The sequence below is a fragment of the Atractosteus spatula genome, chromosome 19 (assembly GCF_055471065.1).
Source record: "Atractosteus spatula isolate fAtrSpa1 chromosome 19, fAtrSpa1.hap1, whole genome shotgun sequence".
NCBI lineage: Eukaryota > Metazoa > Chordata > Actinopteri > Semionotiformes > Lepisosteidae > Atractosteus > Atractosteus spatula.
The window spans coordinates 13,490,526-13,609,983 of record NC_142724.1 but is presented as its reverse complement, the minus strand read 5'-3'; the positions used below and the strand labels follow the sequence as shown (position 1 = coordinate 13,609,983).

General features: G+C 40.9%; 1 protein-coding gene across 1 annotated transcript; it reads left to right on the top strand.

Moving 5' to 3' along the window:
* The first annotated feature begins 9,925 nt into the window (after positions 1 to 9,925).
* kcnq2b (potassium voltage-gated channel, KQT-like subfamily, member 2b) lies at positions 9,926 to 96,958 on the top strand. Its single transcript, XM_088937577.1, has 16 exons — positions 9,926 to 10,221; positions 46,497 to 46,587; positions 47,017 to 47,143; positions 47,647 to 47,822; positions 50,961 to 51,086; positions 51,349 to 51,459; positions 51,751 to 51,846; positions 54,043 to 54,137; positions 60,942 to 61,010; positions 62,556 to 62,585; positions 70,282 to 70,505; positions 72,200 to 72,247; positions 79,940 to 80,048; positions 82,358 to 82,489; positions 88,091 to 88,214; positions 90,725 to 96,958. The coding sequence occupies exons 1-16, from the start codon at positions 9,926 to 9,928 to the stop codon at positions 91,460 to 91,462; spliced, it is 2,592 nt and encodes an 863-aa protein (XP_088793703.1). The 3' UTR covers positions 91,463 to 96,958.
* The last annotated feature ends 22,500 nt before the right edge of the window (positions 96,959 to 119,458 follow it).

The window sequence follows — 119,458 nt, the reverse complement described above, 5'->3', positions numbered from 1 at the left end:
CAGACACTATAAAAGCTCTTTGTATCAGTTGTGCTGGAGAAATCTTTATCTTGAAGTGAGCATTCTTGCTATTCAATCCTGAGTTTTTGCCAAAGCATGCTGGCAAGTTGAGTACTTCCTTGCAGTCATGGATTGATGCCCATTATCCTAAGAGCGCTGAGTTTATTTCCTCTGGGACCTGAGTGTGGATCTGGATCTGACTACATTCTTCCACTCAGAACCACTCAGGTTTATCTGGCTGGTATTTGATATAAGAAGTAACCAATTAACCAATTACAGCACAGTTTCAATTATCTGACCTTCGATTATCCGACATTCCGTTTTATCCAACATAGTGACCAACGTGCTATATACTACACATATATGCTATGTACTGTATGTGTGCACATGCATAAACCTGCATCGGAATGCGGTGTGGGGCGAGTTACAGCTGGTGACTGGAAGAGGGAAAGAAATGAGATAGAAAAGTGGTGCTCTGATTGGGCCTCAATTGAAGGACTGAGGGACAGTAAAACAATGAAGAAATGTGAAGATGAAAAGGTCAGTGCAGCTTTGTTCTTGTGGTTCACGCAGCAAAGGGATAAGGGCATGTCTATCACAGGTCCGATACTTCAAGAGAAAGCTCTGATTTACAGTAGATGTATAAACCAAATTTCATACTTATACTGCACTTCCATTAATCTATGATTTGTCTACTCAGTTTCCACATTTTCAATTATTCAACATACTATTGGTCCCATTTAGGTTGGCTAATTGGGACTCTACTATAATACAGTAACTGATTGCATTTCTATAATGCATTCATCCCAAAGTGCTTTAGGTATTTGAGGGGAGATGATCATCCACTAGTGCTGTGCTCCTCCATTTTGGTGAGCTTTTCTGCACCAGCAGCCCTGTATACATAGCAGTCAGATAAAGAAGAGAGACATTACTTCTGCCATTGAATAAATAGGGATTGATTTAGGCCAGATTGAGTGAGCCCAAAGTAAATATCAGCCAAGACACCAAGGTTCCTCCCAGGACACCCTTACTCTTTCGAGCAGTACTATGTGAAGTTTAATAAGGAAGTGGTAATTAAACATTTAACCTTTTAACATTCATCATTTAAAGAACACCTACTGTATGTAGTGGAGCTAGTGCGGTGACGTCAGCGCCCACACTGCGTGTAGCAGGGACCTCAGCTGCCTGGGCTGAGGGAGGTCTCTTTTAGCTCATGCGGTTGGTGCCCTGTTGCATAACGCTGGAGACCCGGGTTCGCGCCCCAGGTGTGCGGGACAAAACGGGTGGTGGGGGGTATGACCCCATGCGGAACTGCGACGATCACATTTACAGTTCCCTGCTCCAATATTGGGGAACTGGCTTAGAAGCTATGGTTCAGAAATATATGTGTCACTTATTTTTCCACCATCATTACTCCCAATAACTACCTTAGAGGTGTCCCATCCCAGGATGCACCAGGTCCTCTCTTGAGTACCTTTCGAGATCAGGCTACAAGGAGGTAACACTGTAGAACTGCAGGTCAACAAATTCAGTGTAAATTGTGTTCAAGTTGATCTTTAGTATTAATGAAGAGGACTTGACAACGCTAATTGTACACACCTCTAGACAGGGATGTAAACTTTCTCCTGTTACTATGAACTCTTAAGGATGCATTAGACCACAAAATTAGTAAATTGTTCTGAAAATGTAAAGGACAAACTGACAAAAGATCTATTTTTATGACTGAGCCTATTTAGTTCTTCCCCGCACTAGTCTTGAGTCAAACTCAGAGCTTGGCAATGAATGAAGGCAGTTCCATGTTGCTGTAAATAATGAGCATTGTCTACCTTTACTCATCTCTTAATGGCTACGTTTTCTTTTGGCCATTTGGGTTTTACTAACAGAGCCCACAAGATATTTATCTCCAAACAAGCTAAAAATAAAAGAGCCCTTGGTAGGGGACGCCATGGTGGCTTGTTTTCCAAGAGATCTGCTTAAGCATAGCAAAAAACACATTTCCAGGCACAGTCCTCCCCCTTGACACAAAGACAGCAATAAGTTTTACCAGCTACCAGGCCTGGGAGTCGGTGTAACGGAAGAGTTCTTTCAGGGCCCTATGCAGACGACACAATCCGGGGTGGAGTGAGGAAAACACAGGGAAAAAAGGCACGCAGGAGTCAGGAATGAAAACTGGGGGCATGTCCAAAGTGTGCAGGTGTCCTGGGGGGTGAGTCCGGGGCAAACTATCCAAAACAGAGTCAAATGGGAAATCCAAGACGAAGGCAAAAGGTCCAAAGCTGGGCGGTCCAAATGAGACTGACGATTAAAAACCAGAGCCGGGTTGGGACCGGCAGGGGGAACGGGAACAGGAACAGAAACTTAAAACCATAACGGAGCCAGACGTATCCAGGTCCCGGGCTCGCATGATGCGGGAACCAATGCAGAGCCCCGAACAGAGTGGGTGTCTGGCTTTTAAGGTGGGCTGGAAGGAGGATGGAACAGGGAGGACGTGCACAAAATCAAGTCCGAAGTGGAAGAGCCGGAGCGCCCTTAAGGGGGAGGGACTACAATCGTGACAGTCGGCCGGTTATCTGGGAAGCTCCTCTGCCTAAACTGAGGCTCACCTGTTCTGATTGAGTAAATAGCACTCAGTGGGAGTGAAATGACACATGAGGGAAAGAAGCTGTCAGCACAGGCTCTGCGTGACATGAGGTTTACTCTCTGAGGTAAATCTCAGGTGTATGAGGTTTATAAGAACAGCTAGTAGGAAACGGAGTGAGAGTGAGGGTGAGAGAGAGAGTGAGCTGATTTATGGGAGTGAGGAAATGAGAGAGTGAGGGATGCTTCAGACAATATCCTGTAGGCTATACTGGGGGGTTTCACAGACAGACAGGCTATGTGGTAACTACGAAGGGGATTGTTGTTAACTAACCAAAACACTTTGAAATGCATGAGAGACCGTATACAGCAGTACTGAAGGTACTAAAGTATAAGCAAAACTAAAAATAAAACTAAAAATCTTTACACTTTTTATAGTGCTTTTCTGGACACTCCACTCAAAGCACTTTGCAGGTAATGGGAACTACCCTCTATCACCACCAATGTGCAGCCCCCGCCTTTTTATAGTATAGTGTCCCCATCTCTAGACTGAGGCATTAGAACACAGACTGCAGGGTGGTCCCACTAGCACCTCATCCAGCAGCAACCTTAGCTTTCCCAGAAGCTCACACCTGCTTAGCTTCAGTGGGTTGCCAGTTGTGAGTTGCAGGGTGATACAGCTGCTGGCAATAGTGTAAAAACTATTTGGAAACTAGGGTAGTTCAGTTGCCAGTAGTTTGATTGCCAGGCTCCAAAGGCTGTGGTCGATTTGCTGCTGACTGGGTCAGCCAGCTAAACTAGGGCTAAAGGGAGGTGTTAGCCCATGGAGGAGTGGGGCAATTCTTAGCAAAGTACCAGCCTACCTTCTCTCCACAGCTGAGAGACAGGATTCTTGATAATAAACGTTGTGTCCCTAGTGCTGCCTGGACCTTACCATCAGCACGGAAGTGTGGTCTCAGAGTGAGTGAGACGTGAGAGGGAACCACACAACAGCTGTTGCTGTGTCAGGGGCGCTGGTGTTTGTTGCAGAGAGGTGTCCCTGGCCAAACAGGATCAGCTGGGATGGAGTGAGCAGGAGAGTTACTGGTTATTAAAAATCTGTTTACTGAAGAGTTAGTGAGCAGATCTGTTGAGTATAATGAGTCATGGGTGGAGTGGTGCAAATGGAGAGTGAAGAGTATGTAGGAGAATCTGAGCATCATGCAGAGAATACAGATGCCCTAATGCCTGGTGATTAATGAAGACAGAAATTGAAGAGTTAGTGCAAAGAACAGGGTGTATGTAATGAGATCTGGGTAGATATGAGTGGAGTGTTAATGACCAGATGAAGGAAGTAGACCGTGCAGCATTCCCAGAGAGGGGAATACTGAGATAAAACTAGGTACCAGAGCAGGACCAAAAAAACCTTTTAACCATAGTGAAACTTCCTTTTTCCCTACATGCACAACCAAGAGTGACGCTACTAACAACCACCACCAAAACCACATACATGTTTATAGTTTCTTAAAAACGAATTTAAACAAATATTGAGTCAAGGATAAATGATTAGACCTGGTGTATTAAAATATGGGAAGACAGGTGAGACAGAATGGGTGGCATGCTGACACAGTGGTTAGCATTGTCGCCTTGCAGCACTGGGTCCCTTGGTTTAGTTCTGCATCTGGGGTGCTATCAGTGTGGAGTTTGCAGGTCCTCCACTTGTTCATGTGGGTTTCCTCTGGGTGCTCTGGATTCCTCCCAGAGTCCAAAGACATATTGGTAGGTTGAGTGGCTTTTGGGAAAACCAGCCCTATTGTGAGTGTGTGCGTGTCTGTGTTTGTGTATTTGTCTGCCTTGGTTGTTCCATCCAGATTGTATGCTGACTCGCACCCTTTGCTTACCAGGATAGGCTCCGGCACCCCCACAACCCGGTGTTGCAAGAATTTGTTAGAAAATGGCTGGATGGATGGTAGATTGACTCCCCTCCAGACCACCAGAGGGCACTATGGAAATGGGCTGGTCACTGCTTCCTATACTATATATTAGGCCCTGACCTTGAGTGGGGTTTTGGCCTAAAGTGTAAGTGAGTGATATTTTCTGCCGCAGACTTAATGACCCAAACAAAGCAATGTTTCTTCCTTCTTTTTTTCCCCTTTGCCTAATGGGCACCGAGTTGGCTGAAATGGAACATCTTGTTGGAAATGGAACCACCTGTTACAGGTAGGAGTATTTTATTGAACATCCTGCTTTCTCTGTGCATTGGTCTGCAGAGAAAAACTGTGTGTAGGTCCATAAGAGGACCTAATAATGATGCCCCCTTTTCCAAAAAAGCAGGCCTTGGGCCTCTCATCTCTTATGAGATAATTGGAGTCTTTCATACATGTTTACCAGGTCAGCACTCTGTTCAGTCTAAATTGCCAGAATACATTGCTATCTTAACATTTAGTAATCATTTTAAGACTAGATAATCTGTTCCAGTTACTGAGTACTGTGATTCCCAAGTATGGACTGTGCAAAGCAAGGTCTCAGGCAATGTAATCTACAGTACTCCTGAAAGGTTTTCTCAGTTACAGGAGTCCAAATCCTGTTTTGTTTTTGCCAGCTTGACTAAGGGGACCTGCTATTTCTGAGAAAAGAGAGATAAATCTTTCATACCAACCTATTACATCCAGGTATGACCCTAATGACCTCCTGGAAGACAATCTTGAATGGCTTACATTATCTTCACTTGAGGCCACTGAACATTATTGCTTAGGTACACGTTAAACGTTATGCCAGCAGCCATATCACCCTGCAACTCACAACTGGTAACCCACTGAAGCTAAGCAGGTGTGAGCCTGGTCAGTACCTGGATGGGAGACCTCCTGGGAAAAACTAAGGTTGCTGTTGGAAGAGGTGTTAGTGGGGCCAGCAGGGGGCGCTCACCCTGCGGTCTGTGTGGGTCCTAATGCCCCAGTGTAGTGACGGGGACACTATACTGTAAACAGGCGCCGTCCTTCGGATGAGATGTAAAACCGAGGTCCTGACTATCTGTGGTCATTAAAAATCCCAGGGCGTTTCTCGAAAAGAGTAGGGGTGTAACCCCGCTGTCCTGGCCAAATTTCCCATCGGCCTTTATCAATCATGGCCTCCTAACAATCCCCTTCTATGAATTGGCTTCATTACTCTGCTCTCCTCCGCACTGATAGTGATGTGTGGTGAGCGTTCTGGCGCACTATGGCTGCCGTTGCATCATCCAGGTGGATGCTGCACATTGGTGGTGGTGGAGGGGAGTCCCCATTACCTGTAAAGCGCTTTGAGTGGAGTGTCCAGAAAAGCGCTATATAAGTGTAAGCAATTATTATTATTAAATATGATACCTCTGTTATGTTACTTTGTTCCCTATTGATGGCCAGTCCAGCACCTTCAACCATAAGAAAAAACATCACTGATGGCTTGCAATGTACAAACATATTGCTAACATATTGTATACACATGGAGCTTCCTAACCTTAACAATTGCCTCTGAAGTCAATGGTAGTTGCCGTATCCCTTACTTAGATCCAAGGTATAAATGTACTTGGCACTGTACAGCCATTTCTAGTAACTCCTATACACATGGCATAGAATAGCTATCCAACTTTATAGTTTCATTTATCCTATGGATCTCCCCATAAAATTAAAAGTGAAGTGTTTTGTGGGGGCTAAAGCCTTAGGGCTATTCTAGGAGCCTGAGGATGTTTAAATGATCTGTTGGTGGAACATAGTTTTAATCTATTCCAAAACAGCTGAGGCTTTGAGCAAAGATAGTAAAATTGCTATGTGTATCCTGGTTATTCTAATAACTGGAAGACATGTTGTCATGTCAATTTTCTTGGTTTCTTTATAAACAACCTTGGAAACCATGTAGCAGATGCTGTACCTATTGCTGTAGACCTGCACTTACGCAGGAAAAGTATGCCAGTTGCCCACCCATGCCCACTGGGAAGAACTGCTTCTCAGCTTCCTCATCATTGGTGTATTGGACCAGTAACATCTGGGGTCTTTTTCCAATTCCTTCAGGAGAATATGGAAAACTTTTTCCTTGGATTTACTGTATCTCTCATGCTGATCTTCTAAGTGACTAGTCCCATTCTGCAAAAGGCTTCATAAAGTCCTTGCCACAGATTGTTCAATGTTGGTAAATGAGCACTTTCTCACCAGGTTTATACTAAGACTAAACATTGGTTGGAAAAGCCTGATACTCCAATAATTGACTGCTTCATGCATTACCTACTGTTTGTTCCCTAGTTTTTCTTTACACTGTAAAGCATCCCACTGTCAATTATGTAAGGTTCTCCAACCCTATCTTTCTCCTGCACCTCTGTGCTAAGGTAACTATGACAGCCTCCACTACTTTTTGTCTCATTTTAAAATGTAAATAACCAGCAGTTATTCACGTCCACTACAGTTTTTCACACTGTAAGCAGAAGCATAGGCTGAGGACACCCTGGCCAAATCAAACGGCAAGCCCACTGAATTCCAGTATGCTTCATATTTTTCAGACTATCAGTATCAGCTTGCTGATGTCTGCACTATAGATTTAAGGTGACCATAAATCAGTTTTCACCATGAATCTCTCCTCAAAAAGTGAGATGATCCATTTCCAGTTAGAAATAATATGATTGCCCTGTAACAAGCACAGGTGTCGTCCCACCAAGTGACTTTACTGGGTACACCACTCAAGAGTCTGATGTAATCCACTGCTGCTTTGATGAAGACTATGTTGAGTGTTACCAGGCAGAAAAAGACACCATAAGTCCTGCTTGACACCCTGTGTCTGTTTCTCCAAGCTAGCATCCACCTACTCAGTTCAAATTAATTGCTTTTCTATAGTATTGTTGTCCCAAATGTCTGCTAAGCAACAAGGTCGCCTGGTAACAGCAATTTGTTAGATGTGTTTCAATTCCCAACAACATTAAATCAAGAAGAAAGCTCTTTGGGGAGAAAGGGACTTAGTTCGGTCACATTCAAACAACCCTGCAAGTGATCACTACTCTTCCACCTGGACAGAGACAAGATTGAGTTGCTGATGTTCTGCTCACAGCGATTTAACGACTTGTGACATTCCCACTCCTTGTTAAATTGCCTTACTGTGTGCCTGTAGGGGTTTTATCCAAGAGGGCCAGATCACGCAGATCATTTATGTGCTATTACCGTGATATTTTTATTCTGAATCACTCAGGGGTGACGGACTATTGAAGACAATTCACAGGCAGGCAAAGAGAGCTCTCTCCCATGATCTTTTAAATACCAATCTTCTGGCTTTTTTCAACTTCAGCAACTGCTGTCAAAGAAGGCCACATTATTGTACAGTGTTTATGCAAATGTGTTGACTGATTGTCTAGAGACAAGCCATAGAAGGAAAGACATAACTTCTGCACCAAAAGAGCTAACTTTCTTAATTTATGCTATTAATACCTAAGAATTGCTCCTCATCATGTCTGAAAATGGCATATTTGTGAATTAACATTAAGTTGCAGTGCCCAATTTTAAGATATAGCATGAACTACTATCTTGAATACTGTAGAATCTTTCATTAAACAATTCCTCTTATTCACTTGCAGAGACGCAATTAAAGTTTAGCTGAAACAGCTTACATAGTGTCTTTTTTAATCTCACCAACATCTGGGGGCAACAGTTAGACACAAATATAGGTTTCTTTTATTAAAGTATTGATTGATTGTTAACCAAAAGATTCATTACTGTCGTATTAACACTTTATCTCTTTGGTGTCACAAGCATTATAGTACCAAGCACTAAAAATATACATTTTTTTAGCTCAGCTCACAATGACCACAATGATATATCGTCTAACTGTAATCTTTTGTTGAAAATTTTAAATTGTGCATGGCTATGATTTGACTCTTGACACTTAATGTTTTCTTTTTGTGGCATTCCTCCCTGACATTTTATATTTTAGTCAACAATAAGCAGTAAGAGTTGCTGGCTTGCAGCTCCTAGTTCCTGGGTTAAGGGCAGTTCTGGTGTGGTGTTTGCATGCTCTCTCTATGTCTGTGTGGGTCTCTTCTTCAAGATCCAGTATCCTCCTGCAGTCCGGGAGCATGCTGTTCAGAATAGACGTGTGTGCCCTACATTGGACTGCCTTCCTGTCCACAGTGTGGTCCTGCCCTGTGTTTCCTCCATCAGGACCAAGCTCAGTAAAAGAAAAATGATCCCTCTTGGGAGAAATGCAAATCTGAGAGATGCTTTATAATCCTTGATGGAGTTTTTTTTAACAAAGTCTGGACTAGGGCTGGGCTGATGTTTAGCAAGAGAGCAGTATCATGGTGCCATCAGTAAATGTTGGAGCAACACAGTGCCAGCAGTGGAGCCCAGGCCTGGAAATAAATCAGTTGTACGTCTACCCTTGATCTAATGCCCTGGGTATAAAAAGAAATGTATCAACCTATGAGTCAAATTGTTAGAGAAAATATACCAATTTGGAATACCCATTAATTTGAATATCAATTAATGGCAAATGAGTCATTTGTAAGACTTTGTGATGCATTCAGGAGATTTTGAATATTATATGGGCTCTGAATCACCTCTTCATGTGACGATAGGATTGGATCAGTTTGCTTTACTGCTGAGAACATCATATTTTAAGATCTTAAATTCTCAGCAGCTAGGATAACGAGATTACACAGACTATGAATATGGTCTGAACCCTGTATTAGTCTTTATTTTAAACTGAGTTATTCAATCACTAACGATAGATATATATATATCTGTGTACTGTAATGACACTCAAAAGAATCTGTTGAAACCTGTGGCGTCTTAAAACTGTTTGCGTGACTGTTTAGTCAATAGTTGGACGATTAATATGACTTTTAATGGGACAAGAAGGCAAATTGCTGCTGTTATCGATAGGCATATAAATATGTTTGAGCAAGGTGTGAGTTTTAGCCTATAGTTCTGACTTTCAAGTTTTCCTGCGTACAGACGCTTCCGACGTTCAGCGATCTCCCCCTGATTCATTCATCTGCGAGCAAAATATATTCCAGTCTTATTTGCACTGCCCAGATTGGAATTAAATGAATAATGATGATGATGATGATGACAAGGTTGTTGGTGATTCTAACCTCATTCCCTCGTTTCCTCAATAATGGAAAGCGTGATTAGATATTTCCTTTGTCAGGTGGCCGGAAGGAGCCGAGGGAGGTAGAAGACTACACATTGCAGATTGTTGTGTGCGTTTCAATTGGCTTTCGGGAAGCGGCAGGGGAGACCGCACTCCACCGCGCACAAAGGAGCTTCTCGTATGCTCCATGCCCAGCCCTGCGATGCTCCTACCCGGTGAGCGATTGAAATCATCCCCGACTCGCTCCCCATGACGAAAGACTTCAAGCATGGTGCAAAAATCCCGCAACGGCGGTGTTTACCCGGGTCCAGCCGGAGAGAAAAAGCTCAAAGTAGGCTTCGTAGGGCTCGATGCTGGGGCACCCGACTCCAGCAGAGATGGGGCGCTGCTTATCGCTGGATCAGACGCTACCAAGCGAGGCAGCATCTTAAGTAAACCGAGATCCAGCGTCACAGGCACTGGGAAACCTCCGAAGAGGAACGCCTTTTATCGAAGATTGCAGAATTTCCTCTACAATGTTTTGGAAAGACCAAGGGGATGGGCGTTTATCTACCATGCTTATGTGTAAGTAGTGAGATTCTGTTATTTACACATATGGGAATAACACGATTGCTGAGTAGCAGGTGAAAACATATATTTTCGTACCATTGTCTATAATAAGGTCCGCAAGCGCTGCCAAGCGAAACAGAGGCAGTCAAGCTCTCAAAAGCGTTGTGTCTTCTGGTTTTGAGTCGCTCGGAAGGAAAGACAGACATGCTATACAGACCAAAAGAAATTGATTGTGTAAGCAGTGAGCATTACCAATTTATGAGTTTCACTGCGCACTGAAAGCCATTAGTCTCCTTTCTAGAGTTTTTTTTCCAAATTCTCCGTAAATACAGTATATCATTACTAAAAACAGAAGTCTGTGATAATATGTCTGGATAACATTGGTAAGATTAACAGAATAATTTACAACTCCATAAGTTATTGATGTGGTAACATGCATTTCTGACTGCAGACCTATTCGTTGTAAACGAAAGTGTTTAGTACTGGCCGATGTGGTCTTCTAGAAGCCAGATATAACAAACAACAGACAAATCCAATCAATAACGCTTCCAAGATGTAGCCTAGATTTGCATTATAGAATTTTCTAATTACGTCTTACCGAGGCATTCTTAAAGGACCGCTCGAATCTCGAAGCCTGCCAAATAAATGAGTGGCTCAAATCAGCATTTCAGTTCCAGATGTTTCCGAATTAATGTGAAGGTTTAGAATATATTCGCCTTCAAAAAGACGAAGCAGTTAACCAGAAGGCACGGCAGTCTACCGTCGTTTGAAATTTAATTATGGTAACGTTTAAACCGGGACTCCTTATTACTACAGGAGGTTAGGTCTTGATCTTGATCTTGTGATGGGGCGCTGTCACTGATGTGTCGTGTCTTCTAACATAACGTCTGATTCCACATCTGACACACACACACACACCAAATCGCAGCAAGAGCCTTCGACTGATGTGAGCTTTTATTCGCAGTCAATTGAACGCGAGAAATTTTGCCTCCGGTCGCTTTGCAGAAATGTCGTCAAGTGCTCCGCGGTCTTTCACTTTCAGGAGGTGCCGCTGCTGGACAGCTCCTCTGACGGCTTTCGTACTGTTCTGTATTGCCTTCCCATGTGACATACGATGTCTCCTGCTGCAGTCGTTCCGAAAGCAAATGTGGTCTGTCGTTAAGGTTCTCCAAAGCATACGAGAAAGCTGGAGAAACGGATTGGTAGGCTAGGCGGGTCGCCAGTTCAGTAAAAATACACCTGGCAGTTTGTGGAACTGGTGATTGTGAATAGTCTCGCCAGCAGTTGTTTATTGCTTTCACGATAGCCATTTAGTGTGCAATAAACGCTCGTTAAAATCGGGCGATTTTCACCCCACGACGCACACATACCATTCACAAATCGGTCCATAAACTGCACGCAGCTGATTGTTCTAAATTGTCTATAGTTAGTTACAGATACCTCTAAGTATCCCAGTATCACCATGGACAGCCTTTTTAATTTTTCACAGTGAAGACATCCGTTGTATTGGAACTTCTGGAATCTCCACTGATTACCTAGTTGGCTGATCTACTGTATTTGCTGAACCAGATTCCGCTTTCATGCAGCATAAACGATGACAACTCAAAGGCTCGAAGAAACCCAGTTGCTGTCGTGCACATTTGGTTAAAAGTTCTAAATACCGTGAACCCACGTTAATGGCCTGTGCGCTCTTCTACCCAACAACTGTAGCTCAAAAACAAGCTCAGGTTTCGTCTGGGTTAACGTGACTGTCGCTTACTGCGTGAAGACACGAATAGCAGTACTGCTGCAGAAATGGCCAGTGCAGCCCTGTTGATCCATGGCAACGGACAAGACAAAATAGATCTAAATGAAAGTATCCATTTTTGCTGAAGTTCCGCATGTAAAAGGATGAAAAGCGTTGTTTAGTGTGTTGTAACAGAAGTGCGTTTTGAGCGCTTCGAGCGTATTAATTGTCGGAGCGGTATAGTATTTTCGGTTTTCCTTCTGTTCACAAAAAAAATTAAAACAACAGACCGTTGGATATTTAACAAAGTACTGCATAATGCAACGAATGTATGAAAAAAAAAACAATGATTACAGTAAATCTTCCCACTACTCTACATTACGGGTTGCATGGAAGTGGAATTGTAGCTTTTTGTTTTAGAATGTCGTGTAAAGAAAATATGCTATAGACTTATATAGCAAATCTTTCATTTACCCAGTTTCCCAGGCTTGTAAGCTGCCTTCGATGACAGAGGTAAAATGTCACATGAACAACGTGAATGAATAGTTAGTAAGTAATGAGGATTTACTAGTTCGCCGTGAATGAAAATATTCGTCGAACCTGCATTATCCTAAAGTTTTGAAAACCAGGAAAAATAATCATCCTTTTAACTTTTTTCCCCCGATATTTTGACTTTTGATCTTCTCCACTGATTTAGGCCCCGCTAACAGCACTAGAAAGTTATTACTAGTTGATGTCCTGTAAGGTTGAGAACTGAATTACTGTACAACCGTCGTCTCAGGCGCACTTCTTCCCAGCTAACTAATCTCTAACCCACAACTCTGAAAACCAAGAAAGGTTAACGTATCGCATTTATTGCATCTCATGGTTGCGGTGCACAGTGAGAGTACTACGTAGCTGTAAACCTTATGCTGTTGCTGATCTTATAAACAACAAATCGGTTGTAATCGAGCATACTGCATTACTGTAGGTATTACAGTACAGTACGTTCTGTGTCTTTGCTACTTGGTTTAATAGCTGTCTGCTCCCAGCAGGTCATGTGCCTCGACGCGCTCGGAAGCACAGTACTGTATGTTTTCTGTGTTGTTTAACTGTGTGACGGATTGTTGTCCGTCAGTCCATTATTGGATCAGCTAAGCAAAGTGCTTTTCATTGTTTCATAGATTTTATTGCAACTTTATGAAGTGTTTGTTTTGTTTTCTTTTGGCTTTGGGCACAAGGAAAATTGTTAGTTCCTAGTCCATAAATATCTGTACCTTTTCCGGTACAATAGGTAATGATACAGAATCTAAACTTTGAGTGAGGGGGAACACACGGGAGGTTACAATCGAGAGGAAGTCATTTAGCTGCCAGGCTGCTGGTAGCTAATTGATCAGCAGATATCATCCAGCCATTTTTTGAAAGAAGCCAAAAGAAGCCAGGGCATCAGATTCAAGCTCATGGTCTAAACCTTTGGTCTAAAATTAAAAAAAACCTCCTGTTCTTGTTGTTAAATGCCCTTCTCTTAAAAATCCAATTACATCCTCTGGTTCCTGTTTCACTATTGATTATGTAGTATTCATTGGCTTGACCTTGTCAGTGCCTTTGAGGATTTTGAGTCATATTTACCCAGAATAAGACAAACACAGAAATATGGCTAACTACTGTAGATAATTTTAATTGTTTTCGCAAGAACATTTAACTAGAATTTTAAAATGTTCTAAATGATTGAAATTTTGCGTTTAGTGAATAAGGCACTAGTGAAGTCTTGTTACAAATCCCAGCAGAAAGTGTTCAGGAAGAAGGTGCTGGATTCTAGAAGACAGGGTTGGGGAAAACCGTTTTAAAATTTTAAGCACACCTTACAGAATTACACCCTGAGACCCGGCAGCCCGTGGCTCAGCCCATGTGTCCGTGTTTGTCTTAATTAAATGTGTAGGATGAGAAAGACAGAGCCGGTTCAAAAGGATGACGATCCAGCAGGGATTATAGATCTCTATGGAGATTCACAGCCTAACAATAGCATCAGTTGGACCATTTAAAGTTAGTTTTGTAGACCAGTTATGTGCTAAGGTGAAATGAAAGCCTGTCCCTGCTGATCCATTTTATAATATGACCTTGATCTGTATCTAACTTCATATTCTGTTCCTGCCAGCCACAGTTTTAACAATCTCGCGTCACAGTGCTTTAACTATATAATACTTTTCTGATTGTCGCCTTCATGACCTCTCACCATCCAAAAAGTCCTACTATATTATCTCCTCACTTAAAGAAGATGGTCCTGAAGTGCTTCCTGAAATTGTAAAGAATCGATAGTCACCTTCTTGACCTCAGCTTTGTACAAGCCTGTAAATGGACTCCTTCAGGGGTGCAAGTGTTTAGTCTTATTACATCTCCCTGCTCAAGCTCTGCCTCTTCTTGAAGCACTTACATTTCCCCAGTGTCTTTTTTTGGAGCGGGGGACTTAGAGTGCTTTTGCAACGTCTGGAATGAAATATTGCAAGCCTTGTAGACTACACAGTCTATACTGTACATATATGTAGTTCTTATAATTGCATTTGTATTTAATAATGCCATGTCATAAAAGATGTATCAGGCTATGTATGACCATGTGAGCATTTGCACTTATTTTCTGGAATTGTTTCCCTATGTTCAACTGCGATGGAGCAAGCTGAGGCTTTGTTGAAGCCTTTTCCTTCTCTGTAGGAAATTGGACACATCTGCCCTGTTTGAATGATTAGCAGAAAAAGGATCTTCTGATTGGCTCTGTGATTAATTGGGACATTCCTCAGTCGCTGTAACAGTGGTCAGGTGCAGAGGGCAGGGAGCTGTGTCTAAGCTCCTGGAGTTTAGGGAGGGTATGTGTTACTGGACTTCTGAATTGTAGGGGGTTGAGATAGTACAGGAGTGTTTAACTCCTGTGCTTTAAAATCAACAGCTAGGCAGCAGTCCTAAGTCCAATTCAGTTTTGTGAAGTCAGAAAGAGGTACTGAAGACTTGTGAGGAATTTATTACGCATGAGATATACTAAAGACAGATGGATCCAGAGAGAATTCCGAATACCGAATTCCTGGATTAGTTTGAATTTTCTGTAGTCTTTATAGTGTAGTAGATTTATTGTGTTTCTAGTTGGCTGGATTCCAGAGGGTAAGCTGTGCCAGTAGGTCTCTGAAGAGACATGGAATATGTATCTTCTGGTGCAGGGAAGACTGGCTGTGGAAGGGTGAGTCCGACTGAGTGTGCCAGGAGGTCCCAGGGTAAGGATGGGACAGGTTTCCTCCTGGGAAAAGGAGGACTGTCCATGGATGGGAGAACCTGGTTGAGTGAGCCAGGGGTTCCAAGGAATGAGAGGAAAGTTTTCTTTTATAAGGAAGAAGAGCAATAAAGAATGTGGGAGGTCTTCAGAAATTCATGTGCTCCTGTCCTCTTAGTGGAATAAAAGGCTGAAGAGTTCTTCTACAGTAGAAGAGCAACTAAAGATCTTTTGAGGATTAATCTCTGGGAAGGGCTGGTTTTGGGACTGAGCAGGCTTCTCTGAAAGGGGACCATTGTCATGCTCTCTCATAATTAGTCACATAACTCTGATAAACGCCGGCGCACTCCCACGACCTCAGACAATCAGACACCAGCCCCATCCAATTCTCGAAAATGACAGCACACAATCTACTCATCCTATCACGTCTCTTGCTTCTCATCGCAACGTCTATTTAAACCTCCTCAACCCTCACTTCATGGCTTGGTATTAAACAGTCTACTGTTTTCCTGAGCTCTTCACCCTCGAAACCTTTTTTTCGAACCCGCTCTTCAAGCCTCCTGGATAACGGCACTACCTGCTTACCCGACTTCGACTTCATCTTACCCTTATTAGATTCGTTCGCGACCTGGCCTGCATAGGATTCTTCACGTCAACCATCGGTACATCTTAGGAGCCTGGAAGGGTTCCACAAGCCAACAATGTCGGATCACTGAAGTGTGAATTCTTAAAGTGAACGATATGCTGGGTCAGGGCTAGAGTTTGTAGCTCTGGGGTTTGGCATTCATCACATCAGCCTACATACATCAGCAGTGGACTGCAGCACCAGGAGAGACACCTGAGCATGTGCTTTCATTGCAATAAGTATTTACTGACCCTATGGTTTACACGAGGATAAAATTGTGCACAGCACCAGGAATCAGTCCAGCAAAGACCAACAAGATACATTCCTTGGAAATGTTCCACTCTGAGAGGCTAAAAGAATTAAATCTTTTGAGTCTTGAGACGAGGACGAGGGGATGTAATTCAATTTTTCAAAATCCATGAGAGTGTGGACAAAGACAACCCAGTGAATGTTTTCTGAATCAACAGCGAAACATGATTCCAGGGAAACAAGTCGAAACTATATGGACGTGCATTTAAAATTGAGAACAGGAGCCAACTTTTTGCAAAAAAAAGAGACCATTTTTTTAAACTACTACCATGGGAGAAATGTTTGGATGAAATTTGAGTCAATTACCTATTAGCAATTAAAAAGAGTTAATTGTCCAAATAGCCCCATCTCTAGCAATTCCTGTGACAATGATATTGAGCACACACATCAAACGTTGTCATAATATGGTATAACAAGATGTGTCTAAAGGGATATTAGCATAAAAACTGAAAATCATACTTACTGTTTTTTAATGATATGTCTTATGGTTGAAGTGATTTTCTTGTTTGTATCCCTTTTCTATTTGGAATCAAATATCAGAATGAATTTTGGAAAGACCACAATGTGAGGATATTGCTAGTTAGATAACGGAGCCCTCTGAGATTTCTCTAGTCATTCCAGAATATGTTCTTAAGATTACTCTAGTAAATGTAAGAAAATGTTGGCTAGGAAACCACTTCTTGCAGTTTAAGGTTGTGGAGCAGCTGAAGCTTATGCTGGCAAACAATGAGTGCAATGCAGGGTACACCTGGAACAAGACTCCAGTCCATCACAGGACACATACAGACCTATGGTAGGGCTGGTTTCCCAGAAAGCAATTAACCTACGAGTATGTCTTTGGACTGTCAGAGGAAACTAAAGAGGAAATCTACAGTATGAATACAGGAAGGAAATACAACCCAGGGCCAGAATCGACCCCAGATACCCAGTGCTGCAAGGCAACAACGCTAACCACTGCACCACCATGCTGCCCTTGTTGTATACCCTATGGTGTGTGAGACACAAACTTAACTTTTTAATAGACAAGAGGATGCTTTGCACAGGGCTTGTGGTAATGCTTACATTACTCAGATACACCTGACTATGTCCTGTATCCTACAATATTTCTGCTACTACAGTATACATGTATGCTGCAGTTTATATATATACTGTATAAGAGATCACTTTATTAGCTATATACAATTTCTTGCATTAGGAATTTGTCTTTTCACATACCACAGCTTGCTCCCCATGAGATGCACAGGCACACAGACAGGGAGAGAGAAGTTTGGGTTCGGAGCACAGGGTCAGCCATTTATATGGTACCCCTGGAGCAACTGGGGTTAAGGGCCTTGCTCAGGGGCCCAACAGAGTAGGATTCCTCTGCTGGCCGCGGGATACAAACAGGCAACCTTCCAGCCACAGGCTTAGATCCTTAGCCACAGAGCCACCACACTGCTCCGCCCATAATACTAGTATGTATGTAATACTGTACATACTGTACATTGATTGCAGCATTACCATCATGTAATGTCATCTTGCTCATTTTCACCGGTTAAGGAAAAGCTGAACCTAGTCTGGGATGGGAGGCATTTGAGAAAACCCAGGTTGCTTCTGTACAGTAGGTGGTGTTGGTGGGCCAGTAGGTGGCACTCTTCCTCCTGGATCAGATTTTCCATGCCAATGCCCTAGCATTGTGACCAGGAACACTATGTTGTAGGAGACGTCATGTTTCAGATGAGGTATTCTACTGTGGCCCAGACCACTTGGTAATTAGGGGGCCCATGACATCATTCATAAGGACAGGTATTTCGTCTCTGGGCTAAATTGTCCTTTAGTTTTACTCAGTCTGGCCTACCTAAATTTCCCTTTATTCAGTTGGGTGGAGAAATGAGAAATTGTTTTATCAATGTGCTGTGTACTGGAGTTACTGGTGTGTAATGACTGTAACACACACCTCTTGGGGCAGGGTGCACTGTTGTGGATGGATTCTAATATATGAAGCAGTGTGAACTCTTTAGGATATGAAATACTAAGAGTTCTTATATTCAGAAATGCTATTTCTTTTGTTTTGCAAGTAGTATAAAAAGGCATACAAGAAATGAAATAGTACGGTAGGCTAAAACAAAATACAGATAGACGTCTTTTGCAAATGTACTTTAAGAGCACGGATTGTCTCATGTACTGTATAAATGGGCAGCATCCTAAAGCAGAAGTTTGTTCTGGACTCTGCAGATCACTGCTTCTCTGAATCCCAGTAGACATGGCACACGTCATAGGACATTAATCATTGGGCTTGTTTGGAAGGAATGGGCTCAGTGGGAGATGGGTTCACCATTGTCTTACAGCAATGCACACTCATGTGTTAGGTCTACTTGTTAGGTGTAGAAGTCGGAAATGGAGATGGGGGAAACCTAAGATATTTTGCTGTGGTGTGCAGATCTAGCAGTTACCATCTCTCTTGCAGGCTGTCCAAATTCTATCAAGCCTTTGCAGATCTCTTATGCCGAGTTTTAATTTCACTCTATCGATTTATTTTTTTCCTTCAGCCTTTTAACGATTTTACCTACAGTAAATTGCAATCTGAGTATTGTCCCCCATAGCTGGAACAAGAGCTTTGTTTAATCGGTACTATTCACGGCTATTTGCTCTTGCCTTTTTAAGCCACATTTGCAATATTGGAGTTGAGGTTCTTTGGCACGGTCTAGAATAAATGTTTGTTTTCTTCTAAAAGGATCATGATTTGGGATTTTTTTTTATTTCTATGTAATGGTATCTATAGGTCATATGACCATTATTGGAATGGTTATTTATGTGTGAGAAATGTGGGTGCTGAGAATTCTTTGTCTTGACCAGGCACCACTGTGCTTTTTCGTGGTAAAAGTGCATTGGACTGGAATAGTGTAGGTAGTGCACCCATTACTTTAAGCACTCTCATTATCTAGATTGGTAACTGCTGGAAGCTGTGTTAGATCAGCGATTCTTGAGTACTGTTAAGTCGCAGTTGTTGGACTTGCTTGTTAGTCTCTTGGGAATGTCAGTTTGAGCAAAAGATGTTCGATGAATGGAGGTGGTCATTTTCTGAAGGCCACTCCCTGAAATCTCTATGCAAAAGAATATTGTGTTGTATGGCTGATCGTTTGGCTCAAGCTTTGCTCTTACATGTTAAAATACTCTAAAATGTATATTAATATATTGTTTAAAAAACATTTTTAAAATACTTTAATGTTAACATTAACAATTTTAATGTCTATTTAAGATTTACATTGCTCTTTTGCATAAATGATTAACAGCATCCATTCACCAAGGCTACTCCTAGCTTGCTAATGCTCACTAGCCGTCCTTCAGATGAGACGTAACACCAAGGTCCTGACTCTCTGTGGTCGTTAAAATTTCCCATTGGTCCTTATCAATCATGGCCTCCTAATAATCCCTATCTATGAATTGGCTTCATTACTCTGCTCTCCTCCCCACTAATAGCTGCTGTGTGGTGAGTGTACTGGTGCACTATGGCTGCCGTCACATCATCCAGGTGGGGCTGCACACTGGTGGTGGTGGAGGGGAGTCCCCATTACCTGTAAAGCACTTTGAGTAGAGTGTCCAGAAAAGCGCTATATAAGTGTAAGCAATTATTTATTATTATTATTATTATTATTATTAGTTTGACCACATCTGCCCAGATGAAAACTGAAAGTGGTCAGCCTAGACGCACAGCATCAGGGCCACTTTTCCATGCACAACAACAAATGAATGTGCCTTTTTCTATGCAGTAAGCAAATGGGGTGGCATGCAGAGTTAGGCTGTTCCAGGTGTGATCGTTACCTTATGAAAGAACAGAGAAACCAATATAATCTCCTATCACATTTCCATTTGGGGTTCTATTTACTGAAATTTGTGATGTATTAACTCTTAGAAGAAGGCTCAACACCAGTTCAACACCAGCCCTTGGTGTTGACATACAGTATATACGGTAGGAGCCAGCAGGTTTTGTAAAACCTGAAATGGATCAAATTATAAGATACAACTGAGATATGTAAAACAGAAGATATTTTAATTAGGTTTCAGAAAAGTTATTTTTTTCACTGTATTCAAACAGTATTTTTAGTATGCGAAATGTTAATTTTTTGCTTAATACTTTACCTAATTGTACAGGATTTTTATATTTCCCATCACAGGAAGAGTTCCCCAGAGCCTTTCAATAACTCGAGTTTGTCATTGCTCAATTATTTCTGGAGTGTTCATCACTGCCTGTCCGAGTGTAATATGAAATTGTATTGACGTGTCGAAAAAGGATTAAGACCGTTTTACTTGGAAGGCAATTTTCCATGACTTTGTGGACCGTTCAATAAAATTTCATTGTGTTTTGAGAACTATAGAAAAGCAGGCAATTGTCTCATTTGACTGAGAATGAATTTCTTAGAGCAAGAAGGCAACTCTTTTGGCCTTTCTCACCACATTTATGAGCAATCTGGAACATGATGTGTTATGACTGGTAAAAAATACAATTTACCCTCGTCTTATTTTCATTACCATTTGTTTTCAAGCTATCTTGTTCACCACAATATCCAGGCTGCTATTCCCTAAGTGCATGTCTGATAAAGACTTTCCTGTGTGGCTCTTGGAAGGAAATGATGAGCTAAGCAATCACATTTCCGTAAATAGAAACGAAACACACAGGAGGGTACAGAAGGAAAATAGTGCAGCAGTATAGCATGGACTCATTTTTATTACTTTTTATATTCTTTTGTGTTAAGCTAGTGTCTTCTCACAGGTCTCATGCAATAGGGAGTTTTGTATTAAAAGAATTAATCAATTATCATTTTCTAAATTTTTTATTTCATAGTCATTTTTTTTTGCTGTGAGTTCTGTCTCAAAGTGCCTTTGCTCCCCACTGCTTTACATTAAAGTTGTGCCTTAAATCTTCCCCTATTTTTGTGGTCATCTCTCTTTCCCTTGTTGGCACTGGTTCAATTGTCATGATCGCAAACCCCTCCTCTTAAGGACGCTCCAGCCCTTCCGTGTTTTCTCCCATTACCTGCACCTGTTCCCTATTTCCGTTCCCCCTTAAAAGCCAGACGCAGACTTTACTCCTGGTTCCTCATTGAATTCCGTTTCATGAGAGCCTGGGGGTCCTGCTGCGTCTGGCTCCGTTATGCTTTTAACTTTCTGTTCCTGATTCCCCTCGCCGGTTCCGACCCGAATCCTGTTCTCCCCGGATGGATCGCCTGGCCATGGACTTCTGCCTTTGTTTCTGATTAACTGTTTGGATTTCCTATATGGATTGTTTGCCCCGGACTCACTTCCCCTGGACACCTGCACTCCTTGGACACACCCCCTTGTCTCCATCCCTTCTCCTGCATGATATTATTCCTACTGTGTCTTCACCAACCAGATCGTGTCGTCTGCATAGGGCCCGGAAAGAACTGCTATGTGACATCAGTCTCATGCCGGAACAGTTTCACATGTGTTTTTTGATAGACGTCTGCCCCGTCCGTGCTTTTTGTGGTGATCTCCAATTGTTATTTTCCAAGCTCAATCCTCCCTCTTTACTCGGCAGTCTCCCAGCTTGGTCACAATAGAAAGTAGGCTGGGAAAGACTGGTTTATAATTTCTTTGCCATCCCATTCTGTATCCTTGCAAAGGTCAAACTGCGCAATAAGCAAAGCTGTTTCTTGCCCCTTGGCTGCAGGAGTGTGTTTTAAATGTTGAAGCACTCATGTCTGTTTCCTGGAAAGGTGGGGGAGTGACCAGGCAAGCAGTTTAATGAGGCTGAAAAGTAGCATATTTCGTGATTCTCTGGTTATTTGCAAGATTTTATCGCCCTGCTTGACTTTTCTGCCCTAGGTTTCTGCTTTCAAAACCGGGGCCTAAAATAGTAAATGCCAGCAATTTTTGATGATCCCCTTAAGCCAGCTATTTATATCCACCATGTGAAACCAAAACCACTTGCTTTACCACTTGGGAGACTGAGCTGCTCAAGGCTGCAAGGGTACTCTTTTATTTTACCTCCAGAGGCATCTCATCTCCTTCCTCTGAAAACATAAGACTCATCATACTGTAGCTGCCATTCAGTCTGAATGGGATTACTGCACGTGCATCTTACAAATTGCTTCAAATTACATCACATGAGAAAGCTCATTTGTCAGGAAAGGAGCAGAAAAGTATATTTCCAAAATTTACTCAAGTAAATCAGAATGTTTAATTGAATCGTTGTCTCATTGCTTCACACACTTTCAGATTGTGAAGCTTGGATATTTTGATGGTGCTGCACCCTGTTCTGTGCTTTGAAGAACAACAGGAATATTCCTTGTCTGTGTGCTAACATACAGCAAAAGGTTAAAGGAAAAGAGAATCTATAGAGTTGTTTAATTCAAACAGGGGAGACAACAAGGGTGTATAATTGATACAAATATCCAAAAGACTAATTCAGCATACAGTACATTGAGACAAGCACAATGCGAGAAAGTCTAAGATAGGGCAGGAGCCATAAAGGAATTGTGGATATCTAGAACAAACCACTCTATATATATTGTTGGATTTTTTTTCTGCAATTCTTAAAAGAGACAGCCGACAGCTTCGTATTTGAAAAAGTGTTTCTCATGTCTGTGGAATAAGAGGTTTTGTTTCAGGCTAGGAGAGGGGAAATGGAACATTGACTCCTTTAAAGTTTCAGATTTTGCATTTGGCCAGTATTTGTGCACATCATACAGCACTGCAGAAAGAACTACCTGAGCTTTAATTGCATTAAAAGCACGTTCAGGTCTAATGCTGTGCCTGGGTGAGCCAGAGCTCACAGCCACTAGTTTTCCCTGGCCAGCATTCCCATGCATAGCCACATTCCACCCGGGGCTGTTCGGACCTGCTCAGGCCATTTATCCCAACTGCCCTCTTCCAATTAACAGGGTACTGCAATCAGCAAACCACATTGCTTTTGGCACTGGTACAGTGCTCTGTCATGGAGCTGCTTCCAAGACAACATTGCTTCCACCTGAAGAATTCCAAGCCTGTCCCCACCCTGACAATATCTGTCCACCTGACAATATCAGTCTCCTGCCCAGCCCTGAACCACTGGCTTCAAGTTCACCATCTCCCCGCACAGTAGCACTCTTCCTGCCCCGAAGACTGCGTTCATTTTCAGAGCAGTTCTGTTCCCGACCACGTTATTCCTTTCTCCATTTCCGTCATTCTCCGTCCCTCCTTGACCGTCCCCAGGGGTTGCCAAGCTCCACCACTTTGGATCTCCCTGCCAGCCTCCAAAAATCACTGACCTGAAGCATTTGGATTGCCAGCCTGCGAGCAAGACAGGGCTGTCACTTCCACCTCGCCGCGTCAGAACATCTCTGTGCAATGCTTTCAGATTTAGCACCTTTCAACTCCTGCTGGCTACAGCAACTTTGTTGTTTTTTTTTCAATGAAAAACACTTAGAATTTTTTATTTTTGTGCTTTGCCCCCAATTCAGGGTCCATTCATCTGATACCAACTCTCGGGGTTTATCAGGCAGTGTTGTCCCCTGTGTGAGATTAATTTACGGAGTAGTTTTTGAGATTCTCCGAATCTTTGAGGCTGCAAACTATGTGATAGAGATACCAAAGGCCATCTATTGCTTTTATTTAGCAAGACTTGAGGTTTTAAAGGCAGAAACAATAAAATATCTTAAATTTTAAAATAGTATCAAATTATCTTACATAGATGCCTAATATTTTTGAAAATGTATTGGCTTTTTCAACAATTATTCTTTCAAATGAGAACATTTTGTATCTTATGTTTTAGAACATAAGAAATGTTATAAATGAGAATAAAAAGTAGTTTTATTATTATTTTATTTCCTCAATAACTAGCGGTTAACTGATCTGCATTTTGAGAAATATTAGGTTATTAACAGTATGAATAGAACCACTGGTTGATGAACAGTAAGAAACCAATTTAGGAGTAGGCGTCGGATGTGCAATGAAGATTCCTAATTAGGGAGTGATCTCTCTCTGGCAGTAGCCTGACCTGCTTGTAATTGATATTACATGTCAGACAGAGCCAGTGTTTTGCACAATTTTTAAAATGGACTGTTTCCCATTTCCTACATCTCTTAGTATCTTAGTAGGAAAAATAACTGAGAGATCTGTCTATAACAGCATTTCCAAGACTTCTACTGAATAGCACTGTCACAGTATTGTCTTCAGGGAAATGGCTTCAAATAATTGTCACAAACTGTAATTTATATTTTATTAAACCAAATCAGGAAGGTTTTCAGAGGACAGAGTGTTGATGTAAATTATTCTGAAATCTCAAATAAATATGCTTGGTCCTCATTGATGAAAACCTATGATCTTGCATCAGCAATCTAATCTGTGCTGGTTATAATTCAGTGCAAATTAAAATGGTATTTTGCAATGGAAGTCCTGGAAATAGCTTTGTCTGCACTGTGACTTTTAAAAACTTGCTTCATTGCACTTTGTGGAGTCTAGTTCTATATTTAAACTGGCCCCATGGGTATTCATGCTTACTATGTATTTGTAACTTCTAAAACCGCCACTGAAAGAGCTGAGAATTCCTGGGTGTTTCAACAGAAAAGTTCTGACTCAGCCCAAGCTGAGTCCAGGTGTCACCGATTCAAGTCTGGATGATGTCATTAATCTGCTTTGACAGGGGTTCCCCAAATGTTGGGCCAAGAGCTGCCAGTCGTAGGAGAGCATGACTCAGGCATGAGTGTGCATTTCTTTGACTTTCTCCTGATCAGCTTTGAGCCTACAGTGATATTAGTGGGAGAATCATTGTTCCTCCACTTAGTGCAAATTTGCCTATTTGGGATCACGAAGCTGGCAGCTTCAAATTTGGATTAGCTCAGGCAGGTAGGTGTGTGTGTCAGAGGAGTGCGTGCCCATTTTTTTACTCTCCCCATGGGGTGTGACTTTTAGAGTTGATTCCTAATCGTCAGCTAGTGATTGGGTGACTTTAAATAAACGGTAGTTCCAAACATAAAAAAGAGAAATCAGTATGTTTTGACACTTTGTGATGCCTTGACTATCATCTTGGAGTTAGTTCCTTCAAAATTCTGATTAATATATGTTGGCATTCCGCTTTCTGCTATAACAGTGTACTTCATCTTGCAGGTCCTTCCACACGGAGGCGAACAGTTAGATTGATAACAAACATGATTGATGACTCCATTAGCGAATGCAGTGATACCTGCAGTCTTGGTCACATGCTGTTTCTGTCTGTACATTCAGACAGAAATTATTCAGTAGGGATCTCATGATGTGGGGGGGATTCATCCAGCACTATAGTTGCTTTGTGTGCGAGTGTGGAGTTTAATTGCTAATTTCTTCACGTTGTGACCTTGTACAACATCTCCGCTGAGCTTTTCTCCGAGACTGTCTGTAGTCTTTGTAAATGGTTTGCTCTTGGTCCGGGGCGAAGGTCGAGCAGCTTTCATATCAATAACATCTGGGGAGATGCAGAAGAAGTGTCATCCCAAACTGCTTCTGATAAACACAGAGAGGCCTCTCAGAAAGCTCTGAGGGTGAAGGGAACATGCTGTGGCATGTTAAAAAATGATGCTTGATATTTTAGGGAGCATTTAAAAGTGAATTTGTGTAACACATTTCCAAAACATTTAACTGACCATATGTCAACCAGCAGCCCTCTGGGATACTCTGTGTCCTGCTAAAAACATCCAAAATATCAAATTAGGAACATTTTCAAATCTTTCCAGTTATTTCTTACTTGGAAATAAATTGATGACTCTAATTTTTTTTAATAGTTCTGTTTGTTTAATAAGCATTAAAGCTGGTTAAGGGCTGTACTTGCAATTTCTATAGAGTGTGTTATCTCACACAGTCTTAAACAGAAATCTTGAACACAAAATTTTGCATGGCTCTAATTTGTTCATTTCTATCACCAGCTTTCTGTGCAAGCAAACCACAATGATTAAGAAGTTCACCACATAACGTCAGGGATTACTGAGCATTACACTGTAAGGGTGCTCTTTTATTCTCGAACATAGCTTGTTAATAGCTTAATGATGAGGCCGAAATGTACATGAAATAGTTATTATGAGAAATAGCTACAAAATACAGTGCTGCATAACACATAATGGGTTCACTATGAATGAATGTACAACTCAATAAATTCTAAAGGCCTGCCTTAACACAGATAATACAAAATTAGGATCTGAAGACAACAAAACCTTAAAAGGCCAAATAGAGAAAATCCACATCATCAGAATCAAAATGGACCTCAACTACCACTAAATTGTCCTCTCTAAACAGATGCTTTTAGATGAAAGGAGAACCAATTTTCCCATTCCAATGAAGGCCTCACTAAAATAGGAGACATGCCTTTAGCCTGTGTCCCCAAAAAAGGAAATTCCAAAAAAATATTACAGAAAGCTCTGGTATAGTGTATAGTAAAGCTGAGCTCAGTACACAGAGCTCAGATTAGGTAGACAGTATCTGGTCTCAAGTCCAATTTCAAAAGGGCACCCTCTCACAGCAAAAGCCTTCTCTCGCAGAAACTTTGCGATCAAGTAAAAGACATTTCAGTTTTTTTTTTTAAACTGGCATTAACATGAACAAAGAGTGTCTACTCTTGAGGGTACAAGGATCCCTGCACCTGTGAGCTACATGGTCTCCCTCACTAACTACTGGAACTCTTAACAGAACACTTGGGGTTGTCCAGGATTTTAGGACAGTTAAAAAAAATCCAAGCTGGTTGTGGAGAGAATGGTAAAATGATACCCCTGGCACCTGGCCTCTATCCCAATGAAAGCTGGCTGCTTTGCTTTGGAAGGATCAGGTGATTGCTGTTGTAGTTGTGCTGGAGCAATCTTATTTGACTTTTCCGGATTAATATGTGTGACTTCAGACACTCTGTGAAGCTATAATGTTTATGCTTTATTTGCGTCCTCATTATCCCAGTTAAGTCAAAAGGCAGAAGATTGAGAATCGAGCACGTGCACTCCTAGAATGTCTTGTCTTTGTATGTTTCCCTACATCATGCAGAACAGAAATGGTGTTAGTCATTAACTCTGATGCTCTCTCATCCTGCACCAGTAAATATTTTAAAGGCACACTCTACAGTGTGATATAAATAGCAGTACAATTTTAAATCCACTTGATAAGTTGGTTTTCAGAAGACTGTGGGTTCTGGGCATGTTTTGTATACAGAAGAGTGTCAAAGGATATGCATTTCAGAAGCAAGGGGGGAAGGGGACTTTTGCTCCTGTGTTCTATAATGAGTCAAAGCTCAAAGGTCACAGTTAGAACCAACCAAAATAACCCGGTAACAATGGCAGCATGTCTTTCTAAGCTTCTACCTTATTAAAATCATTTGCATTTAATATTTTTGTTTATTGCACCTAGAGTGAATATTCAGGCTGATTGTTTTTTGTTGTTCCATACCTTGGAGAGCCACTCTGGCTGATGATGAAAATGTGCCTAGACAGCCGAAATATTTGATTAGCTATGAAGCCCACAAGCTTGGGGATATCTAATTAAATAACCTTGTGCAGAACTGTGCAGATGGCTCAGAATGTCCACAGAAATTCTCTAGCTACTGTAGTCCATGTCAAAGGTCATCTCCTGTTTAGCATCAGTTCAGAGGGCAGGATTACCTATTGTTTAAGGAAAACAGTCTCACTTTCCACTACAAAGATTTGTTGATATTAGCTATATATATATAAACAACACTGTTAATATTGTCACACACAGTTGTGAAGGTTGGATGTGATGTTTTGGCCTTTAAGACGTGGTCCAAAAGTAAATAGTTGTTTTGTTGTACTTTGGGTATAATTTGCCTTTCAAGCTCTTTCTTATTTATCTCTCCACATTCAGACTGACAGCAAATTAAAAATACCATTTGACCTTGCTTGGTCCTTGACCAGCCTGGATGTTTTATATGCTTGTCCTAATGATGATATGACTCAAGCTAGAGTCAGGACTGACTAATATTTGACAGCCAACACCGCTATCTTTATTAGAGTAATCCTCAGCAGTGCAGTGCCCTTTATTTATACCACTAAAGTTTGGAACACTTAAGCCAGATGATCAAGTGTTTGGATCAAATGTTTGTTGATTGTTGACTTCTTCTATATCCCCCGTGAATTAAGAATAATATATTTACAATGTTACTTATCTGTATGGGCACAAATCAAGTGTTTTATAATCAACAAGGTCTGTCTGCTGATTTAAATACCATATATCTGTATACTGATTTAGAATAGCAGCTCTCGCTTGGTAGTTAACACTACCTGATTGTATTTCAGTGTCCGTGTGGAACAATATTTGTTTCAGTATGATCTATAAAATGTCAGGTTGTAGCACAAAGAGCATGTGCCGGGCTGACATGGACTTATGACAGCTGCCAAACGAGGGAAAGAGAATGGAGAAAGATGTCCTTCTCTTCCGGAAACAACACGCGCTATTCACTGCAACAGTGTGACCTACTTTCCCGAAATTCCTTGAACTATTTTTATCTTGCAGAAAAGAATCTGAGATCGTTGACTTGGGGTGCTCAGCTGGACTGTAAGCTTTATGACACAAATTTGACAAAGACAGGGCAGTACAGTGGTGCAGTGGTTAGCATTGCTACCTTGCAGTGCTGGGGTCCTGGGTTCAATTCTGGCCCTGGAGTGCTATCTGTGTAGACTTTGTATGATCTCCTCAAGGTGTTTTGGTTTTTTTCTCACAGTCAAAATAATAATAAACTTTATTTTATATAGCGCCTTTAAAGGTGGCTTCTCAAAGTGCATTATAGGACGACAACAACAATAAATAAGAAGAATACGCAAGATAAAACACAATTACAATATATAGAGGAGACCGTGGATGGTGGTACTAAGAAAAGCAGAGGGGTGAAGAATGGAACCAGTTAAGTAAAGGCTTTTCTGAAGAAGAGGGTTTTGAGTCTGGATTTGAAGGAGTTTAGAGAAGGTGACTCTCTGATATCCTTGGGGAGAGAGTTCCACAGCTTGGGGGCATAACAGGAGAAGGCCCTGTCACCCATACAATGTAGACGGGCTCGGGGGACAGTAAGGAGAGCAGAATTAGAATAGCAAAGGTTGCGAGGTGGGGAGTAGGGCGATAATAGTTCAGACAGGTACTGAGGTGCCAAGCCATGCAGAGCCTTATAGGTGAGCATGAGGATTTTAAAGTCTACACAGAATTTGACCGGAAGCCAGTGCAAGGACTCCAGGATAGGAGTGATGTGAATACTTGCACTAGACCTGGTCAAGATTTTGGCTGCTGAATTTTGGACATACTGCGTTTTGTTCAGAGTAGATTTAGATACCCCAGCGAGTAGAGCATTACAGTACAAAAGACATGCCGATAGGTTAATTGACTCCTGATGTACGTATGTGTCTGTGTATTTGCTGTCTGTGACGAACTACTTGTATCCTGCTTTCCGTCCAATGCTTGCCAGGATAGGCTCTGGTTCTCCTGTGACCCTGAATTTAAAGAAGTAATTAGAAAATGGATGGATATATCTAAAATACACACCAAAAAACACACAAAAGTGTGTGTACAAAAGAGTTCTTTAAGTGTAAGGGGGACTGTTTAACACTGTACAGATTTGTTAGTCCAGTAAATGTGGACTAAAGCACCAATTGGCCACACACTAGATGTTTTGGTAAAGCAGTGGGCGTGCTGTTGAAAAGCAATGGGTGTGCGCTTGATAAGAAATTCTGAAATTTACTTTTTATATACGATGATTGACGCATACTGATTTTCTATACAAAATAAATTATATATATATATTAATGAAAAATCATTATAGTGCTTTGGAGTTGTAACTGGAAAATTGTGGGTTCGAACTCTGGCATGGCTGTTTTCTTCTTGAACCAGGCAATTTGATTGCTCCCGTAAAATGCCCTACAGTATATATACCCTATATATCCATATATACACAGTATATATTGTTTTAAGTTACAAAATCTATTTTATTTTTATATTACAGTATATGATGAATTGTTTTCCATATTATATATATTCTTTTTTAGTTCAGTTTTACAAGCCATGTGAAAATTCTGGGCAGGATAAAGAGGGAAGACAAAGTCAACAGTACAGAAAGGCAAATGTGGGAATTAAATTTTCAAGAAGGGTTTTCCCGTGTGGCCTGAGCAAAAAAAAAAAGGCTGATCTGTATCTCTCTCTATGCCTAGCCAGCTGTAACGGGGATCTCCCAAGAGGTGAGGCATGACTGGCGGAGAGTGGCGTGGGATTAGACAAGGGCTCTCTCAGCGACACAACCGCCCTGCAGGTCCACTGATCGGCGCCAGATCTCTGGTCCAGGCAGTGTTAAAACACGAGGGGCTGGAAGATGGTCATGTCCGAGGACTGCACCCACACTTCCACCCTCTCCCTCGTGTGGGGCGGGGTGCAATCGCCTGCTCCACAACGGCAACAATCTAAATTTTTCAAGTAAAAGGCAAGAGGATTCTTTTCTCCTCGAGCAATTATTTGAGTTTCTTAATTTCCCTTAGTGTTTTAATGCAGAGAGCAGGGTAAATCAATCTGTATCCTATTATCTTTTCTGTTTATTTCCAAATATGTGCTTTTCCAAATGTGCCTCAGCAGATGAGAGATCATCTTCCAGTGAGAGGCTCTCCAAAACAGAGCCCAGCCATCTGGCCCACTTTTCTTCTCAAATGCTCTCTGTTGGTGGTGATAGAGTGCTTCATACTCATGCAACTTTTCATGTGACCCATTTTCTCTCTTAAATACATATTTACGATTTTCTGGAGGCTGGATTGTGCCCAACCAAGACTTGGAATGGATATGCATAAGAACTGGGGGCACCACGAATGAGCAAGGTTGGGGAACTTGACTGAATCTAGATACGTAGAAAGGATTTCCTGTTCTGTAGGAAATCCACGGCTAAACTTGCGTCGAATGACACAGGTCAGAAAAATCAATGGAGCATCATCAATGCTACTGTATATCTCATTATCATCAGAGCTGAGGCACAAAAATACAGAAGAGAAGGATGGATCTTAAGTGAAAAGGGCTCAAGGCCCCAGAAAAGACTTCGAATAATTGGATGTTTGTAGAAATATCATAAGGAGATCATCATCCAGCTGTGGATTAATAAAGGCTTTTGATGGTGAAGATGATGCTTGTGTGGTTTAGTGTAATAATAACATATACCATAGTTATACATATGTCAAGTGTAACAGGAATGTATCCAGCAGAAGTGGTTGTACGTAAAGGTTTTTGCAGTGTGCTGTTTCATTTTCTGCTTTGTTGGAAGTAAGCCTTTCAGCACACCAATGAATCGTGCTAGAGAGCTTGCATCTTTCACATCTGTTTGTAATTATCCGGATGCATTATCAATCAACACACCTTATGGCACAGAGAAAGCACAATTTCAAGATGAAGGCAAGTCATTCTGGTTAGGTACAGGACACACAAGGAAATCTCCAAGGGACAGACTACAATATTATCTGAAAGCCACATCTCGTCAGCTCTTAGACACCAGGCAAGGCTGTGCTTGGTTAGTACTGGCATGTGTGGAAAACCAGGTTGCAGCTGTTAGTGGTTTTTGTGCACCAGTAGGTGGCTCTCTTTACTCTGCACCACAATTTCTAAACCAATAGGGTGACCAGGATCACTCTACTGTAGGTGATGTGGTTTTTCGCATGAGATGTTAAACCACAGTTCTGGTCCTGGTGGGTGAAATGGATTCCCTTTGTAAAAGGCATGGGGATCCTTTGGGATGAATAGTGGTTTACAAATATGAAGATTTATTAAAGGGTTTCTTAACAGACTTAAATAAAAGGTCAAATATATTTTGTTTAACAGATATTGTGCTGCAGAAAAGGCATTTTTACTTGCCAAATGTAAAACTAGTCTGTCTGCATGGCAGTTTATAGGAGGGCTTGACAAAATGTCTGCTTGTTAAGTGAGACCTCCTTAATCAGGCCGTGACTCACTGATTGCCACATTTTTGAAGGCATTTCCTGACATCAATGCAGTACAGATGAAACCGAGCAAGCTTGTGCCTTTACATACACAGTTCAGGGATGAAATATTTTAAGTCCAGCTCTTTGACTTTCCAGCCATCCTGACTTCAATATGATACATCATTTAATTCAAGTGCAAATGAAAATGCATTTCGAAGCTAACCTTTAACCACTAAAGGTAAAGCCTGTAGCTACCTATTTATCTACATTCCTAAGTAGGGAGTGGGCAAGAAGCTAGAGACCTACGGATAAATGATTTATTGGGCTATGGAGATGGGTGGGGGAGTCTTGAAAAAAACAGAGCAGTCAGATCTTCTGTCTAAACAAGGTTGGGCCACCAGGGGGCAATACAGAGATACTCCAAAACCAGGAAGAAAGGGAACTTCTTGGATTCTCACAAGGTTATCAGGGGATTGGCTTCACCTGTTTGGAAGCTAATTCTGTATTAAAGGACTCAGAGAGTAGACAAAGGGTCTCCTCAGATCTTTGGGATAGACCTTTGCAGTCAGTGAGAGACTTGATCTCATGGCGAGATTATTTGTTATTAAAAGAAGGTTCCAGATAATACGGTTCGGTTAGAAGCAGGAAGAGTTTTTCAAAGAACGCCAGCTCAGAGTAAAATATCGGCCTGCAGATGGAAAAAGTGAACATGGTAATAATAGGCCTGACTGGGTTGGAGTTTGGTTTCACTGCTGCTGTACTTTCTTTATTATGAAGGAGACCAGCGTGCAAATAGACAAATCAAAGTCAGGTCGGGTCAGTTAAGATGCATAGTGGTGATCTGTGTGCAGTTCCATCATTCTATGCTACTCTCAAGGGGGGGGGATCTGCTCCAGTGATGTAACATGGTATGGTTGATCTAGAGGAGAGCATGTGCTCCTGTCTGTAGAGTAAGTGGTGCCACTGTAGTCTAATGCTTTGCACAAAACTGTTATACCCAGTGTGGGATCGTCAATATTGCTGTAATAGTTCATCCCTGACGCATACAGTACATCTGAGAGCCCTGTACAGTCATTTCAGTATGATGGTTTTGCAGGGAAGCATGGAGGAGCCTCTCCTCATGTGTTTGATGGGATTCTGATCCAGTGGCTCCCAACGGGTTCTGCCCCAAGACTATTGTGCCATGTTTAAGTGGGATGTGAATGTGGGCACTATCTTACAGGATCAATGGCCATTGTCTTTGACTGATATCAGGCAGACGTTAGTTTAGAGCTGTTGTTGTGATGCAAATTGCTCATCACTCCAGAGTCTTGCAATTGCCACTGTACCATTGTCTTGCCATTGTATTTTTAACATTAAATCACATTGCCTTTTTTTGCTTCCCTTCATTAACTACTAGATTACAGTTCCTACTTGAGCACTTCTTCGCATGTAGCATTTTCAGGTTTGCTTCCACTCCTTTGCTATAATCAGTGAAATGCACTGTATTCTAGATTACTAGCTATATCAATATACTGTACAGTATTTGTTATTGATAAAAAATAGGAATGAGTGCTCCACACATTACATCAAAGCAATTTGACTATTCACTCCTATACTCCTATTTTCTTTTCCTAGTTTCTTAATTCAAACATACATTACGTTGGATCTTGACAGTTTGTAATCTCCCAGAAATCTATACATCCATTTCTAACCTCTGTATCCAATTCAGGTTTGCAGGTGTGTCGGAGTCTATCCTGGTAAGCAATGGGCTCAAGACAGGATACACTCTGGAGAGCATGCCAGTCCTTCGCAGGCAGACACGGAAACAAACATGCACACGCTCACACCAGCACCAGTTTTTCCAGTAATCAATTCCTCTATCACCATGTCTGTGTAATTTTGAAGGAAACTGGGGCATCTGGAGGAAACTCTCTTGAACACGGGGAGATCATACCAACTCCACACGGATAGCACCCCATGAAGTGAACCCAGGGCCCCTGTGCCGCAAGCCAGCAATTCTAATCACGCACCCCCTTGCCTCCACTCTAAGAGTTAAAGTTAAGCAAGGCTGGCTATCTACAGTACATTTAAGTGTCCCTCTCGTATAGTTTCCATGTCCTTTCTATAGGAGGGCAGGAAGTAAAGACAGGATGGCAGTTCTTGTCTGAGTCACATTTTTCAGAAAGCTGTGGATAATGACCTGCCATCCTCTGTCACCTGACCAAATGACTGGTAATTGGGTGGATGACTGGTAAACACCAGGACACAGGGGTTTGGTGTTTGGTGTGTGGGAGGGCCTAGATCTCCTGCAGTGTACACCAGAGGGAGATAGAAAAGGAAGCGACAGAGAGTGAAGGAAGTTTTGGAATTGAGCAACGGGCCTTTTTTTTTGGTAACGCCAAATGGTTACCAAGACATACAATGTCCAGTTATGTCTAGATAAGGCACAGGACCCCCATGTGTAAAAGTGTTTAGCACCACTAGTAAATCTAGAATTGAGACATTTTAGTTCAGTTCTTATCACCGTTTATATGGATGGGATCTACATTAGCAAATTTCAAGTGAATGCTACTACTGGTGGAGTTTTATTAAGAGCCTATGAGTAGCAGTTTACAATAGGTAGGGTAACATCAGGCCCTGGAGATGTTTAAGTGTTTCCAGTACCTTAGTTTCTCAGCTGTACAATGCTAATATGATTTCATATAAAGCTACTGTATCTTTCTTCAGCCTTAACATAAAGACTGTGCATTTAATAAATCAGCCACTTCCCTTGTATTATCTAAAAACATTTATCATTGCTAAGACGCTTATTTATTCCTGTTTTTTTGGTGGTTCAGTACTGAAAGATCCGTATTATATTATTTTTCTCCCATTGCAAAATTCCTTTATCTGTGTTTCTCTCGTGGCCTTTCTAATATTGTTTTTAACCTGTGCTTGCAGGTCATTGTTTTCCTTTTCTTTAACTGGATCCTAAAACAGCTTTCGCAAGAGTTTTCTCTTCTTATGTCTTAAGTGATTTATTAAGCCATTAGAGCCACTGCTGACTAGCTCTGGATTTGCTTCTGGGATTAATCTGTCCTGATTGTTATCATTCTGGTGAATGAAGAAGAAGAAATGTTGCACTTCAGAGAATGCAAAGCAGAGGCTCGAAAATGTAGCTGCTTGAGTTTGAAAGGGTGGTACCTGCGATCGGTCAGTATGAGTTCACCGGTGAACATGGCCATTCTGAATAATTCCATTTAACAGCAAAATGATCTGCTTCAGAGGCTTGCTCCTTTAGTGATGCAATTTTGGGACAGGTCTGTGCTGGTTCTTCAACACACTAATAATAATAGCTTACACTTATATAGCACTTTTCTGGGCACTCCACTCAAAGCACTTTACAGGTAATGGGGATCCCCTCCACCAGTGTGCAGCCCCACCTGGATGATGCACCAGCTCTCAGTGGGGAGGAGAGCAGATTGATGAAGCCAGTTCAGAGATGGGGATTATTAGGAGGCCAGGAGGAAACTTGGCCAGGATGCCTGGGTTACACCTCTAGTCTTTTGAGAAACACCCTGGGATTTTTAATGACCACAGAGAGTCAGGACCAAAGGACAGTGCCTTTTTTTTTATGGCATAGTGCCCAGTCACTATATTGGGGCATTAAGACCCACACAGATCACCACAGGGTGAGCGCCCCCTGCTGGCCCCACTAACACCTCTTCCAGAAGCAACCTTAGTTTTTCCCAGGAGGTCTCCCCTCCAGATACTGACCAGGCTCATACCTGCTGAGCTTCAGTGGCTGCCAGTGGTGAGTTGCAGGGTGATATGGCTGCTAGCTTTGCAAGGCTTTCTCTCTTGGTTTCACATGCACAGCTGTAGTTTTCTTTCCTTACAGGGTTTACAAACCAAACATGTATTCTTCACTCTATGACCCCTTTTCCTGTTACTTCTTTCTGCACTATTTGTGACCAACCGGTTTTATTACCCACGGCACGGGTTCGAATCCCACAGCTGAGCTATTTACATTATACACAGGTTCCCTTACAAGGGAAAAACATTTAATATGTGCCCAACGGTACATGATATTGTGTTCAGTTACAGTATGCAGCATATATGAACTGTGCCTTGATCCAGCATGTCACATATACAGAGAAGGGGCTGAAAGTTTTCAACAATTTATGATAAAATCCTGGAAAATATTTGGGAAACAAATGTGTGATGCTTATAGTAGTTAGAGTGAAACTGCATGATCTGAATGTTTGTGTAACTCTCTGGTCTTATCCCATGCATACTGTAATACAGTGCATCTGATCCCAGGTGTCAAACCATTGCAGACTTCTTAATGCAATCAGAGCTGCTGACAAACTAATTAATTGCTAGTTTGCTCACTGGACCTCAGGCTCTACAGCGAGAGACAAGACAAGATGCACCATTTGTGAGGGGAGGAAGACAGATGGCCTGCGTTTGCTGTGGTGACTCACAGAGCTGCCTCCAGATTCTCTACAGGGAAATACATGCAGAGATTCTGTCCTGGGGAAGCCTGCTCTGGGTGCTTTCATTTAATCATCTTTATAAATGGCGTTCTGATTTGTTTCTGCTACTGCAGGATACTTCCTGAAGCATCTCTCCCTGTTTATTCTTTTGATTTTAGAGAAAGATAGAACCATATTAGATACAAATGACAAAAATGTTGCTTGCAAACCAGATTTACACAGTACAATGTTGCACATACTGTACTGTACGTACTGTATCATATATACATATTTCTTATATTTTTCTTAGAATTTTTTACCTTTATATTTTAAAAATATTTTTGCAGGTTTCATTATTAAAGACCTATGTCTTAAACAAGAACATTTAAAACAAGAAAGATGTATAATCTTTCGTCATTATAGAGAAAAGCTCTTTATTTTGGAAGAGAGACAAGAACAACAAACAAAGCACATTCTTAATTCAACTTTCAATTATTCTGTATCTCAATAAATGCAGTCCTTTAAAGTTTAATATACATACAGGTAGCCCAACTGGACCATATCTAACACATTTATTAATCTCTAATTTAAGGTAAAATGTTAATTTTTCAATTTTTCCAAAGATGTATTTCATTTATTAAATCAATCCCATCATTCTGCAACATGGGAGTCATTATGGGAGAAGCCCATTTTGTTAAAACCTTTTTACTTGATGATAAAATAATTCCAAACAGATATTCGGCATATTTCTTTTTATTCTAAGTGCATCTGTAAGAAGCATTCAGTTCCAGTGGAGAGGCAGCTAGACACAGAAATGTTTATGCCCTTGTCAGTTTCTCTCTAATTGCAGTTTGACTTTATTAGTTTTTGCCAGGTTTTTTGGTTGCAGTCAGTTCCAGAGGGATCAAGATTTTCATAAAAATTTAGTTTGTGGTCATATGAAGATGTTTGCTGTGGTAATGTTGTGGCGAAGGTGAATTACAAACCTGAACAAAACATAAACATGGTTAATCCTTTTAGAAATATAGCAAGATAATCCATTACAAATTTAGTAAGCCCAGGGGATGTAATTTTCATATAGAAAAGGTCTTTGATAGCTGCTTCACGCTAATTCAGAGAAAGAGCTGTGGTACATTACCTCTGGCATTCCTAATAGTACCACTAACATGAAAAATGAAGCCTAGCTATTTTTGACTTCACATACAGTGTCTCAAATCTGAGTGACCCTAAAAGTCACCTTTAAAAAGCATTTGGAAACCTTAGTCACTAGGCAAATATTTATCTGGATTTCAGAGTGATAATGGAGATTAAATCTTATATTTAGAATGTTGTTTCAGCCACAAAACATTGTTCCTTTCTGAATAATAAATTTCCCATTTTATTCAATATGGATTTGGTTTCAATGAAATATTCTGTAATAGAATTAGGGATATTTACTCCAATCCATATATTTTTTTAATTATATAAATTTATTTTAATCTGCACTTAAACTTTAGTTCCTCTGTTTGAAGGGCGGTTTCCTTGATGCAGTCTACATGTATGTCTGGCCTTTTTTTTCCCCATTTCAATTTAGTAAGACTTTTTGGAATTCTAAGAAACATGGCATTTTCAGACCCTCTGTATTGTTAATATTGAATTAACAAATCAAAAATGAGTTTGTGAATTGTGTAAGATATTCATTTTTATTTTCATAGTGTCTGTTATCCAATGTGTGAAATGGAAGTCCAGAGGCAGAATGACAAGAACAGAGGCTTGCAGTCAAGGGTATTTTTTATCCATTGGAAGAGTTGGCTGCTCTCCTGGAGAAATCCCTTAGTCAAGACGGCAACAGCACTGTCCTCACCTGTGAACTGAATCCACAGTCCCCACTTACATGCCCAGAGCCCCTAAATTCACTAGGAGCGCAGACGAGTGAACTTGCTTAAGGGTTGCTTTTGTGTAGCAAGCAGAGTATAACCTAGTGGACTGATGCCCACCAAATTCTGGGGTCTCCCTGCACTGTTGTGCAGCCCCATAAACAGCCACCAGTTAGGTAATAGCTGTATCGATCCTGTAATTATCAATTAAACGACTAAAGAGCTAGCTGCAGCACATCCGTCTAATGGATCAGATAGGAGATTGCAAATAGCTCTGATATCCTCATACTGAGGTGTCTGAGCACCTTTACCAGCTGAGTCAGTTCAGTGTCTTGTCTGTTTTCACTTCTTGCTGTGTGAGAATGAAGTGCTTTACCTTTCTCGCTCGTGTTTTGCTGTGTTTCTTGCCTTGGGTATTAAGTAATTGGTGGTCTTGGGATTTCTTTGAAATTACAGTGTTTATCCTGTCAGATGTCTGTTACTGGAGCTCCCTGCTGTACTGTAATTTCCTTTCCCAGCAAACAGTAAGCAACAAAGTGAGTAACTATGGCCGACGCAAATCCTGCACCCTGACTAAAATAGCAATAAGATGAAATTAAGTTTTTTGAATGATTCATGAATTTATAGGTATTAAAATGATGCAAGATATGTAGCAACTAGGGCATTTTAATTTTAAAACCCTGCAAAAACTCAATTGCACAATGCAAGTCCTTTCTGTTTTTAAATGCAACAAATAGCAATAAGATGAAATTAAGTTTTTTGAATGATTCATGAATTTATAGGTATTAAAATGATGCAAGATATGTAGCAACCAGGGCATTTTAATTTTAAAGCCCTGCAAAAACTCAATTGCACAATGCAAGTCCTTTCTGTTTTTAAATGCCGGCAATGTTTGTTGAGAATGTAAGGAAGATTACCCATGACAGGAGGTGATTTGAGCCTTCCAGCCTGTTCAGTAGTTAGCAGTTAATTGATGCAAGGATCACATACAGCCGTTTCTTGCCAGGATAAGGCCTTCAAAAACATGGAAGGCTAGCTTGTTTCATACTCCCATATCCCTCTGGGTAAATAAATGCCTCCTGTTCTTCTTTTTAATTGCACTTCCATGTAGGTTCCAGTTGTGCCCTCAACTTCATGCTTCGCTGTTCATTTTGGAGATATTTGCTGGGCTGACTTTTGTAAATGCCTGGTGGGTATTTTGAGTGCTTGTATCAGGTCTTCTCATAGTCTTCACTGTTCAAGAGTAAAAAAAGTTCAGTTCCTTCAGTCCTGGAGTTAATCTTGCTGCTCATTTTCTGTTTGAAAAGATTTCTGAGCGGCAACGTCTTTTCTTTAACATGGAGATCAATAATTGTACCCACTTTTCTAAATGAGACTTCACTAGCACATTATGCGATTTAAGCAAAACATCCCTTGACTCAAATATACTTTTAAATACATTTCTTACATTCTGTATTTCTAATTGCTTCCCCAGAATGAAAAATTCTGTTTAATTGCTTCATCATATTAAATTACATTACCACTGTATTATATTATAGATCAAAACCTTTAAAGAGCAACCAGACATTTGTAATAAAGTAAAACTAGTGGAATAATCTTCCCATTTCCAAAGACGACGGAGTTGGGAACAAACAAGTGTGTTTTTATTAAGGCTTCTGGTTGTATCCATTTTCCCTGCAAAGCAAACACATCCGTCGAGTAAGGCTGCCCATACCAAGCAGGTCTGTCTGTCCTTCTCCTGCGTCACAATCACTGAGCTGCTTCAGCCATAGTTTCCTCTCTCCCTGAAAACGCAAGAACGGGATGCCTGCAGCTGCTCAGTAAAATACCGTGCAGTGTGTTGCATCACCATGTGTACAGAGGGAGTACCAGAGAATCTCTTTTGGGAATAGCCTTCCCAGTGTGACCGTGCAGCACTGGGGATTACACTGCTGAGCCAGGGAGAAGCAAAACAGGGAGTGTGTCATACCTGAGCAAACTGAGTCACAGGACTTGCAGTTTTAAGCATCTAGCTTTTGAGTCCCATAAATGGCCAGCTCATATGGTATAAAATGGCATAAAAAACTCCAATTATTCATAATGTCTTGCCCTTATGAAGTGTACATGGTGTTCTGGGACACAGCAGAGCATACTGTAGCTTGTTTGCTGAGATTGTAATACCAGGTGCTACAAGATTTAAACAGCTTTACAATGTTTAGTACATTCCAGCAATACAGGAAAGATGATTTCTGGCAGGAAGAATACATTCTGCTGTGTTTTTTTTCCCCTTGCCTGCTACAAAGTAGGTCTTTTGTTTAGCTGGCTAGAAATTAGCGTTTCTAACAAAAAAAAATCTTTGCTAATACAGTCATCACTGCTACGTTACCAACTGGACTGGCATAAAGGATTTTTAATTTAAGAGAAAAATTAAGTGTCAAGGCAACGTAGTTTGTGTTAGCCTCAACTTTGGCAAACGTGCTAGTACTCTAGAATTGCAAGTAATTTAGAGCACAATGCAAATGTTTCATAGTACACTTGTTTTGTTCAAAATGGAAGTACAAAACTGAAAGAAGAACAGTACATGGTAAATTAAAATGCAGTCTGTAAACTGAAAAAGAATGAAAAATATCAAATATAATTTAAATGTCATTAAATTTGATTTGGTGGATTGTGGGTTTAGAAGTTGTTGGAGGCAGACATTTATCTTCCACACATCTTATAATGTTTCAAGGGAATTCCACAATTCTTGTCCACCACATATGATGATGACTTTTTTTTTTGCTGTAGAAAAGTAGCATACATGAACATGAATGTTTCAGAAAATGAACTTCAGTCCATAAATCCATTATCCTTTTGGCATCAGCCAAAAAATGTCATTTGAACATGAGCACACCAGCAATTCCATTCTTGTTCTTATGGGTGTGAGTTAAACAAGATTTCAATCAGATGTAAAGAGACTAATCCTATTAAAAGGAAAAGAAAGCAATAGTGGGATTCAGCTTTGGACATAAATCCTTCTGACAAGTAAATGGGAAAACCCACAGTGAGCACTGAGTGCACACAGCTTGCCACACTAACTGCTGTGTGCTGAATTTATGTGCTACTAATAAATCACACCGTAAGTCTATCTTACAGGGAAGAAAATCAGCTGTAGACCTATATTAATGTAACTAAATTGTCCCACCCTTTAATCTAAAATTCTAGGTCTGTTATAAGATGGTAGCTTTCCACTGGGTAGAAACCTAAAGCCTCTAGTTTACCCCAAGTTACCATTGGGATTCAGAATTGGCCAAGTATGGGGATTTGCAATGTAAAGACTTTGAACACAACTTTATTATAACTCCACCTGAGTGGACTGACTTGGAGACCAAGATATTCCAGACTTCATGGATTCAAGTATGAACTGTGCCATTAACATAGCAACTTTGTCATTATGATCAGTGAGTCTGCAGTGTGGCCAGTGAAAGCAAAGGCATTGAGGTACTCATAGCATGCCCTAGAGGTGGGTACAGCTGACCAGTAAAAAAGAGCTCAAATGCATTTCTACGAACAGCTTAGCAGGCAATAAGATTTATTCATCCATGTTTGGCGAGGTGAGATATCCATGATATTTCAGCCAAGTATTATCCATTCGTCTGCTCAAGATTTCAAACGCTTTAAAATTGTCACTTTCAAGGGTTGAGAAGATCTTGGAGAGGTGGGTTTGATTAAGTTGACTGGATGGTGATTAGCGAAGCTCTGACTGTGGTGGTCTCAACTCAATGAACAGAGATGAATGAACATTTAAACTATATGAATGGTATTTGCGAACAGCTTTGAACCTAAGCTTCCTGACAAGCATGCATTCAAAGGATGGTTTGCACTGTATACACATAGTATTTCCACCAGTGCTAGTGTGAGGATTATAACGACAAGCTAATTGAATTAATTGTAGCAGTTGCCAGTTCCACATTTTAGGGTATAACAAAATAAAAAAGAGCTAAGGATCTCATATTTTTAATGAAGAAAACTGGTCTTTGTGTTCCGAGTGGTCAATATTTTTTGAGAGCTCGTTTTCATTCTCCACGTAAAGGGAGATGACCAGTGTAGCGGCGAGGCTTAATAATAAGGCAGAATTAAGTGTTTCTGAGCTTCCCAAATGAGGCCCCATTTCTCTGTTCATCTCTGTGGTGCAGCCACAGAGAGACCATTAGTGCAGGGTGATTTAAGGTCCTAGGACAGCTCCCAAAGGGGGATGCACTTAGCTAAGTCTGGCTATCATGATCAATGGTCATCCATTGGCGCCTATCTGTCTAGGGAGTGCCAGTTGGACATCTGGACTGCATTCCTAAGTGTCAGGACTAAGTGACTCATATCTCACCGTGGTCAACCAATCAGGGACTGGTAGGGCCGAGTAACCCACGTGGGACTCTGATGCCCATGGAACTTTCAGCCAATGAATGAGCTGAAGTTCCTCCAGGTAAAAACAGGCAACACAGAGAGCCTGAGAGATTCAGATTCGGGAGATTCAGTAAGATTCTGGAGAGGATTCTGTGGACTGTTCTAAAGGGAATTCAAAGGAGAATTCCAGGGCAGGACGGCCCAGGAGCAGAAGGCTCCCAAGGGCAGGACATTCTCACAGCGCGCCTCCTGACCATCCTGAGACTCAGCCCGGACAACCACGGAACGGCCAGTGTGTCCGAGTGCCAGAACTTTCCTTTGTTCTAAGAGTCTAGAGTGGAGGTTGCCAGAGAGTAACCAGCAGCAGGCCTCGTGAACAGGTCAGAACTGTGGACAGCTGAATCACTATTCAGAACTAGCTCTTCATCAGGAACGAACCAGTCCTCTTCCTGACTTGCTGGGACCCACAGTCATCTTTTCTCCTGTGCACAAACTTTGCTAGTTAAAACCAACACTAACTAGCCGGTCAGTGAGCATCAGCAGCGCACCGTCGCAAGCCGCACAGCACAGCCTGGCACGGAGCCAGAGAGCGCGGATTGGACAGCAACAGCCTGCAACTGTTTCTTTGTGCCCACTGGAGATCTGAATCCCCAGAAATTGGATGAGTATTCAACTTCAATGCATTACAGCTCGAGAATTCAATTGTTATCCCAACCAGTTGATATCAATTTAATTCCTAAGAGTTATGTACTTGTTTTGAGTATCTAATGTAGAAGTTATAACCAAGTTCATTTACGAAACGGTCTAAATGAATGATATACTGAACGTATGTCCTCTTGATATGTGTAACACTTCGTAACTGATTGAATATATATCTTTTGTATTCTGATAACCTTCTCGATAAGATCTGTTAGGTTTACATGCATATTCTATGTATTAATAAATGTATCCTCGTGTATTAGTACCTGTGCGTGTGCGTTGTTTGAGTTATGTCGCATGGTTGGATTCTAAAGCCATCAAAAGAATCAACTTTGTGATTTACTGCTACAATTGATAATTGTCTCAGTAAATGCCCAAACCCTACAGAACTGGTGCCTTCAGAGAGCCACAACGTTACATATTTGGCGTCCCTGAACGGCTATGAAACACTACACCAGTTCCGTTTCAGTTTTGTCTCATATTTAGTATTTCAGTATATTTTGGTTTAATCCTCATTCCAGTTCATAAAGGAAGGCTGGATATGATTTCGAATATCTTCCATTTCTTTTACTGTTTGTCTTACAGCTGATATACGGAGACAGGGTTCAGCATGTCACTGGCCACAGACCAAAAAGTGTGATTTAGCCACACATCAAAGAAACAGATGTGATTTTTTCATTCATAACACCTCTTCCAGCCATGACATTTTACCATTTCCCACATGGTTCCAGAATGCGCATACATTTACCAGGTCCTGCTGCCCTAGAAAGTAAACATTGTTTCTGTGCTTTCAGTTCTGCTGGGGAAGGATGAAAACTGTTGTAATTATAGCCGCAATTAATAACACTTCTATGGATGGGGCCTACTTTGCTTGTGTAAACTTTACTCCTGGTTGGCCCACAGAAACAGCATATTTTTTCACAAAATGGAGGAGTGACGTAGAAAATGATTGAATGGGACTTGGCTATGCAGTGTTATTTTTAATCCTCCATATGTTAGACTTTCAAGTCAGTTGTGCGGGAACATGAGTACTGCACTGGTCAGCACTTTCTGATGAATGTACTGCAGCTTTCTGTGAGTGGCACAGACCCAGCCAGCCATCCTTTCTAACAGATCAGCATCTTTTTCTGATCCGAGGCATGGATGTCGTGCACGTTCACTTTTGCCGGGCATTTTGTACCGCTGGCTACAATAAAAACTGCAACTTAATTCTCGGCACTTAATCGTACTAAGAATGGATTCCTCAGATGCTGGCCAAATCTGTGACACCTGCATCCCGAATGCACATTTAATAATTTATCACATGGGAGCTAACCCCGCACTAGAAAACCTCAATCCAATTGGCTTTATCAGTTACCCTTAAACTGTGAATTCCTTAAGACTTTAAAGAAAGTCGTTTTGAACACAGACACAAGTGATTTGGCCAATTAAGTAGCAGAGGGTTAATTAAATAGTAGAGATGCCATTTGAAATGATCACTGTGAAGCTTTCAAGAACCGCTTTTGGCCAGTTGTGACTTAATTCAACCAATTCACTTACTGGATTTCTCAAACCTGGCCAACTGAGTAGCACACTGGGTACAGGTGGGGCCTGAGTCTGGGAGCATTTGAGCAGGTTTGCAGAACAGTTGACTGAATTTAATAGGCTAGGACTGGTCAGCCAGCTCCTTCTGTGGTCTCAGCAATACAAAAAAAGCGATACAGATTCAAAAATTTCTGAAAAGAAAATAATGATGTATTCTAAGTTTTGACAAACTGATAACTAAAGAGTGGGGTGGCATGGTGGTCAACATTGTTGCCTTGCAGTGCTGGGGCCCTGGGTTCAATTCCTGGAGTGCTATCTGTGTGGAGTTCATGTGTGAGTGTGTGTGTGTTGCCAAGAACTGGATTCCATCCAGAGTGTATCCTCCCTTGCACCTTTGTTTGCCAGGATAGACTCTGACTCCCTCTTGACCCCAAATTGGATAAAGCAGTTAGTAAGTGGATGATTTAAGAGTAGCCTATAAGCCATGCTGGACTGTGGCTCTGCAGGACCAAGGACAGCTACTGTATACCTCTTACAGCTCAATTCCAGTTCTTGAGAGCTGAGGTGCTCTTAGTGAAGTGCCGGTCTTGCAGGAGCATTTCAATTAATAGCTGCTAAAAACAGCTGACCTGGAAAAACGACTAATCTGACTGCCTGAATTGAGCAATTAACTTTACAATATAATCAAGGCATTCTGCCTTCTAATATTACAGCTACTGTACCACTGCATTTTATGGTTTTATGGTTCAGCCCAGTGTAATTTGTTCAAGTGATGGCCAGAGGGGAAGTGTTTAATCAGGAAATATTTGTTGGTTAGTGTATGAATGTTCAAGGTTGCAAATAATTAAAAAGACATAAGTTGTGTTTTTAAAAACAATTTGGTCTTTTGTGTCTTCTCATAAGATCCTCTTAGACTTGGGATTCAGTTCCCTTCATATTCACATTCAGGATAAAGTAGACTTATCTAGTGGTCCTCATACACGTCTTCCAAAGCAATTTACAATATAACAACGTCAAAAACATTCGCTCACCTACTGTATTAATCCAGCCTAAAACGTTCCCGGTTTTCTGGAGTGAAGTTCCAGAGACAAGGCCCATTGCGATTAAAAGCCCTCTTCTGCTCCTAATTTTAGTTCAGAAGAACAAAAGGAATTCAACACTCACTGATCTCAAGTATTGGGCAGGGTCATATAATAACAGATCCTGCAAGCATAAAGTCTGAAAGTATTAAGGGCTTTATGAAAAGCAAACATTTGAAATCTGTGCTGTCTGACTGGAAGTTAGCCCAGTCATCAAAGAGCAATAGAGGTGTGCTGTGGTCGTTTTGCTCTAGTGAGCGTTCTGACTGCTACGTCTTGGATCGTCAGTAGCTGGTCATGAAATATAGCACAGTGAAATATAGCATAGTGTTATGGGAAGTAAAATCATGAATACCCATCTCTTCCATACAGTATGTAATGGGTAATTTTCCTAGTTGGTGAAAGGAGGTCTGTATAGCTAAGCTATCTGTGGGTATCCTGGTCTTCTAAATGTTTCTACACAACTGCACAGCCCCTGTGAGTTCTGAATATAATTGATTCCTTTTCTGCTTTAGGCGTTGCATACAAACTGTATTCCCATTATGTTTTTTTTCTCATTCTTTGATTTAGTTTTCTGCTAGTGTTCTCCTGTCTAGTGCTGTCAGTCTTTTCCACTATCAAGGACTATGAAAAAAGTTCTGAAGATGCCCTGTACATACTGGTGAGTACTGTACCAGGAGTAAACTCGCAATAAATCAATAGATCAGTACAGACTTCTTTTAAGTGTGCATAACTTGTAACATAACAGTATTTAAAAATATAGCAGAAAGTCTAGGGAATGTTGTTGTTTAAATTAACTTTAAGTTTAAATATGAGGCTACTCATACTGTACCTAAAAGTGTTCTTTACCATGTGCCTTTACAGTCATTCAAAGAACCTTCTTATCTACTACTAATCAAAGGCATAAAAGTTATCAAATTCAAACAGAAATACTTTCTCAGTATGTGGTACTGTATTTACAGTAAGTAATGCATCTCTCCACTAAATCTATCCTTCAAACCAGTTATTTAGAAGTTTTTTTACAAAACGAGTCTCTGTTGTCTTTGCCCTATTTATTAACGAAGCAGGCAAAAATCCTCTCTCTCTGCAGGAAATCGTGACAATAGTGGTGTTCGGTGTGGAGTACTTTGTGAGAATCTGGGCGGCTGGCTGCTGCTGTCGTTACAGAGGATGGAGGGGGAGGCTGAAATTTGCCCGCAAACCTTTCTGTGTGATCGGTAAGGAAGAAACGTCAGCCATCTTGGGCACTGATGTCTCTCTCTTACCTTATCTTTCTCTAACCTTCACCTGCCTGAGGACAAGCCCACAGCATACTAAAGTGATTTTTCTGTCACAATGCACCGTGCAGTAACACATTCTGCCTGTAATGCATTTAAGGCAAACGGCGCCAGTCCCTGACCCCTGTAGAAACACTGAAGTATTCATATTCATGATAATATAACTAGCTCAATCATAGTTTGTAATGGTCCATCCTTAAGATAATTCCTCATGGGCTAATCTATAAATTAATGTAGTATTTACAATTTAGGAAATAAGAATGGCAAACAATATAACAGTGAAGGGAAGATTTTATCCCTGAATTTATTTTCCCATCTTACTAATAAGTGAGCAAAAGACGTTTTTCCCCAAAGATTCCCTGGATCTGAGCTCAATTCAGTGTTAAAATCCTTCTATCCTGCAACTGCTGTGTCAATCTAACAATCGCTTCTTGTTTCACCAGACATCATGGTGCTGATCGCGTCCATCTCCGTGCTGGCCGCTGGCACCCAGGGAAATGTGTTCGCCACCTCTGCCATCCGGAGCTTGAGGTTCCTGCAGATCCTGCGGATGATCCGAATGGACCGTCGAGGCGGCACCTGGAAGCTCCTGGGATCGGTTGTCTATGCTCACAGCAAGGTATGTGGTTAGAATCCTGGGAGCAGAGAGGGTGAGATAGAGCTAAATGGAAATAACCAGGGTGACCGAGAGCAAGAATATTAAAAATGAGGGCATCCACCCAGGTAAGGCTTACATGTTCATTAAGCAAGAAGCATGCCAGCCAGCTTTGGGCCATGTATAAAAATCCCAGACAAGCCTGGCTGGTGTGTCTGCAGTGGGGGAGACTCCTTGGCGCGCAACGGTAAATAGTCAACGCCCCGGGCGAGGGGACAGAAGCACCGGTGTGAGGTTAGCAGGGATGAAAAACAATACAAAACCAAAAGACACAAAAAGGCAAAAAGAAATTCTACTGCTGTGCCGTGTGACCTCCAGGCTGGGCTTACCCTATGAACAGGGTCCAGTCTGGTGAGCAGGGCGTGTGAGGTAAAAACAAAACAAGAACTTAGTGCGTAACAAAACGTGTGTATGCCTACCCTGGTGAAAGCGTGTGATGGGACAGGCAAAAAGAAAAATGAACAGAAAAAGACTGTCCGGGACTCCGGGACTGTCGGTGTAAAACTCCCCCTTCCAGGAGGGGTCCCTGCTCGTCCCGTTGCGGGGTGTCCAGTGTGCCCTTAAGGACCCGCCCAGCTGGAGCTCGTCATCTAGAAGCCAGGGCAGCTGGGACTACAAAGGCGAGGCTCCGCCCTTCTACCAGGGCTCCGCCTCCACACTGGACACGCCCCAGCATCACGGCACACTGCCTATACTGTAATTATGACACAACTGCTGGAGAAGACCTCAGTGAGTGATTGTTGGGGTGCATCCGCCAGACACTACAGTGAACAAGACTAATGGCTGATATTTTATGAGCAATGGTGCCTAAGGTGGAAAGACATCACCAGCACAGGGCCTTTCTTGACAGCATAAAACTTGGACTGGAGGAACCGGGATGAAGAAGTTTGCTTGAAGTTACAACTGTAGTGTCCATTCTAAATAAGTCCAGAGCCTTGACTGCTACTTTATCATGCCCACTCCCTGAAATATATCATGAAAAATTATTTAAAAAATGAATGCTAATGGTAGAGATTATGTGCACTGGTGACTTACTTTGGCAGACAACTATTAATGAGTATCAGTAAGTAAATGGTAAACTTAAGTTCCTTTGCATTTGGAGTTTCCTTGGGATCACAGAACATATATTTTTTAGTTCTTTTTCCTGCTATTCTGTTAGATTGTTCTCAGTTCTGCAGAAGTGAAACCACACTATCATCCACAGCTGGGTTTCGGAAACCACTTCACCACCTCCCAGCTTCAACACTTTCCCAGAGTCCTGTGAATCTCCATGGAGGATCATTTTCCTGTCCCATTGCTTTGTGTGTGAGCTGTAATTCAGCAGGCCACTAATTGTATTTCAGTGCCAAGTGTGGCCCCCTGTCAGAAACCACCGTCCGCAGTGTCATGCTATATTCTCTTTGCTCTGTGTGCAGCGCCCACATTATGGAAGACTATAATTTTTCACGGAATGACGTGACTCCTTCCTTCTTATGCCAGCATAAGAAGGTAGGTGTACCATATCAGGCTGTGATTGAAATAGAAGAGCGATTAGTGTTGTCATTATAATGACGCATTCCAGGAAACTGTCATGCGACAATGAATTGGACCAGCGCAGGAAGACACTGATGGAGCCTCTGTGCCTTTCCATTTATTGGATCTCCCTGGGAATGTCTTTTTTTATTGCAATTTCTGCAGCAATATTTATTACACGGAGCCTCTGTCCCTCCAGTTACAGTACCAGGGCGGCTCTGGCTGGTAATGTGAAAGAATAAAAGGGACATAAAGGGAGAAACAAATTGTGTGTTTTGCACGACAAAAAATCACTCATATCAATGATATTTTATGGTAGTGCTGTTAAAGGTTTTCCTGTGAGAACTCCCTATTAAAAATGCAGGAGCACTGACAAACACGGGCATCTTTCATGTGGAATAATGCAGCCACTTGGACTGTTACATGTGAGTCTTCGAGGGCCACGGTTGCTGTCACATGACCAGCAGTAGCCAGTTCAGCTCTGCCTGTTGAATCTCAGACCCGTTTAAAGGGAAACTGCGGGGCTGTTGGTAGGTTTCAGGGTTAGAAAGAATCAACATTGGTGAGAGCATGTCCAGACCGCAATAAAAGTAAAACGGGCAAAGTAACTTGTAAAAGTTACATCATAAAATGGATGAAATTCCTAGGTATATACGGCGCCATATTCTGCAATACAGAGCGAGGCAACAAAACGTCCAGTGAAGTGATGCAGCCCTATTACCCCATGCCAGCCTGCAACTCACAACTGGCAACCCACTGAAGCTCCGCAGGTGTGAGCCTGGTCAGTACCTGGATGGGAGACTTCCCTTTTATCATTATACTATTCCTATAACATGTCCCAACAAGTCACAATCCCCCCCGAAATTACAGGATGCTTGCAAGGGTACCAATGAGCCTGTCTGCTACTAGTTTCCCTGAGATGTCAGTCAAACCCCTGTGGCTGAAGTGCTGGATAGGTTGATGAGGTAATGGACCAGGTGACCCATGAGAAAACGTCAGATCACATCATGGATTCCGTTTGCTTTCATCAAAAAGTTTAATTCAAAAGAAATCTCAAATATGGACAATGTAGAGCTTAAAGTTGAAGTGGAGAAGTACAAAGCTCTGTACAACAAGTATCTGTTGTTCCTAAGCAGTCAATAAACATCCTTAAACATATCTAATTCTTGGGTGATGTTCACAAGGAATAACATTTTTTATCCACACATTCATCCATCCATAATACAGGTTGTGGGGAAGTCAGAGCTTCACCCAGCAAGCAACAGATGGGTGGGATACACCAATGATGGAATTCCAGTCCATACTTTTTGTATATATTTTTATCAGCAATTGAAAATTGTAATCTGAAATGAAAACAAAACCAAATATCCCAACCCCACCCTTACCCATCCCTCCCTGCAACAGTGACCCCCCCCCCAGAAAAGAGAAAATAAACACCATCAAAATCTCCATGACTACAATAATGATATTTATTCCTTGTGAACTTTGTGGTGATCAGGTCCAGCTCCATGTCAGGTGTCTGGGAAGGATTTTTTGGGAGGGGAGTGGAGTCTTGTGACTGTGATGGTAACGTGTCTTTCCTCTCTCCAGGAACTCATCACTGCTTGGTACATCGGTTTCCTCTGTCTCATTCTGGCTTCTTTCCTGGTGTATCTGGCAGAGAAGGAAGACAACAAGGAGTTTGAAACCTACGCTGACGCACTGTGGTGGGGACTTGTACGTGCCTCTTTCTCTAAAGCCTTTCAGTGGATAGATTTTGGGAGTCAGTGCAGTTGTTGATCAGCCTAAAGATGAGAGCTACAGTGATGATGCGTCTTAAACTCCATTTTACAGTTTGCCTTAACATAAAAAGCATCCTGAAAACATTTCAGTAGGTTTGTGGATAGGAAATTTAAACCCACGTTCTGACATGTTTGCTAGGCTTAAATATTGATGCTTTTTAAGTATTATTCCAAGTGTTTTATGTTTTCTCTCTCAGATCACTCTGACTACCATAGGTTATGGTGACAAATATCCAGTAACATGGAACGGCCGTCTTCTTGCTGCTACGTTCACCCTGATAGGAGTGTCATTCTTTGCACTTCCAGCTGTAAGTGAGGAGTGATTTCTTAAGAAGTATGTCTGGTCTCCCTGTGAAACTGCCCAACCTCTATGCTCAACCAAAGACAGTAACAGCCCCAAGGCACTGTGTTTTAACTCAAAACATTGCAAAACATTTTTTAATGCATGTGTTTCTTCAGTAAATTGAGATGCTCTGAAAGAATGCATCTTACAAATCTTCCCATCCAAAACTTTTTGTGCATAAACAGGTACTGTTTACGTGGCACGCTGTTCACTGGCAGTTTGTGCAATATTTGTCGATTTGCTTTTTCTCTTGCAGGGTATCCTGGGCTCTGGGTTTGCCCTGAAGGTCCAGGAGCAACATCGACAAAAACATTTTGAAAAACGCCGAAATCCTGCAGCAGGCCTTATCCAGGTAACCTCAGGAAAACACCAGACCAAAGACTTCAGATCATCTGCAGCTTTGAAATACCTCTTCATTACATGGTGTAGAGTTCTGTGACAACACAGAACACTGGCTTCAGCACACGGAAAGCTAAACAGTCTTTATCTAGTAAATTTATCTAGGAAATAGGAAATGTATTATTAATTTATGATGACGAGACACAGGTGACACTGTATAACATACATTTTTACAGTAAGTGTGTTCTTCTTTCTCCAGAGCTCCAATAGGTAACATATCCTGAACTGAGGGATATGAATCTAAGAAATTTTTTAATCTGAATCTCAGAAATTGGTACTTGTTGATATCCCTTTCAATTCCCCCTAAACATTTTAGGAGCTGACAGCATCTTAAAAAATATGCATCAAAATGACAACCAGTCGCCAATTACCTTGTGATTAATTTCTTGGTCAAAAGAGACAGCAGTCTCCAAGGACCATAGATTGGAAGAACTGAACTATGGGGCCCGTTAATATGTAGAACTGACGTATTGAGATATTCCAAAGCTATAAATCTTTTTTTATACAAATTGCAAGTCAAGTCACAAACTAATGGGATGTGCAGCAGTTCAGGTTATCCTGGGTCTGCTCTGTTATTAAAGCCCTTGGTTTACATTGCCTTGTTTATGCATCTTTGCTGCCTCTTGACAATGATAACCATGGAATGCAACCTTGTCCTACAGGACAGACTGGCTTTGAATCTCAGAAGCACTTTGCGGTTTGAGTACGCAAGGTGTTAGGGGGGTCAGGGGTGCTGTTGGAGGTTTAGCTCAGCTCATACATATAATCATCCAATAAATACAGAGCAATCAGCTCCCCTTAGTACCATCCATCTGTTTTATAACTTTTTCCAATTCAGGTTTGTGGGGAGTCAGAGCCAATCACAGCAAGCCATGGTCACAAGGTGGGGTACACCCTAGATAGGGCACCAGTCCATCACAGGGCACACACAGACACAAACTCAGATACACATTAAAAGCCAGGGACATTTTTCCCAGAGCCCAATTCACCAGTATGTCAATACCATTATGTCTTTGGACTGTGGGAGGAAACCAGAGCACCCAGAGGAAACCTTTTTAAACACGCAAACTCCACACAGACAGCACCTCGGGTCTGGAATGGAACCCAGGGCCCCAGCAATGTGAGGCAGCAATGCTAGCTACTGAGCCACCCCTCAGAAAATGCACAGAACTGTTTTTGTGAACAATTTTGTGTTTCTCTTTCCACAGTATAGAATATACAGTAGTCTAGCTCTTTTCTTGCTTGACCTTTTAGATGGACTGATTTAAGGTAATGAAGTAATGGGGTCATTTTCGAGGTGAAACCTAAGCTGTGAAGACTTGCATTATGAAAAGACACTTGTGTGACATGAGCCCCCTTTTTGGATTTGACCATGGCAGACTGACCAGCAGCCATATGGGAGACCTCCTGAGAAAAACTAAGGCTGCTGCTGGAAGAGGTGTTAGTGGGGCCAGCAGGGTGCGCTCCATCTGTGGACTATGTGGGTCCTAATGCCCCAGTATAGTGACTGGGACACTATACTGTAAAAAGGCACTCTCCTTTGGATGAGACGTAAAACCGAGGTCCTGACTCTCTGTGGTCATTAAAAATCCCAGGGCGTCTCTCGAAAAGAGTAGGGGTGTAACCCCGGCGTCCTGGCCAAATTCCCATTGGCCCTTACCAATCATGGCCTCCTAATAATCCCCATCTTGACTTGGCTTCATTACTCTGCTCTCCTCCCCACTAATAGCTGATGGGTGGTGAGCGTTCTGGCGCACTATGACTGCCGTCACATCATCCAGGTGGATGCTGCACAGTGCTGGTGGTGGAGGAGAGTCCCCATTACCTGTAAAGCGCTTTGAGTGGAGTGTCCAGAAAAGTGCTATATAAGTGTAACCAATTATTATTATTATTATTAATTATTAGTACCAGGGGGTGGCATTACCTACTATAACCTGTAAGGATGTTTCCCCATAAAGCTTCAAGTGAAGGTAAATTCAAGAGCTCCCAGCCTCCAATGCAGTTTACATAATTATATTCTGGAGAACCACTTATGATATTTGAAAACTTTCACTGCACTTAAGTACTGCATATGTGCTTCTGTTAATCCCTGTGTTTGTGATGTAAAATCTGCTATATTTAAATGCTGAACAGAACTGTCTTTTTCCAGGCTGCATGGAGATTCTATGCTACCAACCTCAGTCGTACAGATCTGCAGTCGACATGGAATTACTATGAGCGGACGGTGTCTGTACCGATGTACAGGTATAAAATAAATTGTTTCTAGTTCTCCTTGATATTTGTGGCATTCCGAAATTTATTCTCCTTTGCTCTCTGCCTCAGACCATCTCTCCGATTTCAGCTTTGCAAATATGAAATCAAACAGATTGCTGTGTTCTGTTTAAATTTCTGTGGCAGAGCTGCAGTCTTGTTTGCAGAGGTCGAATAGGGAATTGTTGTACATTTCCATAAACCCATCTAAATGGGAAATCCAGGCAGCTTTAGGGCTTGAGTTTTTTTCCAAGGAAAAGGGTGACCACATACTTGTAGGGATCTAAAGATTAATGTTTTTTTTCCCCGATTTCACCAGGTGAAAACAATGATAAGTAGGGGAAGCAACTTTGGGTACAACAATTTACATTTCATTGCCCAAGAGTAATTATTCTGCAGAAGGAATGGGGGTGGAATAGTCTATAGTGTCCTATAGAAAAAGCCTCCTTTCATTTACTGAATTCTTTCTGTGAAAGGCTATACAATATAACTGTGCACCATTGACATGACTTCTATGTTAATCTCAAAAACAGATGTGGAACAATACATGATTGTGTTTATGAGGATGTGTGCATGCATTGATAATGTTGGAGAGATTGTTTAAGATAACTCTATTCTTATTATGGATAAATGTCCATCTTTGTGGTGTAACAGAAGAACGCTAATGTAGACCATCACCTCGCAGAAGAACAGAGACGCAAAGAAGCTATAAATTGCATCATTGGGATATCATGTTATGATGCACTGTACTTCACACTGTTACATCAAAGAGTTTACATGGCATCTGTCTAAGAACAGCTGGTTATTAACAAAACATAATATGAATGAGAGTGTCATGAACAGTTCTTTCCGGGCCCTATGCGGACGACACGATCCAGAATAGTGAAGACACAAGGGGAAAAATGCAGGAAAAGGGTCTGGAGACGGGGGGCGTGTCCATGCAGTGCAGGTGTCCAGGGGAAGTGAATCCAGGCGAACAATCCATGTAGGAAATCCAAACGGGAAATCAGAAACAAGGGCTGAAGTCCATAGCCAGGCGATCCATCCGGAGGGGGGGGAACAGGAACCGGGTCGGAACCGGCGAGGGGAACCAGGAACTAGGAACAGAAAGTTAAAAGCATAACGGAGCCAGACGCAGCAGGACCCCGGGCTCTCCTGATGTGGAAATCAATGAGGAACCAGGAGTGAGGTCCGTGTCTGGCTTTTAAGGGGGAACAGGTGCAGACAATGGGAGGGAACGAGGAAGGGCTGGAGCTCCCTTAAGGGGAGGGGTTAGCGATCGTGACAGAGAGCTTTTCCTCAGGTATTTATCATTTCTCACATCCCATGCCAGTCAAATTACATTTTATCATCTGAATTGAAAATAAAAAGAAGAAGAAAAAATCTTCATTTAACCAGATAAATAAGTTGCGAACAAATTCTTATTTACAATGACTGCCTGCCCACGGGGAATTCGACATTGTAGCACAGAAGACAATGTAGCACGACAAAGGAAAGCATTCAGGACAGCAAAGAGAAATATTCAGAGCAGGGCACCCTTGACAAGTGCATTTGAGTGTCCGGCAGAAAGGATTTAACCAGCTGGATAAAACTGCCCTCTGACACGACTGTGGACACAGCTCTCTCTCCAGATTGGTCCAGTGATTGGTAGTGACCGGGTGACATGACTTGCACCCACAGTTCTTCATTGTTCAGGAGGTTCAGTTTGATAAAAGTATTGCATCTTAGGGATGGTACATAGAGCCGTAATGAATTGGCAATATATGATTTTTTAAATTAAAGATTCATTTAAACCAGTAAATCATTAATCTAATATGCAAATATAGTCTTATATATACACAGTATAACCCTCTCCCCCATGTATGGTACAGCACCTTCATTCAATATAACAGATTTCAGTTTTATAGTGCAGACATCCAAGACTCCTTTAAGTTCTCTATACAGTATTTCATGTTCTATATTTTCACTGTTCTATTAACTTCCTGTCTGTGCAATGTCAGTTTTCATCCATCAGGAGGCTGTGCTGTATTTTCTACTGACTGACATCACTGGATTATTTTAATTTACTTATCATTCTGGTAGCAGTGTGGGGTGTGTAGTTGGGGCTCTGGACCCTAGACTGGACACTCACAGCTTCAAGTCCACATGTTGGACATTGTGGTCGTTACCTTGTGCAGAATATGTCTCTGAAACTGCCCCAGTTAAAATCCTTCTGTGCGAGTGGGCCTCCAGGTCAAGTGGGAATTTGTTCTCAATTGGATTAGCTTGTTTAATAAAGGAATTTAAAAAAAAAATCCCCAAAGCTAAAAAAAGGTTTCTTAAACTTCATTTATCAGGCCTGTCAAAACAGAAATCTAAGCATCAAATTGTCAGTGTTCAATTTGTTTGGCTTCCTTTTTGCTCATAGTTAAAATCAATATGAAATGATGATTTAAAAGTGGCTTCCTTTTAATTTAGTTGTTTGAGGTTTTCTGTTACAATCCGGAAGAAGGACCCTGACCAGAATCCTCGGCGCTCTAAAGTACCAGAAGGAAGTTTATCCAAAAACGTGGGTCAGGAGGTCAGGCCAGGGTCAAACACCAGTAGATCCACAATAACCAAGTCAAGATTCAGAAGTCGGAGCCAACAACCTAGAAATCTTGCAAAAGAGGAAAAGGAAACAATGCAACTCTAGCTAAGTAAAACCCAGTACTGAGCAAGGAGTGGTGTGTCAGGCTGGTTTAAGTAGGCAGGTGGAAGAAGGTGGGTCTGGTTAGTTAATTGGAAACTGCACTGGAATGTGAAGGAGTTGATTCAGAGCAGTGAGTTCACCGGGGGAGGGGCGTGACGTACTGTAACAGTTTTCCTTTTGCTTTTCAGGGATTTTTTCTTTGTCAACACAAAGGGGAGGGGATGAGGGGCATACAGAGGTGTTAGGAAATGATTCCTCTCTGAAGCTATTTATCCTGGGAACTGTTACTGTACCATTTAATAGGCCTTAGTAACGTTGATCTACTGTAACCTGACTGTAAGAAAGGTTTTCCAAAATTTGAGATGGAGAAATCCCAGTTCATGCAATATCAATCACATATACTGTATACAGTATATGTCAGTATATCCAAACTGATATTCTGAGCACAACTGCTTTTAAATAGTGCTGAAAAAATAAAAACAAGGGAAATGATAGAGGCAACGGAACATGCAACCAAGTGAACTGTTTCAAGAGTGAGTCTCTTCCCGTAGTTTCTGGAGCTGCAATCATGTTGGCTAAAGATGGAAATTGGGCAGTACTACTCCCTCACTGCAAAGTGAGGTTTTGTGCTTGTGCAGCGTGGATGGATATGCTATGGCATTTCACAACTCTGCTCACATGCCGCACATGCAAACATTTTATTGAGCAAAAATAAAATGAGTTCCCAGGTATAAAGCCATTACTATTGGAGAGCTTTGAAATACTGCAGGCATGGACATTTTTACTTCTGAGTCTAAAGGCTGGCTTTGTTATTCGATGCATATATCATTACTGAGTGCTGGGGTGATGAAGTAATGAGATTTTGGATTACAATGCGAGTTCATAGCTATGTTCGTCACAATCTATAACAACCAAGGGTTAAATGCTGTGCCAATGGCCTGGTCTTAAAACTACTGTATGCATTTCCCCTCTTTTTGTTGTGCTTTGTTTTCTTTTCAATTGCCTATCTATTAACATGTTGGTGTACCCGTCAGCATGCATATGGCCCTTACAGGTACTGTACAAGGTGCGTGTGAAATAAAAGCTGCCTGTGTCACTCTGTTTGCACTATCCAAATGTCAGCACAGGCTCTGATCTCGGCATCACTTAGCCCTAAATGTCATGTGCAGTACGCTATAAATCTAATTTGTGGTCTCTTGCAATGTAGTTGTCTCATCTCCTTTTAATGAATTACAATCAGTATCTTTTAATTAATCAAATACGATAGTAGATAAATGAAGACTGTAACAGATCCAGCTTTTCAGGTTCTTGCCTTCAGAGCTGGAGGTCATTCTAATCACTGAGCATTCAGCAAGCACTGGATTTTAATGACGATGCAATTTCAAGGGCTGAGGCGGAGGATGATTTTTCAAGTGCAGCAGAAAGTTATAGGAGTCTGTTCTTGGTTTTCTGACTACCTGAAGTACGGGTGTGCTGAAATTGCAAAATGAAGCAATTTTTGGAGCAGAAAGAAAAACATGATTATTCTTATCTTAATTCAGGATGACATATTCTTCATAATTACTTTTTATAGGTGACTGTAGCAGTATCGCAATGTTCAATAAGTACCGTGATATGATCTGCTAGCTTTACATCTTAATGCATTGAAACATGAGATCAAGTACACGTTATGGACTGAGTAATACAATAGATAAGTGAGATCTTAAACTTTAATTCTATGAAATAGAAAATGATTGTCATAATTATGGCTTAAGAATTCATGATAAAAACAAAGAACCCAGCAGCACAGTGATAATAGCAGATTATACACTCTGAGGCTGACAGGGCTCAGGAATCAGATGTTCTCTGAAGGAATGAGGAGGTGGGGCAAGGTGAACAGTTATAATACAGCTCTGATGTCCTCAGCATAGGAGAAGCCAAAAATGCTGATTCTTTTACATGGATTATTCCTGCTCTGACACTTTTATTCCTGGTTGTACTTAAACACTCCTCTGCCCTCTATTTTTTCTTTTGTGGATACTGCATTTACAGGAGAAATGGCAAAGGTGAATTTTAACAACAAATGTAATCTTCTTGCACACAGTTAAAAACAACTAATTTCTGGGCTTGGAACACTTGTCTGACTGCACTAAAGTTAATTTCAGTTGTCACTGAAAACCTCTTACTGATATAGTACACGATTTTCATAATAACCTGTTTTTACATATACATGCACAGTATATAAGTATTTTAACATTTCAGAATCGAAAACCAAGAGAGGCGATCATCCCTTAAAACTTTTACAAGGTTGCTAAGCTGAAATAAACATGTTTTTCGTTTTAATTAAGTGTAGAGTGATACATTGACTGACCCTTCTGGGGAACAATAAAGGAAGTGGTGTGTGTTAAAAAAATATTATCCGCCAGTTTTTCCCATTTCCAATGCTGACACATTTTCAAATAAATGTGCTCAGTGTAACAAGATTGAATGAAGCCGTTTCAGCCCAGTTCATTCTTAATTTTGATCATTTCAGAAATAAATCCTAGTGGTGAAAACGTTGTGCAGTGATTCAAAAGATGCATAGTGAACCAATTGTCATTCTTCAAAGTGTGCAATATGGAATACTGCATGATGTGCATTTCTCTTCTGTTTCTTTCCCTGTGCAAGCACTAACCAGCAAAGTAGACATGGCCTGCACTAAACTGCATTAACAAGCACTTGAAGTCCATCACAAGCTTTATCCCTCATCCCACAAACTCTAAGCTGGTTGTTAGCATTAATTATAACTGAAGTAGTCCACTGCACTTCAAGCCGAGTTCCAGTCTCTATTCAAATAATTATAATTATTTGTTATAATTGTTATAATTCCTTTGTCCCTTAATAGCAGACATATTCAAAAGGACCACTTGTAAGATGTTAGCATGTGTTGCATCGTGAGCTTCTACAGATCCCTGCCATGTTAAAAACAAGCCAGATGTACAGAGGTGCTCATAGTGCAGTACCTGTTCACAGCGAATGTAGCAGATACACACGTAGCAGTGGGATATTTTGAGCAAACAGGTCCACTCCTCTGTGACTGGACGGGATGCTGATTTTAAAATGGCAAGGCGCTGTCATTACTAAAGTGGAGACGCCGATCACTCGATGCTTACGTAGTAAAACACTGCCACCTGCTGCTTGGACTGCAACACTACACTTCTGGGTGGAGCCAGACTTCCAGGGTATGCAGGAAAAGAAGGATGGACTAATCGTGTGAACACCTGGAAAGGGCTGTTGTCATGTGCTTTTGTCTGTTAAGCTTTCGTTTAAGGTTAGTGTTTTCCTTGAAGAGGTAGGAGAGCATGGTGGTTGTGTTTAAAGGGCTGTTTAGACAAGGGAATTATGAAATCCAATTTCATATTACAGAAATTATGGCATACTCTGTATTCTGTCAAAGACTTAGGTGTTAAGCCCAGTTTCCTACATCTTTTGCATTTTGTGATTCCTTTCTTGTTCTTTCGACTTGTGTAAGCAATTTTTTATTCATCACACTTTGCAGAGTTGGCACCTTACGGTGGCATGGCCATTCGTGCCACTGCACCCGAGTGAGACTCTGGTATTGAATTCCCATCTGTGTGGAGTTTGCATGTTCTCCCCCATGCCCATGTGTGATTTTGCCAGTTGTTTCATTTCTCTCTCACCTCCCAGAGACTTGTGGCTAAGATTTGACTGGCTAGACTGGCTATTCTCTGTTGTCTCCTCTATGTTCTTGCAATGGACTGGTGTCTGGGGTGAGAGCTGTTGTCTGCTCTCAGTCCCTACTCTGGGCACATTGATTCTGAGCAGGGCTTTGACCTTGCCATAACCCTCATTAGAATAAGCTGCTTAGATGGCCGGATATTCTTTATTATTCATTGTGTAATTTGTTTCTGGTTAAATAGCCAATATAACCACTAAAGTGCACAGTAGCTCCTTTTCTGACCTCCTCAACCCAAACATGTCTGAACGTGAGAATCAGAGAACAGGATAAATCGCTAAGAGATGGTACACGTGCAGGGCTTTGTTGATTAAAGAATAATATCATTCATAGGACATAGATAGGATGTCAGTGTCTGGCTGCCCAGTTGGATGTGAATGCAAAATGATTGTGTCCTCTTCTCTCTCTGCAGGTTAATCCCTCCTCTGAATCAGCTGGACCTACTGCGCAACCTGAAGAGCAAGTCTGGACTGTCCTTCAGGTCAGACAACACATGTTTCTGTCTCTGCTGAGCACTTGTGGAGCATGGCTGTGGTTTATGAAATGTGGAAATTAAGTGTGTGGATTTTGTGTCGGAAGTAATAATGAAGATGACTAGAACAGGAAAACAACTATGATTGAGTAATTAGTGTCTAATATACTGTATGAAACCGCCCCGAAGTGCAGTGCATGCTACACAAAGGGAACACGCACTACAAAAAGGAGCACACTTGCAAAGCTGTGTGTGGCTTACTAAGTATTCCTGAGTGTTTGCACCCTGTGTATTGAACATTTATGGGGATGACACCATTATCCAAAAACTGGCTGTTGCTAAACTAAAATGGTGCATGTGATACCATTATACAGAGAACTGTAACTTCATTTACTAGAAACTGTAAAACAGTGTTATCTTATAGTAGTTCAGGTGGGTAGCTGTGTTATCTTATGTTGAGTGAGTAACACAATGGAGCATAACTGCACTGCAGGACACATCATGTATTACCATGATAAATGAGGTGTAGAATCATAGCAAGGTAAGTCTGAACACTATGTAGGCTGCACAAGAAGCCATGTAGTAAAATGAAATATACTATTTTTACCTTCCCATGGGATATTCATGGGTAGCACAGTGGCACAGCTCTGGGGCCCTGGGTTCAACTCCTGGGGTGCTATCTGTGTGGTGTTTGCATGTTCTCCCTGTGTTAGTGTGGGTTTGGTCTGGATGCTCAGGTTTCTTCCCCAAAGACGTGCTGATGTGTTCATTGGCTTCTGGGAAAACCGGCCCTGGTGTGAGAGTGTGCGTGTCTGTTTGTGTCTGTGTCAGTGTGTGCCCTGGGATTGACTGACATCCCGTTCAGGGTTGTATCCCGCCTTGTGCCTGCTGCATGCTGGGATAGGCTCCGACTCCCCGTGACCCTGTGCTAGCTAAAGCTATTAGAACGTGGATGAAAGGAGTATTCGCAGAACAGCTTTGACAGGAACAAGGAGAAAAATGAGCTGTAGATTCCATGAAAAGCTGTGGAAATCAGCTGGATTGGAAGGAAGGTGGCACACTTTGCTGCGCTGGGTATCTGTTTTTCCTGTTTCTCTAGCTACTGTACGTGCATTATTAATACTCATTTGCTGTGCACCCACATCACGCATGCGGGACACTGTCAATCGGAGCTCCCAGCGTTTCTCTGAGTTTATCTAAGGGCCATATGAGGTTGTCAAAGCGTTGCATGGAATTCTCTACCAATGTGCCACTAGCAAGATGTACAGTATGGTCATGTAAGAAATCAAGAATATCTCTTGGGTCTACATGCGTGACTCTGTTATCTGAAATTAGCTAGTGGTTCCAAATCAGGTGCATAGTGTACTGTATAATGAGTCGCTTCATGGTACAGAAAATAAAACTCTCATGATAAAGAACTTATTTATATGGGATATCGTGGGATACCTACAGTATATGCATCGGTATATATAGGTATCGAAGTTAGAGATTTTCGTGGAAACTGTTAAAATGTCAATGACTTGTGTGTGTTCTCTTTATTTCCTCTAAATAAAGGAAAGAGCCCCAGCCCGAGCCTTCCCCCAGGTTGGTCTAACTGCATTACCCTTTTCTGTTAACCGGTGTTTTATTTGTAATGTGACTTCTGAAATGCAAGGCTTTTTTCATGAGGATTTGGTGCAACTCCAAAGGGTAGTTTTTTTTAATAGAGGTGTTGCTACTGTCAGGTGCTGCAAGCTGGTATCATGCAGTGCTGCATAAATTTACACCTAAATTTCCGGGAGAGGCTGCAGAAATATGCAGAGCAATCTGAGGAACAGATCTCACAGTGCTGTTTCTGCAAGTGCAGCAGCTATGGTTTCGTAGGACAGGCTGAAACGCACAAGTACGGTTTTCTTTTAAAACACCGAGGGCATTTTAACCCCAAACCGGGTTTTGATTGGTAGCAACCCCTCATTAAAGTCAATGCAAATGTTGTTTTTTCGTCGATCGTGTGTATCAGTGGTCTGATGGACGGGTCTATATCCAAAGCTGTTCTCCTTGGAGGCCTAGCCTTGTTTCGCAGAGCTGTGGGTGTGGCGTTATTGAAAACCTGCACAGTGAAAGCGCTAGCCCTGGAATGGCAGGCTGAAGTCAGCTAATTGGTTGCATTTCAAATGAATACATGCCAATTTAAAAAAAAATGTTTGACAGTGGGGAAAGTGACGTTTTGCGAGTTGTGTGGGAGCAGCTACTGTACATTTAAAAGAGAATGGCCCACGCCCATGTTTTGTGAAATAAGTCTAGCAAGATCATGTTTTCACATCAGAGGTCATCAATATGGAACAACCATCCCAGCTTGTTAGTCAAATGTTTGCCTTCTTCGCAGCTGTGAGACTCCCCATCCGTGCCACCTAAATTCCACTTTGAGCAAAGGGCTGGGAAGGCAGCATGCTCACAGTTTGTGGAGCTAAGCTTTGTTTAGGTGGCGTGAATGGGGCACGTAAATAATCTCTCTCAGCTGGCACGATATGCACAAAGATGATGTGTCAGTAATTCGATGTCTGAACTCTTACAGTACATGACTTTAATTTAGCAAAATCTGCATAATGATTATGTTGCATTGATTGGCAGGATATGCCAAATGTTATGATTATTTAAAGTACTGGAGAAAGCATTTTGGCATTCTGTAGAGGTTTTGTTCACACAGAATCAGCTCTTTTTATATTTAGTATTTCAAATCTGTTTACCCCAGATGTTAAGTTACATTTGGTACAGTCTCTCTTGTTTTTCAGTTGTTTAGGTTTTTGTTACATCCAATCTCCTCCAAAACTGAACATGAGCATTTTTTTCATGCATTCTTGTCTATGTGCCTCATGTTAGTTCTTGAATACATTGAAATTTGAAGATTATACAAAAGTATACAACTTTTTACGAAAAAAAAAATCAAAGGAAAGCAATGATTCTCAGAAAGCTGAAGTACCTCTGAACTGGGAGCTTAATTGAAACAGATGCCCCTGTTGGTTTCCAGAAAATGAATCAGACTAAGAAGGGGGTACAGTACATAAAGTCAAGGTGATGGCAAGCAGACTGAGGACATCCTGACATTACAGGATAAAGACATTGCCTAATGTAATAAAGACTGTGTTGTCTGTTTTGTTCAAATGACTTTTCTCTTCACCACAGTACAGCAGCCATAATCACAGGTAACTTCAAACTTCCAGAGCTAGCAGTTCCTATATTTTATAAACATTTTTGTGAAGACTCTCTAATGAGAGAATGTCTTGCTCAGCTCTCCTGCTCTTGTCGTTGTCTTCCCTGAAGGACTAATGCACTATTCTCCCTCATTTCCAGTAAAGAGAGTTCATGCAAAGAAACACTATGTGGGTGCTGCCCAGGAAAAACTAGGTACCACAGGAATTTTGTCACGCACAGATACTACCATCTGCACGGCTAGATCTCCCAAGCATTCAGGTCTGCTTCTCCTGCTCCATTCCTCTCCCGCTCCCCCTCCTCTTCCGTCTAATAATTTACCTACCTAGTAGAGGTGACAGCCTGAGCCAGGGGCAACCAACCTGTCCCACAATTCCCGCCAAGGAACGCAGTTGTCCCTTCCATTTCTGTTTAGGCTCCCAGACCACATGTAGATGGTCCTTCATTATATATGGGACAAAAACTGAGAATTAAATGAAAAGCTGTCTTCTTCAGATGTATGTCTTCTGAAATTGCAGCCGCGTGGCTTTGCGCTACTCTCATTCTGTGTTTTTCATGTTCTCTGCCAGCACCTCTGCTATTTAGCTAAATCTTGAACACTAAGGAGCCATGTCTCTTTGTGTGTTTTGTATTCCTCTTAATTTCGAAGCTGCAGTTTGCCATGTTTGCTATCTCATCACCTTTGCTTCAAGGCAGTGTCCATCTTGAATAAAAACAGTATGCTACATGGATCTTACATACTATCCATGTTCTGTCAAGGGATACTGTACCTTGCCCTGCACTGAGCCTCTTTTTTTTTTGGCATTTTATATATGAAGTGGGTTTAAAGAACAAGGAAACACTCCAGACACACTCTATGTGACCTACTAACCCCTTGCATTCTGCATGTAGTGAATGCTGTCGCATTCAGAGGTGGAGGTACCCCTGTTCAGCCCCAAGTCATCACAGGCCTTCAACAGGCCGTCCCTGCATGCTTGAGCCACACTTTGCATGTTTTGGCCGGGTGATTGAGACATTCTGGAATTCTGATGGGCATTCATGCAAAGGAGACACAGAAATCCTTTGCAGCCACTGGGATTCTGGGAGGATAAACAAGTCCTTTTGACTCTAGAATCTGTGAAATTGCCACATTGTCTACTGTTGAACTATTTTATGGATTACAGTAGATCACACTTCCTTTCCAGTGCACCTGTCTGGGTGTTTTCCTGCATGTTAATTTCACTCTAATTAGTTTTGCATTGATACAGTAAAACCAAAAGTTTGTTTTATTTAATAATATGCCAAGAATGTGATCTATACTAATTCAGTGTGTTACTCAAGAACACACACTGTTGATTGAGGATGATATGACATGTACAGTATACAGTGCATGAGGATTCTGGATATGGTTTTCTTCAGTCCATATGCAACTTATGAAACTTATATGTTAAGACTGCAAGGAATGATGTTGTTGGGAAAACACTTACGTTTAACCAGGCTTACAGCAAACCACATCTGACAAACTGTTTTGGGGCTATGCTTGTTTCAAACCTGAATGTAATATGTTTTCCAGGTCTCTAGATCTTTTACAGATCAGAGTTTCACCATCCTGATTAGTGGGGAAAAAAAAGTTGTGTACTTCTTTTTTAAATGAAATCAGATGTCCTTCAAAGATCTTTAGTTACTTGCAGGGGAAAAAAACATCAATAGATTAAACTGCTGTATTTCGTACAGTATGTGCATCTCTTGACTGTTAGCCCTCATCACACTGCAGCATTTTGTTCTGTTTATTGTTGTGAGTGGTTCTGTACTATCATGAGAACTCAGACTTCGTGTATGCGTGTGACTCATTCAGCAGCTAAGAGTAATAATAGTAACTACAGAAAAACACTTCCTATTCTCTTGCCTCCTTTATTTACACATGTCCGCAGTCTTTTGTGTGAGCTTCTGCTTCTTCCCTCCACAATACTGCTTTATCCCTGCAGTTTTCAGTTGCTCATGTCTCACTGGCTTCTTGAGGCCTCAGCTTCAGCTCCTCCTCTACATCAAACTCTCCTGACACTTTCATGGGAGAGGGAATGGCTGCAATCACCGAAAAAGTAAAAGAATGATGCCATTGGCATCAAGAATCCATTCGAAGGTTGATAAATGCCTGCTTCTGCATAAGCAGTCTTCTTCAGCTTGGCTGACCGTTTTCTGTTGGCTTTCACAAAATCAGATGCAAATTCCAAACCACCACAGGGTTATTGTAGACTAGAGCATATCAGGTTAAAAATGTCCTGTGTACTGTAGGTGCCGGTTTGTGGAACAGGTATTTGGTGAGACCAGGAGTTACCTTTTTATCACAGGCAGGAAATAAGGTCTACAATATCAGGTCCACAGTAAATATCAGGTTCTGTTATAATAAAACAGCGCTAAATTTAATTGTACAGTTTTCCATTACTGCAGGGTAGTGGACCTCTGAATCAGTGAGAAGCCTATCCAGTGGCGTGTCAGTCAGGACAAAATGAGAGTGGCCCATGTGAAGGCTGTGTCTAGAGACTACAAAAGCAAGAAGATTAACTTTAAAGACAGCCTGTTGCTTTTTAAAGCAGTGAACTAGGGTATGAGTCTTGGTGCCCTTTGCTTCTCAATTCCTGATGATTCATGATTATTCACTCTCGGCCAGTAAATGTATTAAATAGAGCAGAAGACGTTACATCTACTACAGCTCTATACATCCTTCTAGACTGCAGCTAAATGAGCTCGAAATTAAATCCTTTTCTCCTTGCAGAAAATCTGAAATTTAGTTCTGGTGATGAGTGTTAAGAAGCATTTTTGAAGAGGTTTTTGGAAAACTTTGAAGTGGAAAAGTCTTAACTAAAGATGATCTGCATAGAAAAACATGGCTCAGCAAGACAAAGACGATCAGGAAACAGCCCATAGTGCTTGCATATTCCACCGAGAAAACTACAGGAGCAAAATATACTTTTACTGTATATATAAAATATTAGCAGTTTATATCATTGGCCCAGAGATGGGACATGTAGTGCTGACTTTGTTTTTTTTGTAAATCAAAACCATTAATAAAAAAGTGACCAATTCAGCTGAGATACAGGAATGTGATATTTTAACTTACTATGGATTGTTTAAAAAATCTGTGCCCTTTCATTCATAACTGGAGATTTTATGAATACGTATTTTTAGAAAAGTTCGAATGATACATTACCATACAGTGCCAGGTAAATCAGCACTTCAACCCAACGGCCTATCACAAATTTCAAACATGACCTCGACTGAGTTTCCTTTAAGTAGAAAAGTAAAAATCGCCTCAGATATGAAACTCCAGAATTGGTGTGTAATTTGTGACTGAGAGGTAGGTCAAAGATTCCCTGTTTTTCGGTCTCTTCCCTTCCCTGCTTAAACGAAAACCGATTAGAAGGCTTCACAAAAATGATCTGCGTGCCCCCCCCATGCATTTAACTTCACCTCATCCGCACTTGACTGGCTATAGCAGCAGAGCAGTGTCCTAATGACTTTCTCCTGTGTGCCCCTCAGTCCCTCTCACTCCACGCACTGACCTCGCAAAACCCTCACACGTTTGACTGAACCCCCAGGAAAGAGGACTTTCTTTATCCTTTTTAGGATTGTTTTCAGTTTGGAAACCAATAGGCAAAGCACACATGAAAGCATCAGGTAACCACAGCTTCCCATCCGAGAGCATTCTAACCCAGGGCCTGTAGCAGATCTCAAGCTTTCATTCGATCATCTTACATCTAATAATGCATGTTGGGTAACCTCAATGAGAACATGATCTCTGGCGTTAATTTATTGCTGTATCCTTGTTTCTTGTGGAGGCGTGATGTTCTGTACATGCGCATGCCTGCTTGTGAATTTACTGTGTGTAATTTCAGTGTGAGATGTGTAATTAATATGTGTGCAAGCAATGTATAAGGTTGCCAGTGAAATACTGAACAAGGTAAGAGGTAAGAGAGATCAATGTCTTTTTTTACCATATGTTGCTGAATTACTATATTGCTGTATGTGGACTTTTAGTGATAGCAATTGAGAGAAATTCAAATTACCAACTGACCCAACTGTTTTTCCTCTGGCTAGCTGGCACCTAATTGAGTGCTGGTGGAAACTGAGCACAAAATAGAAATTATACAAACCCTAAAAATTTGATTATCCTGTATAACACATCTATTGGCATGCATGCTGTATTACATATACCATTAGTACTTCATTTTTAAATGCAATCCACTGATATCCAGAATCTAAATCCTGTATTTAGGTCTAGAATACATATATCACTGATTGATTAATGCAATCAAAAAAGATTAGGATTCACATTTAATTCTGAAAATAAAATAATAATTTATAAAGATTAGATTTCATCACTAGCAGATACTAGAATACTAAATCCAACACATTTGTTGCATGTCTAAATCATGGCTCTCTTTTGGCTTTCCTGCAGTATTAGAACATAAGAGACCAATTTTTCCATTTGAAAGTAAAGTTATTAGAATTAAATGCATAAGATATGTATAATTAAAATATTTGCAATAAATGCAGAAAAGGTTTACAGAAGGAAGTGTAAAGCCTGAGATCGCGGTGAAAATAGAAGTGAAATGCAATTGTCATCTCTTCCTTCTGCTGGCTGTCCTTACCCTTGAGATCAAGCTCAGAAAAAACACTGAAACGTTGCAGTGTGCTCTGAGCTTCCCATATGCATTGGACAGTGGGAAAGGAATTTCTTTATGATTTTCCTGAAATCGTGGGTTAAAGTCTAAACAAGGAATGCAGGAATATCAGCCTAAAGTCCTTTCCCCTCCAGTGTCCACACGCTATCTTGTGCACATGAATGAGTGAAACGGCTGATAATTATGATCCCTCCACTTAGCCTTAAAGACAAATGCTAACTCTAAAGTTTAAACAATTAAAAAACATTTTAAAATTTGAAAGAAAAAATAACATGGAAAGCAATAAAATTACAGAGAGCAGACCTCAAAGGAAAAAAGGCAAGCATTAAAATAATGGAAAGTAAAGTAGACTTCTCAAACTCCATCTGTGATATAATCAAAGGTGCTTAGAAGCTTGGAAACTGAGTTGTGATGGACCGACAGCCATCACCCAGACTGATTCCTATTGCCCATGTTCTAGTTTCTCTCCTTGCCTGAATTATCTGCAAAGGCAGAGAGCCAGAATATCTGTCTGGCTGTGAACTTGTTGATGACGTTTTGTCTTGGGGCCTGTCCTTCTTCCAAGAGCTATTGAAACCATTCCAGTTTTGCCAAACTGCTTTACAGTATATCATACGGTGTCGCTGGAAGCTGGAGCCTACCCGTCCAGCAACCAGCGCAAGGCAGGGTACACCCTTGACGGGGCGCCAGTCCATCGGAGGGCAAGTGCAAGCCAATCATACATGCCAATCAGGCCACGGTAAAGGCCGAGGGGGCAAATTTGGCCCAGACACCGGGATAACCCCCTACTGTTATCGAGAAATGCCCGGAGATCTATAATGACCACTGAGAGTCAGGACCTCGGTTTAACGTCTCATCCGAAAGACGGCGCCCACTACAGTATAGTGTCCCTGCCACTATACCGGGGCATTAGGACCCACACAGACCGCAGGGTGAGTGCCCCCCACAGGTCCCACTAACACCACTTCCAGCAGCAACCATAGCTTCCCAGGAGCTCTCCCATCCAGGTACTGACCAGGCTCACACCTGCTGAGCTTCAGGGGTTAAACAGTTGAGAGCTGCAGGGTGATATGGCTGCTGGCTATTTATCTGCAATATCACAAAAAAATCATTTTTGTCCTGCTAATACCTTTGCATTGTCTTAGATAATCAAAGCGCAGAGCCTTCTGATGTTGTCCTACCCATCTACAGATCCCAATTCCAGATGAATTCACAAATGTGGAAATTCTAATGCGGTTGATTTCCGAGATGAAACCTGATCATTTTGAACTTGCTTCGTAACTGGAGCACATCACAATTGCACATCTTATTCTTAGCTCCCTACACTACAGCACTCTAGTACTGCTCAGGCTCGTAATGTACTGTAGATCCTGAGAAAAGTGTATCATGGTGCATGGTAAATGTTGCCTCTATGTCTTCTTCTTGTTCAGTCAGAAAGTCAGCCTGAAGGAGCGGGTGTTCTCTAGCCCTCGCAGCTCGGGGGCGAAGGGCAAGGGCTCCCCCCAGGGGCAGGCCATGCGCAGGTCCCCCAGCGCAGACAACAGCATGGAGGACAGCCCCAGCAAGGTGCCAAAGAGCTGGAGCTTCGGCGATCGTAGCCGGGCGCGCCAGGCTTTCCGCATCAAGGGGGCCGCATCTCGCCAGAACTCGGAAGGTGAGAGTGTCTACGCCTCTCTGTCACTGTCTTTAGTTCCTGTCTCTTCTTCCTGGGACAGCAGTGGGGTAAGTCAGTCACTCCCCAGAACACAACCCAGGAAAGATCTGGGCCTGTTGTCTCATGCGTCATCCATCTTGGCTCAGAAAATTTGATAAGGCTCGAGTATTTAATACCAGAATAGAAACGTAGAAATGACAGTTCATAGACTTCTTACACATTATTAAGTCAGAGAATTTAGCAGGAGATAGTAAGTACTGTAAGAATATAATGAACTTCATTAATATTTTACAGATATCCTGCTAGCAAGGCTCTTGGTGTGGTGACATCTTTATGGTCCAAAGTCATTGAGTTATTATTTTTTGTGATATCATGCTTTGAACATACTGTATTGTATACTGTGGTATCTGACTACCTAGGCCTTGAGTGACTACATCAGAATATCCTAATATATCATAGCTGTGATGGCACACCTTTCTTTTTTATAACTCTCTTCAAACCATTGGCCTGTCTCATTCCAATTATCTCTAAATAAAGATGCAGTACTGCCGGCAGTAGTCTAGACAGTTATTGATAGGATAAGTCTGTTTTTTGATGAGACAGTAAATCAATGTACCATTTTTATTATAAGACTCATCTTTTGCCCTTGTAACAGGCAACATCCTCTTTTTAACTTTGAAAACCTTTGCAAGAAGGCAAATTGAAAAGATTCAGAATAGTGTCACTGAAATGTAGACATGCTTAAAATACTATACTGAAAATACTTCTGTACAGGATATAAATTATATTGATAACCAGTTTTATAAGCTAAGTGACATAAATTTGAAAACCAAGCTGAGGTAGCTGATACAATCTGGTGTTTACTGTTGTGTGGGGAAATGACGTGTCTCTGTTCTTGTGGTGCAACTGTTGTTCTCTATTTTCATTTATGAAGGACAGAGTGAGGTGTACTAGCATCATTCAAATCTGGGGCTGTATGCCAGTGTCCATTTTTTTTTTTCATCGAGATAGCAAGGGGGTTCCCCAAAACACGAAAGATGACGTTTGTGATCAAGGCATTTCTACCCTTTTGCTTTTGTTCTTAAATTCATTTTGCATTTGACACTATGCACACACAACTCAGTGTGTAGTCAGAAATGTGAGTGTGTGTGTGCATCTGGGTACGTACAGTATATTATATCCTAGTACTTATGCTGTTTTAGTGAGTTTCTTGAGGCATGAAAACAATTCCTTAGGCAGACTTCCTGTCAAATGAGATTCTAGCTTTGGCCTGGCTTCTATGAGATAAGGTTATAAAACCTGCTGAGTCAAACAGTTCTTATGTTCAATTTGTGTTGGGGAACAGGCAGGGGTAACATGGCTGTCCCAAAACCACAGGGTTAATGCAGCCTCATTCATAACATCCCACTATTTTCACAAATGCATAATACTAATTCTCAGCAAATGTAAAAAAGCAGGACTGATACGCATCTTGGCCCCCTGATGAGACATATCTTTTTGTTCTATTGTTTTTTTGGTGAAAATGTTAATTAGATACCATTGTCTTCAGTATCCATGTCTTGTTGGTGTTGCTGGAGTCATGCTGTGTGTTTATGTTCCAAGATTGAATTGAAAAAAAAAAAGATTTTTGTTTTATGGGACAACACAATCCTCACAAACTCCTTTTCATTTCTCTGTTTGATGCTGTGCTAAAGTGCTGATTGAGATGCAGGACGAAGAATACAGATTGAAGAGCTCGCCAGGTCAGGCCATTGACTGGGTGGTTACACTCTGTACCACAAAAACTCCAAAAGTGCTATATGCAGTATCATTGTACTATACACTGTATATAGTGTTTTTGCCTTGTTTACAGTGCAGTATTTTCTCCGTGGCTCAGGAGCCTACACATAGGTGTAAATCTCTGTTATCCACTTAACCTCTGAAAACTGCCATCTAATGCTGATTTCTAAAAATCTCCACTAATACATGGGGAAAATTCAAAGCTTTTATGCAAGAAATTCACTAGCCTGAACAGTACTGGCGTGATGCAAAGCTTCCTGAAGTTGGTCAGCAAAGCAGTTTAAATTGCGCAAAAGCACAAAAGTGGATTTCAACGAGAAAAAACAAATCCTGAAGGGTCTTTGTTTACTGAGAGTGATCCATCATTCAATTTTAAAATGGAGGTACTAATAAAAGTTCAGGAAGGAGACAAGCAAACCCCTGCCTTTCAAGCAGTTTCCTATTTACAGTGATACACTGTAATGCAATGTAGGCTCACCTGCCCTGTGATTGCTGCCCATGCAGCAGGCATTACAGCAGCCCCTTGGGTTACTGTAATTAACTCAGGGAGGGAAGACCTCACTCAAACAGCCAGGAGTCACACCCTTGGCTATAGGACTTCGGCCCAGTTGGACTCTTGCTAAGGAGCCTGAAGAGAAGCCAAAGAAAACCCAAACGCATTCACATGTTGAAAAACATTCCCTGTTTCACCTGCACATTCCATCATTCCTTCTACTGTTATATGATAGTGTTCCTTCGGTTATGGAACTGGAACAAGATCTGACATTATCGTTTTGATCGTACTGAGCTCGGTTCTGGGCCTTTTTTGTGGAGTCAGTATGTTTGCCCTGTGTCTATATATATATATCTATATTATCTTCAGGAGCTCAGATTTTTTTGGGACATTCTGTCTAGGGTGAGTGTCATTTCCAAAAAGCACCCCCCTCCTCACTGTGTGAGTGGCTGCGCCGTGACAGACTGGTGTCCTATCCTGGGTCTATCCTGAATTTTCTATGACTATTATGACAGTAACTAACCCTATTAACAGGGTGCAGCCTGGGAAAAAAAGAGCCACTAGCACAGTGGTGACCGGACTGGACTGACCCTGTTTAGCGGGGTCCAGTCTGGTGAGCAGGGTGCGGAAGGTGAAAATAAAACAGGAACTGTTACTTATCAAAAATGCGAGTGTGTATGCCAGCCCCAGCAAAAGTACATGATGGGACAGGCAAAAAGAAAAAGAAAACCTTACATGGGTGCAATCCCCCTCCGGGACTGTCAGTGAACCCCCCCCTTCCGGGGGTGGCCCTGCTCGTCCCGTCGGGGGGTGTCCAGTGTGCCTTTAAGGACCCGCCCAGCTGGGGCTCGTTATCTAGAAGCCAGGACAGCTGGGACTACGAAGGCGGGGCGTCGCCCTTCTGCCAGGGCTCCGCCTCCACATTGGACACGCCCCCCCCATAATGCCCCACTGTGTTCCTTGGACAAGCTTCCAGTTGCTTCCTCTCTTCCCAGACATAAGTGGCTTTCTGATCATGGATTGATAATAATTAAACCTGAAATAAATTCAGTACAGTTCAGTATCCAATTCGCGCTCCTAGATCTGCTTGTGATACTCTCCCAGCTTTTAACACTTCTTGAATATTGGCTGCACTCAAGACCACCTTTTTAACTGGGGAAAGGAGGAGGGGTAGCTTTGACTCCACAGGAATAGCAGTTTATCTTCACTGCCAGAGCTGCTTGAGACCTCCAGTGGATAATGAGCGTGACAGAGGATGGGAGAAAATGATGGATCGGACACAGTATGCAAAGGCCTTTAGGATAGATAAGCAACAATTTAATTGCACATGGCCTTTTCTGCCATTAAACAAAACAAGTTGATTTGGCTTTTTCATTCTCTCCCAAATTGCTGTATGTGGCAAATATTTCAATTTGTACAATAGCTGCCTTTACGCGTCTGACCTTTTGAAGATGTTTTTTCATTGTTTTGTAAGAACTACAGAATGTATTTTTTTTGCCTGGGTATGAGTTGTATATGAGACATTGTGTGTGAGGGCGGGGAGTTTCATTTCAAAATTTGCTGCTACTTAATTTGGGAGGACTTTTTCTGTAAATCAAAAGACTTTAAAAACGTTTTTTAAAACAGATACAGGCTATCAGAGGTTAGGTGGGTGATAGTTGTATAGAGTTTTGTCTGATTGAGACCTTTGTAATTGCTCACACTTTACCACTACACAGCCACAGACACACATAAAGGATTAATATGTACAGTAGGCCTACTCAGTTTTCAAACACAAATGTGGATCTACGTGTATCCTGCCTACAAATAAGTGAAAATGTATACTAACACATTGTATCTCCATAACCAAAATACACCTGTAAAAATTCTGCTTGTGGCATTCCAGGTAATTTTTTTTGGTTTGCTAAAAACTGTCACCCCTCACCACTTAAGGACAGTCTAGCTCCCAAATCAACAAACGCTATTGCTACAGTATGTCTTAAACCTTGGTAGAATCTAAAATGATTGAACATATCAGGCCTTGAGAAAAACAGCTTCTTTACCCTACATTGCACAACAATTCAATGCTTTGAACCTGTTTGCAATCTGTGATATTACCATTATCTAATTCAAGTTGCAGATCAATAACTGTACGACATGTGAACGATTCATTTTTATCTAGAAGCTGGTGGATCTGGCAGCAGAAGTCTAAGCATATGAGACTTCCTCCTTGCTGCAGTGTTCTTTTTGTAAGGTGCTGGCGCAGTTTCAGAAGCAGCTCAAGGCTTGATGGAGTAGCCTGCTTCCTTGTGTTTAGATCCATATTGCTTTCCATACCTGGACTACGAGGTGGCCATTCCCCCATGGAGCACAATTGGCTCATATTTGTCCCCACTAAATAACCACATGTGCAAAATCTGGCATACTCCCATGATGAGTGACAAATAGAAATGACAGGTGATTAAGTAATTATATTTTGTGTTTGGGACTCCCACAGTATCTTTTAAGAAACCACAAAGTTTTATCAGAAAATTAGAAACTACAACATGTTAAACTTTAACTTTTAATCAAAAACCTTACAAAGAAACATTTCTTTTCACTTCTCCCATCTGCTCAATACTTGTGGTTTACAAGCACACAGTTATTGAGCTTGACATTTCAGGATATACATTACTCATTCTGAACTCACAAGCCACTGAAACCACACAGTGTGAATAATAGACAGATTGTCTATTATAGAAGACCTTTGGGTTTCAATTATTCTTTGAACATTGTTACATATATAAAACCATTTTTGGAATATGTTTTATTTGAATTTTACCCAAGGAAACAAATCAGAATCCCTCTGTGTAACAGTATGAGATATAGCAGGTCAGAAGCTATAGGCTCTTCTTTATGATAACATTTAAATTTCTTTTTTTTTATGTGGCTGAATTTGGATAAAAACACGTGATGCTGAAGTATTGTGAAATACATTTTTCACTTATTCCAAGACGTTTACATGAGCCTATAGTCTCTTAAAACCTGAAATACTTTTGACTGCTACAAAATGGGGTTGACATGTTTTCCTGTATTCTCTGATAATTGAATCCAAGTGATGTTATGTCCTTCACAACTGTTTTTGTTTTGATTTTAATAAATTGCACTAGTTTGGATTAAGTTATTTCTGCTTAAACGGTAAAGTAGTTTAACTTCACTGAACATGATATGCGATATGGCAGAAGATGTCCATACTCAATAACAGTATGGACTGTAAGTGGACTATAGTTGTGAATTAATTTTGTCTGGAATGTGTTAACAAAAAACATTTCTCAATGGTATTTAGGAAAAGTACAATTTAGAAAAGGCAAACATTGAATGAAAGAAAAATCAGTTTGAAGTACTACTCTACATAGAGTTCAGTATAAAATATCATCATATTTTACATAGAATTACACTCTTCTAAGCCTACTGTATATAAAATTAGAGCAACACCAAAAATATATTTAATTTCTTAATTATATTAGAAGAATATCTTCCACTCACAATTCTATGCAACCGAGTGCAACTGGAGGGTTTCAAAGCAAAATAATCCTGGATTTAACCTTCATGTGTCTTTGATCCAAACTGGTGCAAAAAACAAAACACATTTTGTGAATTCCAATTATCTATGTACACGTCATGTTCTATAATTGCTTTCAGTAGTGAAACTGATAACCTTCTTGCCTGGAAGAAGAACATTTCTGATGCTTCTACACTGTTATTCAGTTCTGTTCATTCAAGATAAAGGAATCTGTACTTTGTACTTATTAGAAAAAATCTGAACTTTTAAGGTCTGGCATTTAAAATTACTCCTGAAGGTATGACAGGATGCAGTGGCTTTCACTTTTATAGGTAATTTCTCAGCTTTTACAGATGTGGGGAAATGAACACCTTTTGCAAATTGTGAAAAAGCAAGACCTTTCTGGCAAGTGGCTAACTCCCCAGTCAACTGAGTCTGCACTGACAGCCAGCAGGAAGAGCTGCTGCCTATATATTGAAATCTCCCAGCACCTGATGCAGTCATTTCTTTAAATGTCAAGTCTGGCTTTCCTTTACTTTCTATTTTCCCTCAGCTGTGTTCGCATAAGAATACCTTTCACTGTGTCAAATCTACAGGATGACTTTTAAAAAATATCAGACCATCTAAAATGGTCTTTCAGTTCTATGCCAAGCTAAAAACCTGATAAAAACACAAGCACCTACAAATGGTGATACACATTAATCTAGCTCCACAGTCACACAATATCTTAGGAAGTGACAGAAGAAGTGCTTGTTCTGGCTGAATAATAGAGCAGAGTCTGTTGTTTGGAGAAATGTCTGTTGAGGATGACAATGCTAAACCTACCATTCAAAAGGCTTAAAAAGTGCCTCCAGGCTGGTTACCTTAGAATCCATGGCAGAGACTAATGTAGCCACCTATGTCACCCACAGTCAGGTATTCTAGGGTAATCTGCACACAATAGAGCATGTGGAGGTAGTGAGGAAACACAGAGTTTGCTCTTAGAGTTTGATGCACATGGGCAAAATGTAATAAATCATAGAGGAGAAACTTTATTATAAATTATGGTAATCTGATGCATTTCACGTTCTTTAAATATTGTAGCCGCATGGTTTGACTATAAATAAAATCACAATCACCATGAAAAAAATCACCCTGTAGTTGACACATGATAATGCTGCTTAATATTTTTCCTTAATTGCATCAATGTTTAATGCTCATGGTTGCATTAAATACTGTACATACAATTATGGCTTACAAAAATCCCCAGCAAACCATTTGGCAACTTGTAGATTGGCCACATTTATATGGGCTAGCTTCCAGATTCAATTTTCAAAAGTGTCCAAGTCAACTTTAAACCCAACTGTGCCAACTACACATTGGACCCTGTGTCTAGCCCTTCTGCGGCTCATGTTTTGCAATTCAAGAAGCAGAGACGAGAAGGGACTCTGGATTGAGGCCAAAGATTGCAAATCTTTGCTGTGAAAGTATACCAATATAAAGTGAAGGGGCTGCTTAGCGCTGGTGTACCTTCAGAGAGTTAGAAAATGAACATGTGCAAATTGACGGGAAACAGCCAGCTCATACAAGCAGAAGGAGCGTAATGAATTGGTGAGATGGGCAAAAGAGGTCCTTTACAAATGGCCAGACACAGCTATAGGACTGTGCCCTCTTAGCACCGAAAATGAAATGCTTGTATTTCTTTTGTAAATGATCCGTTTCTTTAACAGCCTTTGTTTCATGTCTCTCCTTTTCACTTCTTTGCAGCAATTGAAGGGTTAATCAGTAAGAAAACCGCACATTCTCTCAGGGGTTGAAAGCGGAGAGTGAAAACAATGAAAGAGACCAAAAATATGTCGAAAACCCATGCATGCAGATCTAGTGACATTCCATCAGCATATGCAGGGTCTTCATTCCACATTACCGAATGAATAACTTGCGTAAGCAGACCAAAGCCGTGTGCTCCCGTGGCTGGCGATCCTGCACTTAACTGCATGAAGGAAGCTGACTGACCCTGATTTACCAGTCCAACCTGGGTCTGGAGCAGGCCTTCTGTCCTACGCTGCAGAACATTGGAACAGTTCAGGCCAACGCACACTGCTTCCTGCAGGGCGGCGCTGTTACAACGCTCTGTGGTATAATTGCATTTGAAGCACGTTTGATTTTTTTCCCCAACTGTTTGTCAGTTCAGCTGCTGGAGGAAAAAAAAAATAATAACCTTGTAGGAAGTGTACACTGTGGCCCAAATTTATTGACATGCTAACAACTCCATGCAGTGTCCCAGAAACCAGTTCTGTATGGTTATCAAAATGTAAACTGCATCATGAAGCTTCTTTACTGTGCCAAGCCTTTAACTTTGCCATAGGTAAGCCCCCCTTTTAAAATTTCTGTTATTTTATGTCCTTGAAGTTGACAGCAATATATATGATTTTATTTTAATTTGGATGTCCAGTCTTTGTTTTGATACAGTGTAAATTACCTCCAGTGTGATCAAAGATAATTTTTTACAGTCATCTTTGTTATGAAATACTGAGGGCTTAGATCTATCTTTCCAAAAAATCTGTTCTCCAACGTATGTTTTGTTGTTTTGATTGTCTTTCAAAAGCACATTGCTTTTTGAACGTACTGTAAGATATTTGCACAGACAGTTGTGGTCTGTGATATATATCTATATCAAAGCATCTGTTTCCTTCTTTGCAAAGGAAGCAGTCTATGCATTTCACTGAACAGGAGGTTTTGCTTTCAGCAGGTTCTTCTGCAGAATCGCCTGAATCCTCCATGAAATGCTTTAACAATAACTGTGCTTGTTGAGGCATTCTCTCTCTAAAAAAAAACCAAAACCAAACGCAGGCTCCAAGGCAGGAATATTTCTGTAAGAGCTATCCTCTCAGCTACCAGCTGTAGCAGAACGATAAAGTGTGAACCCTTCCTTATGTTTGTCTTCTTATTGGCATTAAACATATTTCAGCCTGCTCAGTGTCTGTATTTTTCACTGTATACTGACTTGGAGAGAAATTCCCTCTTCCTTCCATTCATTTCTCTTGTGCCACCTCCCTGCTTTGTTCCATGAGGAATCTGCAGATTGCCTATACTGCCAACAGGTAACGTATGGCTTGAAAAAATAAAACAAGTTCAAATGGTAACATCAAACTGCTGAGCCTCTGTGCTGCACTGCTGCGAACAAAATTGGAATAACTGGGCTGCAGATTGCTTGTAAAACAAACCAAAACTACTGTATAAATAATTGATTACAGCACGGCTATAGGCAAATTCGATTTCTCTCCTTCCTGGTATAGTACAGCATTTTCAGCCTGCTTCTATCGAGACAACAGTTGTCTCTGAATTCCTCCATATTTTTGGGCCACAGTGGTTAGTTAAAACCCCTTAACCTCTGCAGTCAGCTCCCATAATGCTTTGTTTTACCCCTGCACCAGGACCTTTTGACATGACCAGCCACTGAAATGAATGGACACCATCCTTAACCTACCCCACTGTGAGTGTTGCCTCTCCTGGGGCTGCAGGTTAATGGCCGTGTCTTGCTGTTGCTTGGTTCTGTGCAAACATTGCAACAAAAGGTGGGAGGTTAAGGGGTTGTAGGAGAATAATTTGGTATTTACAGTCCTGTTGCTGTTGTGAGCTGTGGACATCTGTTGTGTTTTCTAGAAGCCAGCCTGCCTGGAGAAGACATTGCTGATGATAATAAGAGCTGCCATTGTGAGTTTGTGACTCAGGACTTAACCCCTGGATTAAAGGTTACAATCCGGGCAGTGTGGTAAGAGAAAATTGCACAACATTTTGGGATTTGTTCTCTCATTTCCTAGACAATGTGGCAAAGGACATCAACAAATCTCTGTGCCTCCGTAGGGATCTACTGTAAATACTCATTTGAAATGTGAAACTTTGATATTGAAATGAGATGTGCATGATGCAACAAAACAGAACAGGCACAAACACTGTCTGGTCTGTCTTGTTCTTATGCAATGAGCGGGACAGGTGTAGATACAAAGAATATGAATATTCATACTGGAAAAATGCCCTCCATATGTATTGGGACAGTGAAATCATAATTGCTATTTTTACTGTATACTCAAGCAGTTAGGATTGGAGATGAAACCATGAATATGAGGCAACAGTACAGAAAGTCCCTTTTATTTCTGGGTACTTATTTGCTTATTTGTTGTACCTTTTTAGAATAATAGCGCTTTTTGTGTTCAACCGCCTCATTTCAATTGTGCATAAGTATTGGCACAAATTAACTTAAAATAAATTAAAATAACATAAAACTTAGTTCTTGGTGGCAAATCCTTTTTACATAATAACCGCATCAATCCTGTGACCCACCGATATCACCAAAGTCTTGGATGGGTTTTTGAGATGCTTTGTCAAGGCTTATATGGAGAGATATACAGTACACTAGTTATGTACAATAGTCAAGATGTACTGTATACAGTATGTACTGTATATAATTGTATATAGAAACTATAGCAGACTGAAAAGCAGATTTTATAATAAGATTGATTACAACAAAGAAATAACCATAAAAAGCAACTTACTGTACTCTTTAAACGGAATATAGATGAATTACTGTCCTGGATAAAAGTGCCTATATTTAATTAGTACATTTAGGGAAGCATTTACACTGTTTACACCATTGCATTTTAATTTGTGTTGCACCTGGTTGTCAACTGTTATTATAAAGTAGAGGCTGACTGGTCTCACCCTGGTGCATGTTGGGATCTATGACATGGGCTTTAGCCTGTGTCATGTGATAAAATGACTGGAACTGGGATTCCACAAGCTTACTCAGTAACATTGTCAATTGTGTGAGAGAATTTAGTCAAAAAATCAGTAGATTTGTTTAGCAGTTGCTACATGGGAATGTTCAATTATATCATTGTTTTTTTTAATTGTTTATATATTAAAGGTAGATTTTATACACAGTAAACTACATTTTATTTATTTACTTTCATACAGCAAATTAAAATATATTTTCTTGAACTTCATACTACTGTACCTAAAATCGTCGAAAAACAAAAAACATCCCACTGTGTCAATTACTTCTCTCATACATTGGTGGTTTGTGGCACAACGTGAGCAAGTCCTATTAAATTATTTGGAAACATAATTTACGTTTGCCATGAAATGCCATGTCTTAGCCATCCTGAAATGAAATGACAGAATTACATTTCTTTACCATCAGAAGGGATCCGTCATTATCTTCCTTTCGGGACTTTGGTCAGATCCTAATAAGTCATGCAGAAATTTATACAGTACAAGGTCCTTTGTTGCAGCTCGCCTAGCTGAGGGAAGGGCAGTCTGACTGTACGGATGAGGTTGACCGAACCCTTTCTTCACATTCGCAAGGAATGAGCCAGGGAGCTGCTTCAAGGGTGTAGATGGGGTGGTGGAAGACGTGCTCAAAATGCTCAGAGTTGCTCAAGGAGGCGAGATGAACTGAATAATTATTATAATAATAATAATAATAATAATAATAATAATAGTGATAGCTTACACTTATATAGCGCTTTTCTGGACACTCCACTCAAAGTGTTTTACAGGTAATTGGGACTCCCCTCCACCACCACCAGTGGCCCCTCCTGGATGATGTGACAGCAGCTATAGTATCCCAGTACGCTCACACCTGCTTAGCATCAGTGGGCTGCCAGCTGTGAGTTGTAGGGTGAAATGGCTGCTGGCCATAATAAAGCTCTTGAAGATTCTGGGGATTGAGCCTGGGACCTCATCATTGCGAAGCATGCTCTCTACCACCCCTGTATATATGTAAGGGAGCGGAAGGAGGTGGGATTAAGATCTGATTTTCCTGCCAAGCTTCTGTTAAAAACCCCATTTGTACCATACAGAATTAATGGCTTGATTTACGAATGGCAAATGTCCTGGACGATATTGTGGGGTGCTGAAAAATTCTGCTTTTGTTAATTTTTTTTGTATTTTTTCTCTGAGTATTTCCTGGTACGTTTGCATGCTGCACATGTGGATTTGAGAGAGAGTGAAGGCAGGAGTTAAAAGTGCTAAAGTCCGGCTTGTTCCCCTTTCTCATGTCTGGAATTTTCTTTCCCTCAGCATAATGAGATTTATGGTTTCAAAGAGAAAGTTCAAGGAGAGCCTGAGGCCTTATGACGTGATGGATGTAATAGAGCAGTACTCGGCTGGGCATTTGGACATGCTGGCTCGGATTAAAAACCTCCAGTCCAGGCAAGAAGCTAAACCACCTCTCAAGCCACTCCGTCCTTCACCTAAGCCTCACCTCCTCCTCCTCCTCTACTTCCTCTCCCCCCAAGATCCTGTGGTTACAGTATCGTACTGGGTCCAGTGGTCTGTCCACCAGGACGGACCACGTTGCTCTCCACTGCATGTCCCACTTCTTCCTTGTCGGGTGTCCCATGGTTAGCGTTCCAGAGCAATGTGTCACGGTGTCTACATGTGTGTTCTTCGGAAAAGTCAAACCACTTGTGTGTCAGCGCCATCCATTTAAATCATCTGGGCTGAAGGCTTCCAGGTAAAAACAAATGTAGCCCTGTTAGTCTGATTTCTATGTTTCTAGGAGCAGGTGGGCAACCTTCAAATATCTCTGCATTCGTGCATCGAACAGTTTCCAAACACCTCCCTCCCAGCAGGCGGTCTTGAATATTACCCCTTCTATGTCTAGATCCCATGAATCTGAGTGATGGCTCCTGGTATTGTCACAAGAGAGCTTCATGGCACATTTCATTCAAGGTCTAGTGCAAGCATGGTGCAGGAGACTCTCAGCAGCACTCATTTCCTCGGATCTGATGGGTACTCTTGATTGTCCAAGAGACAACAAGACTCAGTGAATGCGGAGGATGCACATGCTCAATCCATCTTTCGGAGGTTATCCATTGGCCAATGTAATAAAGTTCTAAACAAGAGAGCGTCTGTAAAAAGGATTGCTCATCCTGCATCCTCTTTAGTATTCATTTCAGTTCCTCTCCACTCATCCAAGAGATACACCTTCACGCAATAAGTACAATATATGTTGAGTAAACACAGTGGTTCCACATATATGTAAATATATTCCAGTTTAAGGACTAAAGGATTTTAGGATTGAACGATTTTTTTTAAAGAATATATTTTGAAAAAATAATAGCCGCAATTCAAATGTTTCACAGAACGTGTATGGAATATATTTTCACTTATTTGTCCTTGTTTTTTTTTTCTTTTCTGTTTGTTTTCCTTGTGCTGTACAACATGTCTGTCATACAAGTTTCACGTGTGACTTCATTCTGCATTTTGCCGGTGTCTTCTCTATTTACTTTGCCAGGATAGATATGATTGTGGGTCCCCCTCTCCCCTCAACTCCCCGGCATAAGAAGTATGCATCCAAAGGACCCATGTTCTCTTCCAAAGATTCACCCCAATACTCTCCTAGGTTAGGATCCACCAAACTGCATCTTTTTTAATTGAGCGTTTTTTTTTCATGTTGACTCAGAGCATCAACCCCTTTTCTGAATTCAGGCTACAGTGCCCTTGTAAGGCCCTTGGATAAGAACAGTCTGGCATCTTTGCCTTTTTTCCCCCACAGGCATATACTATTCTCCTCTCCACAAAACAAGCACTCCTTATTTTGTCTATCATTCCAGTCAAATTGACATCTTTCTAAGAGAGCAACATAAACAGGGGATTTAGAGACACTGCCTACAGCAAACGTTTCTAATAAGAGACCTTTTCCAAATATTGTGTTAGTTTAACAGCCTCTGCAAATACAGTATACATTATTAGTAAAGAAATTATTAAGTGTCAATAAAGCACTTTTACCAGTAAAATTATTTCTTCCCTAGACTCTTAATCACTTAATTTTTTTAAATCATATAATATATTTTTAAACATTATTAGGCATATACTGTACATCTTTTTAGGAACAGTTACCTGTGCATAAGAAAGTGTTTAAGTGTGTAGATAATTGTAACTGTCTACATATGCTTTTTGTTTACAAACACAAAAGGCAAGACATGCAAAATTAATATCACAGTCGTTTGCATAGATTGGACACCGTGACAATTAAAAAAAAAAAGGTTATGCAAACTGAGTAACAACCACAGTACAATTCTACTGCATGTGTGGTTGTTCAACTGAGCAACTACTCCAGAACATGCTGAGGCTTGTGATAAAAGGCTCTACACACGTTGATGTTGTAGTCGATGTCCTTAATGTTCTGATCCAATGATTGCCAAACTTTTTGAGCCCATCAGAAACATATGGCAACAGAATTTTAAGCTCGGTCACAATTACACTTTAGATGAAGTAGCGTGCATAATGATTTAATAGATAGTCTGCTAATATTCCGTCAGCTATTAATTGAGATTTTGTAGAATGCTCGACACATCGCAGGTCTCTCTGTGTTTTTAAGTCACAAATTAAATTAACTTACAATGAATTGTTTAAAATCTGAAAAACACAAATGAACGTTATTATGTTTTTTAGGAACAACATAGCTGTAAAGATCATGTAATTTATTGTAATGCTATCAGTGGCAAAAGAGTCTATACAAATTAATATATTACATTTTCAATGCAATAATATACTCATAGAATAGCTTTCTTGGCTTTTGATTGAAGTAATAAAGTTGCAGGACGTCTGCTCCCTGATATTTAAGAGCAATGGCACAGCAGACTTGTAGTTTGGGGTTGCATACAGGTAAGTAGCTTGACATTTAGCCTAATGAAAGGGGTTGAGCTGAAATGCCTGCAGTGCACTGAAAAGAGTGTAGCAGAATATTTCAATGTACAGTAAATTGAGAATTGAGGCTATAAAAACAAATGCATGATAGCATGCAGGACAGTGAAGCATGTCAGATATTGCTCTATGGCCTTGGCAAAAATTCCATTCAATTTTCGTACTTATTCCACATGCCATTTTTTAAAAAGGTGACGTATGACAGAGCTGGGCAAACATTTTGTTTTAAATTGATTAAAGGGTAGCACCATGCGGGATTTGAGTGCAACTGTGGCTTACAACTTCCACAATCTCACTGGACAATTGTATCCTCTTTTACTGTAAATAGTGGTAACCTTCAAAACCCTGTTGCCCCATGAACCATGGGACTTTTTATTTAAAGGAATCTGACTATGGGGTGTAACTCCATTCGCAGACCAAAGATGGAGACCATTGAAAAATACATTTTAACCTGTCAGATATTTCAGACTAAGCAGCACATAAAAAGGAGAAAAGATTTTCATATTTTCAGAATATTTTCATAATGATTTCCAGCACAGATAGATGATGTCCTTTTTCTCTGTGGTACATGTGTGACTACAAAAAGGATGAACAGGCGTGAGGCAGGTCAGACATACAGTGGTGTGAAAAAGTTAGTGACCCTCAACTAAAATTATGGAAATTACAATTGCTTACCACAATACCCTTGCTTAACCAAAATAGTTTATATTGACAAGTCCAATATTTTAAACAATGGTTTATGAAGTAGAAAAAAATGTGTGAATGTGAAGAGTAGTGGATGTGCATCAATTTGGGCAGAGTGACAAAACAATTCCAACCATATGGGGCTCCAATCACTTTTATACTGTCTATAAATGGAACATCTTTAAGACCATGGTGACAATTGTCCTGCCAAGATATCCCAAAGTAACTCAGAAAGTCACAAAGACCCCAGATTAACATCTAAGAATTTCAGGCCTCTCTCACTGTGGCTGTTTTCAGTGTTCATGACCACTCAGGAAGTCACAAAGAACCCAAGAGTAACATCTAAGAATCTACAGACCTCTCCCACTGTTGCTGTTTTCAGTGTTCATGACTCAGCAGGTGAATGGGAAGAGGGTTCATTCAAGGATAGCCAGGAAGAATCTGTTGCTCTCTAAAAAGAACATTATTTCCTGTCACCTGGAAAACACCTGGACGATCCACAGGGATACTATAAGAATGTTCTATGAGCAGACAAGTCAAAAGCGGAACTTTTTGGAAAAAAATGATAAATTATTTGTGTGGCAAAAACTAAACACTATCTTATAATAGCAGATCCTCATCATGACCACTTAGCATGGTGGTGGGACTGTCAAGGTTGGAGGTTGCTTTGCTGCCTCAAGGCCTGGAAGGCTTGTCGTCATTGATGGAACCATGAACCATGGTGTTGTATCAGCAGATTCTGGGGGAGAATGACGGATCATTCATTAGCTGAAGCTGAGTTGAAAGTGAGTCATCAGTATGACCCTGAACATACAAGCAGATCCACAACAAAATGGTCGACAGTACTTTGGATTGACCAAGTCATAGTCTGGACCTAAATCCCATTGAAATGTTATGGTGGGACCTGAAGTCTGCTGTTCATGCAATGAAACCATCAAATATCAATGTCTTGAAACAGTTCTGTGAGGAAAAATGATAAATATCCTAAAAACTGACAAGAGAGGCTGATAAATACACGTACAGTGTCTAGATGAAGTCATTGCTGTTCAAGGAGTTACTGAATCTAAGGGTTCATAAATACGTATTCACACTTGTATACTTGTTTTTAGGTCATGTTGTTAATTAAATTATCCAAAGATATTTTATGTATATATTCTATACATTTAATCAAGTTATCTTAATCTTTATACACCAGAATACAAACCAGCTTAAGGGTCACAGACTGGTTCTCATCACTGTATGATTCTGTTTCACCAGAAACTGCAGCAGCAGGAGTTTTTTTATATATATTTTAACACACATTGCTGTTAGGCTAGTTTTTAACACATATTTAAAAAAGGGATTTAAAATACAATGTTTTGTCAGCTCTTTTTGTTTCTGAAATGTGTGAAAGGTGGACTATATTTATTTTGTTTGCCCAGCTTTTCAGAACCCCTTGCAGAAGTCTTAAAGCACTAAAAGAGAAATTAAAAGGCATTGCGACTTCTCAGGTCTCGCTCCACCTCTGTCTGTCTTTAATCGTTCCATGCCATTACGTGCATGTGCCCATGTCACCTCACTCATCCACATGGCTTTCTTAACCTGAATTGTCATGGGAAATGTGAAATCCCTCTGGCCCTGTACTAAACCTGCCTGTGCTATGTACTGTAAACCTATATCTTGAAAGCAGCTGCTTAACATAGCTCTACGCTAGAACTGCAAGGGATCTGCATAGAAATATAAGAAATAGCCCTTAAGTTGCTATACTGTATTTATACTGTAGTTAAGAAAAGCAATACCTTCAGAATGCCATCCAGTTTGAGAACCTTAAATATACCCTGTGGACGTTTACTTTTTTTTTTTGTACATTGCATCTGCGGTTTGATAAAGTACAACAATCAAAAACACAGAATAGGTACTGGTTTGACTACCACAAATATTAGCCAAATAACCTATAAGTTTTTGGACTAAGAGTTGTGAAACACAAAATGAGCTAACAATTTCCCTGATGCTTGTACGAGGTAAAACACTATGATGATGGTTACAATATTCCATAAGTGTACCAAAGAAAGTCTTTAACATGCAATTTGGAAGTATGCATAAAAAGTTAGAATACAGGTAACACAAGGCTCTTACCTGAGTGTCGGTTTATTGGAGTCTGTCCCATCAAGGGTGCCCTGACAATGTCTATATAATGCAAATGGGATCATATTACATCTACACCAATATGAGTATACCACTAGCTACTCTTCATGTGATATTTGCCGAGACAGAACGGCAATGCTACTGTAGATAAAAGACCCTTGCTACACAAAGATACAAGAATTTCCAGAATAACTCTGCAAATAGTTACCTGTGTCAAGTTTTCTTAATGACCTTAAAGGAGCAACAAGTATGCACTGCTGTCATTGCAGATGTTGCTTTCTTTCTAATTGCTAGAGTGGACCAGATAGTTGGCAGAGGTACTCCTGTGACCGATAAAGACCGAACTAAAGGGTCTGCAGAAGGAGAAATGCCAGAAGATCCCAGCATGATGGGACGTCTTGTCAAGGTGGAAAAACAAGTAAGGAACATTTTTGTTTTTCAGTTGTGGGTTGTTGACCACTGAGCGACACTAACTAAGCTGATTTTAAAGAGCATACCTATTTATTTCAGTGATCTGTTGTGCAAAGAATTAGTTGCTTAGGGTAAACTATGCAGCTTCAGAATTGCTTGCAAATAGGATTTGTACATACAGTAGGTTAAACACCTCATCTAAACATGAGGAGGCTCAGAGCCTGGTATTTCACAAACCGCAGTTGCAAAAACATAGAATTACAGCAAGGGGATTAAACCAGGTGTCTAAATTAAACAAAATATTTTCTTCGACAAAGGTTTCTTACATATACAGGTACACCTCATAGGTTCTTTACATATTTTGCAGTTGATTATTACACTCAATTATGGATGTGAGAACTTGGTTCACAGAAGGATATTATTAAACAGAAGTTCAGGAGGAATTGAAGTTCAGGATTACCTCAGGAGAAAGCCACATTGTAATTGTGCACTTCCCTTCTCTTATGTATAAAAAGTAGCCTGCCGTCCACAACTCTGTGTGCAACTTTTCTAGCAATAAGTGTTTTGGTCTTGTCAGAGATGGACATCTTTTGCCCTTGGTGTTAGATCTTATCGTTGTCAGGTACACCTCCTCAAAGACAGGATGGGAGTCACATTCTTCTCCATGAAAAACAACCAGCCCTGTTCCAAGTCCTGCTATTTCACAAGCAGGACTTTTTCTTCCTTTTATCCTGATGGTTTCAATTCTCTCTGGAAATTTGAAACAACCTCATCTGCTTTGTTTACTTCCCCTCTCACTTCCTCTGCCCCTACTAGATTTGCTCCCTCCCCCCCCCCCCCCCTCTTTTAGTGGTTGAATGTCCATCCCATTCCACTGCCCAGCACTTCTTAGTTGTTTTGTTTCCCCCTTTTCACAATTTTCCCTTTTCACTGTTGTCATAAGAGTCTCGTTACCGATACCAATGTCCATTCCACAGCAAGGATCCAAGGGCATGATGTTAGTCTGCAATGGGTCATTGGTGTTAGTCTGCAATGAGTTCCCTCATTTGTAACCCATGGCACTGAGTTTCCTCCCCCTTTACCTGCCCCTCTAGTGGCGTCCAACTAGTGCAGTGTCAGCCCTCAACTCTTCCTCCTCCCCACTCCAAGCTTCCCCCATGAATGTAGCTGATATTTCTTTCATCCATTCAGTTCTAGCAAACCTCAACAAGTGATAACTCACTTCTAGTTCACATCCTACTTCTGTGTCAGTACAGTTCATCCCTGGCTACTCTTCCGGGTCACTGTAGTGTCTCCACTGCCCACCACAGAGTTCCAGTCTCAAACAAACTAGAGTTTAGTTTCTGGTTAACAAACCTAAGTTCCAATTCTCTACATCATACATGCTTCTCATTCCCCATCAGTATCCCTTTAAAACATTGTACAGCCAAACATACTCGATGAAACAAAGCATCTTATTCACTTCATGCTACTATACACATTCTCTGGCTGGTTCCTGTAATAATTTGCCTCCACACTTGACTCACTCAAACAAAGCTCACGCTCCAATGGTTCTGTAAAACTGCAGATTGAAGAAATCTGCATTGTGTTTTGGGATCCTTCTGGGGGATGTGACAGCTGGGATGTTCAGCCAAGGCTGTCATTTCCACAGTTGGGTGAGTTAACGCGAAACACTAAAGTATGAAATATATTGACCATTCACTTTATTTTTTCACAATTAGAATTTTGATTGAACAACTGAAATTCATGAAGAGGGAACTATAGTGAAGTGTTAACCAGAACACTTGAGGTCAATATCTCTACTTTTATGATATCTCTTATGGCCAGATGATCGAGACATCGGTTTAATATGCCATACAAAGGGCATACAGGTAAGCACCAAAATAAAGGAAGTACCAACATAAAGTGTCTTAATAGGGCTTTGGGCCTCCACAATTGGCCAGAACAGCTTCAGTGCACCTTGGCATAGAGCAGATGAAACTCTATTTGAAGGATGTGACACCATTCTTCCATGAGAAGTTCCTTCATTTAGTGTTTTGTTGATGGTGGTAGAAAATGTTATCTCAGGCACAGATCCCGAATCTCCCATGAAGTGCTCAGCTGGGTTGAGATCTGGTAACCGAGATCTGGCGAACTGTGCTGTGGCTGTGTGTTCATGTTCTGTATTTGAGTTTGAAACAATCATCCCGGATTATTGGAACAAGTAATAGGTTTATTCCATGCTGAAAAGAGAAGAAAGGTGTGAAGAAGGCTCCACGGCTGAAACGTGTTTTCTTTCTTCTCTTTTCAGCAGGAATAAACCTATTACTTGTTTGTTTGCAGCCTATGCATGCTGACGCAGCTACCCACCTGAATTACTTCATCCTGGATTATTGTCAGTCACACTGAGGATTTTTTTTAAAAACTTGAAATTCGGTATTAACATGCTTTAAAAATGCTCAGTAAAAAAGCTATATTACCAGCAGATGTAAAGAACAGAGGTGGCATGCATCTTTTCTTGTCACTCATCTATTGCAGGTTATGTCAATGGAAAGGAAGCTGGACTTCTTGGTGAATATCTATGTGCAGCGGATGGGCATCCCTCAGTCCGAGACAGAAGCCTACTTTGGATCCAAGGAGCCGGACCCAGCACCCCCTTACCACAGCCCGGTGGACAGCAGGGAGCACATGGAGAAGAACGGCTGCATCACCAAGATCATCCGCTCCAACAGCTCCGTGGGGCAGAAGAACTTTGATGCCCCCCCGGCTTCTACCGGACCCCAGAGCCACTGCCCTCCTTCGACTTCATGGCAGCAGCAGCCCATCAGTGAGTACCACCGCTGTAGCCAAGGCACCTCCCCAGTGGGGGACCCCTCCTCGCTGGTCAGGATCCCCCCTCCCCCCTCTCACGACCGCTCGTCCGCTGGACACAACGGGAGCAGCCGCGGGGGCTCCGACCACCCGCGCGCCGAAGACGGGAAACAGCACGACAGCGCCCTGAGGGACAGTGACACCTCCATCTCCATCCCCTCTGTGGACCACGAGGAGCTGGAGCGGTCCTTCAGCGGCTTCAGCATCTCCCAGTCCAAGGAGAACTTGGACTTCCTCAATAACGCCTACTTCGGAGGTGTGGCCCTGTGCGCGAAGGTCAGGCCCTACATCGCGGAGGGGGAGTCTGACACCGACTCGGACCTGTGTACACCCTGCGGCCCCTCCCCGCACTCCGCCACTGGGGATGGGGCTTACGGGGACAGAGGGTGGTCCGGCTCCAAGTAGGGAAGGCAGAGGACGACAACGGGTGTGTCCAGACCGGCAGGGCGATCAAGCCTGGAAATGAGGTCCCGAGCTCCCTACGGAATGAGGAGGCTGAGCGCGGATAAACTCCTTGCTTTTCGAACCACCTGGCTTTCTTTGTAGTGACTGCTGTGGACCCAGGCCACACTAAAGCTGTTTTTTTTCAAACTCTGAGGTTTTTCTAAGAGGGGCGTTCTGGTAAACGTTGGCAGGAGGCAAACGCTTTTTCCACGTTGTCAGCTCTGTCCTCTAGGCAGTGTGAATGACCGTTTTGACTTAACAGAAATGATTTCACATCCCCCAAGTCTAGCTATAGTTGGCCCTCCACCCCTCACCTCCATTGTGTACTGAATGTATTTAATTTCACATCAGCTGAAGGTGATTCTACTAAGGAAGGAGGGCCCATCATAAAAATTAATTGCAGGTCTTAATCACTTTAAAAAGTGCAGGTATTGGCAGGGTTAATTTAGTTTCTGCTGTGTGAAGTTTGGATCTGACAATTACAGGAAGATGCAACTGTATAGATGTTACTTCACAATGGGTGATACAGTGATGTACCTTTTCCCATCACCACTGACACAGCACACACACTCATTTTTATGGGCTTTTCTTGCAATGTAACACTTCCTTTGTTTCTTAGTATACAGTGCTGTATACACTCGACTGTGGCTTTGACATAAGTAGCGTGCAGTTCATTTTTAATATACATAGAAAAAGGGCTGGGAAGCCTTTGAAGTGAATCTGCATTTTGGTGTGGCATGTTAATCAAAGCATGTAGTTAAACAGGAATGTAAATTTAGTGATTATTTAACAAATATCGGTCAGCATCAGCAAGCAGTGTAACTGGAGAACTCTTAGAGCATAAACTAAATGCATATTCTGAGGTAACTTTAAAAATGTGAAAATCATTAATGAAGTACAGTGACAAAGGTTCTCTCAAAGCCATGTTTATATATGGTATAATAAGCATATCAGGGAATGTTCCAAACCATGTGAGACAAAATTCAAAGACTGTATATAATCATCACAGGGTCTGATGAGGAAAACACTTGAGAAGATAAGAAATATTGTTTTTGTTATTGTTGCCAGATTCTTCTTCATCCAAGTTATCAAATCCATAACTTTGTATGGTACTCAGCACATAGATATTTCATTTCATACAACTGGTTATGTAAAAAAAAAAATCTATTTTACCGTGACCTTTTTATAATTGAATATATTTCTAAGTAGGAAATGGAAATGAATTTGAACTTAACATTTGTTACAGCTCTTGAAAGAGGGCATGCAAAGTTATTTAAGATAGTTTTTTAATGTGTTATTTAAATGCAGTGTTCCGTAAAACCCTATAGCATGACCCAGCATAATATACATCACAATGTGGACTGCACCTAGCCACATTAACAAAGAAATAAAAAAATACTTTCCCATAAACTCACATTCATATACACACTGTCACGATGAAAGCCAGGTTGAAGTTGAAAAACGATGCCTGTAATAGCATGTTTCATATATGTATGAAAAATTATTTTTAAGAACTCATAGGGCTGGGTATGCAATAGCAAATTTTAATTGCTTTTTAAAAGGTTGTACAAAAAATGTGAATGATTCCAGGAGGCTTTGGTGACTTTTTGTTGAAAGTCAGTCAAAACCTAAACAGAATATAAGCAAGGAGAAAACTGAATTCTGTCATACACGGCAATCTAGCAAAGACAAATAGGGCTGAGGTATGTAAAAACAATTTTCTGGAAAGCAATTAGAGGATGATAATGTTGCATTATACAACAATAGTTTTAAAATGTACTATAAATGTATATCACCATTACCATGTATTTGAAGACAAAGTAGTTTCAGAATTTCAAACACAATGTTTATGGTTGAAACAGCTCATTAGAAGTGGGCTGTGTTTTTTCATAGGCCAGGCAGATACAGACATCCAGTGCTTTGCTTGTAAAAAAAGCATATATTCGTGAGTTTTTCTTTTTCTAATAATGGAGTCCAAATTTAAAAGTTTGATTCCAGAATGTGCTCTGTTATCACTTAAGGTGTACATTTGCACAGGCTTCAGCAAGCTTTTCCTCTATAAATGTTTTGTTTTTAGATCTATAGGTAAGTGTGCAGCTGAATGAACTGCATTTGTAGAATTCCGATGGTTTTGTGAAAGACAAAGGAAAAGAAAAGGGTGAGTGTTTTGCACCAACATGAATTAGAGTAAGCAGAGGTCAGCACACACTATTAAGTCAAGTCAACCTTTATTTAAAAAGGATGTACGTTTTAGTGTCAGGATTAGTTGAATGTAAATCTAACAAGAAAGAGCATCCAGGAAAAGATTAGACAGGCCTAATCCATGGTTTAGCACCTGGTTAATTGAAGTTCAGTTTACATTGCTGGAATCCAATATGTAATCTTAAATTATTTTCTGTATACAGCACTGGAGCAAACTGCCCTTAGTGTGTAAAATAGTGTGTAAAAACAGTGTGTAATCTCACCCATCTCTGCTTTATCTGCTTGTGTGGTAAAAGGCAGAAAGAGTACAAATTCCAATGAGACTTTCACTGAAGTGACATCCTCTCTGAATTCATTGCAATACATTGTTATGTTGACCTATTTCTCTTACACTCACAGATGTGGTTTTTACAGTATGAAACAAACCACAAAGCTTACAGAACTGAAGAATTGAGCCTGTGTTGTATTTATTTGAAATGTGTGCTCAACCTGTTTTGTCTTTCAACCATAGCTCATGCAGTCTTTAAAAATTCGCCTGGGCAAGTGTAAGCTTTGCGTATTATCGGATAAAGATGTTTTAAAGATTTCGTTTTCCGTGAGCTGTGCGGAAGCATCATATGAAACCAAGCACATGCTACAGTGCTCCACCGATTGTGCCTCAGACCCCTTGACCCTTCAGAGGTGACCTGAGCTCAGTCCAGCACTTCTTAGCCCTGGGGCTGTGCCACAGACAGGCACAGGACACTGCAGGGCTCTGGACACTGCAGACTGGGCTGAGGATAATCAGCTGGTCACAAGCCTAGAGTTATATCGGAACCCCAAAATAAAAGGCATAAACAAACTGCAGGCATCTCGTCATGTGTCATGTAATCAAAACTGAATCTCAAAATGTGTGTTTTATTGTTTGTTTTCATGTAGTTCATGTTGTTCAGTTTTGCTTTCTAAAAGTTCATCAATCCACCAGCTCCGCTGATACAAATGGAGTGATACAGTGTAACCTTTCCTCCCACGGCCCAGGCTCCATATTTTTCTCTTCTCAAGTAGCCAAACCAATAGAAGAGTCTTTTTCATTCAAGATAACTTGCTGCTACTATGGCACTGGGATCAAAATGCCTGGTTTTTGGACAAAGCTGAGTAATGAGAGCAAACAGACATCGTTTCTTTTTTATATGAGCGGCAGTTGCCTGAATAGAAATGGTTATGGGAAATGAGCCGCCCCAGCTGAATTCAGAATCTTCAAATTGTGTGGTCATGTCATCAATATTGCCCAATTTGCAAAATCAGTAGAGGCTCAAACACCTGACCTGCTTAGTCAGAAGTATTAATCTGTGTATGACAAATAAAAATCCATAAAAGTGATTCTGGAAACAGCTGGATGGGATTCTTGGATCAGTTAGCTTCTCACAACAAAATAAGCTGGACAGGCCAAATGGCTGCCTGTCGTTTGTAGTTCTTCCTGTGGTCTTAAAAGAGATGCTTAAATTCCCTGCCTTTCTTCCCTTAACTATTCTCTGTCTGTGCTGCCTTGTGTGCAGATGGTGTTTTCCCCCAAAGATTTCTCTCATACTGATGCCTTGGCTTAGGAGTTGGGGGCATTTAAGAAGTGTTTCTGTTTCGTTGGTGAGCTCTCAGTTGCCCATGGTGCATTGAAAATACAGCTGTGAATGTAAATGACTTCCAACACCATCGCTTTATATACGTCTCACATGTCTGATTGGGAACTTAGTCTCAGCCTACAGCCGGTTTGCTCTTTTCACTCACTGTGAGAGAAACCTCTTACTGTTCATGGGTGACATGTTTTGGCAGGGTTTTCTCGCTGCACATTGGTCACCGTCTTTTTCTCAATAGCTTTACGTTGATAGAGAAATGTTTGCTTGATTTAAAACAAAGTCATCACCACTATCTGCAAAGTGAAGCAGGGTAATGATGATAGTGGCAATTCATAGACACCAGTAACTGTGCTTTGAATCATATGGGTTTTTATAAGCTTTCAAATGTTCCATGAGTCACTGTTGTTGCCATAACGGGATTTTTTATTGCCGATTTGTTTTTTAAAAAAGAATGTTAACCTGATAGCAATGGAATGCCTTTATTTTTCCTGTAAACATGGCCTTTGTAAGCATCTCCAGCAAAGAAAAACACTGTGCTAGTAGCATTTCTGCTGCTCCTAACATTGTGGAATAGAGTAGAGCTCTAATTGTGAAAGAAAAAACAATTGGCTTTCTTTGTCAGACATTGTAAGTGCCAGATATGGGTTTCCTATGTTTCTCGTCTATTTTGTAAGACATTTTCAGACTTACTTTATTTTTTATTGTCCTGAACATCATGGTAGAGCGTTTGGTATTTCCAACAAACGTATTCTTCAGAGAGATGCTATTAGTCTTAAGAAATCCAAATGTTTATTTTGGGGGAAATAAATGGGTGAACGACAGAGGTTAGGTCTCTGCATGGGGGTCTTCCACTGTGTGCAGATAGAATTAACGACAGGGTCTTTCAGAATTTGCTTCTGTTTGGCAGCTGTGGGTGACTGGTCAGAAGACTGTGCATTTATTATTGCCCTTTGCATTGATGGTAGCATTCATGGTACACTTCTGAATGTATTGCTTTTACCTAACTTCTCAGAGCTCCTCAGTCACAGTTAATGTAAGGAAAACAATCACACAGTGTTTATGAGTGACAAAAGCAATACCAAACAGCGAGCAGATCTTGACGTTCAGAACTTTACAATATGGACTACCAGTCCTGAAAGCCTTAATTTTAGACGTACAGTATGACACTAAGTGGTTGCATCAGTTAACTACCACTAATTTCTTTTGCTCTGACTTCATCTTTTTACTTAAACCGATGAAAGCGTGAAAGAAAAATCTTTTCATATCAATTTTCTGATGTACCTAGGGTCTTCAACAGGTTAACACAGTCAAAGTGTTTTAAAAATAAGGTTTATGAGTACTAATTATGTATTATATAATGTTTGCAGTTATGATTCTTTTTTAATTTTTTAGATATGTTTAAAATGAATGCTTGCCAGCATGTTTTCAACAGCTGAATGCCATAAATATAGCTTTCACATACTGCATAGCATCTGTGTTGTAGGACAACCATGACCACATGGACAATGTATAATAAACTTTGTACATCTCATGTTCGGGACTTGTCTTCATATTCATTTCAGCCTGATGAGTTGTGACCACAGACATAGCTATAGTATTGTGTATTGATCTACTGTACTTTTGAAAGAAAATAAAAATGATGTAGACTTCTGTTTTATTAGTGTACTTTGTTGTGATGGTATGAGAAGCAAAGCTGTTTTGTTTAGCTTTTTTGTACTATTGCCCATATAGCTATTGTATGTCAGTAATTATCTGCTGCATAATTGTCATGCAGATTTGTCCCCAGACATTCAGTACACACTGTGCATAGAGATTATACTTTCTCCTATTTGTCCACATAAACTGTCCGTGGGTATTGATCATTACAAAAATAAAGTCTTCTATGCATACTGTATGCACATGTGATTCAGGATCTTCTATGTATCCTGCAACAAAATTACAAAAGCCATGTAGCAAATCTGCTACATCTGGCTGTGTTGCAGTTTTAAACATGAAACACTAGGGGACACCTGCTACCCATGTTCTAAGAGAACTTTCACTTTCCAGTATATTTTAAGTGAAGATTGTAAGATTGCTACAAAACATCTTTTGGATGATTTGGAGTAGGATGGGCCATAATATAATATCTGAAAAAGGTATTTTACACATCACTTCATGGTGAGGTGTTATTAGATTTATTTTAACCATAATACTCAATGTTGCCCAGAGTGTATCTTGCCTTGTGCCCATTGCTTGCTGGGATAGGCTAAAGCTCCCCTTGACCCTGTACTGGATAAACTATCTAGAAAATGGATGGATGATTAATGCTCCAATGTTAAATCGATTCATACTTCATCAACTATTTCCGACATATGCATGATCCATTTTAATTTTATACTGTGGATTTTGCAGGCAGGTTGTATTACCTATGACATCATAAATAAAGTCTACCAAATATTCTGAACAAAATGTCATTTTAGCGAATCAACAAATAAGCAACAGATGACCAGACACAGTATGTTTGAAAAAGTTTGTATGCATTAGTGGGAAAGGTTGCACATCTTATCTACTTGGAATCATGCAAAAAGTATCGACATTGAACATCTTAACAAATGGATTAGCTATCACCTCAATAATATAATCTCACCCAAAGTTGCAAGAATATCTTGGCTAATAGTTGATGAGACTGAAGAAAAAAAAGCACTCCAACTGGGGCAGACCTATGTTCTCAGCCCTGTTTTGCCGCCTTCTTCCTTATTCCTCTGAACAGAAGCATTTCGCGTTGTACCCACAAGGGGGCTCCTTCTGCTCTCTATAAACCTTGCCTTACAAAAGTATTCATCTCCTTCCAATGATGTCCAATTTTGTCGAATGACAAATTCTATACTGCATATAGTATACGTTTAAAATGTATTTATATTCAAACTTCAATTTACAAACTGAACATTTTTAAGGATGAAAAAATTAAAGGTTTGTTCCTTGGATACCTCAGCTACCGGACCGCACCTGGAGACCCACACAGGGTTCGTAAATGACATCGTTCTCACACTAGGGGGACCTTGGTTGTTGGGCTGCCATAACCCCTCCCGACCGCAACCACCACCACCACCAGCAAATTCTCATTAAACACTTGTATTTCACAAGAATCACCCAATAAGATAAAGCATTTAGGCATGTTTATTGTGAAGTCAGGAAGAAGATGTTTTGCCTTAACCCACGTGGCTGAGGGCCAGCCACCCTACTGTGGAATAAGGAAGTTTGAATCCCCAAAAGAACCGAGAGAAACCCCAAACCAAAAAAGTAGAACTATGCATTAAACTGTAAGATAAATGGAGATTAGAACTATTAGGCATTATATAGTATATTTGGCAATAAGAAAGAGTGAATTAGCAATTCAGTTGAGAAAGGAACATGTGCAGTGCAAGTGGGTGGCTGAGAGACGTCTGAAATGTTTTTATTTATAATTTGAATGTTCACTCACTTTTTATTGTCTGAATGGAAACCCCAAAAGAATAACAATGCTAATATGGTACAGTTCACAAAAGCTGCAGAGGACTCTTAAAGGGATGTGAGAGAATCTGTATGGCCAAGAGCTGCAAAAGCTTTTCATTGTAGGACACCACGCAAAACCTCTAGACAGACTGTGAAGTAGTATTTGATTTGTCAGCGCACAATACCGTGTTGCCAGAGATTAGCATCAACAGCTTTAGCAATGTCCACTGTGCGAGCAAGGACAAATTTGCTTTGCCTTGATGATTAAATATATGGTAGGTTCGGTATCTGCAGAAGGACCCTTTAAGGGGATCTGACTGGAAGTAGAACCTCGAAGAACACACTGCTCCACAGGCGAAGGCGGACTATGGCCTGAACAGAACACTGTCAACTTCTCTCTGCCAGCTCTGTTTTTGCAAATACCACAGACAGATGAAAGATGAAGGTGTCTGGTTTAGATAGACACGCTGGGAAGCCAGTGCTCATGACATCACAGTAGGCAGAATATGCCTGGCTAGGAATTTGGACAATACAAGAAGCTTAAAACAGCTGTGGTCCACAGACTGTAGAGGGACAGAGATGGTGAAGTGAGGCAACAAGGAAGGAGACCAAGGTAGTGAGGTCAGGGCAGTAGGGAGTCATTGGGATGAGCCAGGGAAAAGGGGAGGACACCACTATGGAAATAATAGTTGGTTTGTGTAAAAGCTGTCTCCTGGAATTGAAATGGGAAAGGGTAAATCCTTTGCAGTTCTTAGCAGGCAAACTGTTGTCCTGTCTCTGATACTTTGTGAAGAGGAATTGGAGATGGAGGGCAGTGCCTTTTTTCGTATGTGTGGAGCGTGCTGAGTGGCCAAGGGGTCACGATGCTCTCACTTCAGGGGCATCATTAGGATGGGTCTTGGTGGCTTCAACCAGTGGATTTAAGAGGAAATGGAGCCAAACATACTGGAGAGATGAATGAAGAAAGTCTGTGAAGCTGAATTGGAGAAATAGTGGATTGCAGCAGGGGATTTGGAGAGTGTTGAGTTCCCTTTGGAGCATAGAGATTGCCAAGTTGGACTAAAGGTTCAAAGCTTGATGAGTCAGCAGGGGGGTGAGAGATGTTTCCTTCAAATAGGTGGAAGGATTGGGAGGAACAGACAGTTGTATGTTAAATTCTGTCTCTTGCAAGAGTAAGCACTAAATGAAGGAGGACTGTTGGAGAGGAGGGGAAGAGATGTGCAGTAGCTGAAGGAGTAGGGCCCGTCCTGATGGCAGCAGCAGGGAAGAGGTTGAGCCAGAGGAGGGTATGTTGTAGGAGAGGAATCTGACACCAGTAAGATTAAGTTCTCAAGGCTTCTTAGAGGAATGTTGGTGGGAGTAATAGAGATGGTCCTTGTGGTATTAATAGAGTGATGAGAAAATCAAGATTGGAGACCTGAAACTGTGATATTATGACTAGGCAATAGGGACACCCACTGCACTGTGTTGAACACTAAGGAACAGGAAGGAGAGCAGAGATTATAAGATGCCTACTATCTGAGCCAGAGGTAGGACACCCGGTAGGCAGAGAGAGCGGAAATCAGACTACAGATTGAGAAGACAGACCTGGATTCTGAAGCTCAGTGGGGTTTTTACACATCATGAGGGTTTTGTGCAGAAAGATCTGAAGATCCGAGGGGTAAGCAGAATTTGGTTTTGAGTCAAGTTGGACACCAGTTGGCAGTAAAGAGAGAAAGGTTAAGGACAGGACACAGGCTGAGGACGAAATAGGGGCCGCAGTGGCTGAAAGAAGAAATCGCTATCCAGAAGCAAAATAAGTGTTGATTATGGGCCAGTAGGATGCCACAGACAGAAATAGGAAGGAAGGGGGTTGACTGGAGTCCTGACATGTGGTGAATGAAGAGTTTAGAATAAGAGTGGTGCATTTCAATAGAGCAAGAGAGAACTCATGCAGAGATGGGGTAGAAGAAGAAATAATGTTAACCAGCAAAACTAAGACTATTTCTTTAAATGTAATAATAAGAAGCAACAGGGAAGAAGAGGAAACAGGAACAGGAATGTGAGGTGGACAGCATATTCCATTCCAGGAAATCAGAGTCTTATGCACCACAGAGCCCTTTCTCAAAGACTGGAATCCAGGGGCATTATGAATGATGCATAAACAAAAGAAGGAGGAGGTTAGGACTGACCCTTGTTTACCTTTTTCTCACTCGTTTTTTTCTCTTCTTTCTTTCATTTGTAGAGAGAGAGCGTGTCTTTGTTATAAGTAATAAAGACACTCTACAACTTGTGGGTAGTTGTATTGTCTTTTATTAAACTGTTAAGTAAAGCTTGACCTGTATATTCTATTCTACCAAATACCATAACAGACGCCTCTGACAATCACAGATAAAGAAGTAAAATATTCATTCATTGGAGTATTCCTTAAAAACTACTGTGTTTATGCAGAGTCTGACAGAGCTTGGCTACAGCCCAATCATTAATTGTCTGAAAACTGCGCGTGGCCTAACAGCCAGACCAGGGGACTGTAAAGAGAAGGCTGACTCGATGATGAAACTGACTGGGTCTGAGGTACTGTAGCTGACTGGGCAGAGAAATGGCTGATTAAGAAGATGAGACAGAACTTGGTCATCTGGAGCCGGGGAATCTGGCATAGAGCAACAGATTCAGGCAAAATGGGGGAGAATTCTTTTAAAGTAAAGACATGAAGAACAAGTAAGAAGTAATTAATGGTAGCAGCATGGTTTTTCTATGCCCAGAGTCTGTACAGAAAGATGAATTTGAAGGATGAATTATTGCTTTTCAGGAAGTGATGTCATGGAGATGTATTAGTTACAGTAGCAGAGAGGTGACCTTGCTTACCATCAGCCTTCCCCAATTTTCACTAAAATCTCTGTAATTTCTGTAGGCGAGCAGCCATGTCACCCTGCAACTCACAACTGGCAGCCCACTGAAGCTCAGCAGGTGTGAGCCTGGTCAGTACCTGGATGGGAGACCCCCTGGGAAAAACTAAGGTTGCTGCTGAAAGAGGTGTTAGTGGGGCCAGCAGGGGGTGCTCAGCCTGCAGCCTGCAGTCTACAGTATGTTGGTCCTTATGCCCCAGTATAGTGACGGGGACACTATACTGTAAAAAGGTGCTGTCCTTTGGATGAGATGTAAAACTGAGGTCCTGACTCACTGTAGTCATTAAAAATCCCAGGGCATTTCTCAAGAAGAGTAGGGGTGTAACCCCAGTGTCCTGCTAAATTTCCCTTTGGCCCTTACCAATCATGGCCTCCTATGAACTGGCTTCATTACTCTGCTAACCTCCCCACTGATAGCTGATGTGTGGTGAGCGTTCTGGTGCACTATGGCTGCCTTCGCATCATCCAGGTGGGGCTGCACACTGGTGGTGGTGGAGGGGATCCCCATTACCTCTAAAGCACTTTAAGTGGAGTGTCCAGAAAAGTGCTATATAAGTGTAAGCAATTAGTATTATTATTAGTCTCTCCAGAGTCTTTCCGTAAGAAACATGTCCATAAAGACTCACAGCTGTGACAGTTGCCAAAGCTGTTTCCACCAAGACTCAAGGGGAGAATTTAAAAAAAGTGAAATTCATGACCTTGACTTACATTCACCAGCCATTATATCTATCTTAAAAAGTCTACAACCAAGTACATAGGACTGTGTAAGAAAATTAATATAATGACACATAAATGCTTCATTTTGTGAAAAAAAAACATATGGTTCTCATTGTGCAATGATAAGGTTTTAAATACTGGGCAATACTATGTTGTTGCCTCAAAAAGAGATCCTGTAGATAAGTCAAGGAAGATTATAGAGAACTGTCTTTAACATTCCTAATAGTATATACCAGTCTATAATCCTTGGAACAAATTCCGCAGGACAGGAAGAAAAATGCTGACTTTGCTTTAAACTTGCTATACCGAATGACTCATTCTTATTCTTCTTCAAAGTATGATTAAAAAGCTCAGTGCTGAGCTATTTATATATGGAGTTAACAGTTCACAGATAAAATAGCACACTCTCAGTGAAACTTCTTTTTCATTTGGCAATATTCCTTAATATGTTTAATCCAAAAAGGCATCATAAAAGATCAACAGCAGCACCGGTTTAGAAAGTGCTGCGGGATATATTATACAGTATATGGCAGTGTGGTGGCTCTGTGGCTAAGGATCTGCGCCTGTGGCTGGAAGGTTGCCGGAGGTATCCTACGTTGTTGGGCCCCTGAGCAAGACCCTTAACCCCAACTGCTCCAGGGGTGCTGTATAAATGGCTGACCCTGGGCTCTGACCCGAAGCTTCTCCTCCTGTCCTTGTGTCTCATAGAGAGCAAGTTAGGGTATGTGAAAAGACAAATTCAAGAAATACAAGAAATTGTACAGTACAGTATAGGGCCAATAAGGTGATCTTATCTCTATTCAAGTGCTAACTGTGTCACATTTGTATTTGACTTCTTTAGACTAACACTCTTTAGTCATGCAGAAATAATTCACTTAAAACATATTTAGAATTCAATATAAAACAGATGACAATGTATATTATATAGGCAGACAGAGGTGGCTGATATTGTAAGAGGGGTGGCAAGTTTCAAGAGTTTTTAACTCTTTAAAAAGTGTAGGAAGCAAGATGACAGTAATCCATGTTACGATTGTCAATGGATCACCTGCAGTTTTACATATCAGTTAGTAACTTTAAGATTTTTATTTCATTTGTACTACGATTTATTTGAGTTTTGGAACAACGCCAAGGTCTTCAAACACGTCTTTCGGTAAGTGAATGCTTTAGTGAGGTCCTGATGCTGATTACCATCTGTACACCAGGGATCTCCAACCCTGGCCCTTTAGTGCCCCAAACCAGCAAGATTTGTAAGCCACCACTAAATTGCTAGTTTCTCAATATTTAGACCAATTTCACTCTGAACAATTGGGCAAATAATTTGTTAAATTAAGTAATTGCGACAAAAATCACTCTTTAGATCCCATGACTTAGAAGTCACTTAATTGAAGGGATTACTGTTTTACTTACAGGCATTGTCAATCTTAAGAAAGGGGTGATCTGTAAGACTAGCTGTGTTAGGGCTTCCCTGGACAGTGGATAAGGACCCTTGCAGCACACAGAACCTGTCCTTATGGGTTCACTCACTGTTATTCTTCACTGAAAACAATTACTTCCTTTCCTTAATGAATAGCAACCCTAGCAGTCCACTGCCTTAACCTTCTTTTGCCCTTTCTCATTATCTCAGTCTGTTTCCAGCTGCGCAGAAAGGGTTCTCTGTTGAGCAGCATAGATTCAGAGAGAAGCAATATTATGTGTAATGTATTTTGGCTCTGTGTGGTCCACATCCCATACAGTGATGATGTATTTCAATGAATGACATTAAATAATTCCAAAGAAGACACCCACGTAGGATCACATAATCAAGCACTGCTGACCCGAAAGGTCGCTGAACATTATCTTTTATGTGAGTCATATACTTCGATTTCCATTTAATATGAGTCCTTTTCTCCTTGATGATTTGTGGGACTTCTAATGACTTTTGTTTGCATTTGTGCGTTAGACACTTATGCCCCTAATGATCCTTTTTGGATTCTGAGCGGGTTTTTTTTTTTGCAGTGCTGTAATAGCAAAACACCATTTTATTGTGCTGTCCAAGGCTATCGCGTCACCTGGCACTCCTTGCGGAAATCAATAACAACTAAGAATTGTGTTGCAAGGTTCCTGCTAATTAACCTTAACAAAACCACTGCTTGACATGACTGAAATCCGGCCTGCAAGTGTTCTGAAAAACACGCACACGCAGTCAAATCGATAGCCGCTGGCGTGTTTCCACCTGCACCGTGCTTTCACTGCCATCTGATGTAAAGGACAACTTTCATAGGAGTTGTTATTGTTTGTTTACCTGCCCCCATGCATCTTTTTGTGTTGGTATTGCGTGGGTGAGCAAACCAGATGAGTCCTGCACACAATAGAATGATGCCTAATAGGAATAGGACAGCACCTCTAGAGAAATGAATGGCATCTTTTGTTCAACCCTCTGATTCATCTGGGCAAGAGGAAGTTCATTTATCCCAGTGAAATGACTGATGCAGGACACATTCCAACATGTTTAATGTTGAAAGATGTACATGTATAAATGCACACATTAATGCTATAGCCAGGAATACAGAGTGTATTTTGAGATACATGTTCATTACGAGATTAATCACACTGGTCACATATTTGCTAAGCAAAAAGTGCATACAGTCATGCATTACATGCTAAACAAGTCTGAGGACCGCACAAAAAATCAGTTTAATGATTTAAATGTGCATGTTGGTCTTTTTGGACTCTTCCTAAGTATTGTTTAGAAGACCCTGGCTTAAGGAAGGCAGCTCTATCATTTCAGACTGTACGATTCTTAAAGTATTACTAGTACAGTATCACATTGTGATTTTCCAGATAGAGCATAATTAGCTTTCAAAGTGCAGCCCAGAATTATTCATGTATCTATTAAGATAACATTTCTTAACGTCTTGTAACAAATTTAACAAATGGTGTCCTGCAACAGAAACCACATTTCTGCTCCCCTAGATATAAAAGCTTCCTGGCTGCACACAACTCTGTCTACCTCTTTTCTATCTCCTTTTCCTTCAACGCAGATGCACCCTTGTGGCTGCCTCCCTCATTCATTCCCTGTAAGTGAGTGAGGATGTGACAGAGTTGATCTCCAACTTGACCTCCTCAGACAGTCTGAGGTAAGTATTTAGTGCACAAACACTAATATTCTTTGTCTTATTTCGGCATTAGAATTTGACCAAACCTCTGAAATACATTTGCCTTCTGGGCAGTCTTCACATTTCCATTATCTTTAAATGAAAAAAAAACCCATCTGACTTACTAAAAACTCACTGATTAGGAAGACGTCTAACTTAAAGATAGCACAATGACAATCTGAGATTTTTTTTTGTGGATTTATTGAAATCCCTTTTAAAGAAGGAAAAGAAAAATAAAAAAAATATATTGATGTGGGAACTGTTCTGTATGCCTCCATAAAAAGTACAACTGAAAATGTAGTGATCCCTTTCACAATGAGACTCCAATAAGTTATCAGCATATGCATTTTCTAGGTTGCCTTGCCCCATCTGGCTCAAAACGATGAGCCTAATACCAGCAGCCCACTGAGGGCAGCTGATGGGCAGCATATACTTTTTCTAAGTATAATAAATGTTTCTCATGTAAAAAGGCTGTTCAGAATTTTTTTTCTATAATGAACTTTATTAATAGACATTCATCAGTAGGTCACGATGTGATTTTAAAACCAAATTAGTCTTCTATAGAAATATTTTATTCATATCTACTGAGTGTTATAAATGCGATTCTCCAACTCACTCCATTCTTGTGGCACATGAAACAGACTTTACTTTATGCTGGGCTTTCTAAGATTAAAATGGACATGGCAGAAAAAAATTACAATGTCTTGATGACTTGCTGACACTTTGAGATGGAGCTCACCTTTAAAACCTTTTTACTGCTCCTTCTCATTGTAAGAGCTGCCTAGACAGTCACATAACCAATAGTGAACCCTATAATAGTGAAAAAGTGAACCCTGCACTGGTACCAGCAGACGTGGAACGAGCAGAGGAATGACCAGAGACTAAATCCATAGATGAAGTCCAAGAAGAGGAGGATTTCAAAAACCCAGAAGGCAATCTGAGGGAAAGACAACACAAAAGGTGGAGAAATGGAAACACAGAGGGACCAGGAGACAACAATGGCAGAAAGAAGAACAGGCATTGGACAATGAGCTGAAGCAGGACAAATGTAAGGAGAAAGGCTACAACAGGATACAACAGGAAACAGGATACAAGAATCTGGCCATACAGGTAAGTAACAGTCCAGCACTCAAACCAGAGGTTACGAGACTGGGCACTGAAGTGAATGAGAGCACTGAATATATTGAGCTGATGAAGGGAGGAGTGGAGTCCTAGGTAGACTGGTCAGTCTGTGATTGGCTAAGGCTTAATGCGGCTGCCTAAGTGGTCTGCGCCTTTGCTGCGCAGCTGGGCCAGCAACCAGTGCTCAGAGTGTGTGGGCAGTGAGTAAAACAACATGAATACAACATGATTTAAATTACTTAAATCATGATCTAAACAATTACTCACGTTTTCCTTGTTAACCTCACCTTTATTTACGAAGGAGGTGCACACTAATCATTTTTTGGAACGACTTGCCCGAAACAGTAGTGAATTGACAGAGTATTGTGGTGACCAACGCTAAGAACAATATTATAAGCCTTAATATAATAACTGAAACAACCTTAAATCTCTTCATCTATTCTTCATCTTCCTTGGATCTAAGTCAGTCTTTTGGGACGTGTGAAATGACAATATTCTGAAAGTCAAAAACTCACAACAGAGGAATTATTATCTTTTCTTTGATGTTAGTACCACCAGGATACCAGGATTTACAGTTTGGGAATGTGTGGAATTAGTCGTCCCTCATCCCATTTGATGAAGAAAACAGTCAGCACACTACAGCAGTGAAGGTAATGGGTGTGCTTTCTCAGACTATTTTGACTGGTTTATTATAAGAAAGGGGGGAAAGCTGTATTTGCTGACTGTGCTTCCTTTGGCTTAATGCAGTCATTTTTCTCTGTGAGGAAAGGATCTGGCAAAACCAACATCATGTCTCTTTCATCTTCACCTTTGTATCTGTATCACGGGGGAAAACACTAACTCTATGAGGAAATATGCTGAATGTCTGCAGGCTTTATGGAGAGGGACATTTACATACTCTCTGAGATTTCCTTCTCCATGGTCTAAACGTGCAATTTACTTTATCGTTAGATACTCACTGTCCCTCACTGAGAAGGAAGACATGGAGGAACCTCATCAGTCATGTGTTTTCTCACAGATATGTGAAAAACTAGCTCCAAGCATTCGCAAACTGTAAATTACCCAGAAAATAACCTAATAAGATTGTGACTTCCACTCCATATACAGTAGATGTTGCTGACGTTGTAAGTACTGTACCTGTATCCTCTAAGTTTTTTTTTTTAAGAGAAGGCTATAAATCATGCACACTGGCAGATGGTCATTGCATTTCTAATACCAGATCTACACTGCTTCCAACATGTGTGTGTTTCACCAACACAGTTTGATGCTTTCCTCAAATTGTAAATGTTTCATCTTAAACTTTACAAGTGTTAAAAAACATGTCATGAGGAATAGCAGCACCCAAGAATTCGATGTGTTCCGGGATGTTTATTGAGTGCTTAGGAATAGCACGCTGAGAGGAGGCTGGGACCCCATGTGTGATAAGTTAACACATCCAGAGTGAGAATTTAACCAAAGTGCAGCTAGAGATGAGGTGGAGGAGAGTTGCATAAGGATGAAAAGAGAGACTTTCTTACAGTATTCACATCTTTCAAGAAATGATTACAATTTAGAACAGCTGGGGTGAAAGTGAATTAAGCCTAGTCTGTCTAGCCTCTGACACTGACACTGATTTCTGCTTGCGTAGTATTTTTTATCTTGCCGGTAATCTACACCAGTTGTGCTGTCTTTTGTACAATAACAGCTCCTCAACTTCATCACCATTTCTCAAACCAGAGGTACTGTACACCACATCTAGTCACTGTAATAATGCATAATATAATGTAATAATTTGTATTTCATGTGGTTTTGAGTCTGTCAGATCCATGTACTGTAACTAGCGGACAGTAGACATGGCACACTTTCAAGCCAGACACACAAACTACTTGAGGTTAACAGGTTAGTTTCCTGCTGTTGTATACATGTACAGAAGATACTGTACCATGGGGGTCACCTGCCTAAAACTCAGCACTGCCTGGCCAAACAACAACTTGAAAGTGAGTGTACAGTTCAAATGGCTGTTCGGGGATTATACATAATCAACTTAAAACACAATGTTTTCCTTATGGTTTCTCCTGTGTTTCATTAAATGGTGGTATTGTGAACTCAGCCTGTAGCCCTTGGATTGCAGTCACTCTCCCAGTGACAGCAGCAGGAGCAGAGTGGAGCTTTTCGAATCTCAAGTTAGTTAAAACATACCTGAGGTCGAAAATATAGGCAAAGTGATTTATAGAATATGTTTTACAAAATTTTCCCATCTGCTCCGCCTTACTGCTCTTACTGAGTGCACTTGTTTTTTATTTCTTACTTCATCTCATATTTATTTTTTTACAATTCCCTTTGTCACGGCCTCACACTTCCCCCAAACAGTTAACAGGGTTCGGTTCTTAGTAGGTGCCAAATTAAACCAATCCACAATCAAAAAGATACAAAAAAAATCCTAATTTATTTATAAGGCATAGTTACAACAAAAGACCAAATTACATTCCTCCAGTACCTATTGCAAAAGAACCAGAGCATTCTCTTCCCTTGATCCCACAAGAGAACTCCCTCAGCAGCCCTCAACTGTCTTTTACTGTGGAGGCTCCACCTCCTGCACTCTCGCACCCGAAACATGACAATACCATAGCCCTTTTTACATTTCCACCTAATAAATACCCCATTATGCCAAAACACAAGACCTAAAACATACCTCGGTCACCCACAAAAATATTTTTTCCAATATATTGTCCTTAAAAATATAGTAACAAGAATAATTACTTTTAAACCACTGGTGTTACCAAAGGGATGGGGAGACCAAGACTAGTTCCCCTCCAGTGCAGAAGAGGGCGCTGTAAAAACAGGCTGGCAGCCATCCAGTAGCTGTTTCCCAGAGTTTAAATTTGGCCTTGACTCTGAATGTGGTTTTGACCATTAAACAGGTATGTGACCTAACAAAGAATGATTGCAACCATCAAATATTTCAAACTTCGCCCATTGTTTCTCCTTTTTTGGCCTCATACCATAATATACTCTACAAACCAAAAGGTAAGTACTAAATTAGTTTATTTAATTTCCTTTGTTTTAGAGGTCTGCAACACTCTGCAGGCCATGGAATGGGCCTCATTACACTACAGAGGTTTCATTGCAGTACTTTGTAAGTCATGACTTGCTATGATTTTGAAGCAACAAAGGTCCTGCGTATAGTTATTTATTGCCAGTATTGTTCTTATCAATAACTTTCAATGTTAAAATGTATTATCTTTGTAAGATGTGTGCTAGGGGCTCTTGTTTATAAGTTACTTATTATGTGTTCTTCAAAGCTGGTTAATAAGAGCTTCTCTGACGTGAAGGAACAGGAACCAGTAGGGAACAGGAACCACTTGCCAAAGCTAAATAGAAATGAATGGATGAGGACAGAACACAAGCAGAACCCCCAAAAAATAAAGCACTTTTTTGCACACTCCACTCAAAGCGCTTTACAGGTAACAGGAACTCCCCTCCACCACCAGTGTGCAGCCCCACCTGGATGATGTGACAGCAGCCATAGTGCACCAGTACACTCAGCTCTCAGTGGAGAGGAGAACCGAGTGATGAAGACAGTTCAAAAATGGGGATTATTAGGAGGCCATGATTGTTAAGAGCCAACAGGAAATTTGGCCAGGATGCCAGGGTAACACCCCTACTCTTTTTGGGAAATGCCATGGGGTTTTTAATGACCGCAGAGAGTCAGGAACTTGGTCTTACATCTCATCCAAAGGATGCCTTTTTACAGTATAGTGTCCATGCCACCATATTGGACACACACAGACCAAGGGATGAGCGCCCTCTACTGGCCCCACTAACAACCCATCTTCCAGGAGGGCTGCACATTGGTGGTGGTTGAGGAGAGTCCCCATTACCTGTAAAGCGCTTTGAATGGAGTGTCCAGAAAAGTGCTATATCAGTATAAGGAATTATTATTACCTCTTCCAGAAGCAACCTTAACTTTCCTAGGAGTCTCCCCTCCAGGTACTGGCCCGGCTCACAGCTGATGAGCTTCAGTGGGGCTGCCAGTGGTGGGTTGCAGGGTGAAGATAAAGAAATAACAGCTGAAGTATCACAGAGGGTGGCCAGTAAAGTGGGGAAACTCTATAGTAGCCTAGGCTGCGACTGGGGTGTAGGCACTAGAGACAGCAGGGGCTGTGGATGAGGAAGCTTTCACTCTCGGGGAGGAGTGAAAGTCAGAGCCGAGGTTGACAGGTACAACAAAGGAGGATTGAGAAACAAGGAGAGATGGAACAACGACAGACGCAGAGAGCCGAGCAAGCAGGATTAGGAGAAGAGAGAAGGGCAGAGGGGAGATGAAGCACCTGCAGTAGATCTGAGCTCCAGGGATACTTATGACATCAGGAGACCTGGCAGAGAAGAGCAGAGAGCATGGCAGGTGCAGAGACATTTGTTTTCTGTGGAGAAACTACAGTAGGTTCAAGAGAGGCTTGTACGAGAAGAGGCAGGAAAGTGACTCCATGCCTGGCTTGGTGGAGACAAACATGGGCCAAGGTAAAGTCTTAGCAACACCGGGTATGAAAGATGTCTGCCTCAGACAAGACGAAAACTCAGTGCCAGAAAAACTGTGGAGTCGTGTGCAAGTATTTATATGTAGGACAAAGAAAGTGTGAAAGAGATTTGAATTCAACTAATACCGTTTACAGTGGTTGGCAACAGTATTTCATGGATGCTGACATAACTAAACCACATTTTACTAAATATCCAACTCTGTACTTACTGTTTATTAAAATTGCATTTGAATGTAATTATGAGATACCACATGATTTTTTTTCCCTTGATAGCAGCAATGTGCTTCCATAAATATCTCCATTCCATTATATATACATAATTTAAATGCTTTATGCTTCACTTCAAAGCATAGATGTATAGGTCTAAACCTACAGTATACTGCTAAAGCAGGGCAAGATGTGGAACCTGTGACTGTACCCAGTAGAGATGAGAAGAGAATTGTCGAGTTACAGGAGTGGTAGACAGATGTCAGACACTTGTAAAACAAATTGCGTCAAAAATGCAACTGCTGTAGAGCACCCTTAAACAGTTGCAAAATCTACAGTTCATCAGGATATTCAATCTTATTCAAAGAGAAACATAAATGCAAACATCCTATTTAAATAGACTATGCCTTGGACACAGAGGAGGGAGCTGTGAACTGTAAAGGAGTGAGTTCAGGTTAATAACACAAAGAAAGTACACAATATAAAACACACAATGTTCTAGCTGTGGAGCCTTCTTCAGTTGTGAGGCATCTGCAATTTACAGATCTGAGCTAGGCTTTAGAGCTAAAATGTTCCAGATTTCTTTTTGCTTTTCAGCTGCTAATGAATATCTGCGTGTTCCTATCTGAAGGATCCTATCTTTATTTAGAAAATTTGGCTACTTTTAAGAGTTATTTTAAAAAAATGTTTTACTATTTTTCTTGCCATTTTTGATTTCTTTTGTTCATTTCTTGTGAAGTAATTATATTTCGAAATAAATATTTAAATTCAGAACACAGCAATAAATATAGGAAATAAATAGTTCTTGTCAAGTCTGGATATACCACTAGTTAAAATCATTGATAGTAGTACTAAATGAAAAATCAATATTGTGTATTCTAGGTAATGATCTTGCTAGTGATGAAGGTTGTTATACAGAACATTTCTTCCTTCATTCTGTTTTATGAGTTAGATGTTATAGCCTCATTTATTGATATTACAGCAAGAAGAATAGCTTAACCTAAGAAATGAAGGACCTTTGAAAATATTGAGAAGACAAGAATGTATCTGTTAAATTATTTTAAAACATTTTAAAGGCCTGTTTGATCTTTCATTTGATTATTGTTAATGCCTTACTGTTACAGTTAGCCATACTGCTGATTGGTAAATGGAAGAAAATTACCTGAGACAGAGGTAATGTCTGTCTTATTTCAAGATGGTGGAAGAATTCAGCTCCTTTTGATCTGATAAGACCTCTAGCATCCTTGAATATCAAAGATGCCTTGGCCTTCCTCCACTGTCAATTACTGTAAAGTGGACAAGATGGCCAACTTCACAGTTCGACAGCCAGAAAAGTCCGTGTTCATTCCAGGAAAGCAAAAACATTTCAAGAGAAGCAGCCCAAGCAACTCAAGGATGAGTGAATGATTTTGCATTGTCTGAGCTGTGTTTGCTGGGCTCTCTCATGACTCAGAAATCTCCTGCTTCCAGCTGTCTGATCCCTGGGGGTTAGTTGTACCAAATCAGAAAATACGTCAGGAAACAAAACTCATAACAGGCCTTTGATTTTAAATTCAGCAATATTTTTTTTTCTCTAGACAATTGATAGCTTCATCTGGGGATGGTTTATTTGTCTTCTCTAGATTCTCACAAGTGTGGAAGCTCAAAAATGTTGTTTCCTGAATATCTGTATATCTGTCATGCATTATTAAATCGCACAAGACAGAAGCAGTGGTTTTACAGCTGTTGGGCATGAAATGCACCAGAAGTCTCATGCTTAGTACAGCATCATCACATATACAGTGCAGTCCATAAGTATCTGGACAGTGACACATTTTTAGCTGTTTTGGCTCTGTACTCCAACACATTGGATTTGAAATGAAACAATGACTATGAGGTTAAAGAGCAGAATGTCAGCTTTAATTTGAGGGTATTTACATCTATATTGGGTGAACCATATAGGAATCACAGCCCCCTGAAAGGCCAGTAATTTAGCCATTTTCAGTCTGCTTCTTTTGGGGTTTTTTTTGCTTTCAGTTCTGTCTTCAGTAACTGAAATGCATGCTCAATGGGATTCAGGTCGAGTGATTGACTTGGCGACTCAAAAACATTCCACTTTTTGGCCCTGAAAAACTCCACAGATGCTTTAGCAGTATGTTTGGGGTCATTGTCCTGTTGCAAAGTGCAGCACCATCCAGTGAGTTTTGAAGCATTTGGTTGGATCCGAGCAAATAAGATGCTACTGTACACTTCAGAATTCATCCTCCTGCTGCCGTCTGCAGTCACATCATCAATTCAAGACAAGTGAGCCAGGTCCACTGGCAGCCATACATGCCCAAGCCATGACACTACCTTCACCATGTTTTACAGATGAGGTGGTATGCTTTGGATCATGAGCAGTTCCATACTTTTCTCTTTCCATCACTCTGGTACAGATTAATCTTCATCTCATCTGTCCATAAGGCTTTGTCCCAGCACTCTAGAGGCTTTTTTATGTACTTTTTAGCAAACTGTAACCTGGCCTTTCTATGGCCTTTCTTACCAGTGGTTTGCATCTTGTGGTGAACCCTCTGAGATTATGCTGGTGTATTCTCTTTATGGTAGTCTTTGACACATCTATGCCTGGAGAGTGTTCCTGATCTGTTCAACAGTTGAAAGGGGGTTTTTCTTCATGATCTTCAGTATTCTTCGGTCATCCACTACTGTGGTCTCCCGTGGTTCAGCGGGTTGTTTGCTATTGCTAAGCTCACCAGTGCGTTCTTGCTTCTTAACAATGTACCAAACAGTTGATTTTGACACACCTACTGTAATGTTTTGGCTATGTCTCTGATTGATTTGTTCTGATTTTTCAGCCTCATGATGGCCCGCTTTAATGGCATTAACACTTCTTTGGTCCTCTTTGGTCCTCATGTTGAGAGACAACAGCAACAGACTCCAGATTCAAATGCCACATCTAGAATCAGCTCGAGACCTTTTGTTATCTCTCTTGTGCATGAACTAATGATGCAACAACACACAGCTGGCCATAACAACAATTAAGCAGCCAATTGTCCAAATACTTTTGGTCCCCTAGAATGGGAGGACTATGTACAAAAAGGGCTGTGATTGCTACTGTATATGGTTCACCCAATATAGATGTAAATACCCTCGAATTAAAGCTGACATTCTGCACTTTAACTTCATAGTCATTGTTTCATTTCAATGATCCAATGTGCTGGAGTACAGAGCCAAAACGACAAAAGTCGTGTCACTGTCCAGATACTTACGGACTGCACTGTATGTACTGTATGATGTTCATGTCAAGTTCTGGTGTTTCCTGTTGTATGTAGTGACAGAGAAGAAAAGATGATAATAAAAGAGTGCAGCTGAACAAGAAGTCTGCATGCACATTAATGAAAACACCTACACAGAATTATTACTGTAGCAAATTACATAGTATGTACAATATAGCATTGTCAGCAGTGGATGGCTGTAACACCTTGGCTGGGACTTGAGTAAAAGCTTTGTTTTCTTTGTAGTTGTTTTATGGGACTCTTGCGGCAGTGCTGAAACACCATTACACAGTCTGTCTTGCTTCATTCCTCAAGTAGTTGAGCTTCATACAGTTAAGGTTAATTTACACTAGAAGCATTTATTATGCACGTCTGATGTCTGTTGCCCTTCATATCCACCCATTTTGTGTCAGTCATTGTCTACATCAGTGGCATAGCAAACCAAGAGGCTGGACTGTATGTTCTGTAGCAATGTTTTAAGCTTCAAGTCTACCTTTTCTGCATCTATATGCATAAAATAGCTTAAGTTACTGTATATGATGCAGTGTTGATTTTTTGTTTGTTTTATTATTCCATCCCAATATGGTTTACCAGTGGAAACCCCATGGCTACAGTAACATTGATGACTGATCGATGAAGTAATGGGCCAAGTAAACAATGTGATGGAAAACCATATGTTGGATCCTGTGTATTTTCAGTGAGAAGCTTAGATGAAGAATCATTTCAAAGATGGACGATGTGAAATGTATCACTTAGAAATAGAAAGTACAAAGCAGTCCTTCATACAAAGACCTCACCAATGAGATATGATCTGGAATGCCATTTCATCTGCCAGTGGTGCACAGTGTGTTTTTAATTTACTGGATGAAAGAAATGCAATGGATTTTAATTCATTTCAGAGTTTGATCTAATGTACAGTTATTGAATATGTTGTTTGGTTACACGGAAAAAGCAGTGTGCCGTAGTACTTGCCACACTTCAGTATTGTACACGCTGTTGTGTGTTTTAACTGTACAACCACAACTTGTGCTATTGTGCACTAGGCAGAGGCGCAGAATGTGCTTTCCTGACAGATCACCAACTGTGTAAAAACACTGTGTTGGAAGCAGTATAGATTTGGCATTAAGAGGTGCACTAATACAAACACTAAAAGTGCACAGTTGTTCATTTGGGGTATGTGCCTCACTGAGGAACCAGTGGTGTGATGATACTTCTATAGGATTGACTGAATGCCTCTTAAGACAGAAGCCTTTCTAAAAATTGTCATTCCCCCTGCAACAGTGCCCTCAGTGCTGCTCCCAGTCCCCTCCTCTCTGCCCATTTTTCCTGTCATCTCCTCTCACTCTTGCAGTTTGCAATCCCCACCTGATCTGCTCTCTTCCTTCTACTTTCTACCTCCATTCCATTGTTGCACATACAACCTACTGCAACTTCAGCCCCAGCAATATCCCTTTTGCTTTGTCTCTTTCCCTTCCTGATTCCTTTCTTTTCACTGTTACAGCACTGCACTCCAGCTCTGCACACCCAACCTGTAGTTTTGATCAGCCAGCATCAATGGGACCATCACACACCTTTCCTTGTTTTCTGCAGGAACCCACCTGCCCACTGGTGCCAGCTTCTACTATCCTCTGATTTTTATTCCGGTCTCCGATTCCTTAAGGATAGGTCCTCTAATTAACAGAATTATATTGTGGTTAAGCACTTTATCTTCGATCTCTCTCTGCTTCACCATTTCCCTGCTTCCAGCTTTAACAAGTCTACAACCCAGTTTTGACTTATCTCTGCACTTGGCAATCATCAACCTCACTGTACCTGATCAATGCTGCAGGATAAAATGCTTATCTCACAACAACTGTCATCACTAATGCTTTTAAATTTATGCCTGTCAGCCCTAATTCTCAGGCACTCTGTACAGTAAGATATCAAGATACATATTAGTTTTCAGTATGTCTTGCTTTCAACTGCTGCACCAGCCCAAAGCTTCTTTAACATTTTCAGAAGCTGTAACTTCCTTCATTTACAAGCTCCACTCCATCCTTTATTTATTGAATGACTTTCTCTCCACTCTCTTGATGCCATGCCACCTACCCCCAGCCCCCCCCAACAGACCAGAACCACAAGCTGGATGACAAGTGCTGGCACAAATGATACAAATCATTTTTTAAGGAGAGCTGTGGAAAGAAAACAAAAATCAAGGCAAAAATCCATGTTGAGCAGGAAGTGTCTCCAATCTTCCATGAGCTTTAGGTCTTGAAGGAAGCTGTGGAACAGAAACGTAACAATCTTGAGAAACACGCTGTTCTGTTGCATACAGACAGAAGTGACTGGGCTGCACTTTTGTCATAGTTCTGAAAATGGGCAAGACGATGAGATCTGTGGTGACAATAAGGTCACAGTGAATCACTGCATAATGCCAAAAACATATCCTCTCCCCAATATGAAGGTTTTGTTTGTCGTTCTATTAGGAGGAATGTTCTTCAGCAAATTAGATTTATTATTTGCATAACAATTGAAACTAGAACCTGGGTCAGTATCACCTTAAACACACATGGAAGCTGTATTCATGCAGTTGCTTAGCCTATAGAGTTTTAACGCCACCAGCACCCTTTCATATACTGGTCTACATGAAATATATGTCCACTATATGGAAGACTACATATATAGTGGACTAGATTCTGGAGCCTGCACCATGTAGTATCTTTCATGGATAACATTGTGGTGTCAACTGCAGTAGTGGCAGAACATCTGCAAATTCTGGGCAGAGTCACTATCAGACTGCAGAGGTTTGGAGACAGACTGATGGTAACCTAATGTCATTTCTACAAACCTCTGTGGAATCTGACATTAGTACTCAAGGCCTGCATCCAATAGAGAGCAAACTGGATACTGTAGTCAGTGCACCAGCACTCACAAATTAGTTGGCAGAACTGCATCCATTTCTGGGTTTATTGAAATTATGGTGAAAAATGCTACCAGTATGAGTATGGTAATGATAATAAGATTATAGGGAGAGACTGCTCCTCTTGTCTCCTTCTAGGAACTTTTCTGGGACAAGTCACCAAGGTGAGAATGTCATTTTTTTTCTATGCATATCTTAAGATCTCTGTGCAATGTATCTATGCTACAAAATAACACAGTTGTAGCAGGGGCTTTTCTTTTCCTGCCGTTGGTATTGAACATGTTCTACTCTAATTACCACTCCAATTGCAAGTCAATCAGTCTCGTCTGGGACTGTACAAGCTGTGGAGCCAGCGGTTTAATAAGGACAAGCCATGGTTCACTTGAGTGGCAAACTAAACAGAACGCTGTATCACTTTGCATTAGCACAGTCTCGCCTCTGCAGCACAGCTCACATTCTCTTTCACAAAATATATAGGCAGTAGACAGAAAGCACACTCTGGTTTCATTTGCTTTGGAGTTCTCTCTTTAGCTACTGTACGTAATTAAAGTAGAACCTCTGAAAGTGAACTCTTTTCACCAGGTTAAATTGCACCACAAACATTTGATTTGACTTTTGTACGGCTGTAAAAACTCTCAACCTTGCAAACAGTAGTCATTGTTTTTTTTGTTGTTTTGGTTAAATGAAGCTGTCAGTGATTTAGTGAAGGTGCAAATGAGACATTAATTCAATTGATTTTCAAACAGACCACCAATTAGCAAATGTTGTGGTGTTATTAGGTCCGAACAGGTGTCTATCTGTCCGGGAGGAAAAGGAACATCTGAGCCCTGTCTTATTTTGAAGGGCTTCTTAATGAAGGCCTTGAGTGATGATTAATTAGAGAGGCTCTGCTGATTTGAAACACAGGTTGCTATTAACAGCGCGAAAAGGACACAGCAAAGAGGAAGCCCTGCCTCGGCACTCTGTCTATTTTTAGGTAATTACTGCACTGGGTCAGACACAGCCCTACCTGTGGCATATATCTCTGAGAAATGTTGAAATTGCTGTTACTTCAAGACGAGACGGCAGTGGACTCACTGGGCAGCCTGTCAGAGAGAGAAACTGCAGATGAGCTTGGTCACCACACAGTCTGGCTTTAATTAGTTGACTGAGCAACCCAAACGATGAAGACAGGTCATTTGGAGGTGAACCTATACCAAGTCCCAGTTCAGCACGTGGAGCAACCTGTCAAGGTGGCCAAAAATACTTTTTTCTTACAGCATGAATGACCTTGCTGGTTCACTGCACAGAAAGCTAGGAAGGGCTGGATTTGTTCAGATTCAGAGAAGCGAAATTATCTCACATTTGTCTTCCTATAGATGTAACGATCTCTAGAGGGCTTTAATGAGACACATAGTCTACAGCACTGTTTTTAAACCACTACTGACCTTCAGTTCCAAACATATATGAGTTAATAATTGCTGCAGAAATGTATAATTAGTGAAGTGAAAAATACTGTAAGACTCTACAGCAGAGGCATATCCTTGCCTTGTCCTTGTAGATACCAGTGACTAGTTTATATATAAATATCAATTCAGGTGAGCATTATATACAGTACATTTACAATACATATTGCTACACAAGCTTCTAGTTTTGTCTAACTGGGTAACAAGCTTTGTTTCTTTCATTTAGCCTAAATTAAATTCTAACTTTAAAGTAATTTAGCTTACGTGTGCTGTATATTAAACACTTTTGTAAATGAAGGCTGTTGAGACTTAAGGATTCTTTTCTCTACTTCATTCCATCTCAACTGGAGAGTATATTAATTTTTGTTAATGTATCCATGAACCTTATTTGACACACAGGGCCCAACAACAAACACAGCGAGTTTCACCCTCATAAATATCTCACTTCATGTCCTGAGTCACCCACCTCTCTTCCCTTCACCTCTGACCCAGTCCAG

Bases quoted from the DNA above. Each gene is read 5' to 3' on its own strand.
- kcnq2b (XM_088937577.1), top strand. From the start codon at position 9,926: ATGGTGCAAAAATCCCGCAACGGCGGTGTTTACCCGGGTCCAGCCGGA. The intron at 10,222-46,496 runs GTAAGTAGTGAG...TCTTTGATTTAG, and splicing joins TTTATCTACCATGCTTATGT to TTTTCTGCTAGTGTTCTCCT. The intron at 54,138-60,941 runs GTATAAAATAAA...CTCTCTCTGCAG, and splicing joins GTGTCTGTACCGATGTACAG to GTTAATCCCTCCTCTGAATC.